Source organism: Phodopus roborovskii, unplaced genomic scaffold (genome assembly GCF_943737965.1).
Source record: "Phodopus roborovskii unplaced genomic scaffold, PHOROB, whole genome shotgun sequence".
Taxonomy (NCBI): Eukaryota; Metazoa; Chordata; class Mammalia; order Rodentia; family Cricetidae; genus Phodopus; species Phodopus roborovskii.
This window is the reverse complement of record NW_026126585.1, coordinates 2723836-2868014: the sequence shown is the minus strand read 5'-3', so window position 1 is coordinate 2868014 and position 144179 is coordinate 2723836.

Genomic DNA, 144179 nt, shown 5'->3' with positions numbered 1-144179 from the left:
TGCCAGCTTTAGTAAAATGCCTATGTCTGAATGCACTGTTATCTGTGTGCTACAAACTCACAGCAAATGTTGGTTGTCATGAATCCCTGCTCCTCTGCTGCCAGGAGACTCCAGCCAGACTCTGAGGTGAAGGACTCATTTCCTTCTCATGTCCACAGGGTTTCAGGTCCTTCCAACTTGCCTCATTCTTAAGTTTTTATTTGTACAAGCTTTTTTTTTTTTTTTTTTTTTTTTTTACATAAAAAGTAATATGTAAAAACAGGGAACAAAAGAGGACTCAGCAGGTAAAGACATTTCTTCACTAAATCTGAAGACCCATGTTCTATTCCTGTGAGACATGGATCTCTTAGGGTGGAAGGAGGAACTAATTCCCAAGAGATTTTCTCTGACCTCCTCCTGCACACTATGGTATGATTAAGCACACAACAAAACACTCACATACACACTTAAGTAAATGTGATTTTAAAGTAAAATGTGCAAAAAAATAAAATCAGAAATAACTAATTTTGATATCTAGATGCATCCGTGTGTCAGTTTTCTCCTTTTATCTTTATTGGGTTTGGGAGACCAAGCTCAGGTTATCAGTCTTATGAGGCAAGAACACTTAATCATTGAGCCATCTTACTGGGCCTAGCTCAAACTTTGAAAAATAGACACACACACACTTTAAGTGTTGGAATGCTTTGTCTGTATATATGCAAGTGTTGTGCCTGGTGGTTCTGGCTCTTCTAATTCTGGAATTACAAATTGTTGTAAGCTACAATGTGTGTGCTGGAACCAAACTCAAGTCTGCTCCAAGAACAGAAAGTGCTCTTGTGCTCTTGATCTCTGAGACATCTCTCTAGTGTCCTATTCCCCATCTTATTCCCCCCCCCCTTTGGATAATTTACTTTCCACAGAGACATACTTTCATGCTGAGTACACAAACCTCAATAAGTTTGCAACCTTCTTGGTGGATTCTCTATAATGTGTCCCTTTTTAAAGTACCATGAGCATAAGAAGAAAATCTGTTGTGGATGTAATGGCCAGCTGGTTTTTGAAATAATATACATTTGGTTCTTTATTTAATCATGTACAACAGAGGGTGGTGCTGGGATTAGTAAATTGGGTCTACATATAAATAGTCCATGCAATTGTACCTGTCAGGGTGCAATCATGTCTCTCTTCCTATAACTATTTTGGTGCTAGGTTGTTCACTGAAAAAGAAACGTCTCGGTGTAATCATTTGCCAGAAATCACATATCTTGCTTTCCTTGGATGTAAATTGGTGGTACCCACAAGTGACTGAGAGGAATTATGAGAAGATAGGTCAATTCTTTAGCTAGAAAACAGCACGAATTTGTGCTAGGAATAATTCAAATTGAGAATGAAGAGATCAGACTATCAGTTCTACCATTCATAGATCTTTGAACTTAAATATATTTCCTGGGTCTTTTGTTGTTGTTGGCATTTGCTTGATACTAATTGCCATAAATCTATTACAAGCCTTTGGAGGTGATAAGTACATACCTAGCTACCTTTCCAAATTCAGCTTTAACTTGCAGGTTAAAGAGTCTTAAATTGTGTTTCTTTTACTCTGGTCATAATTTCGAAAGATCATGAGAACAGAAATTCAAGGTGAGGTTTAAAGTCTGAAGTAGATGGAAGGTCTTACTCTAGCTTGAAATGAGGGGATGTGGTTATATATAAATAACTTAGGTGATCCAGATGAGCAGTTTCTGGGTCAAAGGCATCCTTAGAGCCTGAAAGGATGGGAGGTTTTTGGGAGGAAGCTATACCATAAACTCCACAAAAGAGAACATTTGGCCCTGAAATACTTTACTTATGGTTACAATTATATAAAAATTCATGCCTTGCTTGTGGCAGTGTTAGACAAGCAGCAGGTGTCATTTGAGCTTGGCCCATTAGAATGCAAAGCACTGATGGGTGAATCACAGGAGGCAAGACCCCCAGGGCTTTGCCTCCAGAATGCCTCTTGCTAGTGCTGTGTGTGTTTGCCACTGCCATTTTTCTCTAGTTTCTGGCATAGTGTGAATCATCCATTCACACTATGCCAGAAACTAGAGAATGGTGAGGGGATCACCACTGACCTTCTCTCATTAAAATAACCCATTCTACTAGGCATTTTCACCTGTAGATTATAATGAAGATGGTTTCCTTTTAAGCTGTACTGCTTAACTGAAGCAATGATTTTTATATAATACTGATATTAGTTTACATAGAACTTTTCATGATTAAGGATTTCTAACAAATATAGCGAGAGATTATGATAGAAGTTAGTTTAGGGATGGAAATGTATAGGTAAAGGTAGGATACAGTATTGCTTCTGCCCCTCATAAAGCAAGGGCTGGAGAGGAGAGAAAATAAGAATAAGGAAGTGTCACATAGCTAGAACTTATGTGCTTTTCATGAGGAACTGTATAGACTGGTTTTGGTTAATGGTTTAGGAAAACAACGAAGTCCCACAAGTTAGCTCAAGTTCTTTTTGATATTAGGAAATATGTTCACAGATCTCAGTGTACATCATAGCTAAAACAAAGCTTCAAATAATGAATTATTGTAACTAAAAATTGTAACAAAGAATTGAAATGTTAGTTAAGATAATTGGACTGGACTGTAAAATATGAAAAATGAAACTAGTAACCTGTTTTTCTGGCAATTATAAAAACTACTGCCTATGAAAATGGTTATGGCTGAAAGCATCCTGATCTATGAGAAGTCTAAAAGATGAATGTTTAACTGTGTGTGAGTTCTTGGGGATAATTTGTTTTTCACCTATAATGTGCAAAATCTTTAATCAAGTAAGTGAAACAGGAAAGATGTTGTTTTTTACTTGTATTCATTGTAGCCATTTACTTTAAAAAACAGAACACAACCATGTTGCAATTTTTATATTGCTTGAAAGATTTTGCTGGGGTATATTTGTTGTAAGGAAAATCTAAAGAAGTTAGAAAGAAGACATCAGGAAGTAGTGAGAAGAAAGTCATCAGAAAAGAGAAGAAGGGAGCAATCAGGGTAGACAAACAGAACAGAAAAAGAAAATAGTGTAGAACAAGCAACAGAAAGAATAATAATAAAAAGTTTTTATACATCACAAAAAGTCTGTGTGTTTTCTTCTTGCTGAATCTACACTCTATAGTTCCTGTTTTCCGTAAAAATAAATTATTTCTTACTTACTATTTTTAGAAATGAATAAATAAATTATTTTAGACATGTGTCTAAAATGCCTAGCATGAATCATATCAGTGGCTTTAAAAGAATTAAGTGACTTGGTTTTGTGGATGGTCAAGTGGGTAAAGTTCTTGACTTACTATGACCAAAGTTCAGATTCTAAGACCTATGGGAAAAAATGGTTATTGGAGCATGTGGCTGTAACTCCAGCCCTTGTTAACTGAGACAGTAGAATGTCAGTACTTGTTGTCCAGATAGCCTAACCAGTGGGTGATTTCCAGTTTCACTGGAAGAACTTGCTTCAATAATACTTCAGATAGTGACAGAGAAAACATCCAGTGTCAACCACTTATATCCACATGCACATGTATAATCATGTGAATTCTCAAGTTTTGTACAAACACAAATGGACATAAAAACAAAACTAAAAAAATTATTTTTATGAACTTTTAGTTATTTGTTTAGTATATTGGAAAGGTTAACACATGAGTTAGATCTCATTTCTTCATCCAAACATTGGGCATAAATGTTATTCTCACATCTGTCCCTTTTCTTCATCATTTACAAATCAAAGGCAGCATCTTCCAAAGTAGATGAGGTACGATGAGAATGGAGGTTTCCATAGACATAAAGTACACATGCCCAGTTGATGTGTGAGCAGATAAGATGACTGTCACTTGAATGATGATGGTAGATTGTGAGTACTCAGTTCACTGACAAGTCAGGGTAAGGGTACATATGATAGTTATCATGCAAATGATGATTGACCTCATGGTGGCTTGAATGGGAAATGTCACCCATATGCCCATATACTTTAACCCTTGGTACTTGGTCTGCAGTTGATAGTTTTGGTGGATATTTGGAATGGTTAAAAACCCATAGAAGACATGGCTTTAATAGAGGAAATATGCCAAAAGCAATGGGCTTTGAGGATTCATAGCCTTGTCATGTTTCCTGTAGTCTATCTCTGCTTCTCCTATGTGGATGAAAATAAGAGCTTCCTGCTTCTACAGCCTGCTGCCATACCTTCTTGCCATTATGGACTCTAACCCTCTTGACTTGTAAGTGAAAATAAATGCTTTATGCATTAAATCAGTTTTGACCCTGGTGTTTTGTTCGTTAGGCTAGCATTCAATAGCTGAGCTACCTCTCCAGTCATGGTCACAGTATTTAATTACAGCTACAGAAAAGTACCTGATGCAGACTTTGTATGCTCAGGTCACTGACAGCTTTGCATGCCTGGTGGTTGTCATGTGAATGAAGAATATGGCCTATATTCAAGTCATTTACAGATCTGGGGAGAGGCAAATATGGTGATTTTCATATAAATGATGAAAGACTATGAATGTGAAACTAAAAATTTTATACCTAGTATTTAAGATTACTTCATGGTATATGTATTAATTTGGTGATATGAAAGAGGACAGATGGATTTATTACATAAGACATGGTCAGTACTTGAATAGGAAAAACCAAATAAGTGACTTAAATTTCATCTAAGAAAGAGCAAAGCTGACATAGAGGATTCTGTGTTAAAAAAAATTATGCCCTAAAACATGGATACCTGTGTCTGTAACTAAGTCTGTATGTGTGCTATTAACTAGGACTAGTAGGGTGGAAGGCAAGGCTAGATTGAGAGAAGATGGAAAATTATTGTGAATTCATTTCTTCAGTGTTGGAGCCATACACACACAAATATATATATATATATATATATATATATATATATATATGAAAAAGTGTATATATATGTATATATGTATATATATAAAATGTATGTATATATATACATATGTATATATGTGTTGTGTAGAGAGAATATATATGCACATATATGTATTATAACAAATGATGCATTTCATTACATTTTCGTAAGTGCATGCTATTGTGCTTTGTAATCTAATGCACTTCATAGTTCACTTTTTTCCTTTCACTGGTGCTCATCCTCTCCACACAGTCTCCTTCTGATCTTCATTGATGTGTTTGCATTTTCAACAGTATGTTAGCTTTCTATTTCTCCAATAAAGTATCTGAGACAATTAACATATAAAAGGGAACGGTTATTTTGATTCACGATTCTACAGGCTCTTTGTATTTCAAGATCAAGCTGTCCCACTTCTGGCTTCTGGCAGAGACCCACATCAAAGTGGGAAAAGTCAAGCCAGTAAGGATGCAAGAAGCAAAGGACAGAAACTAAAGTTTATAATCTCTTTCAAGAGCATCCTCAGTGACCTAAGGTCCCCCACAACACTCTAGCTCCCAAATGTTTTTATCACACTCACTAACACCACCCCAGGTACAACACACTTAACGGTTAGCCTTCAGAGGAGACACCCAATCCATAGCAAAACTTCTTACTTTGGTCATTTAAGTCTTGGGCACAAATTATTACAGACAGATTATCAAATGCATAGCTGGAATTTGGCAATGTGAAGCATTGTCTCTGGCCTTCAGGAACACCTGGCATGTTTGTTTCCTTGTGGTGCCTCATTAACTGCAGTTAGTCATTTTCTGCCACTACTGGCCAGCTGTGGTCTTGGTTAAGCAGTTAGTTCGCTGGCAATGCAATTGTGAGGTGGTATACTATATGTTTAAATAATAGGTCCCCAGCTGCTGTTACTGTTTGAGGAAGTTATAGAACATTTGGAGAGTGGAGCTGTATTCCAGGAATAGAGTCTGTGGGGATGTCCTGAAGATGACATACACCATCTCTACTTTCTATGTGCTCCTGCCTTCCTGCCTGCTGATACAGTGTGATTAGCCACCTCCTACCTCCCCTGCCTCCTCTGCCAAGATGGACAGCATTTCCTCAAACTGCATGTTCAAATATATCTTTTTTTGTTTTCATTAAGTTGTTTGCTATCAGGCGTGTTGTCATGATGACAAAATAATTTATAAAGCATGGTAGTCACAAGCAATAGACATGAATAGCTATGTAAGTTTATAGATTCTCAGTATGTGATCATTCTTCTATTTATCTATGTCAGGAAACTGTGTTCTAGGATCGTCTGTTAGGTGTCCCCTCCATTCAGTAATAATCTTGTGATAATATGGTTGTATGATAGTAATTTCTGTATGCTAATTGCTCAGTGATAGTTGAGACATGGTATTTTCACATTTTAACCATAACACCAGTTCCAATAGGTCTTAATAATAAAAGCCTGGAGTCAAATATAGGGGAAACTGCTGATCAGAGAGACTAAGAAGTAAAACCACAGCCACCTTACCTACTCAGTTTCCAAGCTGAAAAGAGAATGGGCTCCTGTCTCCTACTGCCTAATCACTTCCTCTCTCTACCCAGCCATATCACTTCCTATCTGTCTGCACAGAGCTCTCTGGTTATCTAGTGACGAGTGCTGTCCTCTGATCCTTAGGCAAGCATTATTTGATAGAGCATAAACAAGATATGAGCATAGTTAACTGCTTTGGATTCCTGATGTATAGTACTGTGGATTGTACAATGCAGCTCTCTTTAAAAGTTACAGCAGTACCTTTAAACTTGTGTGTGTGTGTGTGTGTGTGTGTGTGTGTGTGTGTGTGTGTATATATATATGTACACATATATATATATGATGCACATGGAAATGTGCCTTATAGTAAACATTATAAAGTTACTTTATTAAAATGCTTTTTATTCTGTATCATTGAGGCTAGTATGAATGAATCAGGCAAAAGGAACAAGTACTTTGTGCAGGTGAATTAGAAATGCCTGTAGGAAACTGAACTTGTTCTTTCACATAAATGAGCACAACCTATTAAACAGGACAGAGCCATCCTCAAATCCATTTGTAACTGTACTGAGAGGATGAAGCACAACTATTTCTAACTCACATGAGACAAATATTATCAACAATGTTGTGGCAATTCAGTGTATGAAATTAGTAGTGTTTTGTCATTAGTGTTTTAGAAAACATAGTCAGGTCCCCCAAAGCCAATTATCTTTTAGCTGAATTGGCAATGTTAGCGACTCTCTCGCACATCACTTTATGTCTTTTACTTTCCTATACCTGAAAGGTGTCCTGGCAGCCAGGGGCCTAGGAACACCACAAAGTCACACCAGATAACAGAACTTAAACAAGAGAGAATGTGGAGTGAAAATTCAGGAGGGCAGCTGCTAACGTGAGAAGCATCCAAGAACTGAGCAGAAGACAGTGTTGATACAGCTGTTTGTTGAGTGGGGTCGGGGAAGCTTTCCAAATTATGATTTTCAGGGTAAGGATCTGTAGCTTTTCAAATCCAGAGCTTGGAGTTTTACTCTGTGTTCCTGGCCAGGATCAAGCTGTTAGGGAAACTTGAGTGTTCCGTGAGTGGAACCTAGCAACTGTAGGTTTTCAAGGGAGGATACTACTTCATGTTAACACATGGGTAGTTTATGGTATTATTGTCTGAGTTCCTGAGTGACAACCACCATAGAGTCAACACTTGCATTATAGCATATGAATATTTAATGATGAACTTATAAATATCTTGTTATTTGGAATTAGAACTGCTAACTATTAAAAGTAGAAGCAGTGATATGAATTAGCCTGTCTAATCATGTAATGTTTCTGATAAGGCAACATATTTTGAGAAATAATGGATTAAAGCCAATTGGTATTCTTAGTTTTATGGGGCACTTATATTTCTTACATGCATGTAGGGTATTGGCAGGAATTAGATGCAGTCCTGTAATGGAAGTCAGGACACAGCTCTTATTTGGAGATAGAAATTTCTAATTCACAGGTGTAAACACAGTGATTAAAGTGGTAATACATATGTTGCTGCTGCTTTAAAAACGCATACAAAATTAAAACTATAAATAAAATTTTCAGAAAACATAAGGCCCTATGGCTACTTTATTTAATGAAGCCTATTATATTTGTAATTGTATGAATGATATCTAAGAGAGTAGAACTAGTCTTTAGGCAGCTAAAGTAACAGGGTAACAGGGGTTGCTTAGCAACCAGAGAAGACATAGTCAATATGCAAGTCATGAGTGAATAGGCCATATGATAGGAGGGAGTGATTAACGATGTGTTTCATTGCTTGCACTTCTACTGAAAAAAAAAATCTGGATAAAAGTTTCCCTTCCCTCTTTGGCTACAGGTTGCTTTTCCTTTCCATGGTTGCCATCACCTAGGTTTAACTCAACTCTGAAAATTAACAATAATCTTAAGAAAGAGAAACTGAAAGAGAAACATTGCATCCAAATTACTTGCTTACAGTATAATGTTATAACGTTATTGTTTGTAATGTCTAATTTATAAGTTAAATGTCAACTTACAATTTACAAATAGGAAAAACAATATATGTTATACTGTCAGTAGTTCTGAACACCTATTGCGTGTCCTTGGATGTATCCTCCATATAAAATAAAGGTACTATTGTGTCCCCAAAAAATAATCATAATCTCTACAACTCATCAAATTATAAGAATTTCAAAACAATCAGTTCAGTTATCTACTTAGGAGTTTTGCTCCTTTTACTGGGGGAAATAAATGTACTATTACCTAACACATGCATGTAGCACTGCGATCTCCACTTAAATTTCCATAGAAGGCTGAGCATTGGTGGTACACACCTTTAATCCCAGCACTTGGGAGGCAGAGTCAGGCAAATCTTTGTGAGTTCAATGCCAACCTAGTCTACAGAGAGACTCCAGGACAGGCTCCAAAGCAATTCAGAGAAACCCTCTCTCTCTCTCTCAAAAAAAAAAATCCATTGAAGACATAGATTCCAGTCATAGCTGAGCAGACAATTCTGGGAAGTGACCTAATACAGGGAGGTCATAAACACCTAACAGAAATTTATTTGAAAATGGCCAGTAATCAGGCTTACACATGCTATCTTAGGATTCAAGATTGTGAGGCAGAAAGATGGACATGAATTTAAGGACATCTTAGGTATATTGAGACTGAGGTGATCCTAGGTTTTATGGTGAGTCCAACACAGCCTGAAAACAACAAGTACCTTGTCTTTAAAAAGAAGAGAATAAAAAAGAATAAAAATGAATAAAAAAGAACAGAAAAGGGGAGAAGAGAAATAAAGAGGAGAGGAGAAGAGAGGAGAGTAAAGAGGAGAGGCGAGGAGAGTGGAGAGGAGGGGAGGGGATGGGAGAGGACAGTGGAGGGGAGGGGAGAAGAGGGGAAGGGATGAGAGAGAGGAGGAGAGGGGATGAGATGGGAGAGGAAAGAGTAGGGGAGGGGACAGGAGAGGGAAGGGGAGGAGATGGGAGAGGAGGGGACAGGAGAGGGGAAGAGAGGGGAAGGAAGAGGAGAGGAGAGGACTTAAATGCCTCTTCATGAAAAGTGAAGCAATCTTCTCTAATGCTATTCTGAAACAAAAGATTTCTGGGTTTCCAGTCTGCCATTTCAGAAAAATCCATATCATACTTGCTTCTTTTACTCTAGTGAGAAATAGAAGTGTCTGTCCTTAAACAACCATGAGGATCCATGTTATAACCTGAAACTTTGTGCCTGAACCCAGAGATCAACCTAATCCATTTGCTGTCTTTTCCAATATTTACAAACCATGGCAAAGTTTAGTGCATACATTAACTATGATAGAGTATTAGTAACAATAATTAGTGATAGAAATATAAAAGAATTATATAACATACCATGAAAAAAAGTAACTAACAACAAAAGCATTATTCTCCCCTTTAGTGTATTTAAACATACTGTTCGTCGAGAGTAATTGAAACTACGAATGTCACAAGGCCCTCATGTAGAGGAATATTATCTACAAATGAATTACATGACTAATTTCTCTAGGAAGATGATGCATGGAAGGTCATTGGCTCAGCAAGACCCACAGTTTCAGCAACTAACACTTCTCCATCAACATGCCAATATTTCCTACTAGAAAATAACCCCAGAATTTTCTGTGAACCTGAATAATGTAATTTTATTCAGCTGTAAAGAAATTGAGTTAATGAAGATTTAGAAAAATATGTACATCAGGAGAGTGTTACATTCAGCAAAGAAAAAACAAACAAACAAAAGACACCCCGAAACAAAAGACATTCTTTCTCATATGCAGATACTTACTTATAATGTATGTATGTATATGGAAGTGGGCATGGATTTAGGCTGTGCCACTAAAACAGAAATCATTAAAAGGGAAGGGAGAGGGCAATATGGTATAGGAGGTATGTAAAGCGGAAAAGCGTCTTTGGGAATGGTGATAGAGTGCAAGTCCTGGGGAAAGTAGAAGAAGAATCAACAATAACAATTTAATTTGAAATGCTATATTGAAACCCCAATTATAATTGAATTTATTTAAATAAAATACAATTGTAACAAAATAAAATATTATACAATAAAAAAAAAGCACCATATAATCAAAGTTTTGACAAGGAAAGTCAACAGGAGGAAAAGACTCCAAGAGAAGGCACAAGAATCAGGGACATGTTTACACACTGCTAGTCATATATATATATATATATGTGTGTGTGTGTTTGTGTGTGTGTGTGTGTATGTGTGTGTGTATGTGTGTGTGTGCGTGTGTGTGTGTGTGTGTGTGTGTGTGTGTGTGTAGAAGCTCTGGGCATGATGCTTCAGTCTTTGTGCCTTCATACGAGCTTTGCTTGATTGATTTAAAGGGCCTTGTTCTCCATTCTCTTTGACTCCAACTGTCTGTCTGCCTCTTCTTCTGCAGGGTTGCCTAAGCTCTGGGGGCATGGATTTGTTGAAGGAAAACCGTTCAGAGATGGATGTTCTAAAGTATTTCTCTCCCTGCATAATATCTGGCTGTATGTGTTCCCATCAGTTTCAGGACTAAGTTTCTCTGATGATGGCTGAAAATAAGACACTGATCTCTGAATAGTGAATGATATTAATAGTAGTAATTTTATCATTTCTTTCTTCTTTATTACTTCTTTGAGGCTAACACCAGCAATATTTGGATTTACCCTAGTTCTCTGTGCTACCTAGTCTCTGGTTCTTTGTCACCCAAGCAGTGTTGGCTGTGGGTTCCATCTCATTGAGGGGGCCTTAAGTCAATAGAAGTATTGGTTCATTAATGCCTCCAGCTTTGTGTCACCAGTGTCCCAGCATATTTTGCAGACAGAACAGCACCAAACATCAAATGTTCTGTGGCTAAATTGTTATGTATGTGTCTCTTTTGGTAACTTGTAGCATATCTTACCACACCAAAGGCACCAGAAAATGGGATTAAGGATCTATGTAAGCACCAGGTAGCAGTCATTATGTTCAATGAGTTATGTAGATGTTGCCTTTAACATTAGGTCCTTGTTGTGGCTTTCTGGTGAGCAACCTATTGTCTAGGCAACAATTTCAATGAATCAGAGTTCATTCTTTAAACCTCTAAGATTGGCAAACCCTTATGCAAATGAACTAAAAGACAGACAGAGTATATCCAAATTAACATCAGACAGCAAGGATCCATAGAATCAAAAAGACCTACTTTAAAAACCTGCACTCTACCAAATTGGAAAATCTTAAGAAATGGATAAATATCACTTGTCAAATTTAAAACAAGATCAGATAAGCAATGCAAACAGACATATAACCCCTAGTGAAATAGAAGTAGTCATTGAAAGTCTCCCAATCTAAAACCTGGGTCAGATGGTTTTTGCACACAATTCTACCAAACTTCCACATAAGAGTTAACAGCAATACTTCTAAAATTATTTCACAAAATATAAGCAAATAAATAAATAAATAAATAAAATGAAAGCATTGCCCAATTCATTGTATGAAGCTGATATCCAATCCACATGAACACATAAAGAACGAACAGAGAAAGAGAATTACAAACCAATTATTAACACACACACACACACACACATATATATATATAAATTTCAATAAAATACTTGCAAACCAAATCCAAAAACACGTCAAAAAGATCATCCACCATGATCAAATGGGTTTCTTTCCAGAGATGCAAGAGTATTTCAGTATATAAAAATCAACAAATATAATCCACTGTATAACAAACTGGGAGAAAAGAAAATAATCATCTCATTAAATGCCGAAAAGGTCTTCAACAAAATCCAACACCTCTTTTTGATAGAAGTCCTGGAGAGATTAGAGATACAGTGGATATACCTAAACATAATAAAGGTAATTTACAGTAACATAATACCTAACATCAAATTTAAATGAGAGAAACACAAAGCAATTTTTCTAAAATCAGGACCAAGACAACATTGTCCACTATTTCCGTAGCTACTTAATATAGTACTTAAGATGATATCTGAGATTGATAAGACAATCAAAGGAGAGCAATGAAATACACGTTAGAAAGGAAAAAGTCAAAATATCTTTATTTGTAGATGGTATGACAATGTACGTAAATGACCCCAAAAGTCCTATCAGGGAAATCCTACAGCTGGTAAATAATTGCAGGGAAGTAGCTGGATATAAGATTAATTTAAACACTTACAGCCCTCCTATATGCTAATGACCAATAGACTGAGAAAGAAATCAAAGAAACAACACTTTACAATAGCAACAAATAGTATTACATATCTTGAGGTAACTCTAAGCAGGTGAAAGACTTGTATGATAAAACTTGAAGTCTCTGAGCAGAGAAATTGAAAAAGATATCAGAAGATGGAAGCCCTCTCTTTCTCATTAATTCTTAGGATTAATATCATCAACATTATCGTCGAATAGTAATAATAATTAAACTTTTTGTTAACTTGGAAGTCATGCTTGAAGCATCCCAAGTATATACACCTTAAATGACCAGATGACAGAAGTGAATTTGTAGGGGCAGAACTCTTCCATTCCCTCATATTGTCAAGACTACAGAAAGCATTACATTTTGGTCATGTTTTAAGAATACTTGGAGATCAGATACTGATCTTTTATTCTCTGTCTGTGCACATCTATCTGTAGCCTCTCCCAGTAGCTTGTACTGCAAGTATGGCCATTATGCTTTATCCCATTGAGAGTATTTTGAGGCCCTATCAATGGAGTTTCATTCTTGGGCTATGGTTGACTGAAATCTAAACTCTTGGGAATAATTACATTCTATTATGGGACAGAGTCAATAGATACTCTCACTAGCTCAAGGTGTTGAATTAGATAAGTAACATCATGTGACTTATATAGACTTCGATTTCCATTTTCTGTATGTATTACTTGCATTCTATGAAAGCTGTAAATATTTTATCTACATGCATTAATTTTATTTTAGAAAATTTAGTTAAATTGGTTCTTACACAATTTCATACATGTAAATGATGCAGACTGACCACTCTCATTCCCTATTATTTTTTACCTGCTACCACACCACTTTACCCCTTCATCCCAGCAAATCTCTCTTTCATATTCCTACCTATGTGTTGTGTTTAGTGACCCACTGAGTTTTACCAGAGCTCTCTGTGTGATCACAGATTTGGAGTTTCTATTAAAAACCTAGCATGCTCAACAGTTGAGTCAAAGAATCTACCAATACCCATCTGCTCAGTAATAAAGAATGCTGCATGCCAATAAAGGCTCCATCCATTGCTGACTGCTGACAGGACCAGTCTTGAGCGAGCCCAATGCAAGTCAGCACAGTTGTGAGTTCAGGATTCCAACAGTTATATTGATTCTAGAGAAAGGAATTTCACAGCCATCTATCTTATCTGTCTACTCATATGTGTTCCTCACTGTCGGGTTTGTAGTTTCTGCTTAGTTCCTCTCAACACTTAGCACACCTGAGGTGGTGAAAAAATGATGGATGGCCAAACAAAGATATTTTACTTCTTTGTTAAAGGTATAATATTAAAAATTTGACAGTTTATTTGAGTAGGGACATTTTCAAGTTTGTCACATGGAAGAGAATTAAGAACTCAGCACAACATTCATCTAGCATCTTTGGTAGTCATAAAAATGATAGCCTGTCTATCATAGTAAAGAAAAAAGTGACATGACCTTTTGCCTTCTTTTGGAAAATATTTCTTGTGTTTCTTTCTTTCCATGTCATTCACCGATGCTAAATGCACAGGGCATGTTGAAAACTAGAAAAATGAGTTCAGCAGTCATTTTATAAAGTGATAAAAGTATTGTTTGATCATTAACTCTTTTCAAGAAATGGACTGATCTAAAGTTTAGTTCATATAACTTTTTCTTAAAGGGACAGGGAACAGTTTGTAGGTATTGATATCCACATGGTGCTTTTCACAAAGTGTTCAGCTCCTCATATGACCCATGAAACAGACAATTCAGAAATTAGTACAACCATGTTCCCATAAATCCTTCCTTACAAAATTATTCTATGTGTCATAGCCTGCATACCTCTGAATTAGTTTAAAGCTACAAAATGTATTCATACAATGCTTAACACTAGATTGTCATGTTATCTGAGAAAATTATTATGCCATTTTTAGGTCTAAAAGCATACTAAAGATGCTATCCACAATAGACAAAATATGAGTCTAAGAGAATCCATGCAGCAATTGGAACCATGCTGTGACCATACTGAGGTGTCTTTCTGAGGAGGGAATGAACTCCAGAAGTCTTAAAGATCAAACATACATTGCAAAACTATGAAAAATGTCCTTACAACACCTGGTACAGCACAGGTCAGACATCCCATACCTCCTGTTACTCCAGGTTTAGGAGCATTCATTGTCTGGTTTCATTGAACACATGCATTCATGAGTGATTAAGCACACACACATGCACAAACACACACACACACACACAGAGACTCAATCTATTAACAATAAAATTAGTATTTTAAAACACCAAGTACAATGACTAAATTTAGAAGTGCAGTTCATCAAACTTCTTGAGATGGTTCTTCAGAGAGATGCCTTGGCTAAGAAGACGGCTCAGTGGGTAAAGTGCTTGGTATACAAGTGTATTTGAGTCCAGATCTCCAGAAGACCTAATAAAACTAAGCATGTGTGCCTATAACCATAGTGCTATTCCGGGAAACAGGAGAATCTCTGTAATAAGCAAGAACATCCTAATGTCAAGTTCTGGTCTGTGTTTATATTGTGCCCACACAGGCAAATACACAACACACATACACACCAAAATAGAGATGGTCAATTAGACATAATATAGGTTTTTCTCAGTTTTCATTGTTATTTCCCAGATGACTATTTTGTTGCTGAAGTCCTTGGCTTCTACTTTCTGAAGAACACTATAATGTGCTATGCAGACACTAAGCTGAGTGCAGATGGGGTAGCTCCCCTTTGGTGATAGCTGGGAAAGCCTGGTAATTATCTACATTGGTATCTAGGAAGTGACTCTGAAGATTGTGTCCTGGTGGGAGCATGTGGGGGGGGATAGGGAGAAGGACCTGGGAGGGGAGAGTGAGGGGGAGGTTATGACCATGATATCAAAAAAAGATGATTATTATTATTATTGTTTTATTATTATTATTTATAATAACAAAAATATTGTGGCATGGAACATTACCTCCAAAAAAAAACTTTATTTTTTGCTCCTTGAACTGTTGAGGGGAAAGATTCCAAATGAAGCTTGACTTTCATAATTGTTTTACTGTTTGATTTATTTTATTTTTGAGAAGCTAGGATGCTTTGTTTAAGAACATTAGTTAACTATACCTTCTAAATGACTATTCATATTATTAATAGTTTATGTCAGAACAGACATGTTTTTGCTATCCTAATTGAGTCTGCTGGCCAACAATTTGCAGCTTATATTTCAGTGCAGAGTAGAATTTGATTGGTAGACAGAAGACATGGAGTAGAAAACAAAAATGAGAAAATTCTACACTCAGAAAGTCTCACCAGCGTGACTCACCAAACATGCCTGAGGAAGACATCAATGGACATACAAAGCAGACAGGGGAAGCCCCCGAACCTCAATTGTATTCAAGGGACTACAGGCAACTGTGTAGAAGCTTCATTTTGCAGAGAAATGGTTAATGATGAGAAAGAAAGCTGAGCAAAGTTCTGAGAACACACTACTGTTAAGTGCTTAGGCTTAAATGAGACATCTGTATCACCAACTCCTTTGAGGGATACAAAACATCATCATGGACAGAACAGAAAGATTGTAAGAGCCAGTGAAGGGTATGGCTCCTGTTAAAGGCTGTCTTTTGGATACAACATTGCTATGGTAATCTTGAAGTCATACCATCTTTGGCCTCCTGCAACAGAAACATACAGAAGTCAGAGGGGAGGGGTAACGATGGAATAAGATGGTGTGGAAGAGGAGCAGAAAGGAGGAGGAAGTTGAGGGGGAGGGAAAGGCCAATGGTGGAGGAGGGGCAAGGAGGAGAGAGAAGGAAGAAGAGCTGAGGAAAAAGAGGGGAAGAAAATGGAGGAGGAAGAAGAGAGGAAAGAGGAGGGATGAGTGTGAGTGGGGGGTTACATGGACAGGGAAAGAAAAAGAAACAAAAACAAGGAAAATGAGAAGAATAAAGAGAAGGAAGAAGTCATGAGTAGAAAAGAGAAACAAAAGAGGCAAATTGGGAATGCATATCATCCCAGTGCTTTATAAATAAGATCATTTTCTCAAGTTCCTTATAAAGGAGGAGGAAATTGTCTATTGTTTGGGAAGGTGTGTGAGAATACCTCTATTGCTTTTTAAGTACTTAGTCTCCTGGTTGACTCTGTGTTGTGAGGACCCTAGGAAGGAGGTTTGTTCTCTGGCAAATGATAGTTTGCCTGTCTCTTGTTAAGCTGTCACCATTTTGAGAGTTATAGTTCATCACACTAGAGCCCCCTAGGAAACTATTGTCCCCAACATGAGCTCAGAGACCCAGAGTAAAATAAAAAAAAAAAAAAAACTGACATAATAAACACCTCCTTGTGCAGTTGAAGATTAAAAGGGAACATTTATTTTACTGGGCTATTGACTCCACTATGGGGTACCTGAAATTCCCAGAGTAGCTCACAATGGGAGTGACAGTGATAGGTTTGTGTCTTTAAATATATACCATTGTGACTGTCAAGCTGCAAAGATAAATCTTTCTGAGGAATAATAGGAGGCATTCTCCTCTCAAAATGAATGGGCTCTGTTTGGCTGTTTCCCAGGCTCCAGAGAGAAGGGTTGCTTTTGCCCCGGGTTCCTTCTCTGCCCAGCCCTCTGTGGTAGTGCTATTCATCTGTCTCTCAGCTGAGGTTTTACCACTTCAGCGCAGGCTCTCACTCTTATATTTAATGATCATATCCTGATAGTCTCAGACTGCCCTCCTTTCCCTGATGTCTCCCAGAGCAAGTGACATCTGCCTGCTTCTTTAAAAGTGCCCCTTCAATGAGTAGAGCCCTGTTGTGTGTTGTGCACCTGTGTGTGTGTGTGTGTGTGTGTGAGTGAGAGAGAGAGAGAGAGTTGATATAGAGTATCTTCTTCACTTGCTGTCAGTGTTATTTCTTTGAGACACAGTCTTTTACTAGGCTGTGGTTTGGCTATTCAACTAGGCTAACTGCCCAGTGACTTGAGAAACCATTTTTCTCCTTCTGGCAGTCTGGAATTTCACACATGTAGAGCCACACCTGTATTAAAATGGTTGCTGTGGATCTCAGTTCAGGTACTTAAGCTTGTGTGACCAGCCCTTTACAGAATAAGCCATCTCCCCAAACCATCAAAGATGTTACCTTCCACATCATCAGGGGACTAAAGTGAAATTTTAGTTTAGCTTAAAGTTATTTTCAAAATGGTAAGAAATTAAAGGCTGTTCAAGAGTGCCCTATCAGATTCTATGGACCTTACACTTACTTCTGAGTTCAACATCCTCAAAAGACAGACAATGTAAAAAAAAACCCCAGGGGCTCAGCATCCAATTCCTTCTTGCCTTGTCTCTCTGACTTCTCAGCCTGTATATAAAATCTTTCCTTTCTCTCTACTCGAAAATGTTTCTGTAGGTTACCTTGGCACAACCAAGAATGTTACTTTATTACTCAGAATTTGAAAATGTATATAAAAGTGTAGAAAAGTTCATGCTACACAGATTTGCTTTATGTTTTTGAAAACATATTCCACAGCTAACATGCATTCACAAATTTTGCTTTTAACAGTACAATATTCATTCACACATTAAATAATCAAACTCAGGTACTATATTTCTCATCAACATTAATTAATTATACACAACAATTCCTTGAACTCAAAAAGATAATTATAGCTATTTATTAAAAATTTTCTAAGAAAATTAATTAAAATATTTATAACATTTGTTGACAAAAGAAACAATACTGTAACAATTTGAGTCACTAATGCACTTACAGTCAAACCAATTATAAGATTTACTATTTTTTAAGATTTAATTATTTCATTGACTTATTTTGTTGTATTATATATGTGTTTTTGTACAATTTTGGAAATTAAATAAGCTTTATAGTATTTAGAAAGGAGTTTCAAAGCTCAGATTATTCTAGCTTATGGGTTGGGGGACTATAGCTGTATGCCACCAAAGTGGCAACCCTTGTTTTAAAATTAGTGATCTGACAAAAAGTCTTTGAAAATAGCATTTCCAATAACATTTTTTTGACACTGAACCAAAGCATAACAAATTAGATTCCAGCCAGCTGAAAAACTTCCAGTATAGGAAAAGAAGTTTGCAACCCAATGACAAACCAAGCTACAAAACAGAGAAAACTATTTGCAAAACAAATGTAGTAACAAATGTAGTATAAGGAGAAGAACAAAACTGAACAACAAATGAACAAATTACAGAAAAACAGAAACAGGATTTCTCCAACATACAACTTGCCAGAAATACTTGAAACGGTAACTGAACCTTATTCATCATTAAGGAAATGAAGGCTGACACCAATGATGCCTGCATTAAAGATGAAGAATGAGTAAATAGAATTTGAACCAAAAGTGCAAATATGGAAGTGGTTTTGTAGACAAAGAGGCCTGGAAGGCCTAAACCTAATCACATTCTTATTCAAGAGGGAGATGAATAAAAAGGCCTCAAGGTGTGTGTGTGTGTGTGTGTGTGTGTGTGTGTGTGTGTGTGTGTGTGCGTGCGCGCGCGTGTGTGTGTAAGGAGTTACAGAGAACATGTTAATGGATATCCCAGTTATGTAGAAGCCTTCTATGTTCATGGAGATAAGTAAAGAAAACTATTGATAGTTTCTGAGTATCCTATGTTCAGATTATGCTGTTCTTAATGCAAATGAAATGACTTGCTTTTTTTTTTTTAGAACAGTAGGCAGATACCTATCACTGTAGCATAAAGTCCAATAAAATAGTCACAAACATCAACTACATCAATGTTCTATTCTGATTATTGGCATTGTCTTGGAAAGTACAAACAAGACATTGAAATGAAATTGATAAAGCAGACAAGAAGTAGCTAAGCATGCCATGCAAGAGACGATTTAACAGAAATATTTCAGGATTGTTGAAAGGGAATTCTAGCAAAAGTGGTTTAAGCCATCCACAAACTTTTATTTTAAATTATACATTGGGTAAATTATTGTAGAGATGAAATAATATCCAAAGATACTTTATAGATTAAAGATTAGTATTAGTCTTATTTATCATGAGTTGAGCAAAGACCCACCTCCAATTCATTGAGGTTCCTTAGTTTGGTTAGCTGGGGTTTAGCCATCATTACAGAAAGTCTTTTGAGTTAAACTTTGATACTATGTTAGATTGCAATGGGATAAAATGTACGGAGGCCAACTTGGTTCATGTTAGTTTGATTTAACAGAAAATACCAGGCTATGTAGAAGCTGTATTTGGTTGTTCCTTGAGGTGGAGAAAGGATTCAGAGATACATGTTTATTGAGCTCATAATTCAAATTTTCCTTATATCTTGTGTACCTTATTTCTGTTATAAAAATATCATTTTCACCAGTGACTAAGGGAAATGTACCTGCTCTGTCACCAAATGCCATCATCTAGATAGTTACTTGAACCTGAAAGAGACACAAGACTTACCCTGTCAATAGCCAGCTGAGGAAGGAATAATGGCTCATGCATAGGGTCTTACCTTTTAATCTTTGTTAGATTCTAGGATGGGGAAATCACTGTATTTAGTTTTGAACAACTGCTGAGTCCACCTGGATCCAAAGAATATCTCTAAACCAATGATCACACAGGTGGCTCTGTTTAAACTGTGGACCACAGAACAATATAAATATAAATATATATATATATATATACACATATATATATATATATATATATATATATATATGAACAGTTTTTCCACGTATATTGAGGAAAGATTATGTGCAGGGGTGGCAGTGGAGTTGAGTTAGGGAGTTACAGTGTTAAGCTTGTATGTTGTACAAAATTATAACCATTTTTCAAAATGGACAACCCTCTGAGAAAGCCACAAAATAAGTAACAATGTATTTTATTTTAGCGTAGTTGAAAAGACAAGACGTGTTGAGATATCCTGCATAATTTCCAACAATGCGCACTAAGTGAGTATATTGCTTCCTTGCCCTTAAAGTGTGCAATTAATCATGGAATATCAAAGTAAGACTACAGTTACCCACAAAAGACTCTTGGAGTGGTGAACAAATGTGTGATACACAAATCTGTGACTGGCTATGTAATACCCAAATTAGTGGTACCTATGGACCCAATACAAGCAAAGACCTTTTCTTTATCCTGTATAGGTATGTGGCCCCACAGCAACACTCTACATACAAGTATTCTGGAATACATACTGGAATATTGAAAAAATGATCTAACTTGCATATAAACATATGATTTATTTCTACCAAGTGCTTTCCATAGGGAAAGTGCTGGATAATGCATTTTTTAATTTTAAAAATACTTTATTCATTTTGATCTGGGAAAATGACAATCTTAATATCAACTAGTCACTTAATTGTAAGCTTGAACTTACAGGTATTTCTTATTCTGGATAATGTACCTACCAACATAATGTGCAATGGTCCTCCTCTTATTGTCTTACTGGTACTTGGCCATAGCAAAAGGATACCAATGCATTGTAACTTGATAGGCCTAGCAAGTACAAATATTATCAGACTAAGTTGTAGGCATTAAAAAAAAAAAAAAAAAAAAAAAAAAAAGGTTACACTATAGAAAGATAGAAGATAGAAAGCTCACGCTGGTCTTCTAAGATGAAGTACTCTAAACTTGAACACATCCCAAATCTAGAAGTGTCTGTGGAACCATAGAAACCCCTTTTCTAAATTCAAGCATTCAATGGAAAACACAAAGATTGTATTGCCTTACAATCTTACTGCCCCATAGATTGACCACTTTTCTACCAACCACTTCCTCTGCTTCAGTGCAGAACTGCATAAATCTACTCAGCTCATACACTATGGCAGGATGCATTCACAAGTGTTAACTTTTCTAAAATCTAACCCCACTGCAGCCAAATTTGAGGATAATCCCATACATATCCGATAAGGCCCTTACTATGATTTTGATAGCATCCTTCCCTTGCATTTATCTGTAGCACTAAAAACCCAACAACATGGTGATCAGCTTTTGCTACCCAACAAGCCATTAACTCTTAAAGTAAAAGCCATAAGTAAATTATACATGGCTTGTCAGAGAGGAATAAAGCAAAGATAGCCACTTAACAAGCTTTGCACTGCTAACAGGCTTTCTGTGGTGATGAGGATAGAAACCCGGGCTTCGTGGAAGCTCAACCAGCATAGTGTCAGCAAGGCAGTTTTAGCCCAGCAAGGTGCTTTCCTTAGAAAGTCTGAAACTACAGACCACACTGGAAAGCTTCATCAATCACAATAGACTGTAGTGTCAGTCTTCAGGTACCCAGGGTAAATATTATTCAAAAGGTGTGGAATGAATATCACATAAGAGAGAAACCAGAAACAAGGGAACAGACACTAGGACCAGTGTGGTTTAGTTTCTTCCTGTGGACCAATTCCTCTTAAAAAAAAAAAAAAAAAAAAAAAAAAAACAAGCTGTGTCTTAATTATTGCTTCTTTATAAAATTACATTTCCCCAGAACTAGGTAGTACCTGAGACAGAAAATGTGTTTTAATAGCTCCATTTAATCAGAAGATCACAAAATTCTCTCGGTGGAGATCATTTTATCCCCTTTTGAAGAATCATAAAGAAACCCAAGGCAAACATGAATGCAAGGAATATAGCCACTATCTGAAATTAATAAGATTTGTTTTACATTTGATAAGCATTTATGTTAATTTAAAGTTTCTTTTTCTATATAGCCAAGGATTACCTCGAACTTCTGATCCGTCTTTCCTGCCTTATGCATGGTGAAATTATAGGTATTGGCCACCAAGTCCATTTTATGTGCCTCTGGGGGTTGAACAGGCATATCAGGCAATCACTCTACCAATTGAACTACATGAAATCATTCAGGGAAGAATGAAATGTTCTATGATTCCTGCCAAAATTGGAAAGCATTCAGATGAACTGACCAAAGAAATCACTTATGTGCTGGAGTGTGGTATTTATTTGCGGGGTGAGCTATCTAGGGCTAATTTGCATTATTTGGAAAGAGATGTTTGTTAAAACAAACTATAACTATTTCAAGACCCTTCAAGATTGCCAGAAGTGGTTGAGATAAAAAGAATCGAACATAGAAATATGTTGAGTGTTAATTTTTTCATTGCCATGAGAAAGAACCCAAAATAAGAAATATCACCTGCCCACCACGCCCAGGTCACAGGGACCATTGGGAAGAAATTAATAGAAAGAGTATAAAAATCTAAGATTGGGGAGGGATAGGACAAAACAATGTATTCTGGATACACCAGACTATTTCACAGATGTAATTTCTTTAAATGTTGCCTGCATAAGACCTGCACAAATTCAATCCAACCAGAATTCCAGCAGGAAGGGATGAAGATGTTATCAACTCTCACTCCAAGCTGAGGGCCTACTGAGAGTAGAATGTGGCTGTGGGAAGGAAATCACTTTTCTTTACGGGCATAACTCCTAGTGAATGAACCATCCCCCAATGAATGTCTCACCCCATGAGTGCATGGCAAGCACAGAATGAACTAGCAGGTTATAAACAATCTAAATAAAAGAAAAACACATGCATTTGGGAGTTAGATGGGAAACTGGGTAGATTTTGAAGGAGTTGGGGCAAAGAGGAATGGTGAATATGACCAAAATAAGCCACATGCATATATGAAGTTCTCAAATAATAAAATGTTGTGTACAGAAAAGAAGCAACTTGAAGGAGTAAGGATTTATTTCAGTTTACATTTTCCAGGGTAAAGCATGACAGAGAAAGCAGAGGATGCAGCTGACAGCTAGTAAGCACTGAATATGATGTTAGACATTGAAGAGCATGGCTGGACTCCAAAACCTAAAGGCCCAGCCCGTTACCCACTTCCCACAATGAATCTTCTTAAAATTTCCACAGCCTTCTCAAACAGTACCACCAGCTTGGGAATAGGTGTTGAGAACACAGGAGCCTCTAGGAGACATTCCACACTGAAAGCACTACACCTCACAGATACTAATTTTCAAATAAAATGGCAAAGTTCATCTTTGTCATGTCTATGCTATATCCTTACACACAAGCAGTGAGGGGAGGGGCTTTCATGCTTTAGAAGCCTCATGATTTTAGTTTTAATCACTGATTTTTCCTTTTTTATAAAGTCATTGATATGAAGAAATTCACAAAAGATATGTATAGGCAGCATGGCACTTGTCATCCCTTGTTGGTGGAATATGCAATTGATGTGTACCTAATGTTGTGGTCATGAGGAATCATTCCACAATGATAGCCTGCCTTGGTTGAGTTTTAAACTACATATTGGGTTCATATGAAGAAATTATTCTCATGCTCTAGGCCAATATTTTACCTTCATTGTTTTGCAATCATGGTGATGCAGCTATTATGTCAACGAAGTGTTTTGGTTTTAATTTTGAAACTTAATTACACATTCTCAAACCACTGATAATATAAAAGTTTTCTTGCTTGTCAAGGAAGCAGATAGGAATATTTTAAAAGGTTTATTTCCATTATGTATATAATCCTGTTTATACTTTGTGAAGTTTCAAATTATAGGTGTACTGGAAGACATTTTATTACTTTGTGCTTTGAGAATTCTGAATATTATAATACACCCCATTAGAATCGATGTACTGTATCATTACACATTACAGATAAACTCACACCTCTAATGTGAGAGGGGTTATAAAATTGAAATAGAATAACATTTTTTCCCATTTCTCTAGTGCTTTATGCACTTCATTTACTAAAAAACATAAAATGGTCAGTAAAATATTTACTAGTACTTTGAAAGTCTCCAAAGACATAAATTGAGAATGCTATATCTCTGGCTTTCCATAAAGCACCTTGCTTCAAAACACAGCAGTCTGGATTTTATTTTATTTTTAAATACAAGTTTGCATGCTTTCCAATGCTAATCTACTTAAATCTAGTAAAAGAGGACATTCCTATTTTTCATCAAAATTCGTATAATTTTCTTTATTTTTGCTGACAAAAATCTCACATGGATGTCTTTTATATGCCGTTGTTAAAAAGAATATTTGTGGTGTTTTATTTACTTGTTTAGGGGTATGTATGTATGGTGTGTGTCAGTGATTGTGTGAGTGTGTATTGGTGTGTGTTTGTGTGTGTGTGTGTGTGTGTGTGTATGTGTATGTGTGTTTGCATGCGTGCATGTTCACATGTGTAGAGGTGTGCATGTCACATAGGCATGTGGAGCTTTGAAGCTGCCATTTTTCCTTGCTCAACTGCTGTGTATTTTACTTACTGAGGCAGGTTTTCAAAATGAAACAAAGGCTCTCAGATTCGGTTAATCTAGGTAGGTATCTTTCTACCTCCAGTGAGCTCTGTCACTTCTTCCTGGATGCTGGGATGACAGACATGTTGCTACCTACCTTGATTTTAGTGGATCCCAGCCATTAGGATCAGGACTCTGGTCCACCATCCCAGTATATACTTCAACATTAAACTATAATACAATAGCTGAAATTAAGAGTCGTGGAACTCTTGACTCAAAAAGATATCTCCACTATCTTACAACTGGCAGCTTCTGCTGTCTTCCATACTGTGCTACTATGTACTTTTCTATCTGACTTTATTTAAGATCTACATTCTGGACATTAAGGATCAGTTCTGACCTTCAATCTTTAAGCCATTTTCTTTAAAGACAGCATGGTAAATTTCATAAGAGTGAGGGCTTAAGGTTTGTAATACCCTTTAGCTACTAGAAGACAAATTGAAGGAGAATTGGAAAAATAACAACTTGTTAGAAGACATATTTGTTCCATAAAATGTTCATATATGATTTGGAAAATGGCTATATACATATATCTTTTCCCACATATTTTGATATTTCTCCAACTTAATGGGAAAGCATGGTCTTAGAACTGAAGAGTCCTAAGAATATGTTTCTTACTTGAATTTTAATAATTTGTTTGATTTGATATGTTTAGCAAAAGTAATGCACACTGATTTCTTATGTTTTTGGTTGTGAGCCTAGCCTTTAATGGCTGAGCCATCTCTCCAACCCTTACACACTGCCTACTTTTCAAAGTAATTTATTTCTCCGATTTGCCTACCTTCCTTCCTTCCTTCTTCCTTCCTTCCTTCCTCCCTCTCTTTTCCTTCCTCCTTGCTTCTTTCCTTTCTTCCTTCCTCCATCCTTCCTTCCTTCTTCCCTCCCTTCCATTGCTTTTCCTTTCTATTTATTTATCTTTAGATAAGGTCTCACAAGATAGCCCTGGCTGGATTAGAACTCAGTATGCAGACTAGACTGTCTTATACTCACAGAGATCTACTACCTCTGCCTCTGGAGTGTTTAGATTAATGGTGTGCATCACCAAGGCCTGCCACGGATGGATACTTTAATTATCAACTTTATGCAACTTGTAATTACCTGGGAGCAGAGTCTCACTGAGGTTGGTCTATAGCCATGTAAGTAGAAGATTGTCTTGTTGGCCTTAATTGATATAAGAAGATTCAGTCAAAAGGGGGCAACATAATTCCTTGGTCCAGGGACCTGGAACACATAGAGTAGAGAAAGTTACCAAGAGTATTGATCATGGAGTCATTCATCTCTCTCACCCCTTTGCTGTAGATGTAACTGCTGCTTTAGGACCCCGTCTTGACATTCTTACAAGGGGAGAACACAACCTGGCATTATGAGCTAAACTAAAACATTCCTTCCATGAACTGATTTTTGTCAAAACCTTTTTTACAGAAACGGATTTGTTTAGACAAGTTTAGAACTTGTCTAAACTCACCCCCCCCCAAAGTCATCACTGCAAACATTTACTTTATCATGCAAGTAGGTAATCTATTTCCTTCTACTTTTAATAATAATGGTCTTTTTGTACACGGTCCCCTTATTCACATCTTATCTATTCCATTGTTCCCTTTATTATTTTGGCAATGAGTTCATTTGTACACCTTAAGTCATGACTAATGTGTACTTTAGAAATGATTGTTAACCATTGTGAAATTTCCCGCCAATGGATAGATCTGTACAAAATCTTAAATGCTTCTCATTTTCTAATGATAAAAGTCTGTGATGACAAAATTATAATCATAGAGTTCACTAAGTTATTTCATTTGATCTCAAGCAGTTTTATTTCATTGGAACAGTAGATAAAAATTTCAATTATAAGTAATACCCAGGGTGATAATGGAAACACCCAAATTACAAAAGAAAATTAATTAAATTTATTTATTTTACATATTGTCTTATTAGTCTGGATTTCTACTGCTGTCAACTCTTATGAAGAACACATTTAATTGAGGAGGTGGCTTACAATTTCAGAGGTTCTGTCTATCATTGTAGTAGGCTCATGCAGAAAGACATGGTGCTGAAGTAGTTGGGAGTCTAACATCTTATAGGCAACAGAAAGATGACTATGACACCGAGCAAAACTGAAGATAAAGACCTCTAAGCCAACCTCCACAGTAGCACACTTCCTCCAAAAGACCATACCCCCCTAGTGCCACTCACTGAGGGGGGGCATTTTCTTACAAACCACCACTTATTCTGACTCCAGTTTTTCCTCTGTCAGAAAGGGGCAGGCCTCACATGGGTATCAACAAAGCAAGCCGTATCAAGTTGCAGTAAGAGTAAGCACCTCCCCATGGATTAGGACTGGACAAGGAAACTGGATATGAGGAATACATTTCTAAAAGCCAGCCAAAGCATTATGGATACCCAGTTCTCCTGCTGCTAGGAGTCCCACCATTAGACCAAATTACACAACTGTCACATATATGTAGAGGGCTTAGGTCAGCCCCATGCAGGCTCCCTGGCTGTCAGATCAAGCTATATATTCATGTTGCAAGGAGTCTTAGCTGGCATCATCAATGGAGATTCCTGGGAGGTTCCCTTGAAATAGGTTTCTATATAAACCTGAATCAACCTCCTCCCTTTTCTAGTTATCTTCTTCAGTAATCCCATCCTTCATCCATTCCCCCATCCTGATTTCTCATAGTCCAGGTCCCACCTGCTCCCAGTCTGCCCACATGACTCCTTCTATTTTCCCTTCGCAGAGTGATCCATAGATCCCATGCCCTGGGCCCTCCTTGTCACCTAGACTCTCTGGGTGTGTATCATAGCATGGCTATCTTTTACTTTATACTTAATATCTACTTATAAGAGAATACACACAATGTTTCTTTTTCTATGTCTGAGTTACCTCACTGGGGATGATTTTTCTCTAGTTCCTTCCTTCTGCCTGCACATTTCATTATGACATTGCTTTTCACATCTGAGCAATGCTACATAGTTGAATATGCTTTCTTGTTTTTATTGCATAATTTTGGCTTCTTTGTCAAAAATCAGCTATCCATAGGTGTTTGGCTCTATATTTGGGTCTTTGATTTGATTCCATTGTTCAGCCTGCCTGTTTGTATTCCAACATTATGATGTTTTTATTACTATAGCTACCTATACTAATCAGGAATGGTGATACCTCCAGAAATTCCTTTACTGTACAGGATTGTTATCCATACCTATCCTCTTTTGTTTTGGTTTGTTTTCCATATGAAATTCAGTATTATCCTTTCAAGATCTATAAAGAATTGTGTTAGAATTTTGATGGGGATTGCATTGAATCTGTAGAAGGCTTTTTGTAAGATGCTCATTTTTACTATGTTCATTCTACTGATCCATGAGCATGGGAGGTCTTTTTATCTTCTGAAATTTTCTCCAATTTCTTTCTTCAAAGCCTTGAAATTCTTGGCAGACAGATTTTTTTACTTACCTGGTTAGATTGACACCAAAATATTTTCTATAATTTGTGGCTTTTGTGAAGTGTGTTGTTTCTCTGAATTCTTTCCCAACCCTTTTATCATTTGTATATAGGAGGGTACTGATTTTTTTAAAGTTTATCTTGTATCCAGCCACTTTTCTGAAGGCATTTATCAGTGGTAGGAGTTCCTCAGTAGATTATTTGGGGTTGCTTATGTATAATGTCATATCATCTTCAAAGCATAATACTTTGACCTCTTTTCAAATTTATATCCCTTTTATCTCCTTTTGTTTTCGTATGGCTCTAGCTAGAACTTCAAGTAATATATTGAGTAGATATGAAGAGTGTTAAAAACCTTGTCCTGTTCCTGAATTTAGTGCATGCAATTACTTTGAGTTTATCTCCATTTAATTTGATGTTACCTGTTGGCTTGCTTTGTATTGACTTTATTATGTTTGGGTGTGTTCCTTGCATCACGGATTGCTCCAAGACTTTTATCATAAAGGGGTGTTTGATTTTTGTCAAAGGCTTTTTCAGCATCTAACGAGATCATCACATACTTTTTTTCTTTTAGTTTGTTTATATGCTGGATCACATTGATAGCTTCTCATATGTTGAACCATCCCTGCATCTCTGGGATGAATCCTGCCTGATCATGGTGGATGAAATTTATGACATTTTCTTAAATTTGGTTTGTATTTTACTGAGTATTTTTGCATCAAAATTCATGAGAAAAAAAATGGTCTGTAATTCTCTTTCTTTGTTGAACCTTTGTATGGTTGGGTATCATGGTGAGTATGGCCTCATAAAAAGAATTTGCCAATGTTCCTTCTGTTTCTATTTTGTGGAGTGACTTGAGGATTATTGCAATTAGCTCTTTTTTGAAACTCTGTTAGAATTCTGTGCTGCAACCATCTGTATCTGACCTTTGTCTTGGGGGACCTGCCTTTTAGTAACTGTTTCTATTTCCTTAGCAGGTATTCATCCATTTCAATTTTTTATTTGCTCTTGATTTAATGTTGTTACATAGTATCTATCAAGAAAGTTGTTCATTTCTTTAGATTTTCCACAAACCAACTCTGATTCTTTGTATTGTTCATTTTGTTTCTATTTTATGATTTCAGCACTCTGTTTGATTATTTCCTGCCATCTACTCCTCCTGGGTGAGCTTGTTTCTTTTTGCTCTACAGCTTTCAGATGAGCCATTAAGTTGCTAGTTTGAGATTTCTCCAAAATCTTTATGCAGGCATTAATGCTATGAACTTTACTCCTAGTAGCACTTTCATCGTGCCCCATAAATTTGAATATGCTGTGTTCACTTTCATTGACTTCTAGGAAGTCTTTTATTCTTTATTTCTTTCTTCCTAAAGTCAGTGGTAATTCATGTGAGAGTTGTTAATTTCCATGAGTTTGTGAGCTTTAAGTAGTGTGTGTTATTGATGAACTCCAGCTTTAATCCATGATGATCTGATAGGATGTATGGGAGTTATTTAGATTTTATTGTATCTGTTGAGATTTTCTTTTTGATGAAGTGCATGGTCAGTTTTGCAGAAAGTTCCATGAGGTGCTGAGAAGAATTGAGACATCATCTTGGTGAACTTTTTCTTTTGATGAATATGAAATATCCTTCTCCATCTCTTTTGGTTAATTTTCATTTGAAGTCTATTTTGTTAGATACTAGGATAGCTACAAAACTTGCTTCTTCGATCATTTGAATAAATTATTTTCCAATCCTTTTTCCTGAAGTAACATCTGTCTCTGAAGCAGAGGTACACTTTTTTGTTGTTTTTGTTTGTTTGTTTTTACTTTCTCTTTTAAGAACTCTATCATCTACCTAAAGTTATTTTAAAGGTTGATTTCTTTTGCTTCAACTGCAATGCAATGTTAATCTCTTGCTGTTATAGGATATCTGGGTATTGATGGTGCCATACTGCCCTTTCTTTCATTATCTGTGTTCTAATACTTGTGATTAGGCATCTGGATTTGGGATGATTATAGGTTTATGTGGAAATTCCTGTGTTTGTCTTTGTTGGGTAGGCATTTTGTTCTTTGGTTTCTTTTCTGCTGTGATTTTTCTGTACTAATTGTCTAAGTGTTCTGGTGACTGGTGAGTCTTTAGGTCACGTCGAGGTATCTCTGCTGGTTAGTTTTATTTTGTTTTTGTCCTTTGGGTCTTCAGATTTAAAGGCCTAGCCTCCAATAAAGCTGAAGTTTTCAGCCAAAGTAGTACCCCATAATATGGACTTCAGGAAAGGGAGTGCATGATGGGGTTGTTGAGTCTTTTAAAGAGTGTTTAATGGTGAGTAGCTAGTTTCTTACCTGGGGTCCCTAAGATCAGCCTGGCATCCAGAAAAGCTGCCCAGAGATGTGGACAAGGGAGAGGACCATGGGATATGTTGTAAGGAACATGGACTAGGGAGTGGGTTAGCTGGGCTGGGAGGCAGGTCACTCACCTTTTGACTGGTGTGGACTCAGCCTAGGCCTGTGGAGGCTACTGGAGTTGTGGGGAAGGGCTGGCTTCTGCAGCAAGCACTATAGTGACTCAGCCATCTCCCCAATCCCCAAAATAATTTATTTTGCTGTGATTTTATTCATGAAATCTGGCCCTTTAGTCTCTGATATGGATCAACTAAGGTTATTACTTTTCCTGATCTCTTCTATGGAACCATGTGAGAAAGTCTGTAGTACTTGGTAGTTTAAGGTACAACTTGGTGACATGTTCATTGACAACATCATTAGGGGCATATTACGACATTAATAGATATATGAAGATGTAATGATCTCATTAACTAGTGATGACTTGGAAAAATAATAGCCAGAAACAAGTTTGTAACAAAAAGATATCCATGTCATCAAAGCATTTCCTAGGAAGAAATTAATAAAAGCCAAAGAGTGCATGAAACCTTCATCAGAAAGTAAATAACCTTTTACGTATAATGAAAAGTAGGTTTTTCAGAGTATTCCATGCTGTTCTGATCTTCGAAGAATTTCTGCCTTTGTAGCTTCTTTAGATATGTCTATACTGGTGTTTCCTCAGAACATTTTCAACCATTAAATTGGAAAAACCCTCTAAAATTCACACTGTGTTTGATATTTAGGAGGTATCCTTGATTTCTACTTTTTTGTGTCCTAATAAATATATAATTCTTTTCTTCTGTTTCTCACTGGCATATTATAGTTACATGTGAGCATCAATTATACTACTGCAAACTTTTATACTGTTCTTGTGAATATTGATTGTCAACTTGACAAAATGTAGGACTAACTAGGAGACAAGGCTCTGAGCATGTTGGCTAGGGAGTTTCTAAATTTGATTAGTCAAAGTGAGCAGATTCATTCTGTGGGATAGGCTCCTAAAGTGAATAAAAAGATAAAATGAGCTGAACACCATTGTCCATCTCTTTCTGCTTCCTGACTGCAGATATACTTCACCCCTCACTTTTATTTCTTCTGCAGATTCTATGTTATCTTAATGTAATAATGTTATGACCAGCTTTTCCCGCTGGTCTGGTCCCACAGCCATGCCAGCCCTGTATGGAATACAGAGACGCCGTATTCCATATAATTCTGTTGGCCTGTTACTAGCATTACTTATTGGCTAGCACTGTCTTAAATATTAACCCATTTCTATTACTCTAGTACTTCCACGTGGTCCATCTTACCGGAGAGAGGGACCGGATTTCTGCTCTCGACACCCTACATGTTGAATGTTCACCTACCTCTTCTGGAAACCTCTTTGTCTCCTAGTCCCACCTATCTTGCTTTCCTATTGGCCAACAGTGCCTCATTCATTAACCAATACAAGAAACATATTTACAGAATGACATCTCCCATCATAATAAAGCAATGCTATTAATAAATTTATATAGCATTTCTTAGGCTACATTTGCCCTATCTAACATGACGCTAGTAACTATCCATAAAGGTTGTGGTGACTTGTTTAAACAAATGAACATTCATTGGGCATTGTAAGAATAAACACAAAACAAATCATGAAGTAACATGAAAAAGTTCTCCAAGATTCTAATTAACTTAAAACAGTTAGAAATTATAACCCCTGGAAAATATGGATTTATTTATAGAGGCATTTGTTGAGCATATTTGTGGAAAATATATTATGTCAATTCATTTACCTTTGACAATTCCAGTCCTATTTTCAAAAGTGCACTCACTTAGGTGCCTGTGTTTCTGTGCATGTGTCTGCTTCCACAGACCCATGATATTCCTTGGAAGAAAAGAAACTGTACCCTTATAGCCAAACAATGTACTTGAACTTTATAACCTTGAGTTCTGAGATAGTTTATTTAGTGCAGCATTGTGAAACAGACAATAGTAACTTAAGTAGGCAGTAAGATGTAATGACGAGGGTATCCTAAACAATGGAATTACTCTAGGGACCAGGACCAGATGGCAAGTAAACACTTATAGTAATTTGAGTGGTGAGAAACCTGATAAAGGACACTGGGATACATTATAGTATAATACTTAATATGATATAGAAAGACTCCAGACAAATTGAATGAGTTCTGTCTAGCCCAGTCATCTGAACATGAGTGAGTAAAATCTGTCATCACTTCCTTAAAAGTAGGATGTCTGGGAAGGGCATTACATAACAACACTGACAGAGAGCTACAGAACTGGACTCAGAGTACATATTGGAAAAGCTTCTGTGGAATTGAACTTGTTATTTAAAGGTCTACAATAGTTACATATATATTAATTAATTTAATTATGCTTAACCTTTAATTGTTTTAGTGTATCTTTAGGAATATAGTTATGCAACTTCAATTAATCACATTGTCATATAATTTAGAAATTCAAAGATATGCATCCAATCTCTTCTAGTAAGTTCCAAACACTTAGAGCGCATTGTCCTAGTTAATCCTGAGCCAGCAAGTAATAGCACTTAAGGACCCAGAGTGGGCAGAGGAAATACAGTAAACAATCTCACATATTTATAAAAGCTTTTAACCTCTTCAAAACAATTTTGAACACTTTATTTCATTTTGTCCATTAAATTTTCCTAGGGTAATTTGTGAGACTCTTTCTCATCATTCCCATTTTATGGAGCAATCTGAAGAAAAATATTTTCTTACATTTTGGCAGGACTCTCTAGTTAATAAGTTAATGCATTGTTTTAATTCTTTAAATAGATTAGATATGAAAAATTTCCCAATGGTAGATAAGATGAAAGCAAATATGCTTATGCACAGGGCAGTGGAAGAGGGATCTGCAATCCTCACCGTCTTGTCCTCCTCCATTTCTTCTTTCTTACTATCTTGTCCCTCTTATCTCCCACTTCCTAGTTTATGACATACCCTAATTATTAACATTTGGCATGATTTACATTCACTTTCTGTGTATCTATGTTTAAGTATACACTGCAGACACACACAGAGAGAGAGAAAGAGAGAGAGAGAGAGAGAGAGCTACCTCTTTAGATTTTTTTCTCCTTTTCCATAGCCTAAAATTTGTGTGAATATACCTTATGACTCTAGAGACTCATCTTCCGAGAGTCAACATCCTTAATGCACTGGCTTTTTGGTAATGCAACTGCATTTGAGTTGTCCCTGCTGGTGTTGGTAGCCTTCACCCAAGTAATTCCAATAAATTCAAGTTAGACCTTGGTATAATCATTCTTTTGGTGTGTCTGTTTGCTTCTCTTGGGTAAATAGATATTTATGTCACTTTTCTCTAGGAAATTCTCAAACAGTACTTTCACAGTTGGTTTTCCTGGTAGTCAAGCAGAATTTTCTGCTCTGAAACTGTGCAAGGTGTGTTTGGCTCTAAAATAGGAGTATTACCCTGGTGATATATATTGTCTGTGGAATCAATCTCACTTTCTTTAGTCACATACTTAGCAGGACTGTCAAATATTACTCAGTGCCCTCAACAGACAGCATCCTGGAGAAGCACCAGGTGCCAAGAATGTGAGGCTCAAATTTGGCATAGCCAGTGGCCAGGATGTTGACCTGTGTCAACAACAGTCTTCTTTTGTGAGGTCTCTACTTTTTTTATGCTTTTTTCCCTATTTCATCATGTGATTTTAAAAGCCTTTCTTTCTCTCTAATTGTACACTCAGAATCCAGTCACACATCTGACCACTTGGCTAAAGGTAATACTGAAGTAAATGTAATTTCCTGGACTTCCTAGGAACCTTGGTTCCAAATCAGTGACTGGTTGCTGCCCAGATATCTTGGTTGTATTCCTTTCTATTATTTGAATCACACATTTATGGTATTAGATACACCTAATCCACACCATCTAGAAAACAACGACGTATAGCTTTAAGCAAGAACCTGTTCATAGTAATTTAAGATTGTCTTTCAGGAATGTTCATTCACATCTCTTCCAAGACATATTGTAAACATATTTACTATCTTTTCTCCTTTGTAATTATGGAAGGTATTTCATGAAATGCTATGTAATGAGCACATATATATTCATGCACAAACACACAGGGCACAAAAGACTCTATGCCATAGACTATCTAGTTAGAATTAACTCAAAATTTAGCCTTGGCCCTTGAATTCCTAAAAATTCAATTGTTTTCCTTTAATATTCCCTCTGTAAGTGTTTTTCTGATACTCATTATGGAGAAAGGAAGGAAAAGTTAAAAGAAGCCAATAGCTGTCAGATTGGAATTAAGGCCTACTCATTAGGAGGGAATTCAAGCCTGCTCTGTAAATACCACCAACTACCCACAGCTGTTGAGGATCTGAACCCTAGAAGAATACCTACTACTGCCAATTTCCTAAGCCAGTATAATTCCCAACTCTATTCTACATATGCATCCTTTTATCCACCGATCAGGATAGCTTCCATCCAACATCAAAGATGTTTTATTTTTCAGAAAAGCGCATCACCAAAATCCACAAATGGCCAAAGTTCAGTTAGTAAATGACTGTGGCTACCCAATCACAGCTGATAAATCTTCAACCAAGCCATATTATTGAGGTTTAATAAGGATCAGGATAAACAAACAGGCCGAATAGATGTTTATTCAGGGAGAAGTAACTTACAACCTAGACAGATGAACATCAACAGGTTCCATCGGATGCTCTCCTCCCTGCGTCCTGCCAGCAAGAGAGCATTTCCCAGCTCCTCCTCAGACCTCCTTCCACAGGTCACTTCCACCCGTGGCTTCACCCCACAATGGGCGTGGTCAGTGCCACAGAAGGAGACAAAGTGAATATCCCACTGCAAGTCTCCTTTTAGTCTAAAGAAAATTTAGGCTTGATTCAATACTATATACAAAACAGTGAATAACAAATGTGCTCTAAGAAAAGGAAAATTGAGAACAAAACGACCTACACTCTATATCTAAGGTTCTAGGGATATTATTGAACAGTTCAGGTTAGTAATAAAAGACCTAAGATTTATGGGGGATCAAGTTGTTAACATCCTATCTGTTATTGAAATATTGAGCTGGGTGAGTATAATCTAAATTGGCCAGATATTGGTACAGAATTGCATCCTCTAGTGACTGATCTCTGGAATTCAAATACATTAAGCTGACCTGAAATCACATTTACCACAGGGTGCTGACAAATGCTAGGTGTATTAAGTCCAAGGGGGACTTAATATGAGTAACTTAATCATTTCCTCAAAATGATTTGATTCAGGGAGATCAGCTTGCCAAGAGTGATAGTGTTAGGCATATAAACAGGACATTTCCTCCAACAGTAAAAATTTATTATGTATGACAGATTTTACAAAGGCATACACTGATCTTAGAGATAAAGGACAAGTTATTTGTTCTTTACCTTGTCAGAACAGGTGGCATGATAAACAAGCAATACAAGTCAATAAAATGTGAAGAGGTATAGACACTATTTTAAGTAGTGCAGAGACAAGTATAACACTGCTAAACCCCACAGGCAAATGAATGAGATGCACTCACAGAAACACATGCAAGAGTATTACAAGGCCCAGCAATCTAGCATAAGAACTAAAGCAATATGGTTGTTTAAGAATAATAACAAGAGTGTGCACTTCATGAGCATGATTTCACTACAGGTTTTTGATTACTAAAGTCTAAGCATGAGAAGAAATGCATGTAAATTCAACTTCATGAAATATTAAAATATACATGCTTCTATAGACAACATGAAAAGGGCAAGCAGAATGGCTCACATTGCAAAGGAGATTTGCAGCCAAGCCTGAGGGTCAGAATTCACTTCCTAGAATCCATAGGGTGGAAAGAGAGACCAACACTTGCAAGTTGTTCCCTGACCTCCAGAGATGTATCTTGGGATATTCATGCATGCGCAAATGGGCGCGCGCGCGTGCGCTCGCGCACACACACACACACACACACACACACACACACACACACACACACTCATACACACAGGCAAGAGCTCTCGTAAATAAAAACTAAATATAAGTACCAGACTTCGCACTCTGAGTTCCCGCCAGCAAGATCCCTGACCCCCAAAGCTGGGCCTCTGCTAAAGAAAGAGGCCTCAGCTGGAGAGTACCAGTTTTCAATGAGATCTGACTATCCTGCAAAAACTTCCCAAGTTTCAGCTCAGCCTTTGTCCTCTTCCACCAGCCATTGGCTAGAGGTGAGTCTGGGCTCAATTGGGGTGGCCTCTGCCCTACAAACTCTCCCCACCCCCCCCTACCGAACTCCCTGGGTTGGACCCTGATCCTGCTGCTCCTGTGTCCTGTCCACATCAAGAGCACCCTTGGAGCTCTGATACACCCCCAGCCATCCCCACCCCGAACCTGCCCATCCTACCCTGTGCCCTACCCTACCCACTGTCCTGCCGCTCTGGTTGAGCACTGGGACAGAGGGTGGAGCCAACAGTCCACCCTACTTCAGAGAGTTCTCAGAGCAAATCTGAACAAAGGAGACCTGACTATCCACGAGGTACCACCCATAATTACCACCTGCTTGGTCTCTGACCCCACCTCCAGTCCTCTGCTGGAGTCCTGGGTCACTCCCAGAGATCTGCCTATCTCTGCGAGTCCACTCTGAGTTCCCACTGGCAAGATCCTTGACCCCCAAAGCAGGGCCTCTGCTAAAGAAAGAGGCCTCAGCTGGAGAGTGCCAGTTTCCAGTAAGATCAGACTATTCTGCAGAAACTTCCCAAGTTTCAGCTCAGCCTTTGTCCTCTTTCGCCAGATATTGGCTAGAGCCATTGGATAGTGGCATCTGCTACTGGATCCTCAGCCCTGACCCCATCCCTGCATCCCTGTCTGTGGAGAGACCTCCTATAGAGCTAGGACCACCCAGAGCTACAGATATTGAATCTCTGACCCACATAAGCCCACCATGGAAGTGCCATAGAGAGAGGGGGAGACCCCACCAACACCAACTGGAAGAAGCTATGGGAAGATGGCAATACAAGAAAACGCCTAACAATAGAAATACAAGCATGACACCCCCAGAATCTAGGGAATCTACACCAACTAGAATGGAACAAAACAACAAAGCAGAGAATGCAGAAGGGACTTAAAAATTACCATCATAAAAATGATAGAGACCCTCAAAGAAGATGTGAGAAAATCCCTTAAAGAAATAGAGGAAAAAACAAACAAAAAAGTGGAAGAAATGAACAAATTCCTTAAGGAAAGCAAAGAAAGTACAGAAAGCCAAGAAAAGACAATTAAGCAGGTGAAGGAAACGGTTCAAGACTTGAAAACTGAAATAGAGAAAATAATGGCAACACAAACTAAAGAAATGCAGGAAATAGAAAAACTGGGCAAAAAGTCGGGAACTACAGACACAAACATAACCAACAGAATTCAAGAGATGGAAGAGAGAATCTCAGGCACAGAAGATAAAATACAAGAAATAGATTCATCGACCAAAGAAAATCATAAATCCAACAAATCCTTAACACAAAACATCCAGGAAATGTGGGACACCATGAAAAGGCCAAACCTAGGAATAATAGGCATAGAGGAAGGTAAGGAAGCCCAGCTCAAAGGTGACAAAAACATATTTAACAAAATCATCGAGGAAAACTTTCCCAATCTGAAGAAGGACATGCCCATGAAAGTACAAGAAGCATACCGAACACCAAATAGGCTAGACCAAAGAAAAAAGACCCCTCGACATATAATAATCAAAACACCTAGCATACAAGATAAAGAAAGAATATTAAGAGCAGTGAAGGAAAATGGACAGGTAACATATAAAAGCAGACCTATCAAAATCACACCTGACTGCTCCATGGAAACCCTCAAGGCCAGAAGGTCCTGGATAGATTTTCTACAAGTATTAAGAGAACACGGATGCCAACCTAAGCTACTATATCCAGCAAAACTCTCAATCACTATAGATGGAGAAAACAAGATTTTAATGACAAAATCTACAAATCCAGCCCTACAGAAAGTATTGGAAGGAAAACTCCAACCCAAGGAAGGTAACTACGCCCACAAAAAAGTAGGCAACAGATAATCCAACTACACCAGAAACCAAGGGTAAAGCAGAACCAATATATTCACAATACCACTGCCAACAACAAACCTAAAACAAACAAGCATCAACAATCAATGGTCCTTACTCACCCTCAACATTAATGGTCTTAACTCACCTATAAAAATACACAGGCTAACAGAATGGATACAAAGACAGAATCCATCCTTCTGCTGCATACAAGAAACATATCTAAGCTTCAAAGATAGACATTACCTCAGGGTAAAGGGTTGGTAAAAGATTTTCCAATCAATGGAACCAATATCTAACAAGTTAGACTTCAAACCAAAATTAATCAAAATTGATGAAGATGCTCATTTCATATTCATTGCAGGAGAAATCCATCAACACAGTCTCAGTTCTGAAGATCTATGCCCCTAATACAAAGGCACCAACATTCTTAAAAGAAACACTACTAAAACTCAAAGCTCATATAAAACCTCACACACTTAGCAGGAGACTTCAATACACCACTCTCAACACTAGACAGGACCACAAATCAGAAACTCAACAAAGAAACAAAGGAACTAACAGAAGTTATGTCTTAATTGGGGTTAACAGACATCTATAGAACATTCCATAAAAAGACAAAACAATATACCTTCTTCTCTGCTTCACATGGAACCTTCTCTAAAATCAAACACATACTAGGAGGTGGCATAACAAACCTCAACAGAGAATAGGAATAGTCCCCTGTATTTTATCAGACCACCATGCTTTAAAATTGGAATTCAACAACAACACAAATAGCAGAAAACCTGCAAACTCATGGAAACTGAACAATGTGCAATTGCACCACACCTGGGTCAAAGAAGAAATAAAGAAAGAAATTAAGTACTTTCTAATATTGAATGAGAATGAGGACACAACATACCCAAACTTTTGGGACACCTTGAAAGCAGTGCTTTGAAGGAAGTTCATTGCATAAGTGCCCATATGAAGAAAACAGAGGATAGTCACATAAGAGAATTAACAGCACAACTGAAAGCCTTAGAACAGAGAGAAGCAAACTCACCCCGTAGGGGTAGACGGCAGGAAATAATCAACTTGAGGGCTGAAATCAACAAAATAGAAACCAGGAAAACAATACAAAAATTCAATGCAGCGAAGAGTTGGTTTTTTGAGAAAATCAACGAGATTGACAAACCTTTATCCAAATTAATGAAAAAGCAGAGAAGAACATGCAAATTTACAAAATCAGAAATGTAAAAGGGGAACATAACAAGGGACACAGAGGAAATCCAGACAATTTCCAGGTCATACTTTAAATATCTGTATTCCACAAAAATTGAAAATTCAAAGGAAATGGACAAATTTCTGGATAACTATCACTTACCAAAATTAAATCAAGAACAGACAAACAACTTAAATAGACCTATAACCCGCAATGAAATAGAAGCAGTCATCGAAAGCCTTCTAACCAAAAAAAGTTTAGGGCCAGATGGATTCAGTGCAGAATTCTACCAGACATTCAAGGAAGAACTAATACCACTACTCCTCAAACTGTTCCACAAAAAAGAAACAGAAGGTTCATTGCCAAACTCTTTTTTATGAGGCCACAATAACCTTGGTACCCAAGCTTCATAAAGACACAAGTAAGAAAGAAAACTACAGACCAATATCCTTGATGAACATCGATGCGAAAATACTCAATAAAATACTGGCAAACTGAATTCAAGAATACATCAGAGAAATCATCCACCATGACCAAGTAGGCTTCATCCCTGGAATGCAGGGAAGGTTTAACATATGAAAATCTATCAATGTGATCCACCATATGAACAAACTGAAAAAGAAAAACCATATGATTATCTCACTAGATGCTGAAAAAGCCTTTAACAAAATTCTACACCCTTTCATTATAAAGGTCTTGGAGAGATCAGGGATAACAGGAAATACCTAACATAATAAGAGCAATATACAGCAAACCAAGTGCCAACAACAAACTGAATGGAGAAAAACTTAAGCCAATTCCTCTAAAATCAGGAACAAGACAAGGCTTCCTTCTCTCTCCATATATCTTCAATATCTTACTGGAAGTTCTAGCTAATGCTATAAGACAACAAAAGGAGATCAAGGGGATCTAAATTGGAAAGGAAGAAGTCAAACTGTCTCTATTTGCAGATGATATGATAGTTTACATAAGCGACACAATAAACTCTACCAGGGAACTCCTACAGCTGATAAACACTTTCAGCAAACTATTAGGATATAAGATAAACTCAAAAAAAAAAAAATCATTAGCCCTACTATTTTTCAGATGACAAAGAGACAGAGAAAGAAATTAGAGAAACATCACCCTTTACAATAGCCACAAGCAATATAAAGTATCTTGATGTAATGCTTACCAAACAAGTAAAAGACCTATATAATAAGAACTTTGTGGCTCTAAAGAAAGAAATTAAAGAAGATACCAGAAAAAATGGAAAGATCTCCCATGCTCTTGTATAGGTAGGATAAACATAGTAAAAATGGCAATCTTGCCAAATGCAATCTACAGATTCATTGCAATCCCCATTAAAATCCCACCTCAATTCTTCACTGTCCTTGAAAGGATAATAATCAACTTTATATGGAAAAACAAAAGACCCAGGATAGCCAAAACAACCCTGTACAATAAAAGAACATCAGGAGGCATCACCATTCCTGACTTTAAGCTCTACTACAGAGCTATAGTTCTGAAAACAGGCTGGTATTGGCATAAAAATAGAATTCAATCGAATTGAAAATCCTGATATTAACCCACACACCTACGAACACCTGATTTTCGACAAAACAGCTAAAATTATACAATGGGGTAAAGACAGCTTCTTCAAAAAATGGTGCTGGCACAAGTCCAAATGGATCAAAGACCTCAACATCAATAGAGCCACATTGAACCTCATAGAAGAGAAAATTGGAGGTACCTTTGAAAAAATTGGTATAGGAGTACTGCTTCCTGAACATAACTCCAGGAGCACAGACACTGAGAGAAACAACTAATAAATGGGACCTCTTCAAACTTAGAAGCTTCTATAAGGCAAAGAACAGAGAGGACAAGACCAAATGGCAGGCCACAGACTGGGAAAAGATTTTCACCAATCCTACATCTGACAAAGGGCTGATCTCCAAAATATACAAAAAACTCAAGAAACTAGTCAACAAAACACCAAATAACCCTATTTAAAAATGGGGTACAGAACTGAAGAAAGAATTCTCAATAGAGGAATTCAAACAGGCTGAAAGACACTTAAGAAAGTGCTCAACATCCTTAGCTATCAGGGAAATGCAAATCAAAACAACTTTGTGATACCATCTTATTCCTGCCAGAATGGCTAAAATTAGAAACACCAATGATGACTCATGTTGGAGCAGATGTGGAGAAATGGGAACACTCCTCCAATGCTGGTGGGAGTACAAACTCATACAGCCATTTTGGAGATCAGTATGGTGGTTCCTCAGGAAAATGGGAATTAGTTTACCACAGGACCCGGCAATCCCCCTCTTAGGCATATACCCAAATGATCCACATCCATGCAACAAAGACTTCTGTTCAACTATGTTCACAGCAGCACTATTTGTAATAGCAAGAACCTGGAAGCAACCCAGATGCCCCTCAATTGAAGAATGGATAATGAAGATGTGGCACATCTACACAATAGAATACTACTCTGCAGAAAAAAAATAATGGTATCTTGAAATTCGCAGGCAAGTGGATGGCACTTGAAGAAACCATCCTGAATGAGGTAATCCAGTCACAAAAAGAGGACATGGTATGTACTCACTCATATATGGATTTTAGACCTAGAGCAAAGGATTACCAGCCTATAAATCACAGCAACAGAGGAACTAGGATATAAGGTGTATTCTAAGAGATTCATATAAAGTCCCTCACAGAACCAGGAAAGGACAAGTCCCCCAGAGCATGGCGGGAAGTGAGGGGGCAGTGAATGGAGAGAGAAGTAGGTGAAAATGAGGGGGAGGAAAGGAAAATACATGAGACCGGGAAGATTTGGGCCAGTTTAGGAATAGAAGGCGAGAGAGAGAGAGAGAGAGAGAGAGAGAGAGAGAGAGGGAGAGACAGAGACAGAGACAGAGACAGAGACACAGAGAGAGAGAGAAAAAAACATAAAAGAGGGAGCCAATATTGGTTTGAAGATAAAATTGAACACAAAGAAAGGTTTGGAGAACTACAAGACTGCTGCCAACTAACAATTTGAGCTTCCGTGGAGAGGCTACCATAAATGCCCTTCCTGGATAGTGAGATCAACAACTAACTTATCCATGGAGCCCTCATCTAATGCCTGTTGGAAACAGGAGCAAACACCCATACTTAAACACTGATTCCAGCTAGAACCCAGATGCACATGGAGAGGACAAGATCAGGTGGCAGAAACACATAGAGACAGCTTACCTGAACAAGGAGGAGCTAACGGGCCAACAGACTGATAGCTGGGAAGCCAGCATGAGACTGACTCAGGCCCCCCTGAATATGGGTCTCAGCTAGAAGGACTGAGCAGTCCAAGAGACCTCAGACAGTGGAGCCAGGATGTATCCCTGGTTCACAAAAGGACCTTGCGATCGCATCCCCCATGGAGGGATAACTGCCTTAAACTAGACACAGGAGAGAAGGCCTAGTCCCTACTTCACATGACCTGTCAGATCTACATGACCCCAACTGGATGGCATTCCCCTACATATGGAATCGGGGTGGGGGGGATGGGAGGAGAGGGTGGTTAGGGTGCATGGGAGAGGGCAGAGAGAGTAAAAGGGAAGGAGGGAGGCAGGGATGGAAGGAGGGAGGAAGGGAGGGAGGGAGAGGGAACTGGGATCGACATGTAAAATAATAAATTAAATAAAAAAAATGCTTTGACTCCAAGGACAAGTTACTGGGGAAAAGGATTTCTATTTTTGTTTCCACAGAAAATGAAAAGCAGTGGATTCCTTCCAGACTAATGTGGTTTGATCAAGCCAGACCACCTGAAACAGAGTACCAGGTGATCCTACATTCAAAACAGCTGGACAAAGCAGCCTTACAGACTTCAGCCATGATTTCTGCATCTTCTTCGAATCCCCCATGACAGCGCCCCTTACCAGCAGGAAGTAGTTTTGGAAGAATGAGGCCCAAATTCCCAAATATTGTCTATAGATGTTTGTTTTCATTTAAATGGACTTGGTTATATAAAATAAATTTTAAAAAAAAGTGCTGAAAGGAAAAAAAAAAAGTACCCGACTGACTTCTTCCGTTGGACCACCAGCCAGTTCCCAAATCATGACAGGAAGACATCAATTATGAATGATCAACCTACCTTAGGATCATTTCTGGCTAGGTCTTTTAAATTAACCTGCTTCTCTTCTCTATCTTTTGTCTTGGGCTTTTTACATTTATTTGTGTGTGTGTGTGTGTGTGTGTGTGTGTGTGTGTGTGTGTGTGTGTGTGTGTATGTGTGTGTGTTTTACTTTCCTGCTGTCTCTATGTCTAGCTGGTTGGACATTGCCTGGCATTTTCCCCCAGTGTCTCCCTCTTTCCTCCTCCTTCTTGTCTCATTCCTAGATTTCTCCTTCTAGTTAATGTCTCTACCTGACAGCTCCACCTATCCTTCTCTCTGCCTAGCTATTGTCTCTTCAGATTTTTAAGAGACCAATCAGGTACCATCGCCTGGCAAGGTAAAGCAAATGCAACCCCTCTCTAGCAAATTGAACCTACATTCCTATGTTGTTAAACACATGCAGCATAAACAATTGTGACACACCTTTACACAGTTAAAGTAATATTTCACCACATAAACAAATGCAATGCATCTTTCTCTAGTTAAAAGAAATATTCTACAACAAATATAGAAGCACTAAAAAGTGAAATATGGCTCGTTAGTCACAAATCATGTATCTTATGAAAGATTCATATCAAAATATGACCAGCATGTCTATAATTCATTAATCACATCATAAATATAAAAATAATATACCTAATGATAAGTTTCTCAAAAATGTACATAAGTTCTTAACAGGCACACAATATTGCTTTGACTTAATCAGTCTTTTCAGTGAAATCTCAATGAGATGGTAGTTAATACCATTAAAATGTTGTGATTTGATTTATTAGTGACTATTCTGGTGTTATATGAAGAATAAGGAATCATCATACACTACAGAAAAGATATTGGGTAGTAGTTATTTTGGAAGCAGATTTTCTTCCAGCAGATTAAACAGACATTATGCCACCTAGCAATATACCCATAGTAACATGGTCCAAATAAACACCTATCATGGTTTAATAAGGATCAGGATAAACAAATAGGATGAATAGAAGTTTATTCAGGGAGAAATAACTTACAAAATAAACAGTTGAACACCAGCAGGTTCCTGGTTCCAAGGATGCCTCCGGATCCTCGCCTGTCTGTATCTAGCCAGCCAGAGAGCACTCCTGGGCTCCTCCTCAGACCTAGTTCCCAAGGTCACTTCCGCCCCTGTCTCCACCCACAATGGGTGTGGTCAGTGCCACAGATGAGGACAAAGTGAATATCTCACTACAAACACCCACAAGGACTAACTCATACACAGACTTTCAAAGTTGTATCCCTTATATGTCCAAAGAAACACATCTCACCTATTTATTGGTAAAGGCATAAATAGATTCATAAGTAAGTATAGTTTATCCATACAGTGACTGCTCATTTACCTTTATATTAATAATGACAGCATATAAAAACAGAAATGATATTTTGTTCATTGATATTGTATTATCACCATTACTAAATTTGGTGAATATATATATATATATATATATATATATATATATATATAATGGAATATTTAGCATGCAAAACCATGTGTCGGAAATAATAATTTAACATTTTCATAGAATTGTTTCATTCTCTTCCTACCCTGGTTAGAATACACTATATAAAACTGGCTGTGTGAAATGCATTGACGTTTGTCTTGATCAGGCAAAGAAATTAGCAGATCATGAATTATGATGTTAAATGTATGTGCATGTGTTCATTTTCATAAAGGCCCTCTGTATGGTTTGGAATGACCTCATAGTTTTGTTGTTTGCGAAAGATTTTTGAAGTATCACTGAGTTTTTCAGATAATTGTCAAATTATTTTTGCTGTATTTATTGACATTATTAAATGCCCTGCCTCTTTTTCTGCAGCTATAATAATCAAACTATTTAGTTTTCTGATATAAGAAAATATTATATTATTGAAGAAAATTAGAGATGCTTTTATTCATAATGCTTTATAGGATACTGAATTTGTGTTGTTGGTAATTGCTATCAATTTTGCAGTAAGACTTTAGGAGATACTTGCATATAACTTTATTTTCTTAGGTGATTTTTCTTTTCTTTTTCTGTTCCTATCCTGGAAATATTAACCAATATGATAAGTAGGAAAACATTCCTTTTCCTTTGATAAGTTTTTTTTTTTTTTTTTTTTTTTTTTTTGTGGTTATCGGACCACACCGAGGTCCTGCAGCAGGTCCCACAGCCATGCCTGTCCCAAATAACACACAGAGACTCTGTATTTGATATAACGCTGTTGGCTAGTTAATTGTTTCTTATCCGCTAACTCTGTCTTAAGTATTAACCGATTTCTATTAATCTAAGTGTTTCCACATGGTCTCATCTTACCCAAGAGTGTGGCCAGTGTCTGTTCTCTCCCGTCTCTACATGCTGACTCCTTACTACTTCCTCTCTCCTCCTTTCTCCTAGTCCCTCCTATCTTCCTTTCCTATTGGCCAACAGTGCTTTATTCATTAACCAATAAGAGAAACATATTTACAGAATGACATCTCCATCACAGAAGGCTTTCACATGCAACATAAGAGTTCTGCCTTTGAGCTACATCCCAAATTCCTCTTCCATTTTTGAAAGCTTTAGTATTACTGTATTTGATGTAGGTAAAATGCACCAACGAGACTGACTGAGCCTAGAAATTAGTTTGTTATTGTGTTTTAAAACGCTACTTTATCTGTTATTTAGTATGCTATATCCAGATGTTATATTAATTGTATATTAAGGTTCTATAGCTTCTAAGTTTTCAAGACTTTTTCACATCATTTAATATATCTAATTTTTATTTCCAGATGCACAATTATTTTAAAATACTGCGTATTTACCTACGTCAATAAAAACATCCCACTTTAAGTTCTGATTTTTGCAATTGATTCCTTCCTTCCTCCCTCCCTTTATTTCTTCCTTTCTTTCCAATACTCTTATTTTTCATATTTCTTTCATGCAAACTTTCAATAAATTTTTGTTAAGTTTGTTGAGCCTCTTACAAACTGGATTTGGGTCTACACATTTCTTGAAGTAAACTTAATCTCTGTAACAAAGTCCCTATTTTCCTTGAGAAAATCTGCAGAGAGTCTGTGTGACATTTATTCTTTTCTTAGTTATCTTATAGTAAGCTTTTTATAGTTTGGTATAAAATTGAGACTAGCTGAGTCTATAATGTTTAGTTAAAATGTTCTATGTTCATGAAAAAGGGGATCAACAGAGATTTGTTTTATATACATATATACATAAATATTCATAAAAATACAGAATACGTATTCATGACAGTTACTATCTTCAATTCTGCAGCTGGTCATGTGGTTAGAACTGCTGTGGTAGGTTAGTATTATTACCTAAAGCAATTATCTTTGAAAGAATGAGCCTTCCAGCATGAAATCACTGAACACCACTTTCACTGTGACCAAATTTGTCAAGTTCTTCCTTGTAGAAGAAAATAAAAATGACAAAATTAAAGTGTCATGGCATTAGAAAGACAGAGAACCACTAAACAACAAATTCTGGATCCACCTTGCCAAGGTTTTGCTCACTTCCATTGTCATTGTATATACCTTTTTATGTTTCTTTCTCTCCTAAAATAACATTCCATTATTAAATGTTTTACTATGTTTTCACATTTGTAAGTTATCCAAGAATCTATAACCATGACAAATAATCCCAGGATCCAATCATTCTTATGTTTTTTGTGTGTGTATGTGTGTGTGTGTGTGTGTGTGTGTTTTCCCCACTCACTGTCCCAATTACAAAGTCCCTGACCAAAACAAGTGAAGGGAGAGAGTTTATTTGGCTTAGAATTCCATGTTACATTCCATCACTGCTGAGAAGTCAATATGGCAGATATTTGAAGCAGCTGGTCATATCCCATCACAGTCCAAAGCAGATATTGATGTATTATGCAATCGTCTTTATTACTATTCAATTTAAATTCTCCACTTTTATGCAATCCAAGCTCCCTGCTCAGGATGCTGCCATCCAGAATGTGTGGGTCTTCTCAAGTCAGGTAATGTAATCAAAGCTATTGATGTTTAATAAGGATCAGGATAAAAAATAGGCCGAATAGATGTTTATTCAGGGAGAAATAACTCACAACATAGACAGATGAACACCAGCAGGTTCCTGGTCCCAAGGATGCCTCCCAATGTGCTCCTATCCCCTGTGCTGCAAGCAAGAGAGAGCTCTCTGAGCCCCCTCCTCAGTCTTGATTCCCCCAGGTCACGCCCGGCCCTGTCTCCATCCCCAATGGGCATGGTCTATGCCACAGGTGCAGACAAGGTGAACATCTCACTACACAAAGCAATCTCACACAGCCAAACTACCATACACAATTGTTCAAAGAGATTCCCCTTACAGATAATTCTAGATGGTATTAATTTGATAATTAATCATATACATCACAGCAGATATTTATCATAACCTACATTTTCTATCTATTCTGAACTTATTAAGTTTGATCTTAACTAATGAAGTCAAATTTTGTAACTGATGGGAGGATACAAACTGTCATTCTTGAAAGTCATGGGGCATTAATTTTATGCCATCTGGATTAGATCATTGTTGTCTTCAATCAACCTTGATCACATGGCTCAATAAGGCTAAATGACCTGATAATGAAATGATTATATGTCAGACACACTCTTCCTTGCCTTCTTTGTGAAGAATTCAAATTTGTTGATGGCTTTAGTCAGCACAGCTGTATAGCAACTGGAATGACAGGTTGGTGGTATTAACTTGGATCAATGGAATTATTTCAGTGTCTCCCAGTACAAGTCATTCTGCTTTTGTAGTAAGACCTCTTGGCCAAGATTGCATGAGGACATAGGTCAAAAAGTCAAATTATTTTGCTTTGAGAACTTTTGAGTCAATAATACTAAATGGGAATCATGCAATCTCAACTTCCACTCCGTGACACTTAGATACATGAATTTTAACTGTAAAAACATACAGCCTTTCTGTATGTCTCTTTATTAGAATGAAATGTGAAGGAAGTACCAAGTTTCCACACATGTCTTGTAATTGTATTTCTAGTCCCTAAATGTACAAGAGGAAACAACAAACCCATCAACAGGCAGAATCCTCATGCAGACTGCATGACATATGAAGTAAGGACTATTAACACTGCCATGCACAGTAAAGAAGTAAAGCACATTGAACATAGAATTACAATGTTTAATGGAGGATAAAAAGATAAAAAAAACACACACACATGGTTGGAGGCTCCCATCACAATCTCATTCCACTTCTCTTCCATTCCTGGCCCATGCAGAAGACTCAGGCTTGAGAAAGTGAGAGTGAGTTATTGTACACTTCCCCAGGTATGATTTCCAACTGACACTGCTGTACTGGATGCGGTTTTATTGTGAGTGATTTCTAATGCTTCTTGATAAGTAGCTATTGATCCTTTCTTTTCTCTATGAATGAAAACTGTTGGAAGCAGCTTGAGTCTAGCTTTAATGCATTCTGATTATACTATCTTAGAGGATTTCAGAGGCTTAGGTTCACAGTATCTTGATTTTTCTGGCCTTTCTAAAAGATGCCAATGTGATAGCCTTGTCTTGATGGCATTCTTAGAGGACCAAGTAAGAAAAAGGGTTGCAACCTCTCTATACAATCTACACTATCTGTCCAAGATCACAGAACATAAACATTAATATTACTAAGGATCCTTTTATCTTGCTGTAATAAGTAAAAGTTATTGGGGTTAATATTCGTTATTAACCTGACAGCTTCTAAAATCACCTAGCAGCAAACCCTTAGACATATTGGTAGAGTTTTTAGGTTGGGTTAATTTAGGTGAGAAGGCCCACATTTACCCTGGGTGGCACTGTTTTCATGGGTTGTTGTTTTGGACTGAGTAAAAGACAAATTGATGGAGGAGAGGGAGATCACTTGGTAAACTGTTTACTTAAAAGCATGAGTACATGATTTGATCTCTAGAACCCAAGCAATAAAATCATGTTGTGGTACTTGTAGCGCCAAGGCTGGTGAGGCAATGACAGATGGATTCTTTACTAATTGGTCAGCCAACCTAACTTCCTTACCAAGTTCCAAGCCACTGCAAAACCCTGTATCAAAATAAAAAGCAAAAATAAAAACAAGGTAGCTGGTTCCCAAGAATTTTCATCTGGGGTTGTCTTTTGACAGTGAAAACGGCCCACAAAGGAGAAGGTATTGATTTCTGGTCTCTGTCTATATCATGACAATGACTTATATGTAACAAGGTGCTTCATGCTCCTCCTGGCGTGCCTCCTGCAGCATAATAGACTGTATGCTCAAATTGTGAACCCAAATAAACTGTTCCCTCCTTAATTTGTTTTTCTCTGGCATTTTTTCACAACAAAGAGAAAAGTAGCCAGTGCAGAAATTCTATAGTATGGCTTCAAGGAACTTTTATTACAAAGAGAAGAAGAAGAAGAAAAAAAAAAAGATGTGGCCTGGTCAGGCTATATCTACTTGAAGCATAGAGATATATGTCTATCATATGAATTCATCAAAGTATGACCTCATTCAGAGAATACTTTTAAAAATCAAATGATTAAGACATCAGCTCTTCTTGTGCATGAGTGCAGTGGCCATGGTAGCAGGCTTGGAAGTTGGTCACAGACATAATAACATGCACTTCTACTCATCAGCACCAACCAGACTCTGGCCTTGGTTAATATTGAATCTACCACTAGAGAGACTATTAGCCATACCCCATTGGCAAGTTGGTTTCAATGCTCCATTTTCATCATGTTGGAATACCTTTTTGTTTTTATTAAAAGAGACACTCTAGATATAGATCTGTTCTCTCTAAAATAAATGTTTCTGCCCAAATGACCATGTGTGGCCTTAGTGAATGAAAAACAATGCTATTTATAAAGATTAAGGAAGAATATATAAATAAACCCATGAATAAATAACTCTTGGAAAATTGTGCTTCAGCAATCCATGCTTCCTAAGCATTTCTGTGTAAGCTTTCTTGCTTCTCTAGGGCAATTATATCACAAGTTTGAGTAATATATTCTTAATAGATATTTATACATGTCACATGAAAACGGCATGGCAACCTGAGACAAAGTTAATGTATTTTTTGGCCCTGTGTCATGAGAAATTTTTTGTCTTTCCAGTTCTGTATATTTCTATTAATGGAGAAAGTAAATCATACATCAGTGAATCCACTGCTTTAGCCAGTAGGATAATGTGTCAGTACCTATGCTATATCTTTCTTTTCTTATTCTTTTTCTAATTTCCTCTTCTTATTTTTCATATTCTTTTCTTTCATCCTTTATTGTCCTCTTTATTTTTTCATGTATCCTCCATCTTTTTCTTTATTGTTAAATACATGTCACTTGTACTCAGTTTATTACACTGGAAAAAGAAATGTGTTAGCTTGCCCTGGTTCCTGGTGATGATGGGACAGAGGTATTTACACAGAAAACTATCTCTGGCAACAAGGCAGGTATACTGATGTCACTACTTAATACACATTTTAGAAGTACAGGTATGGGAGCAATTACATTTACTAAACAAAGAATAGATGTCAGAAAAAAAAAACTATATAGCTAAGGATACATAAAAGTGATCCATGAAATGATGGGTGGTTTCTGAAGGGGGTGGTTTAAAAAATGATAGCTCAGTTGCTTTCCTAACTTTCTGAAATTTAATAAGTTGAATATAAAGGAAATATGCAAAACATGTTAACTTTTTCTAAAGGAAAAATCCTTTGAAGTTAAGAACAAAATGACTTCTTTGACACTGGTTCACAGTTGGGGAAAGTTGGTGAGCTTCCAGAAACAATGCTGGAGAAAATAAAATGCTCACAGGCTGGGAAAGACAAATCAGTGGCTACATTATGCTAGGGGTACAAACATGAAGGTCTGAATTTGGATTCCTCAAATCTATGACAAGCATGATACCTAATCCCATGTCAGTACTCCCAGTGCTCCTGTAGGCATATGGAGACAAGAAAGTCCCTGGAAATGTTCAGGCCAAACAGACATGGATACATAACAGTGGACACAAAAGAAAGATATATCTCTGAAACAAGGTGGATGATGAAGATTGACATCTGAGGTTGCCTATTGAATTCAACAGGTGTGTTATGGAAAGCATGGGCCTGTGATCACAAGCTCTCTCTCTCACTGTCAGTCCATCCCTCCCTTACCCCCCTCCAACACTGTACATATACATATAACATATAAATAGATAGCTTTGATGCTGTACAATATAAGGTATCCTTTGTCTTTAATCAGTATGAATGGTCATATTATTCCATGTCTAGGATATGAGCTACAACAAGAAAACTATCCAGACAGGGGCATCGGGCACAATTTCCTGGAACAAGTAACATTTGAGCCAGATTTTGAAAGTTGAAAGCATACTAGAAAGCCTAGAGTCTGATGATCAATTGTATCAGGTAGATGCTGTCCCATATTCAAGGAGTGTTCAGAACTACGCCCTGTTGTGGTTGGAAAAGTTGAGGACAAAAGCAGGTAATGGTTTACTCATGTCATTAGAATTTTGTCAAAACCAAAAGCTGCGTGCTTTAGCATTGCTTCTTTATTAAGAGAATTTTATTATGGACACATTTCCCCATGTTCCTGTTTTACTAGGTGAGGTGCTATTTGTACCTTCTCTTAAAACTATTGTCTGTCCCTAAAGAATGATCACATTGTGTAGCTAAGGACACAAAGACAGCCTACAGAAGAAAGTCTAGATAAACAGGATCTTAGTGAGGGTTTGGGATGTGGCAATAGGACATTTGCTAATATAAACAAAGGAGGAAATTCACTTTATTCTGAGCTATCTGTGGATCACAAAGATCATTTTCATAACCATTCAATTTTTTAAAATTATTTCAATTTTTAAAACTACTAATAGGGCTGTTGAGACTGCTTAGAGGGAACAGGAATTTGTGGACCAAGACTAAAAACCTGAGTTTGATGCCTGGGAGCTTCTTGGTGGTAGAAGAGAATCCACCCCTAGTCATCTGACCACTACATTCACAGCAATATGTGTGATCCACAATAATAATAATAATGGAATTTAAAAACTACCTAATAAAGCATAGTTATTCTATAATTTTATATCATTCAAGCTAATTAAAAAAGTGAAGGCAGAAAAAATATCTTGATGCAAACATTGAAATAATTTATTATTGGTATGAACCTGCACTTCTAAAAGAATGAAAACTTAAACTAGATGGGATTGTCAAAAGAAAACTGTAGTTTTATAAATCAGTACGATCATAAAACTGTACTCTATTTCTATAAATATAAAAGAGGTTTTAAGTAACTATCTAACTATAAAATTATAAACATAGAGATATATACACAAATATACACTTTAAGAGTATGCTAACACTCAGTAAGACTTGGATTTCAGTGTAATGATTATTATAATAAATTGCAGAATCGATGACACATATAATTAAATATATAAGAACAGAAAATGATGACTGCAGATGAGTAAATGAAATTATTCTCTTCTAAGATTTTTATTTGATTCAAAAATTATTACATATTTTTGAAGAGAAGAGTATAATGGTGTCCATGTTTTAATTGCAGAGCTGCTACGTTCAATGGAACTTTCTGTTTTGATGGGAATTTCTCCAAGAGAAGTCCATTTATTATGATATAAAATTTTATTGGAACAGAATTCAAGATGACCTCTGTCTAACATACAGTTTAACTTAATTGTATTTACCACTTATAATATATGTGATAGAAGTCATTAAATAAGAGTATAAACTAAAAATCTATGTTAGTAAACATCAGTTGTTTATAAGGTACAATAGGATATAGTGTACATTTATTGATTGAAGAGGTGATGGCCAGATTTCTAGCTACAAGTGGTGTTCTTCATAATCTTTGAGAACTGTCCTTTCCTGTTCTTATTTGTTGATACATGGTGGATATGTATGATTCTGGCATATGATGTGATGATGTGATATCTTAAATTGTGTGCATCTCATGTATCAAGGTCATTATCATGATCCACTCCTAAACACACCATTTTTCCTGTGAGAATATAGAAACCCCTTTTTAACTATTATGAAATGTTTCATACATTATTATTAATTTTAATCATTCTCCTGTGAAAGTGAAAACCAGAACATGTTACTGCTCTCTAGAATAATGTACAGTGAACATTCTCTTTCCATTCACTCTGAGTTCTCCACAGCGAAAAAAAAAATTCTTTGATATAACAGTTTTATTACATATATTCTACCCATACTTTTTAGTAATAGCAATGGAGTGGTCTATGATTGTCAAACACTACTGACTATAAAGCATTAAAATTCTGTTTGATTTATTGTGTGTTAATATTAATTATGTATCAATTTAAGATTACAATTTGAGGAACTGGATAAATAATTCAATTAGAAAAGTTTCTGTCTTGGACTCATATGGATCTGGAGTTTGATCTCTTGGAAAATACAAAAAAAAAAAAAATCTAGGTAGAGGGGTAGGCTGATACACGGGTCATTCAGCAGTCAATCTGGCATACTTGATAAATTTCAGATTTCATTAAGAGCACTGTCCTCTGGATTTCAGTGAATCTATACACATGATTGCACTCACAAATACAACCATACATGAGCACACACACACACACACACACACACACACACACACACACTGCAATGTGGTGGGAATTGTGTGGGTACAGACAAGCGCGGAGATGGAGCAAAAGAGAGTCATCCCAAGGGGAAACAGAGAAATTATTGTGTTTCCAGAGGCAATGCTGGAGTAGATGTCCAGAGCCTGTAAGATGCACAGTGGGAGGGGAGATGAGCTTGTACTTCTCCTGGGATGGTCTTCGAAATTAATAATTCTTCTGGACCTGTGCAGGATTGCACATTATTTTGCCCTAACTCATATCATCTGTGTATGTAGTAATCTGTTCTAAATAGCTGTCTTGAATATGGCTGTACTTTATACTGAGGCTCAAACTCAGTGAACAATGAGAAGGAGTGTTCTTAGGGGAAAGTCCAAAGACTGAATGTTGTGATACCACCCTTCCTGGCTATTCTATGCCCCTATAAGAATAAGTTCTAACAAATATCAGAAGTAAAAAGTGATCTTAAGCATGTATATTCAGATGTGCCTTCATGGCACTTGATACATATTGGCTACACCCCACACCTTGAGAACAGAATATTACATAACTAGAGACAGTTTTTACACATACACAGTAGCATCTTCCCAGAGAAGATGAAGCATGCTTGAGTTTTAATGAGGTAGGTTTAAGCCTGGGAACTGGGGATAAGGTTCAGTAGGTAAGAATGCTTTCTACTTCATGCCACCCCCCCACACACACACACACGGAAGCCAGTTAAAAGCTTTATGGCAAGTGGTAGTCATATGTGAATTAGTTGTGTTAGTCAAGTCCAGGTGTATGATGTTCTGATATCAAGTAGCTATACAGGTCTTAAAGGGAAAGGGTGCTGGTGAAAACTTGGAGACCATAGGCTTAGATATTTACATGCTTAGTCCTCTATTGGTAAACTTAAGAAGTATAACCTTGTTGCAGGTAGTATGACCTTGTTAGAGGAGGTGTGTCACTGCAAGTAGGTTTTGAGGTTTCAAAAGCCCATGCCAGATTGGGTCTCTCTCTGTCTCCTCTTCTGTCTCTCTCTTGCTCTTGCTCTCTACTCCACCCTCACCTGACATCTGTGGATCAGGATACCAAGTTCTCAGCTACTGCTACAGCCCCTTTCTTGTCTACTTCCCATGACAGCGATCATGGACTGGCCCTTTAAAACTGTAAAAGCTCTCTTTTAGAAGACTTGCATTAGTCATTGTGTCTCTTCACAGTAACAGAATAGTCACCAGGACACAAGATAATCCAGTGAAGTATCAGGGCACATGCTGATAGAATGTCTTCCCACTGCTGGCTCTACCAAGTGACTTTTAACTCTGAATGGCTTTCCTGTTTTGTGTCTCTATGAATTGATCTTAACTCTATTCCTTGCTGATGTGTTAAGATTCCCGGTTTAGACCATGGGAATCTGAAAAATTTATCTCCCCCTTTCCTCTTCTCCTAATTTCTTTTCAGCAAGGATATATATATATATATATATATATATATATATATATATATATATGCAAGTCTTAATCCATTGTAGGGGTTTTAGGAGTATGTCATTACAGTTGCCCTGGAACTATTAATTACCTCACTTTCTAGATAAGGAAATTGAGGCTTCAAGAGTTCCATCGCCCAAACAAGGCCTTAGAGATTGTTGATGACAGAATGGACTGAGCAAATAGTCATTCTATTTTTGCATCATTACTCCTCTTTTTCTCACTGTGCCTTTGACATTGTTTCTGGGAAACCAAAGAAAGAACAAACAACCTTCTCTGGCCCTTCCCAAAACATAACTCTCACGGTTTATCATTGCCTTCTAATCTCCCCCTGCTGCCTACAATTACTCTCCTTAGTAACTGCATTATTTAAGTCGATTAAATATTTAGGAGTGCTGTATGAGCAATGTCACACAAAATAAAGTTTTATTAGCCAGAAGATGCAGGTTCACACATAAATTGTGTGTGAAGACAGGTGTACAGTGAAGAGAAAGATAATAGCCCCAGGGCTATTCTTCATGGGCCTTCACTCCCTTTCTGCACCTTGTTCCTCTCCGGCTTGGGTTCTGCCATGGTGAATTATGTCCTTAATGCCTCAAAGCAAAATGACCTCACTTCTGCATCTTCCTCCGTGAGAGTGGTGTCACTGTGTCAGCACTGAAGGACCCATCTTCACCACAAACGGGAAAGATCAAGAATCTCCTGGGTTCTTCCAGTTCAAGTCCACTACCTGCCCCTCCGTTCCTAGGGTGGGGAGCCCAACTTGTATGCCAGGTAGCACATCTGACAAGTAGAGTTAGAACACAACGTGTCCTCCTTCTGGAGTGTAATTGGAGTTTACTCATTGCCTTCAAGGCCTGAATTTTGCTCCTCTGTATCAGTCATTTCAGACCATGGCAAGGTTACCCATGTCACAAAGAGCAGGGCTGCTGCTGTTCCATAGGGAACTTTTGCTTTTGTACTTTTTTGTATGTGTTTGTTGTTGTTGTTGTTGTTTTTCCATTTTTTGTTTGTTTGTTTGTTTGTTTGTTTTTGAGACAGGGTTTCTCTGTATTGCTTTGGAGGTTGTCCTGGAACTCACTCTGTAGATCAGGCTGACCTTGAACTCAGAGCAACGCCTGCCTCTGCCTCCAGAGTGCTGGAATTAAAAGCGTGAACTTTTATCAGAAACTCTGGATGTCTTTGATACTTCCATTTCATGCTGTGTTTATGTCCTGACTGTGTCAAATAATGCACAGTAAAAATGTGTCTATACCTTCACTCTTTGAAAGTACACTTTCGTTCATTTTCTGAGAATCAAACACACACACACACACACGTATATATTATATGTTATAATATAGATTATATTCACCACTGACTTCTATCACTATTTCCAAACTCTTCATCTCCTCCCAATTCCATGTTTTCATGACCCACTCTGTTCAGTTTGTACTGACCACATATTCTTGGCTGTGGGATGTGGGACATGTCAACTGTAGGAGCATGGTGAATTAACAGGAGCCAGCCACATCCTTAAAGTAAACAGACTCTTCTTTCTACCACCAGCCATCATCTTTCAGTGTGAGTCCATGAGTGCTTTGGTCCTGCCATGTCCAAAAGATACTGTTCTGTTCCAGTCCTCCACCATCCCTGACTCTTACAATTTCTCCACGACATCTTCTGCAGTGATCCTCCAACCTTGCTGGCAGGGATACACATGGTCCATTTGTGATTGAGTATTGCACAGACATCTCTATATTTTTTCAGATGAAAATTACTTCATTAGCTCCTGAATATTACACAAAGAAAATCTGATGATGTCTGAGCTCTGTATTAATCTCTAGGTATAAAGATAGGAGGAGTTTATAGTGAAATTGCATACTATGTCCATTTAGCAATAATGTGTCTACGCTGAGGGGCCATGAACTCCCCAATAATATCCATTAATTTTATTTTAACAATATGTGTGTGTGAATGGGTTCATGGGCACACTTGACTTCGCTTTCATGTATGGAGACCAGAGGTCAACAAAACCTGTCTTCTTCAATCTGTCTGAAACTTCTTTCTCTCTCTCTCTCTCTCTCTCTCTCTCTCTCTCTCTCTCTCTCTCTCTCTCTCTCTCTCTCTCTCTCTCTTTCTCTGTCTGTCTGTCTCTGTGTCTGTCTCTCTCTCTCTCTTTATCTTTTACCCATTTTTGAAGCTACAATTAACTCTTCTGCTAGTCCTTTTTCCAAAAACGTCTCAAGGATGCTCCTGTCTTTGAACATGGGACACAAGTATATGATGTGCGGAGGTTTACACATGTGTGCAGAATACAAACCTTAATTTTAACAAATATTTAATGGAGATGTTTTGGGGATGCATATCATTTTAGCCAAGATTAAGCAATGTGAAAAAATAAGGTGTTAAATTTTTTCATCCTTGCTGTGCTGATAATAATGAAATGAAGGCAACAATCCAGAGAGATTTGTTTCATGCAGTGATAGCATACAAAGGGGATTTTGTAATGTGTTTTTCTTTTGAATGCTTTATAAACAAATATGAAACTAAATGAGGTGAGCAGATCAACCTTCAGTCCCAGATGGGAAATAAAACTAACAGTGATGAAGGAACGAGGACTGATAGCCTTCTAAGTTTGATAACCAGTCCTGGAGCCTACTACCCACAAAGAGACGTGTAATATTGTGTGCCTGTAATTCCCGCACTGAAGAGCTGGAAACACACAGAATCTAGTTCTTACTGTCGATACACCAGAGCCTGGTGAAAAGTTCTGGGTCACACTGAGAAACCTTATATACTTGAGGAGTGACAAAATAAGTTGGTCCCTAGCCTTCACACATATGCCACATCCCATGCACCCCTGTGTACATATGAACTCACATGCATATGAACATCTACTCACACAGGCCCGCAGGCACAAACACACAGGATAGTAAACAGATGGGCAAAATCATAGAAGTAAATGAGAACATGGTGTTTACATATCGTCATAGACAGGGTAATGTCCCCTAAGAATGTCTAGTTCTTAGTCTCTGACTTTAATGGGAATATGTGATTTTAAAAAGCATGAAGAAGTTTGCAAAGGAGATTAAGGTTCCCAGTTGCTTAAGGTGATTAAGCAACCAACCCCTGGGCTGCTCAGGTGGGGCCAGTCTAATGACTTGAATCGTTTAAAGTGGAGGCGCTTTCAGGGTGGCAAGTCAGTGAATGATGTCATCTTCATAAAGTGTACTTATGGCAGCTTGAGAAGGATGCCACCTGCTGGCTTAAAGATGGAGGAAAGAACCACAAGCCAAGGAAAGCTGGCAGACTCTAGAAGCTGGGAAAGTGAGCAAGCAGGCTGTCCCGTGGAGTCTGAAGTAAAAACACATCCCCACAGAGCTGAATTTAGCTCAGTGAGGCTTCTAGCAAGCTTTAGTCCTGCAAACTATAAGGTAACAAATGTGTATTGATTTAAGGCCATCAGTTATTGGCTATCTAACAACAGCAACCAAAATGAGCACCTTTATCATGAAGCTGGTGGAATTACAGGGGCACTTTTATTTGGGGCACCATAGGTTTCAAAATCAATCCTTTCATATTAGTGGAGGGCTTGAAAGCAACTATCTATGCTAAAATATGAAACAATATCATTTAGAAATAGTTTGTTAAAATAAGATAAAGGACATTTTTTATTTGGTATGTTTAAGAAGTTAAGTTTTCAAAACTCCTTTTTGCACAAAACATAATATCTTCACTTCTGTCTTTAAATTTTATTGGTGTCCAGAATTATTTATTTTTTAATTTATTTATTTGTTTGTTTGTTTTGCCCTGAACTCATGTGTACACTTTCTCAGGTTTCATATTCTACCTTAGAATACTAACAGTTAAGATACTAATGGTTAAGAGAGTTCTAAGACCACCTAACTGAGAACATCGTTCAGGGGTTCAGGGTCTGTCCTATGCAGGTTTCCCAGCTATCAGTCTGGGGTCCATGAGCTTGTCTTTTTTTCAAGTCAGCTACTTCTATGGGTTTCTGCAGCCTGGTCTTGACCCATTTGCTCATCACTTCTCCCTCTATGCAACTGGATTCCAGGAGTTCAGCTCAGCGTTTACCTGTGGGTGTCTGCTTTCGTTTCCATCAGCTACTGGATAAAGGCTCTCATTATCAAGGAAGGCCATTGAAGGTAGCCTTTCGATTGTTGCTCAGATTGTTAGTTGGGGGTCACCATTATAGGTCGCTGGACATTTCTCTACTGCCAGTTTTCTCTTCATACATATAATGGCTCCCTCTATTATGGTATCTCTTTTCTTGATCTCCTCCATTCTTTCCCTGACTCAATCTTCCTACACTCTCATGTTCTCCTCTCCCCTCCCTTTCTCCCCTTCTCTTTCTCCTAACTCCATTTCTACTCATTGCCTCCACCCACTCCCAATTTGCTCAGGAGATCTTGTCTCTTTCCCCTTCTGTGGGGGATCGTGTATATCTCTCTTAGGGTCCTCCTTGTTTACTAGTTTCTTTGGCGGTGTAAACTGTAGTCTGGTGTTCTTTTGTCCTATGTCTAAAATCCATATATGAATGAGTACATACCATGTTTGTCTTTTTGTGACTGGGTTACCTCACTCGGATGGTTTCTTCTAGTTTTATCCATCTGCCAGCGAATTTCAAGATTCCATTGTCCCTTCCCCCCCCACACACACACACTGAGTAGTACTCCATTGTATAAATGTACCACTTCAACTGTGGGGCATCTAGGTTGTTTCCAGGTTCTAGATATTAAAAATAATATTGCTATGAACATTGTTGAACAGATGTCTTTGTTACATGGATGGGCATCTTTTGGGTATGTGGTAGACTGGGGAACTGCCATACTGATTGTGGCTGTACAAGTTTGCACTCTCACCAGTAATGGAGCAATGTTCCTCTTTCTCCACATCCTCTTCAGCGTAAATTGTCATTGGTGTTTTTGATTTTAGCCATTCTGACAGGAGTAAGATGGTATCTCAGAATTGTTTTGATTTGCATATCTCTGATGCCTAAGGATGTTGAGGACTTTATTGCCTTTCAGCTATTTTAGATTCCTCTATTCAGATTTTTTTCGTGTACCCCAATTTTTGATTGGATTATTTGGTGTTTTGGTGATTAGATTCCTGAGTTCTTTGTATATTTTCGAGATCTGCCCTCTGTCAGATATGGGGTTGGTGAAGATGTTTTCCCACTCTGTGGGCTGTGATTTTTGTCTTGTTTACTATGTCTTTTACCTTACAGAAACTTCTCAGTTTGAGGATATCCCATTTATTAATAGTTGATCTCAGTGTCTGTACTACTGGTGTTAAGTTCAGGAAGCAGTCTCCTGTACCAAGTCATGCAAGGATACGTCCCACTTTCTCTTCTAAGAGGTTCAATGTGGCTGGGTTTATTTTGAATTCTTTGACTTATTTGGAGTAAGTTTTGTGCATGGTGATAGATATGGATCTATCTGCAGTCTTACATACATCAGCATCCAGGTTTGCCAGCACCATCTGTTGAAAATGCTTTCTTTTTTTTCCCTTGTATAATTTTACCTGCTTTGTCAAAATTCAGGTGTTCTTAGGTGTGTGGGTTAATATTATGGTTTTAAGTTTGCTTCCATTGGACTACCTGTCCATGTTTGTGCCAATACCAAACTGTTTTCAGAACTATAGTTTTATAGTAGAGCTTTAAGTCAGAGATGGTGATGCCTCTGGAAGTTCCTTTATTATATAAGGTTGTTGTGGCTATCCTGAGTCTTTTATTTTGCCATATAAAGTTGGGTATTGTCATTTAAAGGTCTATGAAGAATTATGCTGTGATTTTGATGGGGATTGCATTAAATCTGTGTAGATTGCTTTTGGCAAGATTGCCATTTTTACTATGTTGATCCTGCCTAGGTTAGTTGTAATCTATTGAGTTGACAATGGCAATCACAATTGTGCTTTCTTTCATTTACCTTCATTATGCCTATTTTATACAGCAAATATGGCAATAGTCGTCAAATATAGGAATTAGTTTTTGGGACTTTCCAATTTTAAAGATTTTGTGAATGTTCTTTATGAGCTATATTGGCAGATTCAAACTATTGTATATTGATATGCAGGTGGACACACTTTTTGGAAGTTGAATTGGGTTATAACCTGTTCACTATTATTAGCCACTCTAAGCATGGGCGAGGTAATGAAAAAGTAGTGTTGTGTGACACTTTTCTTGAGATTGAGGATACACTAAAGTAGGATGTCACCAAAGTCTAAATCAGTAAACAAGTATGTTTATTGGGGTAGCTGACACATGTGTGGGTGAGGGTTACCTGCAATAGTAGGAGTGAGTCAAATGAAGCTACAGCACTCACAGCTCAGCTCAGCATGAGTGACAGCTCATAAAGGTGGAAGCCAGAAACTGATGTATTACAATTTATAAACTGTTAGGCAGCTCAGAGGGCCTCTGTTTCCTCTGATGTTTCTCATTACTTTGGGAGGGTGGGGCCTTATGCATCTTGTCAGCTCCTTAGAGCTTTCTGAGACATGTCTTAACACAGTTAGAAGTAAGAGTCAAATGTAATTCTTTGTAGAATTCCTGCTGTTGATGATTTGAATGCACATTGTATCATAAGTATATACAAATATGATTATGAGTTTCCTTTTGTAAGGAGCCTGGGGACATGTCTCAGTTTGTATAATACCTGTCTTGCAACTGTGAAGACCTGAGTTTGACCCTTAGAAGTTATGTAAAATAGGCTAGGAAACTACCACATTCTGACAATTACCAGCAGATCCTTGGATCCCACTGATGATTCAATCTAATATATTGCGTGAACTCCAGGATGACAAAGAGGTCTTGAGTCAAAACAAGGTAGTCATCTTTTCTAAAGAATGACAACCAAGGCTGTCCTCTGGTTTCCACACAGAAGAGACTCATACACGCAAACGCTTTCACATGTACACACCCAACAGTAACACACATGTATATACACATAAACAATTGATGACCCTTCCTGCTTCAAAATAATGTGTGCATTATAAATTGTCTAAAACATAATAAAAGCACAAAATGACAACCATGTTTACATCTGCAAGAGACAGTCATTGTTTACATATTTCTCTACTTTTATGTAGATGCAGATCTGTGTGTTAAGTGTACATATCCTACACAAACACACCACATGGCAACGCTCAGATAGATACATGAACACACACATACACACACACACGCACACACACACACACTCACACACACACACACACACACACACACACACACACACGAGTGCTCATGGATGACTGAATTCTGCCTGTAAATCAAAGTGTACTGTGATGTTATAGTCCCTGAATCCTAGCAGTAGTATAAGAAAGGAAATGGCTTTACATAAGACATGTAAAATCATTGAGAGTTGCCTTGTACCTATTATGACTAATGGTCGGAAGCATGTGTGCTTCAATGAACTAAAAAGTATAGTGGGGTTTTGTCTGAGGGTGTGACAGCAGTGTGTTAAGTGCAGTCTTGTTAGAGTGAGGGATTGGAAGGAGCTGTGCATTTCCTTGTTGCCACCTACAAGGACAGAGGAACTGGAACATGTCACATGTACCTCTTTTCCTTTACTTGATGATGCTTAGAGACTTGTAGGAAGACTAAATGGAATTTCTTCTTTTGGTTTGTGCCTTAAATTTTTACTTTCTGTTCTAATAAGACTGGACACTTGGCACTGCAGAGATACCCCACTGGTTACAAGCCTTTGTCATTTGCCACATGTGCAGAGGATCACTTTCAGTTTCCAGTATCCACAGGGTGGCTCACAACTGCCTGCCACACCAGTTCCAGTGGTGCCCTCTTCTGTCTTGTGGGTACCAGGGACCCACATGGCACACAGACATGCATCTATGCAATAAAATACTTTTAAATGAAGATATTACATTTATCTTCTTGTGACACTAGTCTGTGATGTAAGCATTAGACACGACAGCTTTGCCTGTCCTGGAACTCACTTTGAAGACCAGGCTGGCCCCAAATTCACAGATATCTGCCTGCCTTAGGTTGATAGGTGCTTTGATTAAAGGTGTGTGCCACCTTGCCAGGTTTTGAATTTTAAAATCTTGTAGTTCTCATTATTGATGAGTTTATCTTTTAATGAAATCAAGAAAAAATATTTATAGTTGATTTTTAAATTGTCTCTACTGCCACCATTATTATCTTGTCTGAACAACAGCTATCTTCTCTTCCTTCCTTCCTTCTTTCCTTCCTCTATCCCTCCTTCCTTCTTTCCTTTCTCCTTCTTTCTTTCTTTCTTTCTTCCTTCCTCTCTTACCTTCTTCCCATTCTTTCTTTCCTTCTTTCTTTTCTTTTTCCTTCCCTTCTTTGACAGGTTCAGGTTGAAGAAAAAGTAGAATTCAAAGCACAGAACACATAGCTCCCACATATTCTCTTCCCTGCTTCTCCCATAATGAACATCCCTAAGGAGTTGTGGAGCCTTATGATCAGAAAAAGGGAAGATACATTAGTCCAAGTATGTATGCTTTTCTTTTGCCCTAGAAGTTGGCGTTATGTTTCCATGTGACATTTTGCCCCAGTAATAAGTTTTATTCCTCCAAAATGTAGTTCATTTGCTTTCACATGCAGTAGTTATCTCTGTACTCTGTATTCTTTGTATAGCACAAAGAATAGAGGCAGGTGAGTGGCAAATTTCTATCAACAACTACAGAGACTCAGACCCAGTTCCTCCTAGAGAAGGGTTTCATAGGCACCCTTAGACCAATATCAAAATCATCAAAATAGAGTCACCAAGGAGGGCATACCAAACTAAAATGAAACCCCAAATGCACTTCAAGTCTTCAGTATCCGCAGAACTGTGGGTTCCTTCTCTGCTATAGAAGTCTGTACTGCTTGTCAGTACACAGTACTTTCACTTGGTACTGAGCTACTATTCTGTCTTTTAGTTCTTTTAACTGATAGCGAAACATGACCAATTTTTTTTTATTAGTATCAGATATTACTGAAGCTCATTGATTATAATTGACATGCAGGCTCTTTGTATGTCAGGGAATCCAACACCTACATAAAAATATGTTTCTACCATTATAATTTCATGCATATTTCTGTTATTGTAAAATGTTTCTTTTCCCAGTGTCTGCAAAAATGGGGATCTGGTCACTGTCTCCATAGTTTTGCCATGGCTAGTGATGTTCACTGATGGATGTATAGATAAATAAGTACATATATGAAAGGTAGATACATAAAGAGATTCATAGTTAAGAAACATAGATCTTATTTTACTTAACAAGAAATATTTACGCTTCCTTCACATTATTTCTGTGTCTTAACAGCTCACCCTAGATTCCAGTCTTACCATTTGTTTCTTGAAATAGAACAAATTGTGGTTCCATTGCCTCAAGCAAGTTCTCTGGCAATTATATCCTACTTTCTGAGTCTCTCTGTTCATCTTAACTCCAGAAAGAAGTCTGTATTCTGCAAAATTCATTCTCTATTTTCTTCGTCTTACCTGATTTTCTTCTTAGACCCTAAGTAGAGTGTGCCTAATACATTTTTCTAAGCCATTTGTGTCTATTTGATACCATACAAATTGGATTAACTACTTTTCTCTTAGAAAACCTTTTTAGAGATTATCAGATGAAGAGAGTCTCTCTGAAGCTTTCCTAGTAGCACTTAACCCATTTCCCTCAACGGGATGTAACTCTGCTCTCTTTCCCCCTTCAGTGGCCTCCAACAGCCCTTCTGCAGGGATGGTTATTTACTTTGTCAAATTTCATTGACATCAGATATGAGAGAAATCCACAGAGCTTGTTTAATTGGACAACAAGATGACGCTGGCACCAGAATCCATCGAAAACAGACATTGTTAAAAGAAACAAACAAAACCCAAACTCCCCCTTTATCTCTCTCTCTCTCTCTCTCTCTCTCTCTCTCTCTCTCTCTCTCTCTCTCTCCCCCCACCCCGTGTGTGTGTGTGTGTGTGTGTGCATGCACTTACCATGGAGCCTGTGTGGAAATCAGAAAAAAATTCTAGGATTCATTTCTTCCATGGGACAGTTATGAGAGGAAATCAGGTGGTCATGATTACACAGCAAGTAATTGTGCTTATTAAACCATTTTGCTGGCCCCAGACATAATGTCATATTTAGAAAATCCAAGTGGAAGGAAATGACACACCAAATCATCATTTAAAGGCCACCTTTGCCAGATGAGTTGTTATGCTTTCCATGGTTTCTTAGTACAAAAAGCCTATGCCTTTCTGAGCACTGTTACCTGAGTTAAATTATCAGCACAAAGTCTGTTTCCTCCAACTTCTTCGCTCAGCTCTTTTCTCCCACTTCAGTGTTAGTTAAGATTAGTATGTAAAGCCAGGAATTGGTGGTACACAGCTTGAATCCCAGCACTGGGGAGGCAGAGACAGGCAGATTTCTGTGAGTTCGAGGGCATCCTGGTCTACAGAGCTAGTTTCAGGACAGGCTCCAAAGCAATACAGAGAAACCCTGTCTTGAAAAACAAACAAACAAAAATTAAAAAATTAGTATATGTTAGTCTCTACCTCTCTTCCCAAAGAAAATGTAGCTTAGACCTTGTGCTAAGATGGTCTTTAATGATGTCAGCCTCAACCTCTTTGTTTGGATTACTAAATAAATGTTTTATGGCCACCCAAACTTATTCTCCACTCCACAGATTCCTTTAAGGTAACTATAAAGGGACATATTCTGAGTCATTATGTTTCATGGCATGGAAATAAGGGAAGGAGACATAAGTACATTGGCCTTAAGACCAGCACTAGGAGATTAGGTGTTTGTTTTGTGAGAGTAAAGCATGTTATGTAGATAAATCCATCTAAGGCAACAAATAAGGAACAAGAGAGATAGATGGGCAGGTGAGAGTGCTTGTGCAAGCATTAGAACCTGAGTTCAAATCCCTAGCACTAATGTAAGAAGCTAGGCATAATTGTACATGCCTCTGTTCTTAGCACAAAAAAAAAAAAAAAAAAAAAAAAAAAAAGAAAGAAAGAAAGAGGATCACTGTGGCTTGTAGACTGACAGCCCAGCTTCAAGTTCAGTGAGATATTCTCTTTCAAAGGGATGAGGCAGAGATCTAGAGATCAGGATATCTGGTGACCTCTTTTGACCCTTGAATGCATGAATGAGCATACCGTATGCACATATAAAGCTGACATGCATGCATAGAAACTCTCTCTCCCCCTCTTTCCCAATCTCTCTCTTTCTCTTCTCTCTCTCTCTCTCTCTCTCTCTCTCTCTCTCTCTCTCTCTCACACACACACACACACACACACACACACACACACACTTTTGCAAATGTGAGAAGTTAGCAAAGCAGTCAATATAGAGTATCTTCCTATATCAAGTTTAGATCTGGGAACACTGAGCATTTACAGAGCTTAGAAGAGGTAAACTATATGTGTGCCATGTTTTATCTTGTTTAGCCCTTAAATAGCAAAACAGCTTGGTTAGAATCATTATTTTGAGAAGTAGAGATTCAGAGGAAATCTTTACTTGCACAAATATAATTTGCATACACTTCTCATTGTATCATTCTCAGTGTCTTTATAAAAGAATCTATACTAATCACGGGTTTCCCCTCATTCTCCCTTAAATATGCACATGCATCAGTCTGTATTTCCTTCCCTGTTCATCAAGGAAAACATTCAATTAAGATCGGGGGAAGGTATGCTGAGTACATGCTTCTAATTTTTTATTTCCTTTACTTACCGTACACTCTACACTGGAGATCAATTAAAAAAAAAAAGAAAGAAAGAAAGAAAGAAAGAAAGAAACTTGGTTGCTACTACACAAAAGTAGGCATGAGTAACCTAAATGTTAGCATCACACATTGGAGAGTTGAAAAATAAATAAGGCACCAAATACTACACAGCAAGCAAGAGGCAAGAGGTTTAAGAAAGATTAAACACCAGATGTATCTGATTAGTCGTTCACCACCCAGTTCACAACAATAGAGACATCCTTTTTAACTCTCTCCTTTAAACACAGTTAAAGTAATTTCTACTGGTAGATGTGTGCAAGCATCAAATTAAATATGGACACATGCTTTGTCTTTTACAAAAAGTATTTTTATTTATGCATATGTTTGTATCTGTTGGGAATCAGCAGCCTGCTGACCCTGCGCCTGACAACGGGTGGGAGGCTCATGGCCATGTCATTGCTATGTCAGGCTTTACCTGGCTGCTCAAGTTTTACCTGGCTGCCAGAGGACTCAGTTACACATGCGCAAGCCCCCCTTTTAAAGCAAGCGCACCAAGCACGCCCCCCTCTCTTGCCTTCTCTTGCTATTTCTGTCTGGCCTTCTCTCTCTCTCTCCCTCCTGTTTTCAGTTGGCCACCAGCTAACCCTCTTTCTCTCCCCTCTCTAAATAAACTCCACGTGGGTGCTGAGTCTCGTGTTTGTGTTTCATAGGCAATAGTTGTATCAAAGGAAGAACGGTATCTGTGTGGATATGTGAGTGCAGTGCCCAGTGTGGTGAGAATGAGGTATTGAATTACCTGGAGCTGGAGTTACAGATAGGTGTATTTCTCAACATGTGGGTTGTGGGCCAAGCTTGCATTCTCTGAAAGAATACCATGTCATCATAACTGCTGAGTCAACTCAGGAAGGTCATTTTGATATGAAATGTAATGTCTTGTGTGTCAATGGTTCTTTACATTTTCTCTGGGCACAGCATACTTTGAGCCTTAACAGACAACATAGATTTCAGGTATTGGCTGATATATGGGACGTTCATTCTCCCTCGTGAGACATCTGCATGGAAATTATTAACATGATAAGAGTAGACACTAATTCTTTGTTGTTATTGTCCTTGAGACAAGGTCTAACCATGGAGAAGACCCAAGCTGGCATTGAACTCAGTGTCCTGGTGCTTAGAAAAGGGTCTCTGTATGAAGGAATTCCAGCTCAGATGTTGAATTTAAGAAAATTGGTTGGAAGAAGTGAATTACAGACGCTTCTTTGTCATTGTATTCAAAGCGAGTATTTTCTCTTTGTTTCTTGTTTTAATTTTTACACTCAATAGTATTTATATGAGAACATTTCTTCTTTTTAAATGGATTTTTGAGACAGGGTTTCTCTGTGTAGCTTTGGAGCCTTGAAATATTTTTGTTAGTTTTTTTGTAACTCAAAATGTGCAGTTGGTTTCTGTGCCTTTCATTGTAGTTTTTAACGCTTTTTGATGTGTGGTTTTAGTTTTCATCACATATTTATGTATTTCATTCATTATTCCATAATATGAAGAATATATATTTCATATGCAGATATGTTTGTAATTCTCTGAAGGATGATAAAACAACAGATTTGTGTGTGTGTGTGTGTGTGTGTGTGTGTGTGTGTGTGTTTGCCCTCTAGCAGAGGGCTTTGAATTGGTTTGCTCTTCCAAAAATTCTTAGATTTTTTTGGTTTGTTATGAGAATGTGGGTTGGCACAAGCACGCCATGGTGTGCATATAGAATAGGGGACAACTTGTGAGAGATAATTCTCCCCTCTACCATGTGGGCTCTGGCATTGAACTCTCCCTGCACATCCATGCAAAAGTTCTGCCCTGGTGTTGAGAGGCCCTTACAGAGAAAGCTCTTCCCCCATTGTATACATTGGAGAACTGATTTCCTTAAAGGATCACACATGTTCTTGACTGCTATGTCAGCATTCTTCACCTCCGCGGAAGTCTCTTGCTCTTCGCCTACACGTGAGTATTAGAGAAAAGGCTCCTGGGAGCTCATGCCAATTCCTGTGACTCTGCATTAATGTGCCTTTTAGTTCCAGAGCTCCATAGAACTTCTAGGAAATAGCTATCCATTTCCTACCCTCTGCAAACTGAAAGCTCCATTCGTGGGTTAGAGAAGTTTGTATGCTTATTCTGGTGCAGAAATCGAATGCACGGGGTGGGGGACAGCTCAGTATTGTGCCACTGACATAGCATGTTTTGGGTAAATGGGTTTTCTCAGAACTAGGATGAAAACAGGAAGATTGAGAGAAGAAAAAGAGAGAGAAAGAGGAGGGATGGAGGGAAAGAAAGAGTGAAATGAAGGAGAAAAGAAGGAAGAGAAACTGGAAGCAAGAAAATGAGGGATGGGTAAGGGAAACAAAGGGAAAGGATAGAATGTAAAAAGAAAAAGGGAAGAAAAGAAGTGAATGAAAGAATAAAAAATAAAGAAGATAGTGTGGGGACAATGGAGATAGATACAGAGAGAGGCAGAGAGAGATACAGAGACAGAAAGATAGAGAGATGCAAACACCCATTTGTACAGAACAGATGTTCTTTTGTTCACTATATGTCCCTTTACCCTGTGAGGGACGGTAAGTGCTGCCAGTGTAAGGGCAGCTAACTCTGCTGTAGTCTTCCATATCTCATTACTATACTATCACAGTCATCTTAGTGTCCCCTACATCTCACCCAGTAAAAGAAGGCCTCCCATCACTGCTCTTCCCTGCTTAGTTATGACTGCATGCTCTGACTTTTGCTCTGTCTCACTCAGAGCTATAGAAGACTACATGGTGTCCTATCTAACGAGTCACTCAGAATTCACATTGTAATCCTGGGATTTACACATATGTAGTCCACTGATATACATATGAGCTTCAACATTTATGATACTTTTGACTAAATAAAATTATAATTCAGATTTATTTCATATTCCGATTTATGTGGAGGTGTATAGACTTGTACATGTGTAACCAAGTGTCTGTGTGTGTGTGCGTGCATACGCATGTGCACAGGTTATCTGCAGAGGCTGGCAAAAAGCATGGGCCTACCCAGAGCTTGAGTTGCATGTGGTTGTTAGCCATCTCATATGGGTGCTAGGAAGAAAACTGTAGCCCATGCGGGTTCCAAATTGGAATGCTTTAACTATAAATGATACATGTTAGAAAACCAGCCAAGTAGTAAAACCGGAAATTGATTTTTACACAGGTAGGTTGAACTTATTTTTAGTAAGTACTAGATCCACAAACCATAAACATATTCACCTGCCTGTCCTCATTCCTATTTTCATAGTTATTTTATTTTATTAATTTCTTCTGTTGTTTGTTTGTATTAGGGCATGTACCTAAGTAAGCCAGACTTCAATTCACTATGTAGGTAAAGGATAACCTTGGACTTCCAGTCTTCTCATCTCCACCTCAGGTCTGGGATGATTGACATCGACGTGGGTTTTATTTGTTTTCTCTTTATTTTGCCTTGTGTATCTTATCTGTGTTGTCCTCACATTCCCAAAGGAGCACTAGCAACCATCATGGATAGCAGATGCCCACTGCCTAGAATTTTCCAGATATTAGAGATTCAGTGGGATTAGCTAAGCTTGAGAAACAGGGTCATCACTTGTAGCATGCTTGGGAATGGCTGTATGGAGTGACAGATTCGGACTGGCTAAGAGCACAGTTTCAGCATACCATGCATTGACTTGCATTTTAATAGCACATTCTAATCCTTACTGTTTCTGAAATAAAACAAAGATTTGGATAAGCAAAGTAAAAAGCAATCCTGAGGGACTCTTCTGCAGTCTCACACTCACCGCTGGCTTTGGCCTTCTGGCTCAGCACACATTCACTAGCATGGCTTTGCTTTTTTGTTTAAAACCATATTTAGTTGCTTCTTCTATTCCTTTCTTCTCCTCTGACAAGTGCAAGTGATTGACAGAAAATGGCTTGATTCCCTAGAGTCTGAAATATGTCTGTTCTGACAAGAAATTATAAATATTTGGAGGTTTCTAAGGTGACATGAATGATTTAAAGGTACCACTAGGCAAAACAGTGAAGGAAGAAATGAAGAATGAGGATGAGAAAGGACAGACTCCATTCCAAGGAAAGGAAGATTGGAAGGGTGCTGGAAATCACAAAGGGAGACAGGGCAGTCAACGATGCAACAGAAGGGAATGCATGAGATGGAGCAAGCATGAATTTCCCCAGCCATGGCTCCCACGTGAGGGTCAGATACTAAAGACTTTGTTGAGGTTATGCCGTAGCCCAAGGAAAAACAGACTGGCAGTTATATACAAAGATCAAGCACACGTTTTTCTTCAGATGCAGTTGGGGTTTGGCATGACTGACTATTTCTGTGGTAGGAAGTTGGTTTTGTCACTACCCACATCCCTGGAGGCTGTGGCTGGACACCACATAGGAATCTTTTTCTTAAGACTTACCTAAACTATGGGGATAGGAACATAGAATCATCACATGTTAGGAACTCTAGAGTTGATATTCCACAGCCACAGGTCAGGAAAATCCGTGGGAGACAGGTGGGGATAGGCAAAGGAGCACCAAAACCAATGTGATGGAAGGTTCAGCCCAGGCAAGGAAGGGCCCTTGATCAACTGTAGAATCTGATAGCCATGATCCTGAGTTTTACAGGAAACGCAGATTCTGCAGCTGTATATCTGACCATTATTCACTGATGAGACTCAAAACTCCCACCCCTCAATAGAATTCTTCAGTTCTACTTCCTCCTCCCTCTGGCAGGGTGCTTAATGCTGGGTTGGTTTGGAAAGTATGGAGGCCAGCCATTAGCCCTCCTTTATAAAACTCATTCTTCTTCCCTCACCCTTCAATACATGGGAGAGATACTTCCTGACTGGGTGCATGAACTGAAGGATCTCAAAAACATGGGAGAAACTTCCCAGCACCCAGGCTACCAGAGTCATGCCGCATATGAGGAACACAAGTTTCTCTGAAATGCTTCAGGCTCATGGTTGCCTGACATGTTGCCAACTAGAGTTTAGGCCAACATGGATGGCAAAAATCAACATACTCTGCTTTTAGGTAATGCTTTTAGTTCTTTGAAATAATCATTAATACATATGACGTGCTTGAATCTCATCCCCACAATTATTTCCCTGCAATTTTCCTGGATCTCAACAATCCATCATCTCCCTTCCCACACCATGTCCTTTATAAGTAGCATGGCAGTGGCAGCAGTAGCAGTAGCATAGGCATCATTGTTAATTGTCACATCATAGTTGTTATTATTACTAATTATCCCCTGAGTTCATTTACTGCCGACCATGTGCAAATAGCTATGAGGCCGTCCACTCAGGAATGGACAACTTACCATGGCTGCATCCCAAACCAAAGGGAATCTTCCTCCTTCCACAACCATCAACTGCCAGGAGCTCCTCTTCTACAGGTGGGACCATAAGATAAGATTCATATTAAAATTCTAAGAATTCTGAGTGGCTTGATATTGTGCAGGCAACCACGGCCTCTGTGAAACTTGGGTATGCAACAGCCATCTCATATCATTGCATAGCTTTCTTCCTCATTCTATGGCTCTTAAAATCCTTCTGCCCATGTTTCTGCCATGTTTCCTGAGACTCAGATGGGAGAAAAGTGTACTTCTATATCCGAGTACAGGAAATCCTTTTTCTCCACATTGTGAATAGTTATGTATCTCTGTACTGAAAAGTACACACTACAAAGAGAAGTTACTTTGTGCAGAGCTAATGGAAGCACAAATATGTGGACATAAGCATTGGTATTAAACATATTCCAATATTCCATCACTTTCCCTTTTAATTTTAACAGTTTTAATGTTGGCTTTTATTATTTTTTTTACAATTTTTCCTTACTTTCATTCATTTATATACTTTGGGTTATGCATGTTGTTCACATTTGTGTGTGTGTGTGCACGCTCGTGTGAGGAGGATGTACAAGTGGCTTCAGGTTGAGCAAGAGGATTTCTGGGAAGCAAACTCAGTTCCTCTGTAACAGCATGAGCCATCTCGCCAATATCAAGTTTAAAAAGCTATAACCTCACCGTATATCCTTCATTTTTGCAACATTGTTTTCTATACCACAAATTGATATCATAATTGATCTTATTACTATTTAGTATATTGTCCATGTCTGTCTTATTATTGTTGCTGCATAAGTAAATTGTCTTTTCTTCTCTTGAAATTCAGTTGGGGATTGAACCACCTCTAAGAAAATCCATGAATTTAAGAAATGCCATGCCAGTTATGGTTCAACCAATAAGAGTATAATCAACAACAGAAAATCACAAGCAGAGTAAATTTTCAGAAAAATAAAGTAAGAGACAGCAATAAAATACATAGAAGTAAGAAAAGAAAAATCAAATTACTCCACATGCTAATGATAAGATTCCCTACTTAAAAAAAAGTCTAAATGTTCCACCAGAAAACACTGGATATCTGACAAATACTTAAAAGGGTCTCCATCGACCTATACAAACTCACAGCTAACTATAAGCATCCAGCATCCTTTCTGTCCTCTGTAGGCACAAAACCTGTATGTACACACACACATACATGAGCATATGAAATACATAAATAATAAAATGAATCTTTTGAAAAATAGGTTTTTATACACCAATAAAATCCTTCTTAAGAACGAAATTAAAAAGAATTCTTCATTACAATAGCTGCAGCAACAACAAAAATTGCCATGGAAGAAACAGAACTAAGGAGGTAAATGACTTCTATAATGAAAAGCTTAATGAACTGGGGAGGGTAATTGAATAACACACTAGATGACATAATGACTTCCCACTCATAAAGATGAATTAATGTTGTACAGTTATGGATATATTTCCTGGAGTGCCCTACAGATTACACCCTGTGAAAATAATCCAATGCTGGAAGTATCAATACCTGACTTAAAATATACCATAGAACCACACTTCCAAAGGAGTATGGTACTGCCCACAAAAAACAGACATAGAGAAAATATGCCATGGTACAAGAAGAGAAGAATATTTCAGGGGAAATAATCCTAACAACACAGAGAATGATGACAAGATTTCAACAAGGGGTTGACAAAAAAAATAATCATAGCCTGTGTCTGGCATCTAGCATTCATATTCAAATACCAACAGTGGTGTTCCCCATTTCTCCTGTCCCCAGACCTTTTCCTATCTGAAATCGAATGTAGAAAGAATGTAGGAAAAGGGTCTAGGTTATTAAGTCTCTTTTACAACTTTGGAAGTTATAAAACCACTTGAGAGAGAGACAGAACATAAAAGAAGGAGCCAATAATGGTTTGAAGATAAAATTGAACACAAAGAAAGGTCTAGAGAACTACAAGACTGTTGCCAACTAACAATTTGAGCATTCGTGGAAAGGCTACCATAAATCCCCTTCCTGGTTAGTGAGATCAACAACTAACTTATCCATGGAGCCTTCAACTAATGCCTGATGGAAACAGGAGCAAACACCCATACTTAAACACTGAGTCGAAGTAGAACCCAGATGCAGATGGAGAGGACAAGACCAGGCGGCAGAAACACATAGAGACATCTGACCTGAACAAGGAGAAGCTAATGGGCCACCAGACTGATAGCTGGGAAGCCAGCAGGGGACTCACTCAGGGCCCCCTGAATATGGGTCTCAGCCAGAAGGACTGAGCAGTCTAAGGGACCTCAGACAGTGGAGCCAGGATGTATCCCTGGTGCACAAAAGGACCTTGCGATCGCATCCCCCATGGAGGGATAACTGCCTTAAACTAGACACAGGAGAGAAGGCCTAGTCCCTACTTCACATGACCTGTCAGATCAACATGACCCCATCTTGGATGGTATTGCCCTACATATGGAATCGGGGTGAGGGAATGGGAGGGGAGGGTGGTTAGAGTGCATGTGAGAGGGCAGAGAGGGTAATAGGGAGGGAAATAGGGAAGGAGGGAGGAAGGGAGGGAGGGAGGGGTGGAGGGAGGGATGGAGGGAAAGAGAGGGAGAGAGGAAGAGGGAACTGGGATCAACATGTAAAATAATAAATTAAATTAAAAAAATGCTTTGACTCCAAAATTTAAGTTGAAGGACAAGTTACTGGGGAAAAGGATTTTGATTTTTGTTTCCACAGAAAACGAAAAGATGTGGATTCCTTCCAGACTAATGTGGTTTGATCAAGCCAGACCGCCTGAAACAGAGTACCAGGTGATCCTACATTTAAAACAGCTGGACAAAGCAGCCCGACAGACTACAGCCAGGGTTTCTGCATCTTCTTCGAATCCCCTTGACAAGGCCCCTTACCAGCAGGAAGTAGTTTGGAAAGAACGATGCCCAAATTCCCAAACATTGTCTATAAATGTTTGTTTTCATTTAAATGGACTTGGTTATATAAAATAAATTAATAAAAAAGAAAAAAAAACCACTTCTTTCCACTATCCCCCTTTTTTTAAATGTGCCACAAATACTCACAACAGCACCGCTAACTGGAGATCAGGTATGTACATGTGTGAGACTATAGGGGATATTTTCTATTTAAAGCACAACATTAACCAAACATCTTAAAGATGCAAGGACTTATTTGACATTCTCATATTTAGGTGTCAAATGTGAGGCTTAGAAACTTAGATAACTCAATTATGAGTGCTTTGCTGGTGTCTTAAAAACAAATGATTTTTACTTAGATGATTATGCCAATGTCACACTAAATATTAGTATCTTCAAGAAATAAGCTTGGCCAGAAAGATTCATAAACAACTGTTCCAAGAAATGATTTTGGAGAGACTATTTATGTAACAGCTCCTAGATTTTAAAACTTGAAAGCATCTTCAAGAATGGTGCTGGAACAACTGGATGCTGACCTGTGGAAGACTCCAGATAGAAACATATCTTTCGCCATGCACACAATTTAAGTCCAAATGGATCAAAGGCCTTAACATAAATCAAGCCACATTGAACCTCTTAGAAGAGAAAGTAGGAGGTATGCTTGAACAAATTGGTATAGGAGACCGCTTCCTGAACATAATTCCAGAGACAATGAGATCAAAAATAAATAAATGGGACCTCCTCAAACTTAGAATCTTCTGTAAGGCAAAGGACACAGTCAACAAGACAAAATGGTGGCCCACAGAATGGGAAAATAACTTCACCAACCCCACATCTGACAGAGTGTTGATATCCAAAATATACAAAGAACTCAAGAAGCTAGTTACCAAAACACCAAAAAATCCAATTCAAAAGTGGTGTACAGAACTAAATAGAGAATTCTCAACAGAGGAATCTAAAATGGATGAAAGACACCTAAGAAAGTGCTCAACATCCTTAGCTATCAGGGAAATGTAAATCAAAAAAACTTTGAGATACCATCTTACTCCTGCCAGAATGGCTAAAATTACAAACACCAATGACAGCTTATGCTAGAGAGGATGTGGAAAAATGGAAACACTCCTCCACTGCTGGTGGGAGTACAAACTCGTACAGCCGTTTTGGAGATCAGTATGGCGGTTCCTCAGGAAAATGGGAATTAGTTTACCACAGGATCCAGCAATCCCCCTCATTATACCTAATGATCCACATCCATGCAACAAAGACATGTGCTCAACGATGTTTATAGCAGCATTATTTGTAATAGCAAGAAACTAGAAGCAACCTAAATGCCCCTCAGCTGAAGAATGGATAAAGAAGATGTGGCACATCTACACAGTGGAATACTACTCTGCAGAAAAAAAAAATAACGGAATCTTAACATTTGCTGGCAAGTGGATGGCACTTGAGGAAACCATTTGGAATGAGGTAACTCGGTCACAAAAGAGGAACATGGTATGTACTCACTCATACATGGGTTTTAGACCTAGAGCAAAGGATCACCAGCCTATAATTCACAACACCAGAGGAACTAGGATACAAGGTGTACTCTAAGAGATTCATATAAAGTCCCTCACAGAAGGGGGAAGGGATAAGTCCTCCAGAGCACATGGGAAGTGGGGGGGTACAGTAAGGGGAGAGAAGTAGGAGAAAGAGAAAGGGGGAGAGGAAAGCACGTGCAACTAGGAAGATTGAGTCAGGGTAGGAATAGATAGAGAAGACAGAGAGAGAGAGAGAACATAAAAGAGGGAGCTATTACTGGTTTGAAGAGAAAACTGAACCTAAAGAAAGGTCTAGAGACCTACAAGACTGCCATCAACTAACAATTTGAGCAACCATAAAAAGGCTACCAAAAATGCACTTCCAGAACAGTGAGGCCAGCAACTAACTTATCCACCATCATGGAGCCCTCATCCAGTACCTGTTGGAAGCAGAAGCAAACACCCTTAACTAAACACTGAGTCGAACTAGAATCCAGATGCAGAGGGAGAGGACAAGGCCAGGTTGCAGAAACACATAGAGGCATCTGACCTGAACAAAGAGGAGCTAACGGGCCCCCAGACTGATAGCATGGGACTGACTCAAGCCCCCTCCCCCAAATATGGGTCTCAGCCAGATGGACTGAGCAATCTAAGGGACCTCAGACAGTGGAACCAGGATGTATCCCTGGTGCACAAAAGGACCTTGCGAACACATCCCCCATGGAGGGATACTGCCTTAACCTAGACACAGGAGAGAAGTCCTAGTCCCTACTTCCAATGACTTGACAGATTTACATGACCCCACCTAGATGACATTGCCCTACAAGTGCAATTGGGGTGGGGAGATGGGAGGGGAGGGTGGTCAGGGTGCATGTGAGGGGACAGAGAGGGTAAGATGGAGGGAGGGAGAGGGAACTTGGATCATCATGTAAAATAAAATTAAATAAATAAATAAACAAATAAATAAGAGAATTTAGAGTGTGTTGCTAAGCCCTCTGGGTTTCAAATATTTCCATTGAAATATGAACAGTTAATCTTCTGGGTTTTCTTTTTATTTTAACCTGCGTAGTTTTCAGCTTTTAACCTTTTTTTTTTTTTTTTTTTATATGAAGTCTTTATCTATGATGTTAGTTAGGAGGGGCAAAGAATTCCTTTGTAGTCTTATCTATTTTATGTTCTGATAATTTTTGTATTTGTGTGGGCATACCCTTCCTAATTTGGGAAGTTCCTGCCTAAATTTATGTTGAAGATATTATCTTTGCCATTGATTTGGGTTTTTCTGCTTCATCTATAACTTATTTGAAGATTTGGGCTTTTCCTAGTGTTCTACAGTTCTGTGTGTTCCTTTCCTGCATTTTTAAAAGTTCATTTTGTTTGCTTGTGTATTGTAATATTTCTTTTTTATCTTTGAGTCCTGATATTTTGTTCTTCTATTTGATGCACTCAGCTTGTAAGAGTTTCCTCTGAGTTTTCTAATTGGGTTATTGGGTTTTGTAATTCCTTTGTCATTTTAATATGAGTTCTTTTCCATACTTTTATTCTTTTATTTAATTCTGTTTTCAAGTCCTTGATTATATTTATAATTTCACTTAAACTTCTGTTTGTGTTTCTTTTGGGAATCACTTAGGTGTTTATTCTCTTTGAGTTCATTGTTGTTTTAAATTATGGTGTGCTGTGGGAAAGAGTTCCTTCTTTAAACACCTTCAAATCTTTGATGGAGTTGATTTTTTTTTTAAGTTCCATGGTCTGCCATTTATTTAGTTAATTATCATTGGAGAATATTCTATAAGACTGGTAGATTTCCCGTGGAGACATATATTAATTTTTCATATTATAGGTAATTTTATGGTGAGATTCAGTCATGTTAATTTATTTCATTGTTTCTGTGACTTATTTGTACACAAATGGCAAAATCAGGACATAGATTTCATAGGCCAAGGTGGTCATGGAAGCTGGCTGTGACAAAAGGGAAATGAAATAAGGTTGACACAGGCTGGGTTGGGCTGACATGCAGGATGAGAATCCTGGGTTAGGTCTGGAGTTCGGGGATTATATAATCAGGGCTCAGTTGTCTAAGCCAAGATAATGGATATGGGATCTTAGCTAGATCTGAGTATTGAGGTGTGTACAACCACAGTAGAACAAAGTGAACTCACCAGGTTGGGCCCTAGTACAAGATGTGCTACCTTTCCTGATGTTTAGCAAGACAATTTCATTCAAGGAGGATTTTCTTTTTTTATTTTCTTATAGCTGGGATCCCGTGGTTTTACTACTTTCTAACTTTACATATAATGCCAACAATAAAAAATATGCTTCCTATTTTCTACAATAATATCATTACAATAGAAGGTTTCAACTTAGGAAAGAAGAGGATGAAGAATTGAATATATATATATATATATATATATATATATATATATATATATATATATGAGAGAATATCTGGTCCTCCCTCCAGAAATACTGTAGTTACTAAGTTAACTCCAAATGAGGTCTTTCAGTTTTTTCTTTAATAATTTGCTTTATATTAACTTGATTAGGATGTAATTTCGCATAACTTGGGTAGATTGTAATACCTTATTAAATTATATCTGCCTTTTTTCCACCTTTTAAAATGCAGCTATTTCAGAATTTAAAAGCAAGTGTCACCTGGCAGTATTCAGTTTCCAAGGTTACCACACAGGATGTATTTAGTTACATGTGAGACCATTGTGAAGGGAAGAAAATGACCTCTGTACTTGAAACCTGGCATCCTAACAGCGCTGAACATTTGATTGCACTTCAGTCTCTCACTGAGAGGCAAACCAACTGCAACTAAAAACTAACAATGAAGAAAAATAAAGATATGTACTTAATTTAAGCCACATTTTGGTGAAATGTAAATATTTCTGTCTCTTTTTAAAAGTATTTTCTTACATATATATATATATATGCGTGTATATTATATATATACATTATATATATACATATATATATGTATATATATTATTTTGAGAAATCCCATCTTAGCCTTCCCTGCACTCTCTTTTTTTTTTTTTGCCTCCCTTCCAAAGATTGAGTCTCTTGTTCTCTAAGAAAATTTCAATTCTACTATAATTGTGTGTGTGTGTGTGTGTGTGTGTGTGTGTGTGTGTACAAGAATGGTTATAGGTAACTATAAAATTTAGGGCCTACCTACAATTAAAAAAATCATCCAACATATTTCTTTCTGAAACTGATTTAATTCACTTAGAAAATTCCTGCTTTACCTGTGCCCTTCTGATCAAATTATGGAGAACAGCATTCATTATGTGAGAGATCTTGTAATAATTCCTCTTTCTGATTCTTCTGTTCAGACATATGCCCTCCCAGTCCTTGATGATGCCAGCCTGATTTCTTTCAATATGAAGAAGGTCAGAAAGCCAGAAAATCTTGCTGTAAATAACCTACTCTCATTCTCCTCTCCCCTCAGTTCTGATCTCCCTCTCTCTGACTTAACATGCTTTTATACATGCACACATATAGAAACACACATATAAGCAGGCAAGCTGGTTTTAAAACAACAAGAGAAGACAAGGAAGCAGAAAACTATCTTGTGATCTGTAATGAAGGTAGCATTGATGAAGAAAATTTTTCAAATGAGAAGCCAATGCATGTTTGCTAATTTGCAGGGTATGCTGAAACAAATGCCAGACTAATTTCATGTAATTTTTTATTTAATTATAGTTATATATGTATCTGTAATGCACTTACTATATATACTTCATAAGATACTTTGTATTGTATAATATATCAAGACATCAGATGTACAGCATTAGTTATACAGCTCTGAAATTATACTATAAGCATGGATTTTAGAATTCACCCCTATATGTTTTAAGGTGTCAGCATTTACAGAGTCATGACAAAGTCATTGCCACCCTTACTTCTGTTGTTCCACTAGACTTTATTACTTTGACTTTATTCCATTCCTTTTCATAAATATATCCACGTCCCTTACTGAGCCAACCCAAATAATAGTGAACACATTCCTTTATTCAAAATCTTTGACCCATTGTCATCTTTTGACACTGAGTCTCAAATTTGCATTTGAAATCGAATTTGACATCAATGACCTTTCATGCAAATGTAACTTATTCACAAGATACAGGGATAATGATGCGAACATCTTTCTGTAGCATTATCAGTGTACTGGAGACCACTCCTGTAGATGGCGTTTCTGGCCCCCTGCTCCTGCAGACTTTTAGTCCCAAATAAACACACAGAGGTTTATATTAATTATAAACTCTTTGGCTGATGGCTTAGACTTCTTACAGGATAGCTTTATCTTAATTATTAACTCATTTCCACATGGCCTTACTTCCAAGTACATTGCTACATGGAAACTACCTGGTATCTCCTTCCTGTCTTCCTTCTTCTCAAAATTCTGCTAGTCTGGTAGCCCCACCTATATTTTCTGCCTGGTTACTGACCCATCAGCATTTATTCATCAGCCAATAAGAGCAACATGTATTCACAGCATACAGAAGGACATTCCCATCATTCTCCCTAGTTGCCAAAGAATTCTATCACTCCCACATATAAAAAACATTTAATGGGGCTGTGGAAATAGTTTAAATCAATTTTGTAAGTATGAAGACCAGATGAAAACCAAGCATGGTAGCGTGTGGCTGTAGCCATAGCTCTGGGGATGAGAGACAGGTAGTACCTGTGTGCTCACTAGCTGGCCATTCTAACCAAACCTCTATGTTTTAAGCTCCCTCAAAAAAAAAAAAGGTGGAGAACAATAGAATAAGGTCACTCAAAGGTGACCTCTGCCCTCCATATGCTCATTCACTGGAAAGTGCATTCACATACATATGAGCATATACAAATATGTAACACGTGCAGAAACAAATAGTGTCTTGATGAGCTTCCATTATCAACGGGATACAGCTAAGAGTCACATGTGAACTGGATCTCAATTGATTTCACAAATTAGATGGGCCTGCAGGCATGACTGTGGGTGAGTACATTGATTATTAATTGATAGAAGTGCCCAGGCCACTGGGAGTGGGAATGGTAGCATTCCCTTGGCAGGTAGTCTTGGGCTGTATAAGAAAGCTATATATGCATGTTCTACCTACTAAGCCAGCAAACAGCATTCATCCACGGTTTCTGTTACAAGTTTCTGATAGATTGTCTGCCCTGACATCTCTCAACAAAGGTTTGTGACCTAGAAGTTTAAGTGAAACCACACTAGAAAATAAATAAATTGAATTCACTGAATCACATTACCAGAAGTCTCAACCCATCCCAGTCTAAGTTTATGTATATCATTGTGTCTGGAGAGTTGGCTTAGCATTTAAGAGCACTGACTGAGCTAAATTCCTTCTCCCAGCACCCATGTATGGTAGGTTACAATCATCTATTTATCTATTACTCCAGTTCCAGAAACTCTGACACTCTATACCAGATATGCATGTGGTGTACATACACTCAATACAAGCAAAAAAAAACCCAAACAAAAACAAGAAAACATCATGCACATGCACATAAAATAAAATAATAACAAGTGAAAGAAAAGGAGTCTTAAAATGAATCTCAACATCTCAACATCTCAACTTTCTATATTAATTCTAAATACATGTGTTAAGACTTTTCATGGGATCTTCAACTGTATTATGGGTTTTTGTCTATTATTCTTCACTTGATATTTAAAGCTACTAAATATGTTGACCAATAAGAATAACAAAAGATGGGACATAAATATGATGTCTTTTGTCTCCCTTCACCCTGTCACCAATCAGAAAATTTATTAGCACATACTACATTCCATGTGAACTTAGGAAGAAATCTATTTTGAATACCTGGAGTGCACTGGATGTTTCAGAAACTAAAATTTTCTGGGTGAAGTGACAAGGAGGTAGGTTTGTTGGAGGGATGTAAGTCACCAGAAAGACACTGGGTCCAGTAAAAAGTGGAGGAAGTTCAACCTTGCAAGAGTAGCATGTGTAAACCCACTGATGCAGAAACAATGTCTCCTCCCTGCTTGGCTGTTGCGGTTGCTTTGTATGAGTAGGTTATATCCATCACACATGTGGCTTAGCTGAAGATAAAGAGGTGTTATCCTTGGGAAGTGAGACACAAGAGGAAAGAAACGTATGTGGTAATTTCAATGATCTGTATTTAGTTGTGAAAGGAAAGGGAAAAAAAAACAGATAATAAATTAACTCCCCAGGGTGACAGGCATAAGCGAGAATTGCTGCTACTCAATGTATTTACATTTTATCAAGTATTAAATTAGGAGTATTTAGAAGGTTTGTAAGTAGATAAATCTATATACAGAAAGACATTCCATAGAACAAGGAACTTGATATCTCCTAAAGTTGACCACAATTTCTGGGAACCAGTGGATATTCACCATATATTGAAAAGGAGATACAGACAAGATAAAACAAGTAACAACAAAAGTAGCATGTTCTTCCATAGTGACCATGTGCTTAACATAAAACACAACTCCACAAAAATGGAGGAATAAGGAAGACAAATGCTCCTATAAAGAGACACCATGTTCTATTATTATGAAGAGATACCATGTCCTATGATGATGAAGAGATACCATGACTACAGAAATTCTTATACAGGAAAGCATTTGATTGGGACTCACTTACAATTTCAGAGGGTTCGTCCGTTATCCTCATGGCAAAGTACTTGGCAGCTGAGAGTTATACATCCACATTCCCTGGTAGGATGGAGATAGAGACAGATTGGGCCTGGCTTGAGATTTTAAAACTTCAATACCCACCCCCACTGACATACTTCTTCTAACAAGGTTGCACCTACCCTAACCAAGACTATAATTTCAATTTCTTTCAAATAGAACTACTCCCTAAGCATTGAATATATGAACAAATGAAGGCCATTTTTATTCAAACCACCATAGGAAGCCAAGACTAAGATAATTATTTTTAGTTTTAATAATTTTGAACTTTTGAAATTAAATTAAAAACACAAAGACTTTGCTTTATAACTATAATGCAGAAAAGTAAAACATCTTATAACCCTCATAAGAAACATAGAGTTAGTGCATAACTCTAACAGTACACCCTCACTTTTTCCCAAAATACTGGTACTACTCTATATATGTGTATATTAATTTCACTTTGGTTTTAAGTTAATATTCTATTTATTCTTTCACATTTGTCATGCATTTTGACCATATTGACTTCACTACATAACACCCTCTTCATTTCCTTAATCACTCTCAAGCCTTCCTTCTTTTCAAATTTCCATTCTCCTTTTATGTTGACACTGGATAGCTCCATGTATCTGAGAATGACCTAGAACTTGTTGTATAGTCTAAACTATCTTTAAACTTAGGGTCTACTCCATCCTATTCAGCATTTGTCAATAAGCTTATGCTATCACAGCACAGCCAGTTTGTCTCAGTGACTATGGTTTTTCATTTCTCATATACCTATGATTATAGATACACACACATATGATATAGGAGTGTGAAATATGTGTGTCATGTTTTAGTATTAAATAGTTGGTATGAATTGCTAGTGTGTGGATTTTGTCCTTCAAAAACATTTTTAGGGTCATTTATGCTGATTTATTAAGCCATGACTATGATTCATTTTACTTTATAAGAAAAATGTTAATTTTATTATTGTATATATTCATAGTGAGCTGAAAAAGATAGTGAAGTCTAAAGAAATAGCCAGTAACCCAAAGCATGATACTTGCATGTTGTTTAGAGAAAGAATAAGTGTGTGAATAATGATCAGACAAGTGGGTTTCTAAAGCAGGACTCAGAACTCTAGAGATTTTTTTATTTTCTTTTGAGAATGTAATATTAATACATTATTTCTCCTTTCCCTTCTCTCTCCCCTTCAAAGCCTGCCATATAACCCTCCTTGTTTTCTTTAAAATTCATGTCTTCTTACATATTTTATGTATTTATGGCTGGAGATTTTGGATGATGTTGTTTCATTCTTTGTTTCTTTACTGTATTTTTTAAAGATAGGTCTTTTCATGCAACCCTGGTTGTTCCGAAACTTGCTATGTAGACCAGCCTTGTCTTGAACTCACAAAGGCTACCTTCCTCTGCCTCTGAGTAATATATTTAAAAGCATGTCTAGCTCTAGTTTTCTGGGGCTGTTACTAAGAGACAGATATGGAAAGAAAATGTTTTTGGAAAATACACTGTAAATTTTGTTTACTCAGTTTCACAGAAGCAGTGACCAGTCTTTTTATGATCACAGCTATCTTCCAGACCTGAAACAAAAGGACAGGCTTGGTGAACATGGTAATTTAATTATGATTTACCATCAGAGGCTCACATGTTTGAACCTAGTTGAGGCATCTGCTTGGGCAGGATTAGGAAGCCTTGTTGGAGGAGATGTGTTGTTGGGGACAAGAAGCTTTTAAGGTTTCAAAAAACTTAAACCATTCCCAGAAAGCTTTCTGCCTTGGTCTTGATATGTTTAGTTGAGATCTCAGCCATTTCTGACACCATGTTGTTCTACCATCACAGACTCTAACCCTCTGAACCCAAATAAACACTTCCTTGTACAAGCTGTATTGGTCATGGTACCTTATCACAGCAATAGAAAAGTAATATGGTGAAATAAGGCCTTCCTTCATCTTGAAATTTAGCAACTAAGCTATTTTCATTTACCTACAAGTCCAGGGATCTGCTTCTTTCCCCAGTAACAGGACTACCAACCTTTTTTCTACATATATTTAGTAGATTAAGTTTAGGTTTTTCTAATTCTGTGTCAGGCACTTACAGATTGAGCTGAATTCCAAGCAATACATGTTCTTCAAAAATTATTTGCTTTGAAGTTAAAGGAAGAGTTCATGGATCTAGGATGATGGCAAGTCTAAACTTATAAAAGTGTTATGTCAAAGTCATCAAAAAATAGGAATTTGGGATTCTATTGCTTCCAGAAAGGAATTCAGCTCACTGGCATTTAGACTTTTATTCTATGGTTGTTAGGATTATATGTTTTTTTTTTTTTTGAAGAGAATTGAAGCTCATTTTCATTTATGAAGAGCGATGAGCATTTGGGTGTAGGAGGCAAGAACATTAAGTTTAAAACAGACTGCAATCAACATACTCAATTGACACTCAAGCGGAGATGCATAATTAAACAGAAGCATGGGTCTGTAAGTCATCAAAATTTCTACATTTGGTTTATCAGTATTTCTATACAAATCATTTTTACAAGTTTATTTGCAGGTTTGATAATAAATTAAAATATATAGAGAAAGCAAGTGGTCTAAGAATTTGCCTGTATTAGCAGAGATATCAATTAGTATTATTAAAGGGTCTGGAGATGGCTTAGCAGAAAAAAATTCTGCAGAAATATAAACAAATGATTTCAAATACTCATTATCTAATTTAAAGTATATAGTATGGTGATCCATGCTTATAACCTTAGCATAGTGGGCAGAAGAGACAAGAGGCTCACTGGATGCTGCTTACTGCCAACCTATGTTCAGGTTCAGAGAGAGAACCTGACTCAGGGGAATAAGATGGAAAGTGATAGCAAGGACACCCCAGTTCTTCCTCTGGTCTCCACATTAACTCATCAGCATATGCATTCACACATAGACACAGACTTATAGATCACATTCACACACACACACACACACACACACACACACACACACACAAAGGTTGTCATGCAGATTGTAGGATATTCAATTAGGAAGAAAAATATGATAAAATAGACTCACTGAACTTGAATGGTGAGAACCACCCAATGATTAGTTTTCAAGGATCTCAAGTACTAGTTTTATGTTAATGTCTCACATGACACAGATTCAAACTCTTTTATTTAAAAGGAGTATTTTTTTCTTTTGAGAAAATTAAAATGAAGTAATGAGAAACACATATGCAGACAAAGCCAGAAAGAAAGGATAAGTTGAGAAACAGTGATGAGAGGCATGTGAAACTGGGTTACATTGAAAGAATATCTGGTCACAAGTCTCCATATGCTAAGCCTAGGAGTTAGATACAATTCCTGGTAGGAAGAGAGACAGGAGCTAGATAATAAAGGTGGTGACATTCAAAGATGGTTCAGTCCTTCATCACCCGCCTGTCCTGAGATAAAAGCCTGATAACTTAAAAATATTGTGAGTTTTTTTTTTTTTAGGGGTTATGGTAGCTATGTTCATCCTATCTGTTTGCCTACCAGGGAATCTAATTTGTAGTCTCTTGATTTGTCTCTACAATATTTTGGGGGGCAGGAAGAAAGCATAAGACCCCTCTTAGCCAGATTTGCAGACATGTTTGAGTTGGTGGGGTAGGTCTTGAAATCTAAGCTCTATTCCTCATGACTGAGTGAACATCAATGTTCTTCATCTCTGGAAAATCTCTCCAGGCTTTCTCTGATTTTATAATTTTAGACTTCACCCTTTACTATGTAGATGCAGATGTACTTATGTAAAAAGTGAACCAAAAACTCTACCAAGGAATTCCTACAGCTGATAATCACCTTCAGCAAAGTGCAGGATACAAGATTAACTCAAAAAAAAAATCAATATCCCTACTATATACAGACAATAAAGGGACTGACAACCACATCAGAGAAACACCACTCTTTAAAATAGCCACAAACAACATAAAATATCATCGGGTAATACTAACCAAACAAGTGAAAGACCTGCATAGCAAGAACTTTGTGTCTTTAAAGAAAAAAATTAAAGAAGATACCAGAAAATGAAAGATCTTCCATGACATTTGATAGGTAGAATCAACATAGTAAAAATGGCAATATTGCCAAAAGCAATCTACAGATTCAGTGCAATCCCATCAAAATCTTGGCACAATTCTTCACTGATCTTGAAAAGATAATATTCAACTTTATATGGAAAAAGAAAAGACCCAGGATAGACAAAACAACCATGTACAATAAAGAAACTTCAGGAGGCATCATCATCCCTGCCTTAAAGCTTTACTATACAACTATAATCCTTAAAAGAGTTTGGGATTGGTACAAAAAATAGACAAGTAGAACAATGAAATCGAATCGAAAATCCTGATATTAATCCACACACCTATGAACACCTGATTTTTGACAAAACAGCCAAAATTATACAATAGAAGGAAGACAGCATTTTCAACAAATGGCGCTGGCATAACTGGATGCTGGTGTGTAGAAGACTACAGATAGATCCATGTCCATCATCATGCACAAAACTTAAGTCCAAATGGATCAAAGACCTCAACATCAATCCAGCCTCACTGAACCTCTTAGAAGAGAAAGTGGGAGGTACCCTTGAACAAATTGGTACAGGAGACTCCTTCCTGAACACAAAACCAGTAACACAGATGCTGAGATCAACAATTAATAAATGGGACCTCCTGAAACTGAGAAGCTTCTATAAGGCAAAGGACACAGTTGACAAGCCCAAATGACATCCCACAGAATGGGAAAAGATCTTCACCAACCCCACGTCTGTCAGAGGGCTGATCTCCAAAATACACAAAGAAATTAAGAAGCTAGTCAACAAAACACTAAATAACCCTATTAAAAAGTGGGGTACAGAACTGAAGAGAGAATTCTCAATAGAAGAATCTAAAATTTCTGAAAGACTCTTAAGAAAGTGCCCAACATCCTTAGCCATCAGAGAAATGCAAATCAAAACAACTCTGAGATACCATCTTACTCCTGTCAGAATGGGTAAAATCAGAAAGACTAAAGACAGTTTATGCTGAAGAGTATATGGAGAGAGAGGAACACTCCTGTACTGGTAGTGGGAGCTCAAACTTGTACAGCCATTTTGGAGATCAGTATGGCAGTTCCTCAGTAAAATGGGAATCAGTCTACTATAGGACCTGGCAATCCCACTCTTAGTCATATCTCCTCCCCAAAAGAATGCACATCCATGCAACAAAGATATCTGTTCATCTATGTATCAGCATCTTTTGTAATAGCCAGAACCTGGAAGCAATCTAGATGTCCCTCAACTGAAGAATGGATAAAGAAGATGTGGCACATTTACACAATGGGATACATCTCAGTGGGGTAAAAAAAAAAAAAAAATGGAATCATGAAATTCCTAGGGAAATGGATGAAACTAGAAGAAACCATTGTAAGTGAGGTTACCCAGTCACAAAATGAGGAACATGGTATATACTCATTCACATATGGACTTTAGACATAGAGCCTATAATTCACACCGCCATTGAAGCTAGGGTACAATGAGGACCCTAGAAGAATCACACAAAGTCCCCCACAGAAGGGGAAAGGGACAAGATCTCCTGAGCATGTTGGGGGGGACAATGAGTAAAGAGGGAGTTAGGAGAAAGAGGAGACAAGAGCAGGAAGTGGTGGGGGGGAGAGGAAAACATAAGGTACCAGGAAGATTGAGTCAGGGAACAAATAGACAAAAGCAAGAAAGGGGATTTTTATAATAGAGGGAGCCATTATAGGTTTAAAGAGAAAACTAACACTAGAGAAATATACAGAGACCTAAAAGGAAGACCCCATCTAACAATCTGAGCAACAGTGGAGAGGCTACCTTAAATGCCCATCCATGATAATCTGATTGATAACTACCTAATATGCCATCCTAGTAGTTGAAAGAAACAGAAGCATATACCCACAGCTAAACACTGAGTCAAACTCCTGGAATACAGTTGCAGAGAGGGAGGAGTGATGAATTAAGGGGTCAAGACCAGGCTACAGAAACCCACATAGACAGCTGACCTCAACACAGAGGAGCTCATGGACCCCAGGCTGATAGCGCAGAAACCAACAATGGACCAACTCAGAACCCCTGAATGTGGGTCTCAGTTAGAAGGCCTGGGCAGCCTAAGGGACCTCAGACAGTGGAACCAGGATGTATCCCTGTGCATGAAAGGGCTTAGGGAGCACATTCTCCATGGAGGGTTACTCCATTAAGCTAGAGACAGGAGGGAGGGCCAAGACCCTACTCCAAATAACTTGACATATGTTGATGATCCCTCCTGGAAGGCCTCACTCTGTGAAATGGGTGGGGAATGGGATGGGAGGAGGCTTTGGGGGGATGGGAGAACAGTAGGGAAAGGGAACTGGGATTGATATGTAAAATAATGTAAAGAGAGAATAAGTTGAGGCATATCTGTTCTTCTTCTCTACTTCTATTGGATGGGATCACTCCCACAGCAATAACTACATGAGGAGTCAGAAGTGTAATCTTGCTCCATTCCACACAATCAAACAACCAAGAAAAGACAATTTGAACAAAAATATAACGTTTCTCCATCAAAATCATTAATCATACCTCCTTCTAGGAGTATTTGTTTAAAAGGCCAATAACTTAAAAATGAGGACAAGGAAAGAAAATTTAAATAGTAAGAACAAATTGATCCTTACGATTTATTTTTCCATACTCACTTCAAACTTTCTTCTCTGGCTAATTTTCTCCCTTAACTTCTATTCTGTTTCCTCTTCTTCACCTTGAATGTTTTGTTTTTTCCTTCTTTATATTATCATGTTTCACTTTACCTCTTAGTGGCAGATATTATTATGAAATCATTCATGGCATGGTCATGGGAGAGTGGAAGAGCACAGGAAAGAATTTACTTTTATAGTGTGATTCAAGGAAGAAAGACTCAAATCCAAACTTCAGGAATAGGGAAGCTGCTCCCCAGGGCCACTCCTACAACAGGAACTCATGGCCCGGTGTTCATTTTCACAGCAATCAGAGTCTATTGCACAACCATAGACTTACCTGTGAACTCCAAACTATGCTGTCCATTCTTCTAATACTATAATGTAAGTCGTCAAAAACTAATTTGACTTTTGTTTGCTAAATTGATTAAAACATCACAAATTCATGCATACCAAGAATCACGTATCATGAAATGGAAAAATTCTTTAGCAATGGAAAAATATCTTTTCTTCTCTGACCTCTGAATTGTATTGTGTGCAAACTCAAGGGGTGGAAAAGAGACTGGCATTTCATTTTCTGATTGGTTAGTAGATTACTTAGTCATCCATTTGCAGGTATATTCTCTTTATTCAGAGTTGTCACTTCATGGTCATCTGAAATCAGCAAAGCAAATAGATGTATGGTGGAATGTGTACGCAAAGTGTGTATGTGTATATGTACATGTCTTCTCCATAGTCTGAATAGTTCTATACACACTTTTACAAACTTTGTTCTTTTGATTTCTGCTACATGTATCCATAGTAGGGCAAGTATTAAGCATATGTGATAAACTGGAGCAGCCTCTAACTGTTTATATAAGAGAGTGAGCACAAAGCATCCATTTCATTTTACAGATAATAAAATTGAGACACACACAGTAGCTACTTGCTCCAGGCCACACATTATAAAAGAAAACCTGTAATATAATTTAATATCAGAGTCACATATGTATGGTGCAGCTTTATCCAGTGTATTAGAAGTAATTACAGATTCCACTATAAATCTCTTTGGAGTGTGCATAAGATGATATGAAAATCCATTCTTTGATTAGAGATGCATGATTTTCTCAAACAGATTTTCCTGTATAGTGCAGGTTTCTTTTTCTTTTCTTAGTATTACTGTGTGTGTTGTGGGCACTGGGCAAGTGAGCGTGTGCCAGGGCACAAAGAAGGAAGTCCGTGGACACCATGGTCTCCTTTAATTGTGGGTCCTAGGAATGGAAATCATGTTGTCAGGCCTAATGACAAGCACCTTTACCTGCTAAGCCATCTGAAACGTTCAAGATGCCATAAACTTCTGATATCCCAGCAGCCAGCGCCGAAAGGCCCCAAATATTCTGGTTGCACTTTTTACTTTATTCTATGCATCTTCTATTCTACTCTGTTGCTGGAGGCTGCCATCCTGGAAAGTTTTTAGTCACTCAGCAAGTCCTGTCCTTTGTTTCCGATGTACTTTCTAGACAATGCATCTCACTCCCGTTACCTCCTCTGCTTTGACTCAAAGGTGATGCTTTACCAGCACGGGGCTTGTTTTGTTTGTTTGTTTTTTATTTTACTTCACGTGTGGGGTGAGGGTGGGGTGGGGCTGGGTAGGAGTGTCAACTTTAGGTGCCCTTGCTTGGTGTTACCTAAATTGTTTTCTGAGACGGAGACAGAGATCACACCAGCCTGCAGCTTGCTGATTGGGCTTGTCTGTGTGGCTACTGAGCCCCAGGGATCTGCTTCTGCATCCCCAGCACAGGATTTCAAGATGCACTCTGGGAAGGAATTTGGTTCTTTAAGTCTGCTCAACCATCACTTTCCACACTGAGCATGTTCCCAGCCCCAGTTTGAAGTTACTTTTAGAATTTACTGCTGCTCCAATTCTAGCTGAACTTACGGGGCTCGTTTGGTTGGTGCACTGTGCTCCCTCTGTTTAGATCATGCTCTCCAGGGCAGCACTGGATTTCTGTGTCATTCACTCCTGCATTCTCATGGACAAGGTAGAAGGAGCTGTTGTTAGGATACCCTGCATGGGTGGGACCTTGGCGGAAGCCCCAGGATGGGTGAGAGACAAAGAAGCCAGGCAGTCAGAGCTTATGTGGGAAGTTTCAGTGGAGGGGGAGATGGGAGTGGGGCAGGAATGGGAAAGAGGGGGAAGAGGAGAGGGGACAGAGACAGAGAGACAGAGACCTGTCATCCCCAGAGAAAGGGCGCAAAAGAGAGTCCGAGAAATAGGCAGAGCTTGTCTCTTAAGGGGACCTTTTGGGGCTGCGGAATGAGTCAGTTACTGCTTGCCATGTGCCCACTATGGGTGGATCCGAGGAGTGTCTGGATGCTAACAGGTGTCCTCTAAGTAGACTGTGTCCTCATTGAACATGAGTCAAATAAATGAGACTAATAAAAGACCCGGGAGCCATTGCTTTCACACGGAGGTGCCCATATACTTTATCAGTGACGACACTGAATTTGCTTCAAAGCTCAATTGATCTGCACTTCCCTTTTCTTCTTACATCAGATCACAACTTCCCCACCTTTCATACTTCCCCTCTTTTCTCCTCGCCATTCTCTCGCCTACAGACATGTCCATCTTGTCCTTGGTCCTCTTTTCCTCTTCCCCTTCCTCCCCTCTGTTCCCCTAACTGACTGTCCCTTCTCTCTCCCCTACCCCACTGCTATCTACGTTTCCTCTTACTTGCCTTACCCATCCTTGTTTTGCTGGAATACAGTCTCATAATCTATTCTAGAGGGACCTAGAACTCAGTCTTTCTGCTCCAGCCTCCAAATCACTGGGATTACAGGTATGCACTGATGTGACTCCCAGGTTAGGTAATACAGCTCAGATAAGAAAATGTGATACCCTCTGGAAAATGATTGAAAATACATGTGGGTGCGCGCGTGTGTGTGTGTGTGTGTGTGTGTGTGTGTGTGTGTGTGTGTGTGTGTTTTGGAAGGCATGGAGGCATGCATGTATTTGTGAAAATGGAGGCTAAAGATCAGCTCTGGGTATTGTTTCTCAGGAATTACTTTTTGTTATTGTTGTTTAGTAAAGTAGAAATTCTTTTAATTTACTATTATTGAGTGGTGATACCTAGGTAGGTTTGTCAAGGTCAAGGCCGGCTTTGTGAAGTTGGTACTTTTTGTTCTACTTTAAGGCAAGTGCCTTTAACAGCTACATTATTTCATCAGACCAGCCCATGATCTTGAGACAGAATTAATTACCCATTGACCTGGAACTCACTAAATAGAATAGGTAATCATTCCAGCGAACCCCAGAGTTGCTGTCTCCAACTCCCTACCACTGGTATTACAGGAATACACAATCATTTACAGTGCTTCACAAGTATTCTCGGGACCAAACACAAGTTGTAGAGCTTATATGGCAGACACATTATCAACTGAACCATCTTCCCATTATTAATGTAACTTTAAACTAATTATACTGTATGAAATTCACATGGGATAGTGATTACTATTTTAAAAGTAATCTAAAACAAAAACATAATCATTTAAAAGTATCAAGATAAACTTTTTGGTGACAGGTAAGACAATCACAGTGCTGTGCCACTGACACCTGTTGTCAAAACATTCCCACCACTCCAAAGCTGAACTGTGAGTCCATTAATCCGGGTTTTTTCCCTGCCCAGTTCTTGCAACACTGGCCTATGTTCTGCATTTCTGGGTTAATTTCTTCTCAGTGATAATCTAAGTAAATACATCCATAATATGTTGTTGTGTGTGACTAGCTTTCTGAGTTTGGATCAAGTTTTAAAGATGCCTTGTCTATAGCGGTGTGAGCTTTGTCCTGTCTTTGGCTAGACTGAATGGTATTGATTTACTGAAGTGATCTTGGTATCCTCAATGAAATTGCTCATTGTTATTTTTTTTCTCTAAGCTTAGTTCTGCTTCCTGGGCAACTTTACAATATTGCAACAGTGCCACATGGGGATAATATTGTAGTTACATTGTAGGATTTTGGATTGTGATGTGTGACCTTCTCATCTATTCTGTCTAAATGAGACTACTATGAATATTCAGGCCTCTTGGATTCCACATGTGTAGGTGTAACAGTTTTCAATAACTTTGCTATGTTCACTATGTCCCTTTTAACTGAGCTTTCTTTGTATCTCTTCTACATGCCTAGTTGCTGTGGTCATTCCTTCTGGTTAAATGATGACTTCCAGTCGTGACAATCAGTATTCTTCTCTTGCTCCTAGTCTTAGAAATATTTCCCTCTACCTGTTGAAAATGATACTAAGAAACTGTCTAGGATGACAGTTTGAAAACATTAACTTGACTTTTTAATTGTAAAATATATTTTGGGTTTCATCAAGTAGTGCTCTGTCATTTATTAATATCATGCATTTTTTCTTATTAAAATGTTATAAAAATGATTTTTAATATGGAAACATCCCTATGTATCTTACAGGCACTCCTTGGGATGCTCAGTATAATTCCTTTTATTTTCTTCTGTTTGCTTCAATGTTATTTGTGGCAGTTTTGCAACTGTAATTACCTTTAATATAATTTCTTTCACATGGCTTTTATATTAAGGTCAAAAAAGGACTTTAAAAATATCCATCAGGAAACATTCTTTCTGGCTTAATTAAGGTTTCCATTGTTTTGAATAGACACCATGGTCATGGCAACTCTTATAAAGGAAAATATTTATTTGGGTGACTCTCAGTTCAGGGTTCAGTCCATTATTATCATAGTGGAGCATGGCAGCATGCAGGCAGACATAGTGCTGGAGACTGAGCTCAGAGTCCTACATCTTTCAGGCATCTTTCAGGTGAGAAGTGGACTGTCTCACTATGAGTAGCTGGAGTATATAGAAGACCTCAAAGCCCAGCTCCACAGTGACACACTTCCCTCCAACAAGCCAACACCTATTCCAACAAAGCAACACTTCTAACATCACCACTCCCTGTAGGTTTGTGAGAGCCAATTACATTCAAACTGCCACATTCTACTCCCTAGCTCCCATAATCTTGTAATAATATCATAATGCAAAATGCAAAGTTTGACTTCAAAAGTCCCCATAGCCTATCATGGTCCAAAGTCCAAAGTTCAAAGTCTCTTCTGAGATGCGCACAGTCTTTTAACTGCAATCCCCTATAAAAGCAAAATCAAAAAACGTCACATACTTAGAACACATAATGGCAAAGGATATACACTACTGTTCCCAAATGTAGGGAAGAGAGCATATTGAGGAAATGTTGGATCAAAGTGAAAGTGAAAATCAGTTGAGCACATTCCAAACCCTTGTGTCTCCATGCCTGGTGTCAAAGTGCTATTCTTCAACTCCTTTCATTTGTTGACTACAACCTACTTCTTTCTATTGTGCAGGTTCTACTCCCTGCTATTCTTTCCATTGGGCTGCTTCCACTCTCTGCTAGCAGTTTTCCTTGGCAGGTGTCCCATAACCCTGTTATCTCTCTCATCTTGGGATCTCCAAGGCAATATAGGCTTCAACATCACATCTTTTCCCAATGGTCTTTCTAGACCTCCATTCAGGGACATCCCTAATACAAGCATGGCCTCAGCAGCTTTCCTTAGATGTGGAGGCAAATTCCATAATCTGTTTCTTACTGAATTCTAAAGTCAGAACCATGTGGCCAATGCTGTCAAGTTCTGCTTCTTGCTGGGGCTGGAAGAACACCCCATGTTCAGTTACATTTTCCACTAGCTTTCTGGTTTTGATGGTTAGACCATGATTGCCTTAAACTCTGAGATCCACCAACCTCTGCCTTCCCCCTGGTGGGATTAAAGGTATGTCCCACCACATCCTGCTCTAAGCTTTTCTGTATTTCCTTTTCACAAGTTGGAAACATACCTGGGTGGTTACTTGACATTGGGTTACTGCTCCCTTTATTCCATTTATTAATCCATTTTATCTCCTTGAACAGAGAGTTTAACTCTACTCTACTTCCTGGTTCCCCTTTCTCAATTTTTACAATTGTATTTTTATTTGCTCAACCCTTTTTCTTTTCATTATAAATCTTCCTCAGAGTAAATACGAATAGCCATAAGACAGAATCTGTACTAGGCTTTTCTGAGATTTCCTTTGCCAACAGAATTGATCCAAAATTCTTCACTTTAGCCTAAGGAAGACTCTTCAGACAAAGGCAAATAGCAGCCACATTCTTCACCAAAATATCACAAGAATAATGTCATGGACACATATTAATATACTTCTACTCTGGAACCTCCTTATCCAGTTACCCACAGTTCATCAAATTACAGTCTCACCATTGTCTTCCATGATTTTATTAGAATGGCCTATAAAGCAATGCTTAAAACATTCCATTGTTTTCCTAAACCCAAGTAGCAAAGTCCAAATTGCTCCAAACCAAAACACAGCAAAGCCTATCATAGCAATAGCTCAGTCAGTCCCTGATACCAACTCTCTGTCTTAGTTAGGCTTTCTATTACTATGAAGAGACAGCATGATAAGGGAAACTTTTATAAGGAAACTTTTATTTGGGGTGGCTTACATACAGTTCAGAGGATCAGTCCATTACCTTCATACTGCAGATATGGTGTTGGAGCCTTAGCTGAGAGTCCTACATCTTTCAGCAGGAGGGGGACTGTCTCACTGGGAGTAACTGGAGCATATATGAGACCTAAAAGCCTACCTCCACAGTGACACACTTCCTCCAACAAGGCCACACCCACTCTAAAATGCCACACGTCTTAATAGTATCACTCCCTATGAGCTTATGAGGGCTGATAACATTTAAACTAAGACAATTCCTTTTGCATTACTGACATTTTTGAAAATGAATAGTGTTAATGTTTAAAATTAAGAAAAGAGATACCATAATAGAGGTTGCCATTATAGGTTTTAAAAGAAATCTGGCACTAGGAAAATGTCCAGAGACCTACAAGGATGACCCCAACTATCAATCTAAGCAATAGGGGAGAGGCTACCTTAAATGCCCTTCCTGTATGAGACTGATAACTAACTTATATGCCATCCCAGTGACTTCCATCTGCTGATGGAAGCAGAAGCAGATACCCACAGCTAAGCCTAGACCCAAACTCCTGAAATCCAGTTGCAGACAGGGAGGAGTGCTGAGCAAAGAGGTCAAAACCAGGCTGGAGAAACCCACAGAAACTGCTGACCTGAACAAGGGGGAGCTCATGGACTCAAGTCTGATAGCTGGAAAACCAGCATAGAACTGACCCAGATTCCCTAAATGGGGTGTTAGTTGGGAGGACTGGACAGTCTATGGGGCCTCTAGTAGTAGATCAGTATTTATCCCTAGTATACGAAAGGATTTTGGGAGCCCATTCCACATAGAGGGATACTCTTTCAGTCTAGACACATGGGAGAGGGCCTGGTCCCTATTCCAAATAATATGACAGACTTTGAAGACCCCCCCATGGAATGCCTCACCCTACCTGGGAAGCAGAAAGGGGATGGGATGGGGGTTGGTGGAGGGAACAGGGGAGGACAGGAGGGTATGGGAACTTGGTTTGACATGTAAAACAAGCTTGTTTCAAATTTAAATAAAAAAATATGTTGTAAAATTCAAACATGGTGATCTAGTCCATTTTTGGTTGCCTGTTTTTTGTTTTTGTTTTTCATTTTATTTTCCAGACAAGGTATCTTTGTGTAGCATTGGAACCTATCCTGGCACTCACTCTGTAGGGCCAGGCTAGCCTCACACTCACAGAGATCTGTCTGCCTCTACCTCCCAAGTGCTGGGATTAAAGTCATGTGCTGCCACCACCACCACCTGGCTTGTTGCCTATTCTAAAAGCTTAATTTTATAGATTCTGATTTAATTGACTGTTTCTAAATAGTTATTGATACTTTCCTAGATCTTGAAATCATTTTGAATGTGTATTTCTTGTAAAGTTTTCTTTGCAGGATGCTCAGTAGATCACTGGGAGCGTGTTCTGATTGCCCACAGTATCAGTTGATTGATGTCACTTGGTCAAATCTTCTACTTTTCAAGAAATGCAAGAAAGCAAATATGGGGTGGGGGAAAAGCTATTTCCAGTGTAGGCATAAGGGCTTTCCCATCACTACCTCTATCCTGCTATGGATGCAGAGATGTAGGTGGGCTGATACACAGATATGAATATGAAAGGTACTTCATATCAAAGGCAGAAACAGCCCAGTTCTAATCAAGCCAACTCGCCAAGCCGGTTTTTAATGCTCACTGCATCTGTTTATTTTCATAGCAGAAACCATTTGCTTTACGTGGGAACAGATGTATCTGCGATTATTTGCAACAAAAATGTCCTCACCCTGGAGTTTTAAAAAAAAACAGCACTTTACAGTAGTTGCCTGAGATTTCGCCTAAGTGCACAATTAGTGAACAATGAAGAACTCATTATCCCTTCCATCCTTACAGCCAAGCAAACAAACTATTAAGTCTGGTGGCATGAAAGCACACACAAATAAAATCAAATTCGTATAAATACACATCACATAACACTGCACTCAGGTTCCTAAGATGGGGAAAGCATCTGTGGTCTTATAAGATACACAAAAGTACTTCTAGAAATTGTTATTGCCTTGATATCCTGTGACTGTGCTATACATATATATCAGAGCAGGAAAAAAAAAAGATGGGAGGATGAAGGAAGAGAGAGGGGAGAATGAATCATGTCCACCTGCACGCACAAATTTTGTTTTTGTATGATGTTCTAATCATCATATTTTACTTTGTATGTGTTGGATATGTACACATTCATGTGGGTATCTGAGGAGGCCAGAAAAAAACATTGGAACCCCTGAAGCTAGACTTACAAGTGGATATAAGCATCCTGGGAACCAAATGCAGGTCCTCTGGAAGAGCAGTAAGCTCTTAAACACTGTATCATAAACACCCCCCATACACACACACACACACACACACACGCACGCACTCGCGCATGCGCGCGCGCTTACATGATTTTTTGTCCCACCACCCCACTCTCAAATAATCACACAGAGACTTACTACTAATTATAAATTCCTGGATGAAAGCTTGGGCTTATTATTATCTATGTCTTTCAATTCAAATTAACCCATTTTCTTAACTATGTTGTACTATGTGGTGGTACCTTTTCTCCACACAACAATTTCATTTTGTTTCTCTCCACATCTCTGGAGACTCTACTTTTCTTCTTCCCTGTGCTCACTTTTTGTCCCAAGAGTAGCATCTAGCCTTTTGATGCCTAGCTATTGGCCCTTATTAAACCTTATTAAACCAATGAGAGCAACAAATATTCACAGCGTACACAAAGATCGTTCCACAGCATATATATGTATAAGCATATTATACTATGTATATGTATACTTTGGTACTATCCACAGATTCAGGTATACTGGGTGAGGGTCCTTATCAGGGAGTGCTTCCCATATAAGAGGGTATGAGAAGCTCCTCTTTCAAGTTGGAGTGTTCAGGCCTGGAATTCAGTTGCCTCCACCAATGGCATCTATTCTACAAGATAAATTGGGTCACAGGAAAGTAAGGGCACGGATGCTGGGCTGTAACACATTACTGCCTCAGCCTTGTGTGCTCATCATTTGTTTTGCTATTCTAGGCAGACAGAATACAGCAACACCCTACTCACCATAATACTTCTCAGATGGCCCAAGCATACTCCGAACTCTACCTCTATTTCCATGCTATTTTTTCTACTCACATGTATTGCCCTAATGGCTTGGCACCTCTTTTAGAAAGTACAGAGAGTTCCCTGCTCTTTCTTGACACACCACATTCTCTTTTCTTTATTTTTCCCCAATGGAACACTTATTGAACTGGTAATTATGTGCTTATTAACTTCCCAACACTAAAAGCATAATTGGCAAGACTACAGCTTTGTATTATTCTATCTATTTGCTTGATGGTCGGTTAGGGCATGGTCAGGCAGATGCTGAAATGTGGTATATTTATTGAATAAATAAATGGATTTCTTCATTAAAAAGTAATTTTAAAATAGAGCAATAAGCCAAATGTACTAAGAATTGAAAAGTAGTTAAAAGACTATTTAGCTTATATTCTGTAGTGAAAACAGAAATTCACAGGGGTGATATTCCGGGATGTTAAAGGATATGAATGTACTCATCCATGACAAATAAGTATAAGATTCTGTAGAGGCCTAAAATCTTTCCACATCTACAAAGTTGACTATATGTGTGTGTGTGTGTGTGTGTGTGTGTGTGTGTGTGTGTGTGTGTATGAGGTAAGAAGAAATAATATTAATGTCTTACCTATGTAACAGCATCATTCCTTGTGTTCTTATGTCTTTGATTCGTCAAGTCTGGCCTCTAGGAGAGGAATAATTGTTCTTCCCTGTGACCAAATTTTAATTTTGAAGACTTTTTACTTATGTGTCGCTCAGTGCCAGGTTATAAATGGCCAGGGATTTCTGAAAGAGTATGAGTAGGACAATTTATTATATTAAAAATTCTTAATGTGACCTACATTCACACATTTGAGTTTTAAAATATTCAGTATAATTTTGGTATCATTTAGCAAAACCATTAGAGATTAAAATACTATTTCTGAGGGCAAATTTTAATGAGTTTCTATGCCAAGCGTTCATTCAACACAAGTCAAATGAAGTTACTTAAAGAAAACTAGCAAATCTTTTCTCTCAAATCCCTCCTTCACTGGTATACTAACCCAGAGAATTATGGAATTAGTAGTGAATGTCTTCATCTTTTATCATACCCACATTGAGATGTAATGGTATAACATTCTCTTCTAGGCTCCAGTTTCAATCAAAGAAGTAGAACAGGTGCTAAGCAGATAGCTACGTGGGCAAAAATGCTAGGTGCACAAGTTTGAGGGTGTGGTTTTAAATCCCTGATGCCCATTCAAATATCCTTGTGCACCTGCAACCCACAATGAAAGAGACCAAAATAAACAAAGGGTTGCTAGGGCTTAATGACTAGGGATTAGCATAATTCCCTGTTCAGTAGAGACCTTTTCTGTAGATAGTAAGACAAAGAATGGCAGAGTAAGACAATAGTCTCCCCTGGCCTGTGCACAAACAAGTCCAGCTGTGTACCTGCACACACACTGACATCCAACACACCTGTACACACACACACACACACACACACACACACACACACACACACACAGAGTCTTTAGTCTTAGGAAAAGTGTACACAAGGAAAGAACAATAAAGACTTCATAGAGACAAACGTAGTTCAATGTTGAAAGACAGAGACACAAAATCAACCTTTCACACCTTCTCTGCAATATTTCCATTACTGTATGACCACAGTCTACCTCCCCATGGCCATTATCATTTGGAACGAATCATTCTTAACACTGTCCTTATTTCATCATTGTTTTGACTCTCTTTGACTTTGAGCAGATTGCAATATTTCCTTGACTTTCAACTTTTAAATGTACAATACAAATTGTGATTTGCATTTTGTGATAAGATTAATAAAAAAAAACGAATTATAGCTTGAGGATCTGATGCACAATAAAGTAATCTTAACCTTGCCTCTGCAGGTATTCTTAGGAACAAGTTCTGTGGCCTGTGTCACACAGATGAGGCTTCATTGTTGCTGCTACTGTTGCAAACTCAGAATATTCTATATGGACAAGACTCTCAGCCCTGCCACATTATTTATCCTTCATTCTGACACTTCATGGAAAAGTGAAAGACACAGGAATGATAATGAATTTACATATGAAAGTTTCTCTGGACTGTGATAAAAGATATGGTTGACAATGCAAGTACAGTCCCCAGTAGTGGGAATTGGACAGACTCAAAGCATTAGTCAGTGCTGGTTGAAATTCAAAACATCCAACACCACTGATCTCCAAATGCATTTGCAAATGTATTTTCACTTACCTTTTTGAATCACAGGTAATTTTAAGAAAAAATTCAGCTAAGTAGTTTGAGTTCATTTACACTTACATCATCAAGATGTCATTTTCTAAGCTCTTTAAGCAGTTTTCACAGCATCCAGTTCATTTAAAAGTAGTGAGGGTAAAATATATGTAATATATTCATAGAACAGGGCTTAGGCATGTTATAGAAAAGAACTACCCCAAGACATAAAAATCTTAAAATACATATATAGGGACAGGTGACATGGATGAAAGGTTAAACTGTTTGCCAAGTGAGCAAGAAGACCTTTGTTTGGGCCTACAGCAGCCACATAAAAAGCTGGGCACAGCGCAGCTTGCCTACGATGTCAGTGCTAGATTGGTAGAGACAGACAGACCTTTGGACCTCTCTTGTCAGCCAACCTAGCTTAACTGGTGAGCTCCGGGTTCAGGAAGAGACTCTGTATGAAAAATATGGAGGAGAGCAAGTAAGGAAGAAACCTAATATCATCCTCTTGCTTCCAGACGTATACCCCCCCCACACACACACATACAAAACAAAACAAAAAACTAACAGCACCAGTACCATCAGCAGCAACAAAATAAATAACAGATAACAGTAGTCAACAATCATTGGTCACTGATATCTCTCAATATCATTGGTCTCAACAACAACAACAAAAGACAAGCTAAAAGAATGGATGCAAAAACAGAATCCATCCTTCTTCTGCAGACATGAAACACCTAAACATCAAAGATAGATATTGTCTCAAGGTAAAAGGATGGAAAAAGATATTTCAAGAAAATGGATCTAAGAAGCAAGCTTATGTAGCCATTTTAATGTCTATCAAAATAGACTTCAAACCAAAGCTAATGAAAAGAGATGAAGAATTACACTATATCCTCAACAAAGGAACTATCCATTAAGACCATGGCAACTCTTATAAAGGGAAACATTTAATTGGGGGCTTGCTTACAATTCAGAGGTTTAATCTATTGATGACATGGAGGGAAATGAGCATGCAGACAGACAGAGTGCACATGTAGCTGAGAGTTCTACAACTGACTCTGAATGCCTTCAGGAAAAGAGAGTGACCCTTGACCTGGTTTGAGTATCTGAAACCTCAAAGCCCACTCCAACTGAAACACTTTCCCCAACAAAGCCACACCTCCTAATAGTGCCACTCCCTATGGGATTATGGGGGCCATTTTCATTCAAACCATCACCATAATCTACATAGATACTAGCTGAATGTCTGTATTTGATTCAGACACTCTGGAGTTCACTGTTCTTACAATGAATATGTCCAGAATAGGATACCTGCTACCTGGTTTAGTTCTGCTGATCAGAACTAAACATGGGCAGTGCAAGAAGGTTTGACAAAAGCTATCAACTCTTGCTAGCTGGCTTTCTTACAGAGGATTAAAGGATCTCACCTCAGCTTATTCCTTTTCTGTGCTGCCTCCTTGTTCCCACACTTTTGTCCTATGCTACCTATTACACCTTTGTGTGTTTCTGATGTTCTTTTCTTTCTCGCTAACAATACCATCTATTCATTTTCTACCAGTCTTTTATCTTACAAGATCACAGAGAGGTGGCTTCTAACTTGCTACCTTACCCAGAACTCATACGTATCAATAAAATGTTAAATCATATTTCTTTGTTCACCTGTCCAGAGAAATGCTATCTTATAATCTAAGAAAAGGCTGGTAATATGATAAGAAGAAACAGAAAAGAGTTGCATATTTTAATGCCATCTTGTTTCATAAATGAAAAATTTAAGAGTAGAAGAATTATGACTTTCTCTGCCACTCTCGGTAAACACACACACATACACACACACACACACACACACACACACACACAGAGAGAGAGAGAGAGAGAGAGAGAGAGAGAGAGAGAGAGAAAGTTGTTAAACAATATTCATGCAAAAATGATGCCAGGTCATTATTAAAAGGACAAATTAATAACCCATTTCTGTCATCAAGAATGCATTCCTTATTAGTAGAATAACCACAACAAAGGCCTAGGAGGTCTGAGAAATGTTCCAATTGGAGCATATGGATCAAAGGCAGACTGATTATATCTGTTGCCTGGACTTCAAAGTGGTGAAGAAACTGTGAAAATCAGTGTTGAGAATTCTCAAAAAGCTAAAAATAAACATACTTTATTACCAGCAATGACAGTCCTTGACATATACCCAAGGGACTTGATTTCCTACTCCATAGATACTTGCTCAACCAAGAACATGCTGCTCTACTCACAATAGCTAGGAAGTGGAAATAACCTAAATGTCCTTCAACTGATGAATGCATGAGAAAATATAATTCATGTGTAAAGAAAAATGAAGTTTGCACATGAATGGACAGACCTAGAAAGTACTATGTTGAGTGAGGTATCTGTCCAAAGAAAGATATTGCATGTTCTCCACCATTTATGATTTTGAGTTCCAAACCTTCAGATGTAAATTATAACCTGAAATATTAACAAAGCTTGTGAAGTAAAAAGGGACTATAGGGTTGGTACTAGTGAGGGAACTAACAGGAAACAACTGATAAGACAGACAAAAATAGAAAAAAAGATGGGGAAGGAGATTAATTGGGGAGGGAAATAGGATGTCAGTATAGGAGAGGGAGGAAGAAGGCAAAAATCACACTAAGGATGTTTGAAAACTCCATGAGAAATCATATTATTTTTATTGAATTAAAACTACATATAATCTATATAAGTATGGATATACTCGAATAGACTAACAATAACCCTGTCATCAAGCATAAGGAATCCCTTTTTCGTATTGTTGTGGTACTGGAACATTTTAAGCTATTGTTGTAGCCTTCAGCTGTCTCCTTGAGGTTGAAGTTAAGTCCCTACTGCTAACAACACCATGCTCTTCAGACACAAGTGTAAGCAGATTCTGTCTGTATCTGCCCCAAAATTCTTCTTCCTAGGGACTAGCTTTCACAGTAACAGTTAGTGTTAAGAAAGCTCCAAAGAAGGGAAGTCTCATCCAGTTGGGACAACTGTGAACCACAATGATAACCAGCATGGCAAAGATAGTCCTAAGAGTATAATGATGGCACTCATCTCTTGGTGGTACCCAACTTAAGAAAGTAACTTAAGGACTTGGAATTATGATCTCGTCAGCAAGAGGAAAGTCAAGCCTGGTGCTCGAAATCTGGCCAACCTTGCAGGGCTGGTGAGGTCATATGTCCTAGAGGAGAGCCTAGAACAACCGCCACATCACTAAACCAGCAGAATTCCTAATGCTTTCTAACTACCTCACCTTATACTCAGATAAATATAGTTTTCATCTGTTCTCAACGAAGCTTCTCTTTGCAATAGATAGAGATTGTTATGGAATATCACAATTGTTCCAAATGTGTAGAACAACGAAGCATGAGGTTTTTAGCCTTAATAGGTACATCTACAAAATAATTCCTTATCAAAAGGTTTATAGAAAACATTGTAGAAAAAGGGGGAGAAAAATCAGTAAATATGCTGTGGGATTTGTGTCTCCTAGAAATGGCAGGAAAGCTATTATCCACTTCACAATATGTCTGCTTAAACAATATCTGAACAAAGGCTTCACCAATAGACAATCTAATGTAGAAAGGAGAATTCTTAAGGGACCACATCCTTTTACAAAGTACTATGGGCAGGTGAAGAATACTGATGAGAAAATTAGTGTTTTTTGGGGATGAGTCCCTTAGTTGATAATTCAATACCAAATGATAAGTCTTGAAATTACAGATATGTGTGTGTGTGTGTGTGTGTGTAGACATAACACTTAGCTAGCCCATTTAACATTTATATATAATATATAATATGCATAATATATATAGTAATAATAAAAGAATAGGTTACTATGAATTTGAGAAGGATTGAGGTGGTGGACAAGGGAGAACATTGTTACTAAAATGATATTTAACTTTTTGAAAATTTCTTTCTGAGTATTATATTTTCAACATTTTGAACCTCCCACTATCCCATCCAACTCCTCCCGTTTTTCCTAAATTTAAGGTCTTTAAAATTCAGGACCACTTCTTAAATTTTATGTGTGTGTGTTTGTATTTGTATACATTTATATATAAATACATATGCATCTTTCATATATTCAAGATAATTTACATAATCTAAATACGTATAATTAGTATATAATTGCCAGTGTGCTATACACTTGTCTAGGGCTCACAAGTTGGGATTGGAATTGGATAAGTTATCATTCTAATATAGTAAGCAATTAACCAAGAAGACATTACAATCTTAAAATATATGTACCAAATTTCATAACTTGGACATAAATTTTGCAAATAATACTGAACATCAAGACTCCAATGTGGTAATTTCCATATTGCACTTTGTCCAACAGACAGTTTATCTGGTCAAATGTTAACAGCGAAACAAAATAATTAAATAGCATCATGAATTAATTAGAAACTCTCTCTTATACACACACACACACACATATATACATATTCAAACAATACATCAATATGTGTGTGTGTGTGTGTGTGTGTTCTATTCAGCAGGATTTGGAAGATTCCTATAAAAGCCTATATCCTTGGAAAAATTTCAGTAAACAACTATTGAATTAACTCTGAATCTTAACAGATTACAGTAGAATTTAACTTAAAATGAACAGGAAAAGAATCTCTAGTGGATACACATTCTCCTACTAATTAGACAGATAATTTCTGAATCATAGCTATGTCAGAGAAGATGTTGACAAATTCATGAAGTTCAATAAAAGTGAAAGGACCATACTATAAAACTTTTGGTGCACATTGAAGGCACTCCCAATAGAAACAGTTATAGCCTACATTTAAAACAAAAACAAAAACAAGCACAAATAAATTCCTTCATGATGCAACTCAAGATTTTTGAAAATCAAAATTGAAAACAAATTTAAATTGTACACTGGAAAAAACAACAACAATCATAGCATAAATTTAGTGAAATAGAAGGAATACAGGGAAACAGCAATTCTTATAGCTAATTCTTAAAAGAGAGAACTGACAAACCCTATCCCCATTAAAACAAGAAAGAGGTGACTCAAGTTATCAGAATCAGAAATGAATAGGGAAACACTGCAATAGAAAATCAAGAAGTTCTGAGGAAATACTTACATTAAATCATAAATAATATACTAAAATAATAGTACTAAATAAACCTAAAAGCCATTCCGTTAGAAAAAACTAAAAGGAATGGATAATGTTTAGGATTCATCCAGACCACTGATTTTAATCAAGACTTAGAAGAACGAGACTGAAATTATCATAAAATTCATTATGACTAAAATATCCCAGGTCCAGATGTGGTAACACATTAAAAGAATTAAAGTAAGAAGAATACTCCCATACTCCTAAGAAACCAGGATTGCTTTAATATAAAATCTACAGAAAGATACAACAGTAAAAAAGAATGCTACAGGTCAATATCTCAGATGAACAAAAATGAATAGCTCCAAATAAAATATTTGAAAATATAATACAGACATATATCAACAAGATTATGACCTTGATCAACTTGCCTGTATTTCAGAGATGTAGGGATGATTCAACATATGCAATTCAGTAAATGTGATGTCACATAATTGGGCTTAAAAACAAAACTCACATGATCCTTTCAATGAATTCAAAAAAGTTTGAGACATTTCCAACATATGGGCAAAATCAAACATGTCTTCATGATAAAAGTCCTAGAGTAAGCAGGACTAGACAGAGTATACCTCGATATAATAAAATTATTTATGAAAAAATACTTTATGAATTATTATTTTAAAAAATGACATTATTGTAAATGGAGAAAAAGTCACAGTAATGCCTTTAAAAATTGAAACAGGACAGGGTTGTGCACTATCCACACTTCTTTTCAATATTGTTCTTGAAGCACTAGCTGAAGCATCAAATCAAGAGAAGGAAAAAAAGAAAAAGTCAATCGTAAGCAGACCATGAGTTTAGGGGGAAGTCTACTATTATTATTCTGCTAAAGGAACATAGAAATAAATGACTCTTAATGACATACTAATGATATATATATATATATATATATATATATATATATATATAGAGAGAGAGAGAGAGAGAGAGAGAGAGAGAGAAAGAGACTGTGGAGCTCTCCTCCCCAACAGGAATATCTTCAAACCCCTCCACTCAAGGCTCAAGAATCCATAGGGAAATAATTAAGAGGGGAGAACTAGAGTTTATGAGTGACTCAAAGGGAACAGGGTCTCATAGCTACAACAAGACTGATGCATTCACCAATAGGCATAAAACTTGCCCAGCTGTAAGGAATATGGGTCCTAGCACGGAGAGGGGGCACTGGAAATGTGGTCCTAACACTAACCAAGAAGCTATCAACAATTGATACCCTCTGGCAAAGGGAGTATCAGTTTTCAGTATTCTTCAATGGAGTGTCATTGGGTCTGCTCCTCATGTAGAGGATGTCACGCAGCAGCCCGGACTATCCAGAGTCTGTCCGCATTGCAGTCTTGGCCACCCTATGCTCTCCAGTTGAGAAAATCAGGAGAGGCTGGACCACCCAGAGTTGCCTACATTGAAGTCTTGGAGACAAGAAGATAGGGAGAGACCGCATCTGCAGCTGCTGGAAGAAGAGTTGGGAAGATGACTGTATAATAACACATCCAACAACAGAAAGACCAATGTGACACCACCAGAATCTGGGGAATTTATATCACCAAGACATGAACATCCCAACACAGATGAAGCATAAGAAAGGACTTTAAAAACAACTTTATGAAGATGTTAGAGACCCTAAAGAGGAAAGAAGAAAATCCTTTAAAAAAAAAAAAGGAAGAAAAGACAAACAAAAATACAGGAAATGGAGAAAAAGATAAACCAAAAAGTTCAAGAAATAAAAAATCTCTTAAAGAAAGCAAGGAAAGCCAAGAAAAACAACCAAACAAGTGAAGGAAACAATTCAATCAGTTCAAAGCCTGAAGGCTAAAATTAAACAACAAAGGAAACACAGAATGAGGGAATGCTGGAAATAGAAAAGCTATGTAAATGAACAGGAACTACAGACATAAATATAACCAATAGAATACAAGAGAGAGAATCTCAGGCACTGGAGATAAACTAGAGGAATCAGATTCATCAACTAAAGAAATATCTTAATTCCAACAAGTCCCTAATATAAAACATCCAGGAAAAGAACATACTGAAGAATAATAGGTATATAGGAAGGTGAAGAAATACAGCTCAAGGACATAGAAAACATATTCAACAAAATCATAGAAGAAAACTTTCTCAACCTATGGAAGGACATGCCTATGAAAGTACAAGACTCTTATAGAACACAAAATAGACTGGACGACAAAAAAATTCCCCTTGAAACATAATAATCAAAACACCAAACTTGCAGAATAAAGAAAAAATATTAACAGCAGCAAAGGAAAAAGGCCAAGTAACATTTAAAGGCAGACCTATCAGAAGTCCTGGATAGATATTCTACAAAAACTAAGAGAACAGATGCCAGCCCAGACTAGTACACCCAGCAATGCTTTAAATTACTATAGATGCAGAAAACAAGATTCTCCATGACAAAACCAGATTTAAACACCACATATCCACTAATACCAACCTCACCCTCCAGAAAGTATTGGAAGGAAAACTCCAACCAATGAAGTTAACTACACTCACAAAAACATAGGCAATAGGTAATGCCTCTGTACCAACAGCCAAAAGAAAAATGGTGGGGAGACCATACACAATTCCACCACCAACAACAACAAATCCAAAACAGACAACAATTAATAATCAATGGTCATTAATATTCTTCAATATCAATGGTCTTAACTCACCTATAAAAAGACATGGGTTAAAAGAATGGACACAAAGACAGAATACATTGTTCTACTGCATAAAAGAAACATGCTTCATCTTCAAGACAGATGTTACCTCAGAGTAAAGAGTTGAGAAAAAAAATTTTCCAATCAAATGAACCCAAGAAATAAGCAGGTGTAGCAATCTTAACACCTAACTAATTAGACTTCAAACTAAAATCAATCAAAAGAGATGAAGAAGATCATTTCATATTCATCACAGGATAAGGCCATCAAGATGAAGTCTCAAATCTGAATACAAATACAAAGACACACACATTCATGAAAGAAACATTACTAAACTTAAGTCACAAGTGAAAACCCACACACTTATAGTGGGAAACTTCAGCACCCCACTCTCAACATGACACAGGACTACCAGACAGAAACTTAACAAAAAACAAAGTTATGGCTCAATTGGATTTAACAGACATTTATAGAACATTACATCCAAACACAAAAGAATATACCTTCTTCTCAGCACCACATGGAACCTTCTCTAAAATCAATTACATACTTGGAAATATAGAAAACCTCAATAGGTACAAAAAAATGCAATAACCCCCTGTATCTCATCAGGTCATGATGCTTTAAAGTTAGAATTCAGAAACAACACAAATTGCAGAAACCCTACAAACTCATGGAAATTGAACTATGTGCAATTGCACCATTCCTAAGTGAAGAAAGAAATAAAGACAGAAATTAAAGATTTCCTAGAGTTCATTGAGAATAAAGACACAACATACTCAAATTTATGGGACACTTTGAAAGCAGTGCTAAGAGGAAAGTTTCTGCACTATGTGCTCACATAAAGGAACTGGAGAATGGCAACAATAGAGAATGGCAACAACAGAACAAATGAAACATCTAGAACAAAAAGAAGAAAGAAAGCTCAGCTTGGAGGAGAAGTCACCAGGAAATAATAAAATTGATGGCTAAAATCAATAAAGTAGAAAACAGGAAAACAATACAAATAATCAATGTAACCAAGAGTTGGTTCTTGGAGAAAATCAACAAGATAGGCAAACCTTTATCCAAACTAACCAAAAGGGAGAGAGAAAACATGCAAATGAACAAAATCAAAACTGAAAATGAGGACATAACAATGGACACTGAAGAAATCCAGACAATCTTCAGGCCATGCTTTGAAAACCTTTACTCCAGAAAATTAAAAACTTTAATGAAAATGGACAATTTTTTGGACATATGTCACTTAACAAAATCAAATCAAGAACAGATAAGCAATTTAAATAGACCTATAACCACAAATGAAATAGAAGTATTCATCAAAAGTCTTTCAACCAAATTAAAAAAAAAAAAAAAAAGTCCAGGGCCAGATGGCTTCAGTGCAGACTTATATCAGAAGTTCAAAGAACAGCTAATACCTATACTCCTCAAATTGTTCCACACAACTGAAACAGTTGGGTCATTGACAAACTCTTTTTATTAGGCCACAACTACCTTGCTACCCAAGTGACACAAAGACACAACTAAGAAAAGAACTACAGACCAATATCCCTCATGAACATTGATGCAAAAATACTCAATAAAATACTGGCAGATTGAATCCAAGAACGCATCAGAAAAATCATCCACCATTAACAAATTAAACCTTTAAGACATGAGTTTGAATTCCAGAAATCATATTTTAAGAATATTAAGAAATAGCATATGCTTTATATTATTCTGTAAAAATCCATATATTCATGATTGAGTTTATCCTGTTCTAAAACAGAAATAATGTCATAGTGATTAATAATCTAAGACAAAATTATTCATCAATGACAGACCATCTGAGTATGAACTGTGCTGCACAGGGTCACTACTTCAGATATGAAGTTTCCTAAAAGCGGCATAAGAAAAATCTAGACTATCATTCCTATACACAAAGGTGGACTTTTTGGAGGACTATATAGAAGTGTCATTCTTTATTTCCAATCATTTTTCGTGGTTCCTTCTAATAGTGGCGATTTTCTGACCTTCATTAAATTTTTCTTTGTGGTATTGTATAATGTTTAAAATGTATTAACTTTAATTTTAGGTTAAGTGTGCTCCACTTCTTTGGCATATCCATTTTCCTCATTACAGACAAGACCATTTTGGCAGGTCAAGTGACTTGCCCTAGATCAAACAAATAATAAAGCAGAATCGGCTTGGTTTTGATCTCAGTTTTTTTCTGTGATTTTTAGCTTCAACTCACTTCTCATCTGTCAGGACACATCAGCATCATTTTTCTTACAGAGCATTCAAGAATAATAAAATGGATCTCACAGTGCAAGTTTCTTGCTAGCTTTCCAGTTCCTCACGGCATTAAGATTCATAGACTGCCAGCTCATCTTTGGTGGCCAATTTGACTCTGTAGATGTTTTTTTTTTTTTTTTTTTTTTCCCCGAAGAAGGAAGAGTGTGTATTTCAGTGTATTTCAGCTTGACTTCTGTTTTTTTTCTTTTTTTTTTTTTTTCTGTCAGATGTTCTCTTTATTCTTTGCAATTTCTTACTACCAGTTAATTCCCCATCCAGTTCTTGGTGAGTTTGCCATTTTAATAATTACTTCAAAGATCTTTTATTAATACACTGAGCAAAGACAGTCACTCCCAATATTCATAGACGCAGAACCCATACTTCCTGTTAGAAGACATGTAGGGCAGGATTATACTTCCAGTAATCTCTAACTTTGGTGCTTCAAAACTGTGGTTTCTTGATTGTTAAAACAGACAATTCCCCCTTTGTGGCTGTTGAGTAAACTCCAGGAAACAAGATGGAGATAACCTATCTGCACCAAGCTGGTAAAGCCACATGGATGTCTAAACTTCCAGGAGAGGCTGAGGCACATGACACTTTGAACCGCATCAAATACCAATGATGACATTTATGATGTAACTTCCATATGATGTGACATCATATGGAAGACTATAAAATGTTTAGCCTATGAGACAGAAATATGGCTTCATACAGGCAACTCACTTCAGAGAGAGTTTGTGGAAGTAGTTACAGAAGCTAGAGTGTTAAAAAAAAAAAAAAAAAAAAAAAAAACCTGGAAGCAACCACTGGTGGGATTGAAAATGCTCTAGCCACTATGCAAGTCAGTGGGGAGGTTTCTTCAAAAGCTAAACTTACATCTTCCAGCCCTGACAACACTTCTTCTGGGCTTTCACCTAGAGGACCACAATGAACACACCACAGGACACTTGCATGTGCTATTTACAACAGAACTATTTACAATGGCCAAACCTAGGTCTCCACCAACACTTGACAGGATAGAAGTCTGATGTGCATACACACATGTGCTTAGCCGTAAATAAAATACGAAGTCATGCCACTTTCAGGAAAATAGTAAGAACTGAGATGATCATGTTAAGCAAATTCAGTCGCTCTCAGAAAAAATAAACGTCAAGTGTTTTCTCTTATTTTTGGTTACTAGACTTTATATAAATACATAAAGTCGTTTATGTATGTCATGAAAGCAGAAAGCCAATTATCTGGAAGACCAAGGGGAGTTTATGGTGGGTAGGGAGTATGGAGAGGTATATTCAGCACAATATATAGTTACATAAAAAATTCAAAAACAAATATTTTTACACAAGCAAGAAAGGAAAGCCTTCCAGGGTGTATTGAAACATCTCTTGGCTGCATAAAAATCCATACTACTTGTAGGTCTCTTTCATTTTATTTTCTAGAATTGTGAGACGGTACATTATGTTGTGGAGCCCACATTGACAGCTGTTCAACACTCACTATGTAGCCAATGATGTCACTGAACTCCTAATATTTTTTCCTACCTTAGTATCAACATGTCAGTGAATTAGGATTAAAGGAATTCATCACCAGGATGGGCATATTATTAAGTCTAAAGAGACAAAATGTGCAACCGGAAGAGAAATGTATGTAACCAATGACCTCATAGCTCCCCCCTCCCCCCGCACCCCATAGAGGAACACTTTTGTCCTGTGATCCCAATGAACCCTGGGGGAAGTGAGATGACAAATCAGTTAGGTTATACATGTCCTTAGAGGTGACATGGACACTGAACAAGGGTAATAATTGAATACTAAGATGAAGGTGATATAAAATCTGTTTTGGTACACACCTGAAATTCTAGTGTTTGGAGGTACAGGCAGGGTAATCAGGAGTTCAAGAACACCCTCAGCTTTATAGCACATGAGAGATTAGCCTGAGATACTCAAGATCATAGCTCAACTACACCACGCATGGAAAACATAGGGAGTCAAGGCCTTAGACCTGGGCAAGTGCCATCTGCAATAGCAATACAATGGAATAATTGATTTCTCCAATTGTGATGTTGGAAACCCAGCCCAGTGTGAGTGAACTGTCTTGGTTCTGGTTTTGCCAGTGTTCTAATTACATCTGTGGGCTTGCTTTAAAATAGAATGATGGTGTAAGAATCAAAGAGGGCTGAAGCCAATGCAAGCTTAATTTGGGTAAAGGGTTCCTGGAGTTATCTCTGATGCAAGAAATCAGAAGGGTCACCATCCACTTGCACAGAGGGGAGTAGTAGTTGCAGGGCAGGAAGCAGAGGAGCTAAGGCAGTGAAGGTTTAGAATTTTCTGTTAGGGGCCTGCAGTTGGCCATTGGTATACTCAGCAATGAGCTAAAGGCTGTCAGGTGATCCATAAAACCTCTCTTCAGGCCAGCCATGACTAGGGATAGATAGATAGGGCAGTAAGGGCCAGAATCTAGAAAAAAAAGTTCTGGAAATCAAATTACTTTGATAAATGGAAGGTCTTTATAAAATTACATGACATTTGCTCACACACAGTCCAGAGTACAATGAAATGGGTCGCACTTTAACTGAGGCACACACACTTTTAGCAGCACTCCTGGAGTCAACCTGGAACTGGAAACATTTTCATTTTAGATTTGTGCTCGAGAACATTGGCATAAAAAAACAGGCAGGAAGCTCTGGGCCTAGACACTTACACCAAATTACCTCTTGTACATCCTGCAACTTGCTAATTGCTAATTGCCAATCAAGAGATGTTATATAAGGCCCCATCCCTGCTGCCTCTCTCGGATGGAAACAGACTTTTAATTGAATCCAGAAGTGAAAAAGTAGTCTCAGATTTGATTCTCAGAACAGGCCTTGAAAATTTTCCAATTTGTCATTTTTTAAAAAAAAAAAATGCCCTTCAGAGACAAGAAAAGTTTGGCCAAGGGTCATGAAACTTGTTAATTAATATTCATGACATGTCAAATGTCAACCTCTGAAAACAACTTTTCTTCTTTAGTCTTTATGGAAAGTAAATACGAATGCATGTTTAAAACCTTAAGGAAAAAAGTCAAGTTTCTAGATTCAATTAAAACTATTAACTCACAGCCACATTACACACCAGCTTCAAGAAGGAAATCAAATGGAATTTGAGGAAGTCAGCCATGTGTAATGAGCTTCTCAAATGGCAAGAAACTGACAGCTTCTATTGTGTTCTTTATCATTCATACATGTGCATTATGTATGCTTGCATTATATAAGTGGTGTGTATATGTCTTTGTTTCTGTGTGGTATGTCTATGCACATATGTACACTCCTTTCTTCATAGAGGACAGAGGATAGCGTCAGCTATCTTCTTCTACCTCTCTTTACCTTATTTCTTTGAAAATAGGTCTCTTGCTGACTGTAGAACTTACATTTTTGAGCTAGGCTTGTGGCCACCTCACCAGAACAAACCTCTTGTCTATGACTATTCCAGAATTGGGGCTAAGGGTGTGTGTGAAGACATGGCAAGCTTTCTCATTGAGTGTTGGGAAGCTCAGCATATCCTCATGGCACAAGTGCGCTCACCTATGGAGCCTTCTCTAGAGCCATGATTTCTATTCTGGATCTTGATTTTTTTTTTTCGGAACAGCAGCTATGTAGAAAAGATTCAGTTAAGGTTTACATCTTCCTTCTCTAGTCACTGTGCATAATTGAAAGTTTGGTTTTCAGAGCTAAGGTATATTAGAATGGGTAGCATTTTTTTTTTTTATTCTATTATGACACATCTGGTCATTTTGTTTCAGTCAGTTAGATGATATATCTATTTAGTTCCTTGCAGAACTCTGACAAAAAGAATAAAACTACTGCTTTTAGTGTTTTTAAACCTTCAACACTCTGGAAAGAAAGGAATGTTCTGAAGGGGAGAGAACGGTGGGTGAAAGAGAAAAGGAGAGAGAGTGAAGGAGAGAGAGGGAGAAAGATAGTGAGAGAGAGGAAGCAAGTGAGAGAGGAAAGGAGGGGAAAAGAAGAGAGAGAGGGGGGGGTGGAGAGAGAAAAAGACAATGTATGCCCTGAAGTAAGAATGGGAAAGAGCATGTGAGTGTGGATGCGCTCAGTTTAGCTTGGTTAATTTTACTTTTTGTCAATAAAAAGATCAAGGAAGTATACAAATGCAATGGCCACAAAGGGAAGGATCTGACTGAAAATGATGAATTATTTACAGATTGCCTGTAATCATAAAGTCAACACGCATTATGTGGGGGTAGGTGTTTTACAAGGCACAAGAGCCAAAGGGTTGTTTAGCTGTTTAACAGGCATGTATGGGAGGCAAGGATGTTGACAAGCATCCTCACATCATTCTCAGGGATATCTTTCTGGCCATTAACAGGCAGAAAGAAAATGAGGCCCTGGACCTGCTTGTTTGATCTTTGGTTTGGAGCCCTAGAGGTGAACCTTGACTATCAAAGATTCCAAAGGTGAACTTCCAGGGCTCAGCTCCTTTCATCTGATTCATCCAGATAATCAGCTGTGAATAGGACCAGTGCATGCCTCTTGAAGGTAAAATTTTAATTAGAAGAGCACTTTTAAACTGAATACTAATAAATGCTAGAAACAAGAACTTAGTTCCTGGGCTGTGTATGCTTAATATTTCTAATATCAAAGCATAAAATATTTCCAAGGATAAATAGTAACATTTATTAGGAGGATACAGACTTACAAATCTTCTTACATTTCACATATATTCTCTCTGTCTCTCTCTCTCTCTCTCTCTCTGTGTGTGTGTGTGTGTGTAGTATGCCTGTATGTGTGGGATGGATGGGGACCATATATACATCTGTGCGTGTGGAGACCAGACATTTGTTCTTCAATCACACTCCATGTGTGTGTATAAGATGTCTCCATGCATGAGTATATAAGTGTTTGTACATTTGTTTGCATGGATGTGTATGTGTACATGCCATGGTACATACATGGAGACAGAAAACAATGTTAGGTGTCAGGCATCTCTTCAATCTTGTTTGACAGTGGATCTCTGTTATTTTTCAATTGTTGTGCCAAACTAGTTGGCCTGCAAGTTTCTGGGGAATCTCTTCTCTGAGAATCAAATTAGCCCAGTTGCCTAAGCTACACGGAAAGCTTCACATGTGTTCTGATGATTCAAGTAAATCCTTTCACTTTCCAAATTTTTAACTCAATGAATCATCTACCCACCCCTTCCTCAACATCCCTGGAGCTCACTGATTCATCTAGACTCTCTGGTCAGAAAGCCAAACTGTGGGATCTTATGTCTCTACATTCAAAGCATCAGGTTTGCAAGAGGGTTATCAGGTCCAGGTTTATGAGGGTTCTAGGAATCATACTCAGGGCTTCGTGCTTGTGGAACAAGTGCATTACCCACTGAGCCAACTCATAGTAGACTCATAGACACTACTTTGTAAACAAAGGTCACCTTTCTTAGTTAGTGTTGCTATTGTTGTGCTGAAATAATGTGCCCTGAAGCAGCTTGAGTACATTTGGGTATATTTGACTTACACTTCCTGGGTCACAGTGCATTGATGGAAGCCAAGACAGTAATTCAAGCAAGACAGTAACCTGGAGGCAATAGCTGATGCAGTGCCATAAAGGACAGCTTCCTAATGTTTAATCTTCTAGGCTTACTCAGCCAGATTTCTTATCCACATCAGGACCACCTGGCCAAGGGTGACACCACATGCCAAGGGTCCTCCCACAACAATCACTGATTGACTGGGTCAATGAAATTCAGGCTTGCCTACAGGCACATTTAGCAGCGGTATTTTCTAAGTGGAGGATCCCTTTTCCCAAAAGACTTGAACATGTATCAAGTTGTTACAAAACTTAGTATCACGCCATCTAACACACATAAATCCCATACTGACATTTTCTAGTGCTGTGTGTTCACCTCAGTATCTCTGTTACCATTTATTAATTTTCATATTTTACACTTCCATTTTGCTACCATGTTGGTTGTTGAAGTCATTTTTCACAGTTATCTTGGATGCTACTACTTTCATTTGGGCATGTAGCCCTCTTACTCACATCCATTTGTGTTTATAGAGTGAATAAATAAAGGCTGTATATCCATTTGTTCTGTCTGTTCCTAATCTTCCTCTGGTCACTCCAGCATCTTCCTCCTTCTCTTTGAAATTCTATTCTGTGAAATACAGAAATACTGAAGTTTACCAAATTATAACCCTCAGTATATTGCCTCTAAGAATTCAAGTGGAAAAAGAATGTTGAAGAATCCCACTTTAAATAAATTTAGATAGATATGATGATGCTTACTGTCAAAGGCTGAAAACAAACTGCTTGTACAAGTTAGGAAAGTAGTGAACTGAACAAAAAACTTTTCTTTCAAGTAAATTTCAAATTGTTCTTCCTGGGAGCATAATCAAAAAGTGAAGCATTCTCCCTGCGCATCCAGATGGCATCTTAGTGGTGTGGTCAAAGAAGCAGGAGGTGCCAAAGTAGAGGCGGATGCAAGTAATCCTAGAGACCCAAGGTAACCATTGTAGGTATCTGTACCGTACACCAGTGTATGTGAAAACACCCCTATGTTTGAAGGGTTCAGCATCCTGCACCTTCATAGCCAGAATCACCCACTAAGGGCCAATTCAACTGCTCTGTTCTAAATTGAAACCAATGCTTATCTATCACTTCTCAAATTCTGGCACCACTAAGAATTACACCAAATCTACTCTGACTATGCTGAATGCATGGAAAAGAAAACCCTGGGGGGGTGTGCAGGATAAAAGGCTTGCTTAGTTTCTCTTTTTGGTGTGTGGTAAAACTCCCTGGCAATAGCAATTCAGAAAGGAAAGTGCTTATTTTACCTGATAGTTCCTATTTTATTCCATCATAATGAGTATACGGCATATAATTCAACACAGTGACAGAAGTTTGAAGGAGCTGGCCACATGACACTAATAATTAGAAATAGAAATCAATGAGTTAAATCATGCATGCTTGTGTTCAGCTCACCTTTACTTTTGCACAGCTCAAACTCCCCTGCCTATGGTATGGTGCACAGTATTTGAAACTTATTTCAGTTGACATAATCAAAATGATCCCCTACAGGCTTGGCCAGGGGCCAACCTAATCCAGACAACCACTCATTGAGAGTCCCTTTGCAGGTGATTTTACACTGTGGCAAGTCGACAATTACAATCAACCTTCACACTGAATGAGCATGAGGTCAAGAGTTCATATGCTCTGAATCTGTACACGTTAGGCATGTGTTGGGTCCCACCTGAAATCTCAGCTTTCTGGAGATATTGACATAGACTCCCGAAGTGAGCTGGTTAGATAATCAAGTCAAAGCATTGACCTCTTGGTTCAAGCAAAGGCTTGCCCTTAGTAAAGAGAGAGAGAGGGATTGAAGAAGACCCCTAATGCCACATCAAATTCTGCATGCATATGCTGACTCATGCATGGGTACTGTCCCACTGGTGACAGTTTATGAATATGTATACATGAAGGCATACACACAACAGCCACATACATGTGGAAGGAAAGGAATGTCTGAATGACATCATATTTGCTCAGAACATTGTATCCTGAGTATTTTAAAGACTCTTTTGAAACATGCCTCTAGGACGTTTAGAATATTTCTGCTCATAGACAATGTGCCCAGAGAGCTAAGAACTATGATGGAGATGTATAATTGTATCGATATTGTATTTTTACATGAACTAATACCATATTCATTCTTCAACCTGTGGATTTTGGAACAATTTTGATTCTCATTTTTAGTACTTTCGATGTATATTTGGTGAGCCTACACATCCAGGCCTAATGATTTCCAGAAGTATGATGGACCTGAGCAAAGTCAGAGGAAAGCTTATTAGAAATGATTCACTATCCTAGATGTCATCAGAAAAGATAGTGCCTCACAGGAAGTAGTGAAAATATCATCATTAATAGGAGCATCAGGCTGAGGAGACAGCTCAGTCACTAAAGCACCTGTGGTACAACTCTAAGGGTCCAAGTTCGAGGCCAAAATCCACATAAATAGCCAGGCATAGTGGTACAAGCTTCTAATCCAAGTGCTAGAAAGACAGGAAAAAAAAAAAGCAGATCTGAGAGTCATAAGTGCTAGCTAACCTAGCAAACCAGCAAGCTCTAGGACTAATGAGAGATACTGTCTCCAAGAACAAGATGGGTAATATTATGAGGATTACACCTAAGATAGAGGTGATAGATTTCTGTGAGTTGGAGGCTATTCTGGTACTATATAGAAAATTCTAGGCCAGAAAAATTTACATGGTGAGTCCCTGGGGGAAAAAACTATAAAAAGTAAAAAAAGAGAGAGGTTTCAACACTTCTGTCCAGAAAGTGAAAACACATATACACATGTACACGTGTACTGATAATGCCAATATGATGTATGTATGGAACACTGGTGGAATTGTAATTTTATCACTGTTATGAGCAGGTTTCCTGAAAGCCTGGTCTCCCACAGCTGTGTCAGCCCCTAATAACACAGAGAGATGCTGTGTTAGATATAAAGCTGTTGGCCTGTTACTAGCATTTCTTCTTATTGGCTGGCGCTATCTTAAATATTAACCCATATCTATTAATCTAAGTGTTTCCACGTGGTCTTATCTTACCGGAGAGAGGGTCTGGACCTCTTCTCTCATGTCTCTATGTCTTGAATCCTCTCTACTATATCTCCCAGAATCCTCCTTGTCTCCTACTCCCATCTATCCTGCCTTCTTATTTGAAAACAGTACTTTATTTGTTAACCAATAAGAGAATCATATTAAAAGAATGACATCTCCTATCATATCACATACATTGTCTTTTCGTTTCTTGCTTCATGTTTTTTTCTTCCTTCTTATAGTGTTTGCTCAGGAAAGATGCCATTTTACTTTCAGTCTCTTCATGTACCTGAAGGTACATGGGCTGAGGTATGAGCAGCCTAACCAGGAAGTGTCCAGGTACCTTCTTCCAGCTTCTGTCACACACCTAGCCTGTTGGTAGAGGTGCTCACAGCATAAGGTAGAGTCCTGGCCTGCAGCACGAACATATTCAGGACTGCTATTCGGTGGTCCCTGCCATGTCTGACCAGTTTCTGTTGTTTGTTCTCATCACTGGGCATCCACAGAGGCATCATGCATGCTACCTTACCACATAATAAATTACATATACATGCAAATATTCTCTCTTTGGGAACTGGATAGACGACTTATACAGAAGGACTGATTGGTATTCTTGCAGAGAAACAGAATTCAGTTCAAAACAGCCATATTGGGAGGCTCACAACCTATCATATCTCTAGCTACAGGGCATCCATGTCCTATGAAGGCACTCCATGGGCACTTGGGGACTCATGTGTACAAACACACACAGACACACATCTTTCACATCATTAAAAATAGAATACAAGCATGCAATTTAAGATGAAAGTATTTACTGTTGAAAGGAAATGTTATCTCTATTTTCTAGACAGAGAGATTTGTAGATTGCTTGCATATTGCTGATGAATATCCCCAACTATTTAATGTGTTGTTGCTGCTTTTGACACTGCTCTCAAGAGAAACTACATTCTTCAAACTAAGACATTTTGTCTGCATTACTCATTGTTCCTTCTATAGCAGCAAACCAAAGCAGAAAGAAAAATAATAACTGCATTCCTTTCACATAATACATGCTAAATTAATACCTGTCAGTTCGCTGAATTATTGAACCTAGATTAAGGAACAAAGGTTTTGAACTCTAGTGACCACTTCTCACCCTTTCATTTGAATTTCATTGAAAACTTGTATATGCATTCAAGAAAGGGAATTAAGAGCTATAAGATGCTCACTGTCTATGACATTTTTGCCATTGCTGCTGCTTGGTCCCTGGATCACACACTAGTCCTTTAATATATATTTCACCTCTGAAGTTCTGTGGATTGTAGTTTCGTTATCATTGAATTTAAAACTTATATCTATATATAAGAGAATATATGTCATATTTATCCTTCTGAGCCTGAGTTACACTTAGGATGATAGTTTTTTTTTTAAACAATTCTATCCATTCACCTGAAAATTTCATGATATTATTTTTACTGAGAAATATTACATTGTACAATTGTACCATATTTTCTTCATCCATTCTTGTGTTGAAGGACATTTAGGTTGTTTGCAGAAGCAATGGATGTGGTTGGGCAAGTGTGCCTGTTGTAGGATGAGGCATTCTTTGGGTATATTTCCAAAAGTGTTGTAACTGTAGCTAGATATTGAGGTAGATCAGATCCTGTGTTCCTGAGGAACGACAGTCACTCTACATATTTGTACTCTCGACAACAAAGACAAAGAGTCCTCTTACCCCACCCCATCCTTGCCAGCATGACTTGTCAATTATTTTCTTAATCACTAGCATGTTATTGGGTATAAGAGGAAAACTGAATGTAGTTTTGATTTGCATTACCTAGATGAGCAGGGATGCTGTACACTTGAGTATCTCAGCCATTTGAGTTTTGAGAATTCTCTGTTTAGATCTGTATACCACTTTCAATTAGGTTACTTGTTTTTATTTTCACTTCTTCTTATATTTTGCATAGTATTCCCTTGCTGGATGTGTAGTTGGTAAAAAAAAAAATCTTTTTCCATTATGTAGGCTTCTGCATTGTTCAAGTAGCAGTGTCCTTTGCTGCCCAGAAGCTTTTCCATTTCATGATGTCCCAGTTATTAGTTTGGATCTCAGTGCTTGTGCTACTGGTGTTCTGTTCAGAAAGTCTTTCTTGTGATAAAGAGTTCAAGGCTCTCCCTCACTTTATCTTCTGTCATATTCAGTGTATCTGTTTTTATGTTGAGGTCCTTGATTTATTTGCAGTTGATTTTTGTGTGTAGGATGGTATGTATGGATCTATTTGCATTCATCTGCATACAGCCATCCAATTTGACCAGCACTATTTGTTGAAGGTGCTGTCTTTTTTGTAGTATGTATTTCTGGCTTCTTTATAAAACTGGTGCCCGTAGATTGATTTATGCCTGGGTTTTCCATTCATTTTCAATGATCAATTTGTCTGTTTTCATGCAAAACCATGTTGTTTTTATTACTATAGCTCTATAATGATATTTGAGGTCAGGAGTGGTTATGCCTCCAACAGTTCTTTCATTATTCAGGGTTGTTTTAGCTAGCCTGGCTTTTTTTATATTTCAATATAAATCTGAAAATTGTCCTTTTAGAATTTTGATAGGGATTCTGTTGAATTTGTAAATTGCTTTTGGTAGGTAGCCAATTTTACAATACTACTGATTCTTAAACACAGGAGCATTTTCCATCTTCTGATATATTTCTCAGTTTATTTCTCCAGTATCTTAATGTTTTATCATATAAGATTTTCACTTACTAGGTTTGAACTACTCCTAAGATATTTATTTATTTATTGAGGTGATTATGAAGATATCGTTCACTGTTTTTCTCAGTCTGTTTGTTTTTCATTTGTATGTAGGGAGACTACTGAGTTTTATGTTTACTTATATCCTACTACTTTGAGGAAACTGTTAATCAGCTGTAGAAGATTCCTTGGGGGATGTTTAGAATCATTGATGAATACTATCGTATCATCTCTCATCCTAGAAAAATGGGGAAGGGACTAGGCCCTATTCCAAATGATATGACAGATCCCCCATGAAATGCCTCACCCTCCCTGGGGAGCAGAAAGGGTTTGGGAGGGGGAAAAGGGAGGAGGGGAGCGTGAGGGATTGACATGTAAAACAGCTTGTTACAAATATAAATAAAAAAATACTATCATAAAAAAGTAAAATTGAAGATATTTCCTTCCTTAGTAAAACAATTAACTAATCAATTAATTAATAGATGTTGGCTATGGAATTGCAATAAACTGCCTTTATTATATTCAGAAATGTTTCTTTTACCCCTAATTTTCTCAGGGCTTTGATGAAGGGGTGTTTTATTTTTCATATTTTTTTAATCTAATGAGATGACCATGTAGTTTGTGTTTGTTTATATCACGATGGATTACATTTATTTATTTACATATTTTGAATTATCCCTGTATTCCTGGGATGAAGCCTACTTGATAATGTCAGTTGATGTTTTTGATGTTCTAAGATGTTCTTTACAAGGATTTTATTGAAAACTTTGCATCTATGCCAGTAAAAGAAGTTGGTCTGTAATTGTGTTTCTTTTTTGGATTTTTGTGTGGTTCATGTGGTAGGGTAACTTTTGCCTCATGAAACAGATTTGGCAATATCTTCTCTGTTTCTATTTGTGAAATAATTGAGGAATATTGAAATTAACTCCTCTTTGAAATGTACATAGTATTCTGTACAAAACCATCTGGCCCTGGACTTTCTTTTTCTTGGTAGGGAGGCATTCAATGACTTCTTCTATCTCATTAGGGATTTCAGGTCTCTTTAAATTATTTATCTGTTGTAGATTTAGCATAGTTATGTGGTATATAATATAACAAGAAAATCTGTATCTTTTATATTTTCAACTTTGATGGCATAAATATTTTAAAAATATGTTCTTATGATCATATTATTTCCTTGGTGTCTGTTGTTATGCCCCTCTTTTCATTTCTAACTTTGTCAATTTTGATCTTCTCTCTGTCTTTTAGTATATTTTGCTAAGGATTTGTCAATATTATTGATTTTCTCACAGAACTAATTCTGTGTATCATTGGTTCTTTGTAATATTTTAACTTTTATTATAGTTTAATCATGCTTTTTCTCCTCCCCAACCTTCTCCCAGATCTTCTCCACCTTCCTACTAACCCGCCTTCATGTTGTCTCTTTTTCCTTCCAAAAAATTTACTTTAATTTAACGACAAATTTAGACGGTACCCTTTCTAATTTGTGAGATTAATGATTTTCACCCATAAATATTGAGAAACTTGAAGTTATAGGTTTAGCTCAGAGGTAGAGTATTTGCTTGGCAATTGCATCACCTGATTTTGGTTCTCAGCAGGGGGCGGCTGATTCCTATCAGCTTGCAATAATCAAAGTTCAATTATTAAACATTGTAAAAAAATTGCATTCTATGATATTTTCTTAACATCCTAAAATTAAAAATCATAGGCCTTTTGTGTGATGAAGCATAGCGGTTGGGTGAAAGAATTTGGCCAGAATAGTACAGCTGAAATAAAACAGGTTCATTTAGCTCACTCCAAGGTAAAAAGTAGTAGTGTAAATGACAGAGAAAGATGGACCAGAGTTATTTTTTAACTCTTGCCTCTATGACCCATTTCCTAGCAATCTTACTTAAATACATTTGAATTAATGTCTAATGTTGGCTTTGAAGACTACTGTAAGGAGTAGGTTTTTCCTCCCACTGCTGGTCTTGTCCCACCGTGGCGCCTGCCCCAAATAACACACAGCGACTCTATTAGATATAATGCTGTTGGCCAGGTACTAGTTTCTTATTGGCTAGCTCTGTCTTAAGTATTAACCCATTTGTGTTAATCTAAGTCTTTGCACGTGGTTTCATCTTACCAGGGAATGGGTCCTGCCTCTGGTCTCCCCAGTCTCTCCATGCTGACTCCTCCTTACTACTTTCCCTTTCCTCCTCGTCTCCTTGTCCCACTTATCTTGCTTTCCTATTGGCCAACAGTGCTTTATTCATTAACCAGTATGAGAAACATTTTTACAGAATGACATCTCCCATCAGACTACCATGGAACTCTCCACCTAGGGCAAAATTATAGTAAGGTAACTGATTCTAAAATTAACTAAAAAGGGTTCATTTGTGGAAGCCAAGCTAGAATCTATGAAAATGAATAATATGTTCAAAACACTTTGGAAGAATAGCACTAGTTCTAAGACTTGTTAATTTTAGAGACAACAATATCATTTTATCTCCTCAATTAAATTACCTTGAGTGTGTGTTCACACATTTATAAAATTTTTACATTTTCACACCAAATTATTTTTATCTGAGTACTAGGGTTAAATGTTCCACCCCTTCCATGACATCTCTATTCCCTTGAATCTTGAGCAGATGAACGCCAACTTCCCAACAGCTCCCCAAAACAGGGCCTGCCTTCAGTAGGCCAATTAAATGACTAGGTAACAATGGAAAGAGGAGTTAGGATTCTTACTCAATGTGGTCAAACACAAGGGAACAAAGAACTGCAGGAAGCCATCCCTGAAGCCAGGCTCATTTCCATGCTTTACCATGGGGTTCAGGGTTAAAAATGCGGACAAGAAATGTGCATAGATAAGCAGTCCTGGTCTGGATCTGGTTGTCCCATCACTGACTCATCAGTCTTAGGGCTCCATTCTCTCTTGGTCCTGCAAGTTGTGAAATGTACATCTTTTCTGGGAGACAACTTCCCCATTTGGCTGGAAAAAAATGCTTCTGTCTTTTCTTCCTCTGGATTCATTGTTTCAAGAGTACAACAGCAAAAGGGAGAGGTACCAGTATCTCTTGGACATTTTCACTCCCACGGGGTGGCTCCTGTGTCCCTGCTTGTATGTCTTACTTTCTTTTGCACATGATTGTTTTCTTTCTTAATCCTCATGAATTAGCATAAATTAAAAGATCTTTAATGAAATCAGCAATTTTGCTCCATCCTAGACTGCTTGCCTTGAAATTATTTTTGGTAAAGGAGTCAAGAACTACAGTTTGGTCTGTGTTAAGGTCTCCAAAACTCCTAGAAAACCTATGTCGCTGAGTGTGACAATGTCGCGCCATTGCCCTGTCCCCTTACCACTGATAATTGGATAACTTTATCTGTGAGTTGATCTCATTACAACTGAAGTAAGGACAGGAGAGTTTAATTAAGGTATATGGCCCAGTGTTCCAGGTCCACATTCCTTTCCTCACATCTCTGTTTCAATAATTTTAATTGAAATATAAAATTTTAATAGGGAGGTGGATAGGGCAGTGGGAAACAGTTAAGATAATTTTATATCCTGATGAAGTTGGCTAACTCTCTTAATTAAATTGACTACTTTGGGGAACTGGGAATAAACTTATAAATCAATAGCTACAAGTGATGTCAAGATGACAGAATTTGACCTTGATTACCGAGGGAGGGTGGTGGAGAGTAGAACTTAAGGTGACAGGAAAGTTTATGACTATTGAAAAATTTAAATAAGGACAGACATCAAAAAAAAAATCTGCTTGGTGTTGTGAATAGATGAAGTTCATTTCTGTTTTACTTCAATTTGGTTGCTATTAGAGCGCATAAGAGTTGGTGATTAGAAAAATGGAAGACCAGCATCTAGACCTCAGGAGATAATTTCACCTGGCATTTAAAGGCCATCACTACTTCAAGAATTAGATTAAAGGAGTTGGCTAGATTTTCTTAGTAGAAGGGGCTGGAGAGGTTACTCCATGATTAAGAGTACTTATTGCTTTTATAAAAGACATGTGTTCAGTTCCTTTTACTGAAGCTCACAACAGTCTGTAGCTCCAACTCCAGAGGATCGTACTCCATTTTCTAGCCTACATGGGCAACTGAAGAAACAGAAGTATAAATAGGCAAAAGAGATGAAAAATAATGAACCATTTTTGGAGTAACAGAGAAATCAGAGCATGGCAAAGACCTGAGATAAAGGGCAATTAAAAGGTTTCCATTTGATATTAGAGGTGGGAATGACTAAAAGAGAGAGAGTAAGGAAAACATAGACAATTTTAAATACCTTTGAGGATTTCATAAGAGTATGAACACTGTTATGTCTGACCTTAGCTTCATCTGAAGGCTCTGGTTTCCAGTTACCCTGCTGGGAAATCCCTTTGTGGATGGGGTGAGAACATACAGTACCAATGACTCAGTGAGTAACAGAGCATGCTGCAGACTCCTTCATTAAGGAAGTTTGACCTACCTTATCTACCTTATAGCCCCTTCCTATTTGCTCAGACAGCTGACACTGCAACATTGTTCTTTTCTCATTGTTATCTCTGAGTCAGATGTCTCTGGGCAAAGAGACAGGCTGGGTTAAGGGAGGAAGTGCCTGCCAAGCATGCAATTGCAGGTTGGTCTGGGCACCTGGGCATGGTGGCTGCAGCTTGAGTAGGCTGGCTACAGTTTCTTCTACAGGCTTTGCTATAAAAAACAAATTGTATAAAGTAATTATTTCATATCAATACCTCTTTATTTAATGTGGCAGGTTTAGTTAATAGGTACTTTTCTTACTGCATTGACCAAATATCTGACAAAAGAAACTTAAGGAACTAACCTATCTTCCATTTCACAGTTCAGATAGAAGCAGAAGATTAAAGCAGGCGCTTGAGGCAGTTACTCATATTGCAAATGCAGTCAAGAAGCATAGAGCTAGCTCTCTACTTTCTTTTTCCATTTATACAGTTTATAACCCACAGCACGGTCACACCAGCACTGAGGGCGGACCTATTCCAGTTAACTTATGTACAAAATTCCTGGCAGACATGAACAGAAGTATGTTTCCATGGTGAATGTACTTCCAGACAAACCGAAAGCTGATATCAAACATCACATAAGGCTATCTACTTCTGACCATTTTGATCATCTATTCTTGCTTATAACTGCTGAGGTCTCCTGGCCATCGACCTGGCCTGATCAGTACTGACACAAATAAAGTCAACTTCTGAACAAAATTTGCATACGCTACATTTTAAGTATTAGTTTGAGGTACCCATACCCCACTAACTTTGTTTTAATGGCAATCGAACAATGATTGAAACAAGTGAGGGGTGTTACAGAATATAATAAAGGGTATATTAAGAAAAAAATGAAATAAACAAAAAGTTATCTTTCATAGTTAGGCAAACTCAAACATCAGGGACTGGTGAGTTGAAGTATATAATGTGGATCCGCTCTTGGCTCCGGCAGGCAATTGATATCTATGTGTGAAAATTTCTTCCCCTGGTCTGTGTACTTGAAGAAAAGCATAGCAAAATATCTGGAGCTGCTTTTATTTTTGTATTATTTGTGTGTCTGAGTATGCATATGTACATCATGTGTGTAAGCGTTTGCAGAAGTATATGGGTGAATGCATGTGTGTATTCATGTTCACATGAGGACATGTGCATTTGAAGACCAGAGGTCAACCTTCACTGCCTTCCTCAGGGACTCTCCATCTTGTTGATAAGACAGTGTCTTTCATTAGCCTAGACTTCACAATTTAGAGTACTTGCCTAATGGATCAAAAGGATCCTCATGTCTCTGCCTTGTCAATGCTGGGATCACAAGCAGAACATTCCCTGATTTGTATACCTCCAAACCATCTTCAAATTCTGTGACTTTGGATTTCAGTGTATGAAATATTTAGTCCACAATATGAACACAATTTTGAATTGGCAAGTATTATTTAAGTGTGGCATTTGGAAGACTTTGTTATTGTTTTATCAGTGTAAAAATCACATGACTTGACATTTGTCACATTTTTCCTAGGTACATATGAAGTTTAGTAGTAACATAATCTATACTGGTGGGCAACGGAATGCTGAAAATTCCTTACTATGAATTACTGAATACATCATGCTCCTTAAAAGCTAACCCCACCCTGTGGGCAATTCTTGGTCTTATCAAACACTTTTTAAATTAAATTAAATTAAATTAAAAATTAATTAATTCTCCTGTTTGTGTATGCACTTACATGGACACGTTCATGTGAACATGTGTGTTCTACACACATGTGTATATGCATATAGAATCCAGTATCCAGTGTTTGGTGTCTTCCTCAATTTTTTCCCACCATATTTTATGAGGCAGGACTTGTCATATTTGAGTGGAGACACCACTTGCTGCTTCATGTATATAAATACAGAAGGATTCTCGATGTGATGATATTGAAGTTTAGAAATAGTCTAAATATGCCACTCTTAGGATGCTGGACTTGTGAATCCATCCCCACATTCAGTCAGCATTAGTATCTGCATCAACAGTTGTCCCATTCCTGTTTTTTTTTTTAAGAAAATGCCCAACAAAATCAACCTTAAGGAAGGCACATTTTATTTTGCATCACAGTTTGAGATCATAGTCCATCTTAATTAGGAACTCATGGCATCAGAAATATGAGTCAGCTCATAACATTGCATTTGCAGTCAGGAAGAAGAGAGACAAATGGTGATGCTGAGTTCATGTTCTAGCCTACTTTTTATTCAGTTTTGGATCCCAGGCCAAAGAATGATTCTGCTTATATTCACACAAGTCTCCACGGTTCACAGAAACTAATCTAGAAATTTACTAACACAAATGCTCAGAAGTTTGTCCCCTGGGTAAGTTTGGACCCTGTCAAGTTGGCAATCCAGGCTAACCACCACACTACGCATTCTCTACATACAAAATGTTTCTCTGTTTCACAGGCAATAGACTGGAGCATGAGCTCTTCTTTCCTGCCTTAGCAATGGTCTGAATCTCTGTCCTTACAAGTCGATGATGCTGACATTATGACCCAACATGATGGAATCACAGAGTGGAGTACTGGGGAAGTAATTAGGTTTAGATGGGGTCATGAAGGCAGAACTGCAGTGAATGTGATTAGAAAGAGCTGGAAGAGCTCTCTAGCTCTCATTAAGATAAATGAGAAGTGAACCATCTTTGTAACAGGAATAATACAACCTCAGAGACAGATACTGAGGTTCAAGCTGAAGATCAGAGAGGCAAAGCAGCCAAGCCATCAGAGAGCCCTTACCTCTACCAATGCTCAGACTAAAGGGGTGAACCACTGAACCTCAGATTGCATCTCCAGACTGCACTGCACCTCACCAAATCTCAGACTGCTTCCTGAGACTGCACTGGGATCCTTCTATTCTCTATAGGTTGTGATTAAAGGTGCAAGCTCTTCTTCTCCTTTAGACTTATTAACTCATATAGTCCAGGGTGGCCTTGAACTCACAGAGATCCATCTGCCTCTGTCTAATGAGTCCTGGGATTAAAAGTTTATGTCACCACTACCTAGCTTCTATGATTTTGGCTAGCTTCATATTCTGAGTTCCAGGCAAGCTTTATTAGATCATAAACAATGTATCACCACAATCTTCAAAAAATGTTTTCACCTGAATCTTACATAGCCTTCATTATTATTTTTTTAATGTGAACGCTGGGAATCAAACCTCAGATTTTGTGCATACCAGCCAAATGTCTTACCCACTGGACTGTCAGAGTCCCTATAATCATCACCTCTTATCAGGTACAATATAATTAAAATGTGGCCCTCATCTTTGTTTACTATGCTATTATATTTCCAAAGTGGGTCTTATTGGCTACACATTTCTCGGGTAACAGATTTTGAGAGTTCTGTATACTTTCATCTTACTTCCAGTTGTTCCCTCAACCTCATATTTTCTGTTAAGGACACCATCTCTCAACTTCTTGCTTCTGCCACCACGCTTACCACCTGGTAACATCAGCAAACTTACACTCTTTCAACTTGAAAGTTTCCTTCGGTTGTGTTTTACCCCAGCAACAGAAAGGTAACTAGCACACAGGCATTTACACAACCACACCCAGCTTTTTTACCCTGGCACGGGGGTTTAATTCAGGTCATCACATATTTGCAGCAAATCCTGACATCTTCTGAGCCATCTTTGCAATAACTCTTCCAGGAGATTCTTTTTCTACAGCAATTTAGTTATTTTTGTTTTACTTATATAAGTTTTGCCTGTTTCTATGTATGTGTACTAAATGTGTGCTGGTGCCTGCAGAGGCCATAAAAGGGAATCAGATCCCCTGGAACTAGAGTTACAGATCTTTTTGAACTGTCATGTGGGTATTAGGAACTGAACTCAGGCCCTCTGCAAGAACTATGTGCTCTTACCTGTGGAGGCATTATCCAGTTCCCCACTCCCACGGGAGATTGTGAATAAGCCCTATAATGTGAGGAGATGGTCAGTCACTCAAAGCATCCTAATGACCTCAATGTGGAATAAAAATATATTTTGCAGTTGTTGGTAACAAAACAAGAAGCCATTGTAATGCTTTCCAAAGAATGTTGCATAGAAGGAATTCCTATGATTGGACAAAAGTTTAGAAAATAATTCAGTTCTCAGATTCGCAGTAGAGAATAGTCCAGCAAAGCAAGTTAACGTATGGAATTATGTAATTAAGTACCTTAGGTAAGGTATTGAAAACACCAATTATTAAAGTGCGTAAGGGGAAATGGATCATTCTTTCCATTGGGGAGGGGAGGCTCCTGAGAATCCTGGAAGATGCTCTGAGACACTGCCCTGGTGCTGTCTAAGAAGGCTGGAAGATGCTCTGAGACACTGCCCTGGCTCTGTCTAAGAAGGCTGGAAGATGCTCTGAGACACTGCCCTGGCTCTGTCTAAGAAGGCTGGAAGATGCTCTGAGACACTGCCCTGGCACTGTCTAAGAAGGCTGGAAGATGCTCTGAGACACTGCCCTGGTGCTGTCTAAGAAGGCTGGAAGATGCTCTGAGACACTGCCCTGGTGCTGTCTAAGAAGGCTGGAGGATGCTCTGAGACACTGCCCTGGTGCTGTCTAAGAAGGTTGGAGGATGCTCTGAGACACTGCCCTGGTGCTGTCTAAGAAGGCTGGAAGATGCTGAAACACTGCCCTGGCGCTGTCTAAGAAGGCTGGAAGATGCTGAAACACTGCCCTGGTGCTGTCTAAGAAGGCTGGAAGATGCTGAAACACTGCCCTGGTGCTGTCTAAGAAGTCTGGGAGATGCTCTGAGACACTACCCTAGCCCTATCTAAGAAGTGAACAATTGCAGAGTCAGAAGACTCTCATCACCTCTGCTGCAGAGGAGATAATTCTCAGACTGCTGCAGCTGTGCAGAGCCCAAGGGTTAAAGCTTGGCTGTTCGGGAGGGAGAGTGCTTTATAGATAACTATTTTCCTCACTCCTTCTTCTGTAAGTAACTTGTCTGTTAGCAACCCTGATATAAACTCATTGAAGTTTGGTCTTGGTGACATTATTGCTTTGGCCTGGTCTATCATAGCCCCCCCCTTTCTGGGGAGAGTAAACGTGTGGGTTGTTCTTACCAAAAAAAAAGTTTCTCACAAAACATGAGTGTTTTTGTCTCATTTTTAAACTACCAATTGACTATTTAAACTTATCCAAACAAGTAGATATGAAAATAATATTAGTTCACATAGTGTAATGAGAGTTGAAATTATTTACTGACAAGGGTGGCATTATAACACTGATTACATCATTAGTTGCTAATGTTAGTAGAAAAGATATCAGATTAGCAGAGAATAATTGAGGAAATTCAGAAATCTAGTATTTACACACACACTCTCCTACTACTATTTATTATTATTATTATTATTATTATTATTATTATGTCTTTTATATAGAATACTACTTGGTTCTTGCTGTGACTGCTTCCCATAAGTACATTTGTTTGAACACTCAGTCCCTGGCTAGTGGTTCCTGAGGAAAGTTCTCAGTCCTTTAGGCCTCAGAGCCTCACTAGAGGAAGTAGGTCCTGAGTGTTCAGGATTTGAGGCTTTATAGACCAGCCACTTCCTGTTTAAACTTTGCTTCTTTGAGTGTGCATGCATTGTGAATATCCAGCCTCTTGATCCTGCTACCATGTTACCGTTCCTTACTTGCCAAATGAAATGTCTGCCCTATGATAATGTACTGTATTCCTGAACTATGGGCTAAAATGAACCTTTTCTCTCTCAACTTTGTTTTTGTTTTGCTTTGGTTTTTTGGTCAGGACAATTCCTCACAGCAATGGAAACATGACTAAAACAGCATGCTATATTTTATATATCATAGATAAGCTCTCTTTTCATGGCAATGTAAGACACAATGGACTGCTTGGTTATTGAAAAGCTATTCTATGAATATAGTGAGCAAAATAACATCCCAACAACACTGAAAATGAATGATGAACGTATCTAATCCCTAGAAACTGAGTATACAAAATTCCATGACAAAATGGAATTCACAGTGTGATTTAAGTTACAAACTCTGAAACAGGAAGATTATCCTGTAATATCCACAACAAATCACAGATGACATCAATTACTAAGATGTGGTAGTTTGACTGTATGTGGCTCCCATAAGCTCACATGGAGTAGTACTATTAGGAGGTGTGGCTTTGATAGAGTGGGTATGGCCTAGTTGGAAGAAATGTGCCACTCTCAGGGTAGGCTTGGAGGTTTCCTATGTCCAGGTCACTACCCAGTGAGTCAGTTGACTTCTTGTTGCCTTTGAGTCAAGAAAGAGGACCCTCAGCTCCAGTAACCCATATGCTTAGATGATGTCATGCTCCCTGCCATGATGATAATGGATTGAACCTCTGAAACTGTAAGTAAACCACCACAGTTAAAAGATTTCATTCATGATTTGGCATGGTCATGATGTCTCTTCACAGCAATATAAACCCTAACTAGACACCAAGATTCACTCCTCCACAAGTAGTGGAAGGCTTAGGAGAAGAACTTGTTGAACCATTGCTGGGTCCACACAACTCATCTAGAAGCTCAGTACAACCTGCTGGAAATAGGAAAAGTAAATCTTTTCACAACCAGACAACCAGGAAGGGCCTCTCCCTATCTTATCTTTAGCAGTATGGAGGAGGCAGCTTTGTTTTGATATATATGGTCTTCTGACCCATTTTTATGGGTCCTGGAGAATTAAACTGAGAAGAACTAAGACCCTTATAAGCCATCTCTTTAACATGGTAGTTTTATTTCTTTCATGTAATTCTTTGGCTAATGGACTTAGACACAATGAAAATGAAAACATTGAATCTGAGGCAGGTATTTCAATGATGAGCTCATGGCCATATTTGTTCCATACTTGATGGGGATAGACATTCAATAGTCAACACTAATATAGAATCAAATGTCCTTTCAACTCTTTTGTTTGGTAAGTTCTGTAATCCCATGTGTGAACAGTTTGGACCCCATCCATGTGCAACTGAGATGTATTCAAAATTTTACCACGTGATCCTCATTGGAGGTATTATCAAGTGAAATTGTGAAACTGTAACCTTGAAGGGGATAATAGGACCCTATCCTCATTCTCTTTCCTTCCACTCCTGAACCACTCTGATATTCTCTCTTTCCTTAATATGTGCTCCACATGAAAAATTGGTGCAGAATCACAAGCCCAATGGCTAGATTATAGGCCAAGCAAGGATGGCTGGAGACCTGTGAAGTCAACCTCTCTTTTCTATGTGTACATTCCTCAAGGTGTTTCTCATGGTGACTGAAACATGGCCAGCATGGGCAAAGTGTAGAATACTGTTGTTAGGATAAGTGCTCCCCATGAACCTGTATGTTAAAATCTTGTTTCCTTGTCTTTCCATGTTATTGGACATGGTAGATCAAGTTATGTTGCTGAAGGAATGCCATGAAAGGTATATGTTGCCCCTTTCTGTTTATTTTTCTGATTCCAAACTATTATGAGACATACAGATATGCTCTGCCATGTGCTTCCTTCCATGTTTGATGCCTCACTATTGCCTGGAAAGCAATGCATCTGGAGAGCCATACAATGAGGCAAAGTCTTATCAAATTACTTTTTAAATTATTTTGTCACTGTGTTATTTTTTGGCACTGTGACTGTGTATCTATCTATTTATTGATTGCTTGTTATTGGAAACAGAGAGGTAGCTTGGGAGCAGAGCCATGAGGAATAAGGGATAAATAAAGAGCAATATCTTGCAGGGCTCTTTATATATAAGGCTTTTGCTCAGCATGAGATAAGTATCCAGTGAGGCTTATAGTTGAGAAAGGACATAACCTGATATGAAAACTTCACTCTGTCTTAGGGGGAACCCAGGGACAGGGGAGACAAAGGTGATTAGTGAAGAAACTACTTGGAGAAAGATGATGACAGTTTAGATCACGGAGGTATTGTGGAAGGCTGCTGATTGTTCTAATCCTGGAGCTCCACTAGCAGGAACATCAAAGACATTTGCTGACAGATTGATTGTGCTTTGAGAACAAAAGTTGAATATTGAATGAGATCTGATGAAGATAGCTGCTTCCTCAAAAACCACAGCCCAGGCATAATCATAAAGACATAAAGTGAACAAGCAAACTTGAGATCAATTCTTACAAAGGAGCATTTGACCAATTTGACCACTGTTGAATTCAAGCTTCCAAGGTCATCAGAGAAACAGGTGAATCTGAAGAGCAAGCCTAGCCGAGGAAAATATGAGAGGACACAGCTAAAGCTCTGCGTTTTATAAAAAGGCTGTAAAAGTTTAGTTGGCTTAAGCAAGAAATCATAGTAATACAGGATAGAAACAGTCATTTTGAGAACATGAAAAGGAAGGTGGTCCCTTACTAGGCATCTCCTTCAAGTCTGTCACCAACATTGAAGAATTTAGCACAATTAACTCAAGCTTAGGGCCTCCCTTCTTTTCCTAGTTATAAATGTGTAAATTTCTAGGAAAAGCACCACAAATCCCATTTACCTGCAAAGACAGTACAGTAAGATCCTTGTGGAGCCCCATGGTTTTTGTTTTGGCTTTATCATATTGCAATTCTGCTGAAAACATTTCCAGAACCACTATTTTATCTAACTTATAAAAAAGAGACAGAAGCGAAAGGAAGAGGTTTCTTTGTAAACTACACTGTAGCTTGAGTCAGCAAATATTCTATTTGGTTAATGATATGACAATTACATTAGAAGAGTGTTATGATCAATGTGTTAGTAGACACAGCATGTAGCAAAGGCACTCTTCTTGAGTAATGAGTGGCATCTGTTGCTGTTTCCACACTCAGTGAAGAGTGTACTCTAAGTCCTGTATCCCATCAGAAGGGCACCAATCTAAGGGTAGTGTCTTCACTTCCATAGCTCTATTCTACCTTGCATTAGGACCTCTGCATGTGCATTTAGAGGTGAAATGCACCCTCCCCCTGCAGTGTAAATATAATACTATACCCAGAAATAGAAAACGGAGATCTAGCTTTCATATAACCAGAAGGTGCCATACAAGCTGCCAAGTTTGTAATGCAATTAATAATACTATCCAGCAGTTAGCTATTATGGCTATGAACCACATCAATGAGCAGAATGGCAAGATGTCCCCAACCAATAGGTAATTGGACTTGAGATCAACAGGAAGGAAATAATATCTGGTACAGAAAACATAGCTAATCACCCACAGCTAGGGAGGTCATGGACATTAGAGAAGAACCTACAACCACCATTTTACTACAGCAGTATCATAACTAAATGATTTCTAAAACTAACCCTTATACCCACAGATAAATGTGGATCTTACTTCTAATCTAAGAAGACGCTCATTGAAATAGTCAGAGACCATTACAAAAAACTACAATCTTCAAAATGTAGATATTTATTTTTGGGGTTCCAAGTCCCAGCAGATATATCTACAACAACGGCAGCACTCAAGGCTCAAGGAAATCTTGAAAGATGGGAAAGAAAGATTTTTAGAGCCAGAAAACCAGGAAGTCTGCTAAAAGATTGTATCTCTTGGCAATGATGATTTCTCAATACCCACGATTTCCCAAAAATATGGTTGCCTAAACAATGTTAACAATGGACATTCTAATACATAAAAGGGAATCTCTCAGGCTCCATTGCTAGACAAGAACTACATGCGAATAATGATTGTCAAGATTGGAACAGTTATATTTTTCCAGGGATGAAACCCTAACAGATTTTCATCCCTGAAAAAATGGTCATCTATGAAAAAGCCAACAACATTAAATGGATTCAGAAGGTTATATTTAAATATTTGTACACACACATGCATGCGCGCGCACGCACACACACACACACACACACACACATATTCACAAACATGCTAATCAAAGATATGAAGGCCGTAGAATTGATACAGATCAAGAGGGAACATGGGAGAGGTTTGAGGCAAGAAATGATTGAAAAGACATAATGATGTTTTAATTAATATTTCAGAAGCTTTTAAAATAAAGAACAATATGTAAAGGATAAGGCAATCTGAAGAAAATTAAGAGCATCCATTAAAAATCATTTAATAGTGCTTCAGTGATTATTCCAAATTTACCATGCTAATATATTTTTAATATAAGCAAAAGTGGATGATACTATATAAGGATGATCTGAATATCTTTACATATGTTTATTATTAAATAAAAATGTAAAACTTACATATAGAAGCAGATAACATACTCCCAGCACTCACAGCAAGATGAGAGTGAAAAACAAGAAATCAGCCAGAAGCCCATGGGCCAGCTAGTGTAAAGAATACAACATTGTGATAAACGACTAGAGAAATCTTGCCTCAAAAAACAAGATGGTAGGAGACAAAGTGACCCCACATGTTTACAGTGGCACCTGAAGCACTTGTTACACACACACACACACACACACACACACACACACACACACATGCACACTAAAAACACACAAATAAATACATACATACATAGAAGATACAAATGCCTTTTGCTGAGACAGTAAGAATGACTGGAGGCAATATGGATTTAGAAAATATACTGTGTGTAGAGTATTTCTTTCTCCAGTCTAAATGTTCTCCCAGTGCATTCTGGGACCAATCAACCTGGGATCATCATTACATATGTGACTATAAGTTCTCTATTTCACTCTATTTTTATTTTGTGGTACTATATTAAAAAAATAAAATACCAGATATGAGTTACTTTCTAAAGAAGAGGCTTCACACACACACACACACACACACACACACACATGCACACACACACATGCACACACACGTGCGCGCGCACACACACACACTGTAATTTTGCTGATAAGCGTCTCATAGTGGCACAGAGCATCCCATACTAAGAGATTAGATGGTCATAGACATCTTTTCAGCTTTATTTCTCTCTTCAGATAAAGTTACAAGTGTGGCAGGAGACCAAGGTAGAGAGACATACAGAAATAGGCATCATGATTTACAAATGAAAGAAAAAAAATGACAGCTGAAACCAACAATCAAGTACATCATGAATTATGTTGGTATGGAGGTTTGAGTGAGAAATGTGTCCCATAAGGTCATATACTTGAACATTTAGTCCCTAGTTGGTAGTATTATTGGGGGAGAAAATGGACGCTTCATGTGGTGCAAATTTGGTGGAGTATATCACTGGGGTCAGGCTCTGTGGGATTATCACCATGTCCCACTTCCTGTTCTGTCTGTACTTCCTGTGTGTAGATGAAAATGTGAACAGACAGCTTCCTGGTCCTGCCAGCTTGCCATGCACTCCCTGCAAGTACAGATATAAGTGAAAATAAATACTGTCTTCCTTAGCTTGTTTTGGGTCATGGTATTTTACCACAAGAGAAAAACAACTAATACAAGTGATAAATAATCATGAGCTTTTTAAGTTCGAGAGAAGCTTCAGGGGATTAGGATGCCCTCTTGTCCTAGATTCTAGCATGTTTATTTCAAGTGCTCTTTAGCATGACATGTCATAGGTCACTCAGGATCTCTGCCTATGTGGCAGGAAGAAAAGGAAACCGCTGTAGCTGGTGGTATTAATATCATGAGACGTTAAGTGATAAACTGTTTTGGACAGATGCTACTATTGTTTCTCTGTGGTTCCAAAGAGAAATGGGAGTCTTTTCCAGAGAGAAAATTCTTGCTAGAGAAGCCCTGCTGGTTGCTTCAGTGATTCTTTCTAGGCCCTGGAGTTGATAAAGTTACCTGTTTATTGTCTTAATCAATTTGAGCAGGGAGCTCCTACTGGATGTTGTGAGTGCTGGCTTGAAAGTTTTGTCTTTTATTTAATCTGCTACTTACAATTTTTTTTCTTTTTACTTTGTCTTATTACATGCTTCAGTTAAAATAAAATTATGTCTACTCTAAATCATCCACAAGATGTCACAGAACATCAAGGCCTGTGTATAAGGCACAGATATGAAATGCCACCCATGACATGCAGAAGTAGAAGGCAGGCAACTATGTAATGAAACTCAAAGGATCTCACAGCTCTCATGCCCAGCTCCATTGAACCCCTGGCCTTTCTCTACCACTGGCCTGACTCTCACGTTGAGAGGTTCCATTGTCCTTTGATGAGCTCATTCTTCTTTTGTTACTATCTGTGTGTGTCTATTCATATCTTTGGGCAGGGATTCAAAAACCTATAAATTCCATCAGGTGGTGGACTCAAATATCTACTTACCTGATGACTTTTCCAACCCTCATCACCTCCCCAACAGCCCATCTGAACACACTTTCATGTCAATTCCTCACAATTAAGTTTTGGTACATGAAATTAGGGGATACTCTAAATCCACAATATATTTCTCAAATTTCCATGCATTTCTAGAATCTTTTGATTCTAGAATGGGATCAGGCTAGTTAGTTCTGAAAGGAGATGAGGCAGTGAGTAAAGATGTTTATTATATAGTATCATGATCTCAACAAGTTTCAAGAGTATTTTATGGTGAATTCGATGTTTAAATGTCAATTTCTGGTAGAAGTGTCCAAAGGCTGCCAGGAGTTTAAACATCAGTTTAAGATTCTCTCATGCAATCTCAATTAACAGCTAATTGTGGAGAGCTGATAGTTTTTGAAGAACATGATTTCTGTTACTTTATTTTCACTGTGTATTAGTGACTTATGTCTTCTAAGAACAGCATGCAATAGCCATGCAGAACACCTTCATTCAGCTCTTTTTAAAAGTATTGTTATTTTACTTTGTGCATAAGGAATTTTGCCTGCATGCATGTATGTGGATTTTATGGTGGCTGGTGCCAGTGGAGGCCATGAGTGTCAGCCCTTGGAACTGAAGTTAAAAATTACTATAAACTATTCTATGGTGGTGGGAATTCAACCCAGGTCTACTAGAAGTGCTGGCTCAACCACTGAGCAATCTTTCTAGCCCCCCAGCTGCATTTACAAAAGTTATATTTTTAAAGTAGCTTGTAAAGAACAGTTTTCCACTATATCATTAGTCTTGGTTAATACTGACTTTCATGCCTGCCTTTCCTCCATCAAATTTTAACTGCTTCATGATACAACTAAGCCCAAGAACACAGGAAAATACTATGCTCCATTGAAGGGTTTTCTCATGTGCAAGTCCCTATTTAATTTCTGTTGAACCCTGGTAACAGATTACGGTGGGTAAGGAAGCCCTTGATATAAACAGGGAAATGGATATTTTAGCCTACTGTCTCAGAGATGATATTGGTCTCTGTAGAGCTTGAACCAAGATAGAGTGGAATGGGCAGGGTCTCAGGTCTTGGCCTTACTGTATCCACTTTTTGTGAAACAGTGCTGGAATGTACTTGCCTATAGAGCAAGAGAGCTCTGTATATGTGATCTATACCAGTGGAACCTAGGCAGTGAAATGCTTTGCTACTACTTCCAATGCTAGGAGGGCATTAACTTGCAGAATCAACATTAGGACATTATAATTCAATAATTCAGTGGTCTTATCTGTACAAAAAGAGACTGGGCATGTTACGCTACTTGTGGGAATTGTGCCTATTGTGTTGAATATGAAATCCCCTCCAGAAGTTCCTTCACTTTAATGCTTGGTCCCATCTGGTGACACTATTTGGGAAGACTGTGGAGCATGTAGGAGATTCAACTTTATAGTAGGAAGTAACCGACTGGAAGGCAGGCTCTGTTTATATGATTTGGTCTCACTTTCTGTTCACATTTTGCTTCCTTGTCTTTCCTCCCATGATAGAATATATCCTCTATAATTGTAAACCCTTGCTTCCTTAAATTGCTCTAATAATGTATTTTGTTGCAGCAATAAGGAAAGTAACTAATATCTCGTCTTTCGGAAAGACGAGTAATACTGACCATCAATCATTCCAAGTTATCACAGCAGATAACCAGATAACAGATAACAGCAGATGATGCCTGGGGCGCCAGTGAGTGAAGCACAACTGAAAGACTTGCAGGGTATTGGGTGCCTGTGTTATTTGAGAAATTATGTATAAAACCTTTATCCACTTAGTAAGTCATGGAAGCGTACTTCTATGACATGAATCCAAAGGTACCTGTCTAAGGGTGGAAAGTAGTGAAACAATGCTAGCTAGCAAGGCCATGCTTAAAAAATCAGCCCATCTCCTTGTAGTTGATCTTCATGGCCAGTAACTTTCCATCTATAACGTAAGACTGGATGATAAAATAAACATCGAGTGAGTTGTAGTCATGTAACTATATAAATCCCTGAACATTTGCTATTGGTGCTGGCTATTTGTAAATCAATTTGAAACAAGGTAGGATTATTGGGAAAGAAAGAACCTCAGTTGAGAAACACACCTCCATTAGATAGTCTGGAAACAAATGTGTGGTACAGTTTCTTGGTTAATGAGTATGTGAGGACCCAGCTCATTGTGGATGATACCACCCCTGGGCTAGTAGTCCTTAGTGATGTAAGGAAGCAGAGTGCGGAAGTAAAAGACAGCAAACCAGAAAACAGTGTTCAAAAATTAAATAAAAAACAGTACCCAGCTAGGAGAATGCTAGGAATAAGAATACAGAAAATGTCACCAGAGAGAAACCATCGAGCTGCCAAGGGATCACCGGAAAGAGGAGACAACGTGGAAATTGCTAGAAATGGGTTAATAATTAGGAGAATCAAGCCAATATCCTTCCGCCATTGCTAGAAATTGCTAGAAATGGGTTAATAATTAGGAGAATCAAGCCAATAAGAAGCCTTATCCTTCCGCCAAACAATTTATAATTAACATAGCATCCATGTGCTTATTTGAGACTTAACAACTGTAGGACCAGGCAAGAGAGAAATGTCCATTTACAATGTTTCTTCATGGTCTCTGCATCAGCTCCTGCCTCCACATTCCTGTCTTGCTTGAGTTTCCGCCCTGACTTCTTTCCATGATGGGCTAAGATATGGAATTCAGCTGAAATAAACTCTTTCCTCCATAACATTCTTTTCAGCGTGGAGTTTTATTACAGCCATAGTAACCTCAAGGCAGACAAAAATCTCACAGCGAAAACATTCCCTTTTGGGACAAGCACATAGCTAACAAACTGAGCTGTGAACAAAAGTGAACACTAAGGGACAGAGCCTACAACCTCAGTCCAAGAGAGCTGTGGGAAGCTCGTGCTAAGCCCTAGACCTTAAATGCATGCATGGACTGAGAAACTTCTAGGCCAAGACTCATGAGCTTTTTCTGGAAATACAAGAACATGAATGTTTTGGCATTCTCAGAAATATCTGAGATCTAGCTGTGGCACTTGTAAAGTTGGGAATGTGGAGATCAGTGGAATTTTTGCTATCTAGTTGAAATTCATTAACTTGGCCAAGACCATGCTCGGGAAACCCATAAAAACAGCTGACCTGAGCAAATGGGAGCTCACAGACCCCAGTCTGACAGCTGAAAAACCAGCATAAGACCAAACCAGGCCCCCTGAAAGTGGGTGTCAGTTGGGAAGCCTGGGCAGTCTATGGGGCCTCTGGCAGTGGAACCAGTATTTATTCCTAGTGCATGAATGAACTTTGGGAGCCCATTCCCTCTGGAGGGATAGATACTCTCTCAGCCTAGATGCATGGGAGAGGACCTAGGCCCTGCTCTAAATGATGTGACAGACTTTGACAATCCCCCATGGAAGGCCTCACCTTCCATGGGGAGTGGGTGGAGAGAGCC